Source organism: Microcaecilia unicolor, chromosome 5, assembly GCF_901765095.1.
Source record: "Microcaecilia unicolor chromosome 5, aMicUni1.1, whole genome shotgun sequence".
NCBI classification, from domain to species: domain Eukaryota; kingdom Metazoa; phylum Chordata; class Amphibia; order Gymnophiona; family Siphonopidae; genus Microcaecilia; species Microcaecilia unicolor.
The window spans coordinates 252,893,261-253,037,439 of record NC_044035.1 but is presented as its reverse complement, the minus strand read 5'-3'; the positions used below and the strand labels follow the sequence as shown (position 1 = coordinate 253,037,439).

The 144,179-nt window shown below is 44.1% G+C and overlaps 1 protein-coding gene across 1 annotated transcript; it reads right to left on the bottom strand.

Moving 5' to 3' along the window:
• Window positions 1–44,918: 44,918 nt before the first annotated feature.
• Window positions 44,919–123,625, bottom strand: GPR156 (G protein-coupled receptor 156). Its single transcript, XM_030205099.1, has 10 exons — window positions 123,292–123,625; window positions 120,620–120,744; window positions 110,362–110,497; window positions 108,200–108,310; window positions 103,658–103,783; window positions 90,793–90,888; window positions 87,321–87,557; window positions 70,562–70,723; window positions 55,379–56,790; window positions 44,919–45,323 (listed from the first exon to the last, which is right to left on the bottom strand). The coding sequence occupies exons 1-9, from the start codon at window positions 123,427–123,429 to the stop codon at window positions 55,393–55,395; spliced, it is 2,529 nt and encodes an 842-aa protein (XP_030060959.1). The 5' UTR covers window positions 123,430–123,625; the 3' UTR covers window positions 44,919–45,323; window positions 55,379–55,392.
• Window positions 123,626–144,179: the final 20,554 nt, after the last annotated feature.

The following is a 144,179-nucleotide window of genomic DNA, read 5'->3' as shown; positions in this document are numbered from 1 at the left end:
GATAGCTCCTGCTGGCCTTAATCTTGAGATTGATTGGAACTAATTAATTTGATTTACTGTTTTAATTTGGTTGAGCTTAAACACGTGATTTTGTTTGGCATCTGTTTTTGGCGGGCTGTATCTTGAACGAGCTATATTGGAAGAAGCCAGAGCATTTGTAAAAGTATGTAACCAAGTTTTTATTCAGGTTCTGTATAATTACTGCTTTATATATTCTTACTTTTATTTATATATTATAGTTTTGGAGGACCTTGCCCTGATACAGCGAATATGGTTATGAAACTGAGAATGGGTTTGGGAAATTCAACAGATTCCCTTATGTGGGTCCCAGCCAATATTCAGCCTGATCCACATAAGTGTTTTACAGTATATGGAAGTCAGTGGGTGCCATTTTGCCCCCCCCCCCCCCTCCCTACCCATCTTCAAATCATTGCTCAAAGCCCACCTCTTCAATGTCGCCTTCGGCACCTAATCACTTCATCTCTTCTCAGGAAATCTCATCTACCCCAACTTGACATTTCGTCTTTTAGATTGTAAGCTCTTCTGAGCAGGGACCGTCCTTATTCGTTAATTTGTACAGCACTGCGTAACCCTTGTAGCGCTCTAGAAATGTTAAGTAGTAGTAGTAGTAGAGTCAGATGGTGCGGGAACAGAAGAAGACTGCTCCTGCCCCCTCTGGCTACATCACCAGGGTATAGCTAAGCGACCAAAATTAGGACAGCCTTATGTGCAGTTCTATCTGGCTACCTAGCTATGCAAGCACTGGCACTGAATATGACTGTGCTTGCTTAAGTGCTGTTTCCTCTGTGGCTCTGTCTCTGGACTGCCCCTCCACTGCCCAGTTTTGTCATGGGTGGTTACATGTGATATCCAGTGCCCCTGAATATTGGCAGCTGGCCCACTCAGTGTGGTTTAATGGGTTAGGACAGTGGTTCCCAAAACTGATCCTGGAGGCACCCCAGCCAGTCAGGTTTTTGGGCTATCCACAATGAATATTCATGAGAGAAATGTGCATGCAGTGGAGGCAGTGCATGTGTAAGGGGTCCAATGTTTTTTTTTTGTTAGAAATTTAAAAGAGCCACTTACCAGGGGCTTTTGTAAAGTCCCGGGCTGAAAGGAGCCGGCATGGGGGGCGGAGTTGCGGGTACCCGCGAACCAGAAGTGCTCCTGTGCCAGTAAAGGGAGACACTCCGGACTTGCGGGACCCGGGCTCTGTCATTGGGAGACTCAGTCCTGGTGCCCAGAGGCAGGGAGAGCCTGGGGAAGAAGCTTGCAGTCCGGTGCTACGGCAGTCCTGGGTGCCGGGGCCAAGGGAGGCATGTTTTCAGTGCATGCGTGATTGGAGTGCATGCACGGAGAGGAGAGAGGTCCCCACGAGGGGAGGGGCTGAGGAGCAGCAGAATTAAGCACAAACACCCAGATGTTTGTGGCGCGAAAGTACTAGGTTAAAGAGTGCTCTGATTGGCTCAGTAACAAAGTCAGGGAAAGAGAAAGTCCCTGGATGTTAAGGGTGCGAAAAACACTCGGAGAAACAGCCCTGATTGGTGCAGAGGCACCCAGCAACAAGGTGGGGGGGGGGGGGGGGCTGGAGAGAGTGTCAGGAAATTGTTTGCATGGAGCCAGAACTCAGTAGCAGGGGAAAGGTTGATAAACACAGTCACATCAGGTGTGGCTGAATTTTTAAAGTCCTCAGAGGCTTTTTCAGGCTCAGGGGCAGTCAGGAGCAGTCTGTAGCAGTTTGTGATGCTGCAAGGCAGAGTGGCTGCTGTAATGAGAGGTGAGAAATGGCAGTGTTAATGTTAAGGACTGTCAGAAGATTTATCCAGCAGTGATCTGTGTGTGGGAACTGGTGTGCTGAATGGCTGAATGTGCTGGTGTGACTGAACTGGAGGAATATACAGGTTTAGCTGCTGGAAAGGTATTGTGTATAAGTATGGGTTTATTGTGTGCATGGATCAGAGATCTGAAGAATGGTTGTGGAATGAGAGATTGATGATTATTATTATTTTCTTGGTTTTAAAAAAAAGGACTAGAAGTCTGTGGCTTTTAAAAGAGAGAGAGTTTATTTTTTCAATGTTTGAAGAAGTGGCATGTGCAGGGCTTGGAACCTTCACGTGCATGAGCCTGGTAGAATGTGTGATGTCACCAGGAAAATCCAGTTGTAGGAGACAGTTGGAAAACCTGAAGAGAAACACAGGCAAGTGTGTCTGCAGTCTGAGTTTTAGGCAGAATTTAGGAATAAAAAAAGGTTACAGGTCTCTAGTTTCAGGATTTTTTGTAGTTTGGGTGACTAAAAGGGGCATAATTGAACGGGGCGCCCAAGTTTTCATGAGGGCGTCCTCGCAGGATGGCCCCCCTGTAAAGGGGCGGGGCAACCCATATTATCGAAACAAGATGGGCGTCCATCTTTCGTTTCGATAATATGGTAGAGGACACCGAAATCATGAAATTTAAGTCGGCCTTAGAGATGGTCGTCCTTAGGTCATTTGTGAGATGGTTGTTCCCGGTTTTCGGCGATAATGGAAACCGAGGACGCCCGTCTCAAAAACAACCAAATCCAAGCCATTTGGTCATGGGAGGAGCCAGCATTCATAGTGCACTGGTCCCCCTCACATGCCAGGACACCAACCGGGTACCCTAGGGGGCACTGCAGTGGACTTGAGAAAAAGGTCCCAGGTGCATAGCTCCCTTACCTTGGGTGCTGAGCCCCCCAAATCCCCCCAAAACCCACTCCCCCCACAACTGTACACCACTGCCATAGCTCACATTTACCAACACAAGTCTAAGGTAGGGGGGGTGGGCCTGGGTCCGCCTGCCTGAAGTACACAGCACCCACTACAACTGCTCCAGGTACCTGCATACTGCTGCGATGGACCTGAGTATGGCATTTGAGGCTGGCATAGAGGCTGACAAAAACGTATTTTTAAAGATTTTTTTTTAGGGTGGGAGGGGGGGTTAGTGACCACTGGGGGAGTAAGGGGAGGTGATCCCCGATTCCCTCCGGTGGTCATCTGGTCAGTTCGGACACCTTTTTGATGCTTGGTCGTGAAAAAAATGGACCAAGTAAAGTCGCCCAAGTGTTTGTCAGAGTGCCCTTCTTTTTTCCATTATCGGCCGAGGACACCCATCTCCTAAGCACGCCCCAGTCCCACCTTCGCTATACTGCCGACACGCCCTTGTGAACTTTGGTCATCCCCGCAACGGAAAGCAGTTGAGGGCACCCAAAATCGGCTTTCGATTATGCCGATTTGGCCAACCTTGCGAGAAGGAAGCCCATCTCCCGATTTGTGTCGGAAGATGGGCGCCCGTCTCTTTCAAAAATACACCTGTAAGGGTACTAATTTAGTGAGAAAGGAAAAAGAAAACTTCTTCTTACAGGAGATGAGAAAAACATTGGAAACTAGAAAATTATTTTAGTTGATGTCAGAGCTCTGAAAAGAGTTTGAAGAGCTGGGGATTTTAAAGAAACAATATTCTCTTTAAGGGATATGACAGGATTAAAAGAGAAAGTTATTAATTTCATGATTTCATTTTTAAAACAGAACTGTTGTTTTGAGAAACTGGTTTTAAGAAAAGAGAGCCTTTAAAAACCAGATTTAGGGAAAACTGTGTTTTTAAAAAAAGTGATTTCTGATAACTTTCCTGAGTTTCTTGGGAGAAAGGGAAAATCAAAGCTGAAAGTTTAGAATGCCCAGTGCTGCAGAGAAGCTGAAGTGACCTAAAGCTCGAGGCAGCTTTAGAATGTTGGGGTCTGCATAGGGAGCAGTGCTGGAAGCAGCATAGAATATTCCGTGCTGCATTGGAACTAAAGAGGCAGCTTGGAGACTGACAAAATCTGAGACATGCCATGTTGTAGAATCTATGATTTCTTAAGTGGAAAATGTTTGTGTGCTGCATCATTGTGTTGAGCATTGCTGAGAGTGAACTATTCAGGGTGCATTAAAAGACTTTATAGGATTTTGGGACATTAGCGCAGGGACAAATAATTATATTTTGTTTTTCTGAATTAGCTAGTATTCACGGCTTTACTGCCAGAGAAGATACTGATTCAGCTGCACACACAGGGAGTCAGGGTCTTCCTTCTTTAATTTCTTTGAGAAGGTTAGTAGGTCCTGAGGACACCCTAAAGAAGAAATTCAAGTGAAGGGATCCAGAGACTGATCCAGCTGCTGAGAACCTAAGGTACCCACTGCAAGAAAGTGCCAGAAGCAGGTGAAGTTGTTTTTTAATTTTTTTTTTTTTTTGGTGTGCACACTCAGTTTTCTTTTTAAATGCAAATGTCAGTTTTGGTGGCATTTGAAATGGACATCGGGCCAGGGCAGAGCAATACTCATGTGAAAAGCTGTAGTAGCATGTTCCTGCCAGAAACACAAAGGCTGTTTAAGATAAATTAATTTTGAAGACTTGTTGAAATAAAGCTGTTTAAGGGTCTGTAAAGAAAAAGAAGAGTTTTAGTAATACGTACATGCAAACCTAGAAAAAGATTAAAAGAATAATTTAAAAAGTACTTACCTGATGTTTTGATCAAATGATGTGCAAGAGAAAGAACAGTTGTTGACTAGAATAAACACTGCACTTTAGAAAACTCAGTTGACGTTTTAAATGTCTTTGAGTTTTAGGAATTTTAAAATGACCTTTAAAATGTAAAAATGCACTTTAGCTAATGGTATTAACTCACTATTTTAAAGCTGTTTAGGATATTTATTTATTTTATTAAATGTTTATGTGCAATAAAAACTTGAAATACCCTTAAAGTCTGTTGAAGCCTTTTATTGCCTGTTGCTTGTGTGAAGGTCTCACTCACTCTGACAAATCAACACTAGTTGATATTTTAGCGGCAGTAATGACAAGGGTGGAAGTGTGCTTTGTTTCAGGGGAAACATTTTACCCCCCCCCCCCCCCCCCCCCCCCGGTTGCTGTGACTAATAGCAATTTTTGTTATTGTTGTGAAACGAAGCAGCGCTGAAACCTAGGGTGTACTACACATGCAAATATCTCTCATGAATATTCATTGTGGATATCCCAAAAACCTGACTGGCTGGTGTGCCTTCAGGGCCGGGTTTGAGAACCACTGGGTTGGGAGTCTCTCCTGCCCAGTTAAACTCTTTTGAACATCAGGCCCTTAATTTTTATGCTGTGGCTTTATCCCTTTCCAAGTGCCTCTTTTACCTCTTGGTTATCTAGTGGTCTAATTGACTCCCTTTCAGGCATCTATGCTTTGAATATACTTTAAAAAATTTTCCTTAGCATCTCTCCGGACCGGACCAGACTATGACTGATAGGTTGTGCACACCTTCCAGCAGGTGGAGATTGAGAATTCTGATTGAACAGGTGAGCCAATAAGAGCCCTCAGTAGGACTAGAAAGATCCAGTAATCTCAGTCTCCAGCAGGTAGAAGATTATAAGCCATTCAGTCTTTCTGAATTTTCTTTTTCTTTCTTTGGTGAGTCCTTTATTTCTTCCTTCTTCACACCTGGGCTGTATAGAATAACCTGTTCTCTGGAAGCTGAGGTCCGTGGGGGCCTATTCCAGCCTCAGGGATGTTACAAAACCTGGGTGGCCGGGTCCCTGCCCCCCCAATCCTCCCTTTCACAGTCTTCAGTTCTGTGCTGGTTGAACCTTAGCCTCTAAATGAGAAGAATGTCTAGGCAGGGAGAGGCAGCCGTTTTCTCTTGGTTCACAAGAGAACTTAAGTGTCAGCAAAGTTTATTAAACAAAAAAAGAATAACTGTTCTGGCATTGTCCTTTAAGTATTCACAGGCATACCGGTTATCCTGGGCTTGTTTTTTGGTTGCTCTCTCCTCCTTCCCGCCGGAGTTGCTGGTTTAAAAAAAAGTGCTGCGGCTTCATTATAGTTGAGAAGCTCTGGTGCTGTTTATTTTGTCAGCGCCGCGGTTTGTGTTCTAGTGGCGCTTGTAAGTACTGCACTGCTGTCGCAGGAACCCCGGAGTCGGGTCCTTTGCAAGTGCTCTTGGCAACTGTCAATGAGATGGTGAAAGAAAAGTCGGAAGTCCCATTTTCGGCGGGAACCACCACCATTTGATGACTCCTGCCGGGCAGGCAGAACAGCCTGTTTCTGTGCAGGTTCTGGCTCCCCAAGTTATTTTGGAGAGTAATTCTCGCATTTTTGCGGGGTTAGAGGCTGGCTTTCACCCAGAATTTGTTCTGCAAATGTACAAAGCCTTTATGGTACAGCAGGCTTCCCCTTCTCCTGGGACTTCAGAAAAGATACCCTCAGAGAGTCAGTTGGTAGCCGCTAAATGGGCCAGAGGCACAGGGGCTCTGGAGGACGACCTAGGGTCTGCAAGCTTTAGAGGACCAGGATTTCTCTCAGGCAGACAATCTGGATGAGCATCCTGGTCCGGGGGATTCAGAATCCGATCCCTTTATTCCTGGCGAGGAGCCTTCTGTTTTTAGGGTCTTTCACAAAGAGGACTTTCAGGAGTTAATTTCTTTCATTTCCTCCACCGTGTGTTTTGATGAAGAAGACGCTCCTGCTTCAGAGCCACACAAGGTGGACCTATTAATCAAAGGAGTCCATAAGCCAGGCAGAACTTTTCCTATGCATCAGGACATCAGAGATGTCATTCAGTGTGATGTTCCTGACACGGCCTTTAGACTGGCTAAATCCATGGTACGTCTCTATCCGGTTCCCAAGCCGGACAAATCTCTTTTAAAACCGCCCGTAGTGGATGCAGTGGTGTCTGTGGTCACCAAGCAGAATACTGTGCCCGTTGATGGGGGCACGGCCCTTAAGGACGTTCAGGACTGCCATATGGAAACGTTGCTGAAGGGTAGCTTCAGTGTGTCGGCCTTAGCTGTACTGGCAGCCATCTGCTGTTCCCTAGTTGCCAGAGCCTGCTTTCGGTGGTCAGAAAGGATCCTTGATAGGTCCTCAGATGATTTATCAGCCATTGATGTTGAGGTAGCTAAACTCGAGATGGGCTCAGCTTTCCTAGCCGATGCTTTGTATGATCTCTTGAGGGCTTCAGCCAAGTCATAGGAGTAGCTGCGAGGAGGTCTTTTTTGCCTGCGAGGCTGGGCGGCAAATGCAGCCTCGAAGTCTAAGCTCAGTAAGTTTCCCTTTCAGGGCTCATTATTCGGGGAGGACCTCGATAAGTTGGTTCGTAGTTTGGGGGAAACTAAGGTTCCGAGACTTCCCGAAGATAGGCCTAAGCCCTCTGGGCGCAGCTTGTTGTCCGGTCGGAGTCATGATTTTCGTCATTTTCGGGCAAATAAACTTCGACTCGGAGGTCCCAGTCCTTTCAGGGAGCTCGTAGAGGGGGCAGATACTCGGAGAGTTCTTTCCAATCCCCTGCTCGTCCATCGCAATGAAGGTGTCCGGGCCCAGCCTCTAGTGCCTGTTGATCTCATCTCAAAGCAGGCATTGTCCGGGGAACTCTGGAAAGGCTTCTCAACCTCCAGGCTATTTGTCCAGTCTCCCCATCGGAACTCAGGCAGGAAAGTTATTCCATTTATTTCATCGTCCCCAAAACGGAAGGCTCTTTCAGACCCATTTTAGACCTCAAGATAGTGTTACGTCTGTGCTTTCCTCGCCCTCTGGTGGCCAGAACGGGTGGCTGCTATGGACCATCACCCGTTCTAGATTTTAGCTCAGTCCGGTCCAGTTCTTGCAGGCTGCCAGGTTTGCTTGTGTTGTTTGAGCCTGCACAGCACCCGTAGCTGCCTGGTGATTGCAGCAGCTGAGTCTCAACTGCTTCTGGGCTTATTAGCCATCTTGGAACATTTCTGCTTGCCTTTGCATCTTCTAAGGCCCTGGTATGTTGGGGTGCTGGTGCATAAGTACATAAGTAATGCCATACTGGGAAAAGACCAAGGGTCCATCGAGCCCAGCATCTTGTCCACGACAGCGGCCAATCCAGGCCAAGGGCACCTGGCAAGCTTCCCAAATGTACAAACATTCTATACATGTTATTCCTGGGATTTTGGATTTTTCCAAGTCTGTTTAGTAGCGGTTTATGGACTTGTCCTTTAGGAAACCGTCCAACCCCTTTTTAAACTCTGCTAAGCTAACCGCCTTTACCACATTTTCCGGCAATGAATTCCAGAGTTTAATTACACGTTGGGTGAAGAAACATTTTCTCCGATTTGTTTTAAATTTACTACACTGTAGTTTCATCGCATGCCCCCTAGTCCTAGTATTTTTGGAAAGCGTGAACAGACGCTTCACATCCACCTGTTCCACTCCACTCATTATTTTATATACCTCTATCATGTCTCCCCTCAGCCGTCTCTTCTCCAAGCTGAAAAGCCCTAGCCTCCTTAGTCTTTCTTCATAGGGAAGTCATCCCATCCCAGCTATCATTTTAGTCGCCCTTCGCTGCACCTTTTCCAATTCTACTATGTCTTTCTTGAGATGCGGCGACCAGAATTGAACACAATACTCAAGGTGCGGTCGCACCATGGAGCGATACAACGACATTATAACATCCTCACACCTGTTTTCCATACCTTTCCTAATAATACCCAACATTCTATTCGCTTTCCTAGCCGCAGCAGCACACTGAGCAGAAGGTTGCAGTGTGTTATCGACGACGACACCCAGATCCCTTTCTTGGTCCGTAATTCCTAACATGGAACCTTGCATGACGTAGCTATAATTCGGGTTCTTTTTTCCCACATGCATCACCTTGCACTTGCTCACATTAAACGTCATCTGCCATTTAGCCGCCCAGTCTCCCAGTCTCGTAAGGTCCTCTTGTAATTTTTCACAATCCTGTCGCGAGTTAACGACTTTGAATAACTTTGTGTCATCAGCAAATTTAATTACCTCGCTAGTTACTCCCATCTCTAAATCATTTATAAATATATTAAAAAGCAGCGGTCCTAGCACAGACCCCTGAGGAACCCCACTAACTACCCTTCTCCATTGTGAATACTGCCCATTTAACCCCACTCTCTGTCTCCTATCCTTCAACCAGTTTTTAATCCACAATAGGACATTTCCTCCTATCCCATGACCCTCCCATTTCCTCTGTAGCCTTTCATGAGGTACCTTGTCAAACGCCTTTTGAAAATCCAGATACACAATATCAACCGGCTCCCCTTTGTCCACATGTTTGTTTACTCCTTCAAAGAATTGAAGTAAATTGGTCAGGCAAGATTTCCCCACACAAAAGCCGTGCTGACTCGGTCTCAGTAATCCATGTCCTCGGATGTGCTCTGTAATTTTGTTTTTAATAATAGCCTCTACCATTTTCCCCGGCACAGACGTCAGACTCACCGGTCTATAATTTTCCGGATCTCCCCTGGAGCCTTTTTTAAAAATCGGCGTTACATTGGCCACCCTCCAATCTTCCGGTACCACGCTCGATTTTAAGGATAAGTTGCATATCACTAGCAGTAGCTCCGCAAGCTCATTTTTCAGTTCTATCAGTACTCTAGGATGAATACCATCCGGTCCAGGAGATTTGCTACTCTTCAGTTTGCCGAACTGCCCCATTACGTCCTCCAGGTTTACCGTGAAGTCAGTAAGTTTCTCTGACTCGTCCGCTTGAAATACCGTTTCCGAAACCGGTATCCCACCCAAATCTTCCTCGGTGAAGACCGAAGCAAAGAATTCATTCAGTCTCTCCGCTACGTCTTTGTCTTCCTTGATCGCACCTTTTACCCCTCGGTCATCCAGCGGCCCAACCGATTCTTTTGCCGGCTTCCTGCTTTTAATATACCGAAAAAAAAATTTTTACTATGTTTTTTTGCCTCTAATGCTATCTTTTTTTCGTAATCCCTCTTGGCCTTCTTTATCTGCGCCTTGCATTTGCTTTGACACTCCTTATGCTGCTTCTTGTTATTTTCAGACGGTTCCTTCCATTTTCTGAAGGTGTTTCTTTAGCCCTAATAGCTTCCTTCCCCTCACTTTTCAACCAGGCCGGCTGTCTTTTGGAGTTCCGTCTTTCTTTTCTAATTCGCGGAATATGTATGGCCTGGGCCTCCAGGATGGTATTTTTGAACAGCGTCCACGCCTGTTGTACAGTTTTTACTCTCTCAGTTGCCCCCCTAAGTTTTTTTTTTACCATTCTTCTCATTTTATCATAGTCTCCTTTTTTAAAGTTAAACGCTAACGTATTTGACTTTCTGTGTACAGTTACTTCAAGGTCGATATCAAAACTGATCATATTATGGTCACTGTTATCAAGCGGCCCCAGTACCATAACGTCCCTCACCAGATCATGCGCTCCACTAAGGACCAAGTCTAGAATTTTTCCTTCTCTCGTCGGCTCCTGCACCAGTTGCTCCATAAAGCTGTCCTTGATTTCATCAAGGAATTGTATCTCTGTAGCGTGTCCCGATGTTACATTTACCCAGTCTATATTTGGATAATTGAAGTCACCCATTATTATCACATTGCCCATTTTGTTCGCGTCTCTGATTTCTTTATCATTTCTGTGTCTACCTGCTCATCCTGGCGAGGCGGACGGTAGTACACTCCTATCACCGTTTTTTTCCCTTTTATACATGGAATTTCAACCCACAATGATTCAAAGATGTGATTTGTGTCCTGCTGAATTTGTAATCTATCTGAGTCAAGGCTCTCGTTAATATACAATGCTACCCCTCCACCAGCCAAGTCCACCCTATCACTACGATATACTTTGTACCCCGGTATGACAGTGTCCCACTGGTTATCCTCCTTCCACCAGGTCTCGGTAATGCCTATTATATCCAATTTTTCGTTTAGTGCAATATATTCCAACTCTCCCATCTTATTTCTTAGACTCCTAGCATTTGCATATAGACATTTCAGAGTATGTTTGTTGTTCTTATTTGCATGATGCTTAGTACCTGACACTATTGATTGGACATCTTTTGTCTGATCTTTAGTTGTATTTAAGGGCACCTGGTCTACCACGGTCTGTTGTGCAACCTCACTATCCAGAAACCCTATCTTCCCTGTTTGTGAGGTATCTTTGCAAGATACCTTTTCCCGAACCATGCACTTTTGAGCGACTGTCGGCCTTCCCCCCATTTCTAGTTTAAAAGCTGCTCTATCTCCTTTTTAAATGCCGATGCCAGCAGCCTGGTCCCACCCTGGTTAAGGTGGAGCCCATCCTTTCGGAATAGGCTCCCCCTTCCCCAGAATGTTGCCCAGTTCCTAACAAATATAAAACCCTCCTCCCTGCACCATCGTCTCATCCACGCATTGAGACTCTGGAGCTCTGCCTGTCTCTTGAGCCTGCATGTGGAACAGGTAGCATTTCAGAAAATGCTACCCTAGAGGATCTGGATTTGAGCTTTCTACTTAAGAGCCTAAATTTGGCTTCCAGAACCTCTCTCCCACATTTTCCAATGTCATTGGTACCCACATGTACCAAGACAGCGGACTCCTCCCCAGCACTATCTAAAATCCTATCTAGGTGACGCGTGAGGTCCGCCACCTTCGCACCAGGCAGGCAAGTCACCAGGCGATCCTCACGTCCACCAACCACCCAGCTATCTATATGCCTAATGATCGAATCACCAACTACAACAACCTTTCCCTCCTGGGCAGCACTTGGAGACATATCCTCGGTGCGAGAGGATAGTACATCCCCTGGTGGGCAGGTCCTGGCTACAGGTAGCACAAGGTACCTTGGTGGGCAGGTCCTCCAAGGTAGCACAAGGGCTACTAGACTGGAGGTGGGACTTCTCTACAACATCCCTGTAGGTCTCCTCTATGTACCTCTCTGTCTCCCTCAGCTCCACCAAGTCTGCTACTCTAGCCTCAAGAGAACGGACACGTTCTCTAAGAGCTAGGAGCTCTTTGCATCGGGCGCAAACATATGACATCTCACCAACTGGGAGATAATCATACATGTGACACTCAATGCAAAAGACTGGATAGCACCCCTCTCGCTGCTGGACTGCTGACTCCATCTTAGTGTTTTTGAGTTTTTCAATAATTTAAAACTTGCTACAGTATTAAGGATATCAGCCTAATATAAAAGTGTCTTTTACTTTATATAGTATATTGTATGATTTATTTAGTGTTTCCTTCTTAGATGGTGATGAAATTATTTAAAACTCTAAAAGAGCACTCCTTGCTTGTTACCCTAATTACAATAACTGACTATAAATGAGGAGTTGTCCTAGGGGTGGGTGGGTGTTGGGTAGGGTGGGGGGGAATACTAAATTAGATCCTACAGTGGCTGTTAGATTCTATCTGTTAATGCTGTAGTACAAAGCTTTTAAAACTAAGTGGAAAAGACTATGGAGATTAGCTGTTTTCTGTTAGCTGTTGAAATTTGCTTTTTAATTTTGCCTAACACTAACCTACAATTCCTCCTTTAAACCCCAATCTTTAAGTTCCCAAAGCACAAAGCAAAGTAGCGTTCACTTACCAAAGAAATGTCCTCTTCTCTCAGAACTTCTCAGAAAGAAGTGCACTTCTGCTGAGTCCAGTTCTAGTTTGGTTTCCTGCCTTGATTCTTGTCTGTTCTTGCTAGTCTGTGTGATAGTTAGATTAGATTGTTGTTTGTTTGTTTGTTTGCTTGTCTTGTCTCTGGGTTATAGTTTTGTGTGTAGTCCTTGTCTGTTTGTATCTTAGTGGCTGCTCTGCAGCTTTTAGTTTTGTGTCTTGTTAGTGTTTTGCTCCCTGTTTTAGTGGCTGTTTTCAGCTTTCAGTCTGTCCTTTATTTTACCCTTTCCTTGCCCTGCTGTCCCTGTATGTTCCTTTCCCCTCTGACCCTCAGTCCCTGTTCAGTCTAGTTGGGATCCTGTTCCTGCCCTGTCCTACAAATTCCTGCCGGCCACCTGAAGCCAAGGGCTCAACCCTTGTTGAAAAGTGGCCAGGTGCAGGTGAAGCCTAACTGTTCATTAAGCTCTGCCTTGTCTCCGGTGTGGGGGTGGTTTTGCCTGCCACTACCGCTCCTTGGCAGTGGCCCAAGGGCTCACAAACCAGTTTCCAGCTTTGAAGACGTGACAGATAGTCAATCGGGCACTCAAGTTCTCCTCCTTTCATATGGAAACTCTACGGTCGTCATAGTAGTGGTACAGTCCAGAGGGTTTTTGACGGCCTTAGATCTCACCGAAGCATATCTCCACATTCTGATCCGCCCTTTGCACCAGCTGTTCCTGCACTTTGCAATTCTTGGCCAGAATTTTAAGTTTTGGGCATTGCTCTTTGGTCTGGCGATAGCTCCACACACTTTCTCCAAAGTAATGGTAGTGGTTGCAGCAGCCCTCAGAAGAGACAGGATTCTTGTCCATCCATATCTGGATGATTGGCTGGTCAGAGCGAAGTCGCACAGAGACAGTCTTCAGGGCATGGAGAGCGTGGTCAATTTCCTCCAATCCCTTGGATTAGTAGTCAATGCGCAGAAGTCGCCTACAGCCATCTCAGTCCTTGGATTATCTGGAAGTGTGGTTCAACACTCAGAGAAGTCGAGTGTTTCTCTTTTTTTTTTTCTGATGTATAAATTTTTATTGAATAGCCAATATAACAACAGACTGAGTCTAAAGACTCAAACCTTTTTCCAATAATCAAACAATAACCACATTTTCTACCTCACACATTTTCACCCTTTTGTCGAGTGTTTCTCACCTAAGACAGGATTCTCAAGTTGCAGACGTTGATTTGTCGGTTTCTGCAGTCTGCACGGGATTATATGCAGGTTTTGGGCTCCATGGCAGTGACAGTAGAAGCTGTGCCGTGGGCCAGGGCGCATATGAGACCTCATCAACGGTCTCTTCTCTCCAGGTAGTCACCGCAGAGGGACTCCCTCCTGCGAAAGTTGTCACTACCAGCACAGGAGAGAGGCAGTGTTCGCTGGTGGCTCTGGACACCCAGTTTGTCCAGAGGGATGCCGCAATGGATTATGGTCACGACAGACGCCAGTCTTTTGGGCTGGAGAGCTCATTGTCAGGGACAGTATGCCAAGGGCCTATGGTTGTAGGAGGAGGCATCTTGCTTGATCAATCTCTTGGAGACCAGAGCAATACGTTTGGCCCTCCAAGATTTCTGTCCTCTACTGAAAGGTGCATCAGCCCGCATCACGTCAGACAATGCCACGGCTGTGGCCTGTGTCAATCGTCAAGGAGGGTACTTGAAGTCTGTGTCTAGGGGCGGAGTGGAATCTGGATGCCCTCTCGGTGGCTCATGTAGCGGGACTGGAGAGTGTTCAGGCGGACTTCCTCAGTTGCACTACTCTGGATCCTGGGGAGTGGACTGTCAGCGACAAGGCCTTTCGGATAATGGTGGATCGCTGGGGGTCTTCTGGTCTTGGATCTCTTCACCTTGGCGTCTAACGCAAAAGTCCCACAGTTCTTCAGCGCTGAAAAGACCCAAGGGCACAGGGAGTCGATGTGCTTCTACAACCATGGCCGTCGGATCTTCTGTATGCTTTTCCTCCGTGGCCTCTGATAGGTCGCCTGCTTCAACGGCTGGAGTTGCACCCGGGTCGCTTGATCCTGGTAGCGCCAGATTGGCCCCGCAGGCCCTGGTATGCCGATCTCCAGTGTCTGCTCATCGAGCCTCTTCTAAGGCTTCCCGGGATCCGACCTGTTGGTCCAGGTCTTGTGGTTCATCCAGACCCGGCTCGATTTTGTCTTATGGCTTGGCTGTTGAGCAGGCACGGCTAACTAAGAGAGGTTTTTCAGCGAGTGTCATCTCACTATGCTTTGCTCGAGACATCGGTCACTTAACTATATCAGGACATGGAGACTCTTTGAGGCGTGGTGTGCCGACTTGAAGGTCTCTCCCTTTTGGGCCTTAGTGGCTCAGATCCTAGAGTTTTTGCAGCGGGATTTGGAAATGGTTTAGCGCTCACTTCGCTTTAAGGTCCAGGTGGTATGCCTTATCCTGTTTCAGGGGCATGTTCAGGGTAAGTCCCTAGCATCTCATCCAGATGTTGTCTGTTTTTTAAGAGGGGCAGGTCTGGTTTGTCCGCCCTCAAGGCCGATTTTTCTTTTGTGGGATCTTAACCTGGTTCTCCTCAGCTCTGTCTCACACTTCTTTGAGCCTTTGACATCCTGTACCTTGAAGGATTTGGTGGTCATAGCCTCAGCCAGGAGGGTGTCGGAGTAACAGGCCCTTTATTGCCGCCCGCCATTTTTGGAGTTTGCTAAAGACCGAGTGATCTTATGGCCGGTCTTCTTCCGGCTCAGAGGAGCAGCGGCGTCTGAAGTGTCTGGATATCATGAGAGTTCTCAAGCATTACTTGAGATTATAGACAAGTTCTATCAGATGGATCGTCTGTTGGTATTGATTGGGGGAGCTTGCAGGAGGTTAGCAGTTTCTAAACCTATTCTCTAGGTGGCTTAAGGAGATGATTGCTTCCGCTTACCTCCTGGCGGGCAGGTCGATACCTGACGTGAAAGCTTACTGTACTAGAGGACAAGCAACTTCTTGGGCCAAACATTGTCTGGTTCCGCTATTAGAGATCTGCAGGGCGGCAACCTGGTCCTTGTTGCATTCCTTCTCTAAGCATTACCGGCTAGATGTCCAAAGTCATCATAATGCAGTTTTTGGAGTACAAGTTCTCACAGCAGGTTTGCTGGGGTCCCGCCGATGAATTCTTACTGTTTTGTTACTTCCCATCAGTCACAGTCTGGGCCGGTCTGGAGGGACACTAAGGAAGGAGAAATTAGGCCTTACCTTCTAATTCGCTTTCTTTTAGTCCTTCCGGACCGTCCCAGAACGCTCCCATTCCTGTTTGCTGTTGTTGATGTAGTTCAACAAGTTTTGGGCTATCTTGCTAAGAAGAGTCGTGTTGTCCGTCTCCTGTTCTTAGATATTATGAGCAAGTTCCTGCAGTGCTGTTAGTGCCTTTGTCGACGGGCACACTCAATATATGGCACAGGCTCGGTGGTTGTCTGGTGCTGGTGGCTGCTCAGATTCCCAGGTGCACAGAATGTGTCTCTGTTTTTCTCTTGCTTTGGTATGATATACTGAATCTTTCTAGTCCTACCGAGGGCTCTTATTGGCTCACTCTGTTCAATAAGAATTCTCAGATTCCACCTACTGGAAGGCATGCACAACCCATTAGTCACAGTGTAGGCCGGTCTGGAGGGAAAGCAAATTAGCAAGTTATGCCTAATTTCTCCTTTATTTTTAGTTTTTGCCTCTATTTTGAGCTCCTTTTCAAATTATCTTTTGACCTGCTTTATCAATGTAGTACATCTAATTTGCTAGGGGTTATAGTCTTTCCTATTTTCTTAATTTTGATTACTTTTTTGAAAGATGTTCTTTTGGCTTTAATAGCCTCTTACCTCTTCCATTTATTTATTTATTTTGTTAATGCATGCAATACATTTTGTCTGGGTTTCTAAGATGGTATTTTTAAACAGTGTCTAATTTTTAACCTTTTAATCCATCCTTTCGGTTTCTAATTTCCTCATTTTATTAGTTCACTTTTTTTTAAAGTTAAATGCAACTGCATTAGTTTTCCTTAATATCCTCCCTCTAGGAAGTATGCCAAATTTGATCACTGTTGTCAAGCAGCCCCATCATCATTACCTCTGACACCAGGTCCTATGTTGCAGTAAGGATTTAATTAACATAGGCAGGCAGCACACTCTCTCCACCAGTCTCCCATACATAGCAATATTAATGAAACAATTTACATGCAAGCTTAATAGATTACAACATGAGCCATTTCAAACTAAAGTATAAGAACAATAGGTCACAGCTTTATTAATTATTATTATTTATTTATTGCATTTGTATCCCACATTTTCCCACCCATTTGCAGGCTCAATGTGGCTTACAGTGTATCGTTATGGCATTCGCCTTAACAATTTAGATATCATATTGTGTTACAAGGAAAGCATGTCTGGCATGGTCAAGTTAAACATACAAATAGAAGCATGTCTGATAAAAGGCTCAATGTGGTTTACAGTGTATCGTTATGGCATTCGTCTTAACAGTTTAGATGTCAGATTGTGTTATAAAGAAAGCATGTCTGGCATGGTAGATTAAGCAAACAAGTAAAAGAGATCAGAGATAAGTAGGTCCGCGTATAGGTATGGTGGAGAAGTGTTACATTTACAATTCTTGATTATTGTGGTATGCCTTGTTAAAGAGGTAGGTCTTTAGAGATGTGCGAAAGTTGGTTAATTCATGAATTAACAATTCACAATAATATTTAGAAAGCAACTAAGCCATGAACTATTAATCTGTGCCTCCTTCCCTTGACACTAGCTAGGGAGCAAGGTCTTTTGAAGTCAAGCAGTGGCCTGCCGAGTCCATCTCTGAGCTAGGTCACATAATGTATCTGCTTTTCAAGCCACTTATCTTCCCAGCTCCATGCACACTGTCATGATCTCTGGCTTCTCTGACACTGGGATAAACATGAGCCGTTGGGCTACTGCTGTAAAGCGGCAGCAGCAGGCAAAACCCCCCAACCAGAACTGGATTACCAAACAAACAAAGACAGGAGCTGCAGATGCAGACAAACAAGGCAAGAACACAGAGGATAGAGATTGGAGTGGAACTAAGCTAGAGGCAAGCAAAGCTGGAAAGACAGGACTGGACCAACTGGACTTCACCTGCGGTGGCCGCCGTTCCCCAGAGGTTGAGCCCCTAGGTGCGGGCGGCCTGCAGGACTTCAGGATTCCACACAAGACACACGGTACAGGAACAAGCTAGACTGAAGCAGAGTTAGGGTTCAGAGGGGAAAGGAATAAACATGAGAGGCAAGGCAGAATACTAGGCTAGGACTCACAGACAAATAACACAACACTAGGCAGAAAACAGACAGACTAAGGAACAGGGACTGAAAGCTGTCAAGCAGCCACTAGGAGAGATACAATCAATATGCTAAAAGCTAAACTACACACAGACTGAACAGGAACCAGGCAAGGCAAACAGACAAGAAACAAGACTAGGAAGTAATAAAACTTAAGCTAACCAACACAGACTGAACAGAACCAGACAAGGAATTCAGACAAGAAGCTAAACTAGGCAGAAGTGCAACAGAGCACACCAACTCACCCAGAGACCTTAGGCAATGCAAAGGCAAAGTAGCAAAGCCCACAGGTGCTTAATAAAGACCATCACCTGCTGAGGGTCAGCTACAGGAATCCCAAGACAAGTACGGGTGCTGCTTATGGACAAACAAGGCATGCAATTCTGGCAGACAGGAAGATCCAGACCAGACCGGCCTCTGACACAGGCTTGGGAAACAGCAACAGCTAGTCTATAGCAGTCACTGGTACTGGCCACCAGAGGACGAGGGGAGCACAAACCAGGAAAACAGTCATAATCATGACACACACCATGGTCCAGCTAGGTGCTAAACACCAACCTACAGATCGATGTATGACGGATAAGGATCATTCCACCAGGGTCTCCTCAGTGGTGTATGAAACAAAGACTTGGACAATCAGCCAAGCATTGCTGTCTGGTTGCTATTTCTGGAATGGCTGTGGGACTGAGGTGTGCCAAGGGGTGGAGCCAATGAAGAAAGGGGTGGGGCTGGGGCATGTACTAAAAATCTCCCTCTCAAAAAGCTGCCACACAGGGGTGTGCTGGTAAATTTTTAACAACAGGCTCTTTCTCCGGACCTAGCCAGCTCTGCAGTTGGAAGGGCCAGGGGTGGCCGGGAGGAGGGGGTAGCAACACTTGTCTGTCTCTCTCTTCTCTCCCTTCCTGGAGGCACGCTAGGCATACCTTTGCTGGCAGCCAATAAATGGACTGCCACTACTCCCAATGTCTTCCTCTGAGCAGCATGCTGGAACTTCTCACACATGCTGGAGAAATCCCAGCCTGCTGCTCAGAGCTGGAAACAAGGAGCGGGGAGCAGCAGCAGTCTATTTACTTGGCTGGCAGGGCTCAGCAACCCCACCAGCAAAGTAAAAGAGAATTCAGCAGGGGGCCCAAGCCCACATTTTGGGAGCCAGTTGTTAAAGTAGCCATGGAGGGCCCTACTTTAACAACCGGCTCCAAAAATTCTTTAAAACTTAACAACCGGCTCTTGCGAGCCTGTGAGAGCCTGCTCCAGCACACCACTGCTGCCACAGATACCCTTCAAGGGACCCCTTGGCAGCTCTGCCTTGGCAGTCTTCAGATACCTCTCGCACAATCCCTGGAGGCATAGACTTGAGGCTTCTTACAACACAGGGTGCAAGCATCTGAGCTAGGGCCACTTCTGTCCCTGGAACTCCCCTCAGGTACTGCAGCCAAGCCAGAACACCCTGGGAGGATCCTTGCTTGGGGCCTCCCTGATCTGTTCTGCCAGAGGGCTTTTAACTCCCTGCTCTCTGCTTGAGCACCACTCTCCTGGCCAGACAGGTTAACTGAGCTGTTACCTGCCTTAAGGTAGCTTAGTTCCACCTTCAGTGAGAGTGTGTCTATAAGGAAACCCTTCTTTATACCATCCACTCCCTCAAAGTATCCTAAAAGAGTTTTGTTTAGTTGATCTCTGGAGGAGTAAGCATCAAAAAGATTTTTTTAAAAAAACCTTACTACATGCCCCTGCATAATAGTTTCTTCAGGAAAGATTTATTTTCTCAGGGGCAAATGGGTCCAAGCTGCCCACGAAGTTCATATAGATGTTCAAACATGATCCAATCATGCGCCAGTTGTGAATTCTGCATAGGAACCGAGGAAAAGAAGAAGGGGAATGATGTTTGAATTAAAGTTTGATGCAGGATGAGACAATTGCCCAAGAGATACGGGACAGCATTAAAACTTAACTGGAAATAAATGAGACAGGGAAAGCAGATAGAACAGTCTGGGAGGGTATTAAGACGGTTATAAGAGGGTTCTCAAGAAGAAACAAAGGGGTGAACATGAGAAAACCTTAGAGGGACAGATTCAGGAGACAGAGGCAGCATTTAAGAGGATGGGGTCCAAAGCACTCCAGCAGAAGTTGGATCAGTTAAGAACAGATTTAAAGTCTTTTATCCATCAATGTATCGATTGTAAAATAGAAATATTTTGAGTTTAGCTATAAGCCAGGGACTTTATTGGCCCAAAAGTTAAAATGGCAGCAAAGAAATATGGCTATTTTTAGGATCAAGGTATATATGGGTGAATTGCTGTATAAGGAATCAGATATTCAAAAACAGTTTGTTCAATTTTATCAAGCCCTATACAGGGTTGATACAGCTATCACCTCTGATTCTATACAAAACAAAGGGGGCAGTCTTACAATGGATCTCCCAGCAGGTTAGGGATTGTATGGAAGCAGATATTACACCCACAGAAGTGTTGAAGACAATTCAGAATATGCCTTCAGGCAAAGCCCCAGGATTAGATGGCTTCCGCACAAGTTTTTATAAAAAATATGCCACAGTTATTATTATTAGCATTTGTATAGCACTACCAGACGCACGCAGTGCTGAACACCTGATACAAAGAGACAGTCCCTGCTCAAAAGAGCTTACAATCTAAATAATACAGACAGACAAGACAGTTACGGGTGAGGGAAGTAATGGGTGAGAAGGAAGGAAGGGACAAGGGGAGGGCAATTGAGTAGTGGCTAGGAGCTAGAAAGCAGCAGTGAAAAGGTGGGTTTTCAGCATAGATTAGAAAATAGGTAGAGATGGAGCTAGACGTATAGGTCCAGGAAGTCTATTCCAGGCATAAGGTGCTGCGAGAGGAGCAAAGCCTGGAGTTAACAGTGGAGGAGAAGGGGGACAACAAGAGAGATTTGTCTAGTGAGCGGAGTTCACAGTTCATGCCCCTTTACTTGCTAGGGTTTTTAATAGTGTACAAGAGGGGAAATAGCCTGCCAGGGACAATGAAAATGGCAAGTGGAGGAGTGGCCTAGTGGTTAGAGAGGTGGACTTTGGTCCTGGGGAACTGGGTTCAATTCCATTGCAGGCACAAGCAGCTCCTTGTGACTCTGGGCAAGTCACTTAACCCTCCATTGCCCCAGGTACAAATAAGTACCTGTATATAATGTGAAAGCCGCATTGAGCCTGCTATGAGTGGGAAAGCGCAGGGTACAAATGTAATAAAAATAAAATAATAATAAAAAAAAAGTATAAACAATATTATGCAAACTTATGCTTCTTGCAGGTTCTATCACCCAATCTCATTATTAAATACAGATGTTAAGATTCTAGTGACGCTCTTAGCAGAGTGACTGGCCCCAGTGTTGCCTCTAGTAATTCACCCAGATCAAACAGGCTTTATTGCAGGGAACTGACAATGTAAAGGAGTCATCCACTCAATTTGGGCAGCTCAACAGGAGAAGATCAAGATGATGCTTTTAGGAGTAGATGCCTTGAAGGCCTTTAATCATGTTCATTGGGATTTCATGATTGCAATAATAGAGAAGTTAAATATACAACCTAAATCTATGCAATAGATTATCAGTTTATACATGAAGCCAAGGTCATCTATTCGGGTAAATGGGGCATATTCTGAGACTTTTATTGTAAGAGGGACTACTCAGGGATGTTCATTGTCTCCACTTTTATCGTTATTGTAAGAGAACCTTTGGCACAGTGGATAGGGGACAACACATATAAATCGGGGGATAGTTTCCTATCAAATTTCACTATTTGCTGATAATGTGTTGCTTTCTATTACTCAAGACACATGCATCTTTTCCAGTATTACTTCAAAAGCTGGATAAATATAGTAAAGTCTCTGGTTTTGAAATAAATATAGGTAAGACTGAAGCCCTTAATGTTAGCTGGGGAGAAAGTGAAAGCTAAATTTCCTGTTCAATAGGTTCACTCCTCTTTAAAATACGTATGAATACAAATTCCTATCAACCTGGGGACCCTCTTCAAAGCTAATTATGGCCCCCTCCTTGGTCGGCTTAAGGACGATTTTGGGAAATGGAATAAATGGAGCTATCATGGGTCAGGAGAAAGCTGCTGTTAAGATTAAATGGTTATCCCGTCTTTTGTATTTATTTCAATCCTTGAACATACTACTCCTAAAGCATACCTTAGAACGACTACAGAAGGACCTATATAAATTTGTCCAGAAGGGATGATCTCTCAGGCCATCATGAGGAAACACAGATGGGGTAGGATTATGAAGCTGCCAAAGTTCACCAGATTTGGAATTGGAAGGAAATGACACAATCTAAGAGATAGGTGCGAATAGAACATTAGGTTAATGTATATCTTTTTTGGTACTTAGTGTGAGCATAGAAAGGCTTGCATGCTGGGATTTAGATTTAATTACTTATAACCCGCCCTTATTCAGGGCAGGGAACAAAAGAACACACATAATAGTAAAAAATACATACATAATTATAGCATACTCAGACAGTAGTTCAGAGAGAAAACAAACTATACAATCACATCCTCAGGTTCCTTGCTCCTTAAAAAAGAGTGCATACATCCCAGAGCAGTAAATTATGTGTGTTTCAGGTAGAAGCAAATTAGGCCAAAAACAATGTGGGCTTTCAAATAACATTTAAATGTCAGTACATGAAACTCATTTTGAAAAAAACACAAGACAACGTGTTCCATTCAGTTGGTCCAGTAATCAAAAAGTTCCCTTTCTAGTCACATCCAAACGCAGTCGTTTCAGAGCAGGTACAAACAAATTACCAGCCACCATCAAGTGCAACTGTCGTGATGACACATACCTTGTTCCTGCATGCCTCAAACAGTTGGAAGAATTTTGATCCCAGTAGTAACTCTGGTGGAAGATACAGGAGAAAATGATGGGGAAAGGGAGCAGATCTTTCCTAACTCCCATACTGTTAGAAATGGGATCGAATAGCTTAGAAGAAGGTGGGTCTTGTCAGTGGGAAAAGTTTGTACTAGAAACTGTATGGCAAATGAGAGAACAGAGAAATCTTAAGCTCTTCTCTCAATTGCAAACTGAGTTTTAAGTTTCCTTGCACTGAATTTTATAACTATTTGAGGATAAGGTACTGTCTTCAATAAAAATGTGAGTTACTATGGCTCACCCAGGTAGAGGCTAGGGGCCTCTCAACTAAATTATATAATATGCTCCTCCAGAGTAGGTTTGCTAAACTGCGGGTAGATGAGAGCTTGGGTAAGTTGAACTAGGACAAGAGTTGGATGATTCTGACTGGGTTAGCATAAATTAAGGGTGGAAATAATTTATTGGTGTCGGCAATCTGAAGGTATTATTGAGATGGCAGTGATACCACCCAGTAGGAACAAATAAATTCTTCCTATATACTCTCCTAACCTGTTGGAGGGGGTGCGACGGAAACTGGACATATTCATATGCATGTGGGTATATTGTCTAGTTGTTCAGAACCTTGAAATTAAAATTAGAGACCCAAGATCGGCATGAATCCTGGGTACAAAAGATTTCAAATGGAACCTGATAGGAGGTTACTGTTCTGAACGGGAGAATCACAGTGATCAACCCTATTGATACACAAGTGTCAATAATTAGGCGCTGTTCATTAACACTGTAAATTGTTAACTTAGTCTAGGAATAATTTTAAACAGCGAGTTAAATGCATGTCACACTGGCTCTCTCCTACCACTGCCCCCTCCCCTTGGCTTCGGCAGCTTGTTCTCGTCCTACCCGCCACTGTACACCGGCAGCCTTTATATCTCCTCCACCCCGCTCTCTGGCATCCAATCCTACCCGTCCGCCCGCCACCCTCCAAACTTGCCTTGTACACACAGCGGCATTAATCACATACTGCTCTATTCCTCTCTGTAATCAGAAGCCCTCCCTCTCTGGTGTCCCACCTTCTCTAATTAAACTTCCTGTTTCCTGCTGCAGGAGTCGGATGCTAGAGAGGGAGGGCTCCAGTTACAGAGAGGAAGACGAGCAGCAGGTGGTTAAGTGGGGGGCCGCCATTTGTACAAGGGCAAGTTGGAGCCCATATCAGTGGGCTGGGGTGGATAAAGATTGCCAGAGAGCATGGCGGGCAGCCAGAGAAAAAGGCTGCCATGCAGGGAGGGAGGGTGGACAGCGATAGTAGAGATGAAAAATAGAGGCAGGAGGGAGGAAAAGTGAGAGAGTACAGGGGTGGTAGGAAAGAAAAGAAAAAGCTGGTCGGTGGGGGGTGGGTAGGAAGAAATGCAGGGCAGCTGAAGAGAAAAAGCTGAGGAGCTCCTGGGGGGGTGGGGGGAATGAGATTGTGCCAGAGGTGAGGAAGGGAAGGAATGAGATGAGATGCTGCCAATAAAGAGGAAGGGGAGAAAGGAGAAGAGAGATGGTGCCCATAGAGAGGAAGAGAAGAGATCTGGTTCCCATAGAGAGGAAATGAAGAGAAAAGAGATAGATGAGATGGTGCCCGTAGGGAGAAAGGGAAAGAGAGGAGATGGTGTCCATGTGGTGGGAGGAGAGACCGGAGGAGATGGTACCCATGGAGGGGAGGGGAGGAGAGACAGAAGGAGAGAGGAGATGGTGCTCATGGGTGAAGGGAAAGGGAAGGGATAGAAACAAGACAGATTTAAGGAGGAAGAAAAATGGAAGAAAGTTGAATGTGGAAGATGTTATAGGGGAAGAAGTGAAAAAGAGAGGAGGAGAGAAGAGAAATAGTGAGGAGAGGAGGCCCTGAAAATAGAGTTCAGAGCACAGACCGAGGAACAGAGACAAGGAATAAGATGATTATAAAAATAAAATCACCGGACAACAAAGGTAAAAGAAATGATTTTATTTTCAGTTTAGTAACTGAAGTACAATATGTCAGTTTTGAGAATTGACATCTGCAGTCAATATTTTGCACTATACAGGTGAAAAATGGCGAGGTGGGTGACACTTGTATGGCAATTAATTGTGCGATTAAAAAATGTGATCGCGATTAATCGTGTGGTTGGCCCTTTGCTCAGTGAACAGCCCCAGTCAATATTCTATATGGCAGCAAGGTGTGAAATTGCAGACAATTGGAAATCTAATCTCTCTTGAACTTTAGAGCGTTGGCAGGGGAGACTTAGATACTTACTGCTAATGGATTTTTTTGCATCAGTGAATCAAATGTAACCATCAGGAACAATGGGCTCAGCTATGTTCATATTTGGGGAATAAAGTAAGGAAAGGCAAGAGGGGATGGGAAGGTCCATGTACCAAGAAAAACCTGTCCTTTTCTGCCTGATGACACTTTAACACTTCAGATGAGTAGAACTAAGGAATTTGGCAAAGAATGTAAATCCAGCAATGCAGGAAGATAACAAACAGATCTGGTAATTAATCTGTTGTGTGCACGGATGATAAAGCCGGCCAGAAGATTGGGACAGGACCATGCCTCAACCCATGTCTTAGTAAGTATCTGCTGCTGATTTCAAGGCCCCTGAAATCAACAGACTGGTAGTGCTTCCCTCAAGACCCACTGCTCCTTGTTGGCGAGTGGCGCAAGGCTGGTGAAGAGGGGGAATTGGAGATGGGAAGGAGAGCATAAGCAATACTGTTGTCAACACCAGGCAATGCTTAGTATGAGCCATCAAATTCAGTTGTAGGCAATATAGGACAAAGGTACAGATATATAAGGTAGGCCCAGGGAGCCTACGAGGGTGGGGGTTGAGGGTGGGAAGGGTGGGGGCTTGGTTGTCAGGGGTAGGAGGGAGGGGGGATCTGGATCATGGGGAATCGGAAGTGGTGAGTGTTTCTGCATCCTTTATGCGCAACCTACCTGATATTCAGCTAGGGCTCATATAAAATGTCATACGTGGTCCCGACTGAATATCAGCTTTGGACCTAATAAGCTCTGGCAGTCAGCATATGTTGAATCTGACCTGGATATTCAATGTTGGTGCATTGACATTGCCTGACATTAGATATCTGTGGCTACTCTGCCTGTGCAGTCAGCACAAAAAACACATTGCCATTGCAGGCTGAATATTGACCAGGTAAAGGACTTTCTATTGATGGTGTTAGACTAGAGGGAGTAACATTTGAGCATTTGAACTCCACCTCATTTACAGGTTAAAACCCTGCTGTGTTAGAATCAGACTCAGAGCATTCAATTAAAGTAGCTTTTTGTGATGATAATCATCATCATCATTACCATATCATTTAATAATAATGAATAACCTGTCTAATATTCTTTGAAATCTTAGGTTACAGGGTAGTATGTATGATATCTTCACTATGAATCAACAGTATGTAAAGAGAGAAAAAATTCACTCAGTGCTTTACAGCTTTTTTTTTTTTTTCATAGGATGGCAGGAGCATAAAAGAAGCTTGGGAATACAGTCCAGTAGCCAAAATACAAAGGTTGTTTTGTTAGTGCTTCAAAATTATCTAATCTTGCACAACAATGTGTATTTCTTTCATTCTAACTATAAACTCAGGACTGCCATCTCCATGATGCATAACATTTGCCCTAATTGTAAGTTTAACAGTGAAGAATAAAGTTCATTTTTAACTATCCAGTTGGCTGAAAGCAGATTTTCTCTATTGTGCCAACAAGTATTATGTGTATGTGTTTGTTAATCAAGACTGTTATGGAGCTAAGTAACTCACATTGTAGCTCCTTCATACATTTCCCAGTATGAAATGTATCCCGCTCTGCCTGAAGGAATGAAGGAGAAGAGAATGAGCGGAGCTTCCTCCCTTCATAGTATACAGATTCTACAGCTTCTTAGCTCTGCAAAAATATAGGCTGACCCAGCGGACAGGGCAGATCTCAGGGAAAATATGCCAATAGCTTAATTTACTAGAAGGGACCCCTAACCTCAAAAGAAGAGAGCATGCCTCTGTACTGAGCTCTTCACCTCCATGAAACATGAATTATTAATTTAGGCAAAGTGCTTGTGATGGGGTTTATCATGCACAGTGCAATTCACCAGGGATTCTGCTGAGTCTATTTAGGTCATCATATAAGTAAAGACCTTATGCAAAACTTAGTCAAAAGTGTCAGGTGATAATTCACAAAATCGATCAGAGCACCCATCTCCTGGGAGACCAAGATGCAAAACCACAGGAACTTCCTCTCCTTTCAAACAAACAAACAAAAAAAGCTTTATTAAGCTGAAACCGATTTAACATAAGAAATACAAGAATTCCATATCATCATGCTGATCAATCCATAGACTGGTGGGTTGTGTCCATCTACCAGCAGGTGGAGATAGAGAGCAATCCTTTTGCCTCCCTATATGTGGTCATGTGCTGCCGGAAACTCCTCAGTATGTTCTCTATCTCAGCAGGTGGTGGTCACACACAGCAGCAGCTCTGGCTAGGTCTCCAAGCCTAATTTTTAGGTTTTGTTGAGTACCTGGGGTTGAGGGCTCTTCTTGAGCAAGTGCAAACCTGGTGGCGCCAGGTCCTTCTTTTTCTCCCCCCCCTCCCACTGGCTCCGTTAAAAAAAAAATTTTTGAACGTCCTTAAGGGCGTTTATTTCGACGTTTATTTAAACGTTTATTGCAGCTACTCACTGGGACACCAGGTCGTTACAGCTCGGAGCGAGAAGCAGGTAATTTTTACCTTTTTATAGCGGGCAGGGGGTTCCCTGATCGATCTCCACGTGGCCTATTGCGTCGGAGGAGCGAGGGTGCGAAGAATCGCTCCCGGACCGCGTGTGCGCTTCTAGCGGGGATGCGGGGGGTCTAAAGTCTGACTCGCCCTTGTTGGGTGTCAGTTCGGAGGCCGGTCAGTGTTCCGGGTCTTCCTCCGGTGCGGCGGTTTTTCCCGCCATAAACGCCCATCCCCCGCTGCTCGCCTCCGCCATCTTGGCCGGCCATGCTGCTCGGACGGCTTCTTCTTGGGCCGCCCTTGAGCTGGGAGACGTTAATGCCATGGCCGCCCTTGATTTGGGCGACGGCAAAAAAAGCGGCTAAAGTTAAGCGCCGTTCTTCCCGCGCGGCTCCTTCGCGGAGTGTCGCGCCGGACACCATCTTGGATGCGCAGCATGTTTCTCCCCCGCTCTTGCGAGCGCCGGTTGAGGGTGCGTCTAGGGCTGTGGCCCAGGCGGCTGAAGTGCACAGTCTGGGGGGTTTCTCCCCCGAGTTTATTTTGCTGCTGCATCAGGCCTTCCTTATGCAGAACGCTGCCCCTTCTCCCTTGTCCGATAAAGGGGTTGAGGCCCCCGGAAGTAAACGCCCTCGGGTGGATTCCCAGGCCTTAGAGGACTTTGTCTCCTCTGATGTAGATGAGAGCAGCGTATCTGAGTTCTCCCAACGGTCCTTTGCGGATTCCTTGGAGGAGACGGATTCCCGCTCGGATGGAGCGGATGACCCCTCTGCAGCGCGGATCTTTCGCTCAGAGGATTTGCCCAACCTGTTACTGCAGGCCATGAGCATTTTGAAGATTTCTTCTCCAGAGGACGTCTCTCCCTCAGCCCCTGTTGGCTCCGCCATTATGCTGGGGATGAAGCGCCCGCCTAGAACCTTCCACGTGCATGATGCCATGCACACCTTAATTTTGGCTCAATGGGATGTCCCGGAAGCGAGCCTCAAAGTGGCTAGGGCTATGTCCCGCCTCTATCCTTTGCCTGAAAGTGAATGGGAAGCCTTTCTTTGGCCTACCGTGGATTCTTTAATCACTGCGGTGACTAAGAAAACGGCGTTGCCGGTGGAAGGTGGCACGGCCCTAAAGGACGCCCAAGACAGAAGATTGGAGGCGGCCTTAAGGTCGTCCTTCGAGGCGGCTGCCTTAAGTTTGCAGGCCTCAGTTTGCGGCTCCTATGTGGCCAGGGCGTGCCTGACGATTGTGCAGCGGCTTTCCCCTCGGATCCTTCCTTGAGGGCTGATTGGCCGGCCCTGGACATCGGTTTGGCTTATTGGCAGACTTACTGTATGATGTCTGAGAGCCTCGGCTAAAGGTATGGCTCAGACAGTCTCTGTGCGCGGTGGCTTTGGCTGAAACATTGGTCTGCTGACCACGCCTCTAAGTCCCGCCTGGCTAAGTTGCCTTTTAAAGGCAAGCTGCTTTTTGGGGTCCGAGCTGGACAAATTGTGACCGATCTCGGCACGTCCTAGGGGCAAGAGGTTACCAGAGGTTCAGGCTCGGGCCAGTGCTCGCCCCGGTAACTCCAGAGGACGGTTTCAGGAAGCCCGTTGTACGGCCTCACAGCCGGGCAAGGTCGGGCTCCTCCTGGCCCCCTCTTCCTTCAAGAGGAACTTCTCCCCCCAAGCAGCATTCCTTTTCGCAGAGACCCGCCGTCCCGGAGGTGCGCCCTCCGGTCCTCCACCAGGGTTCCTCCGTACCCAATGACGTGTGTCCTAGTCCCATGGGCCCACGTTGCAGATTTGGAGTGACGATCCTTGTCCTTCGTTTGCGTTGTGGGCAAATGGATCCAAGGTAACTTCAGGAACGCTTGGGTGCTGGAAGTCCATCATAGAGCGGCTACAAGCTAGCAGTCTGCCGACCCTTAAGCAGACGGGTTGTTGTAACTTCTCTCCCATGCAAGTCTCCGGTCAAAGCTTTGGCAGTGCAGCAGACCTTGGACAAATCTCATCCACGCCTGGGTGTCTTGGACCGTCCGGTGCCAGAAAATCAGCTTGGCAAGGGACGTCCTCCATTTCTCTTTGTGGTACCAAAGAAAGGAGGTTCTGTAGCGGCCTATCCCTCGACCTCAAAGGGGTCAATTCGGGCCTTGACAATGTTCTGGCATCTTTCTCATGGAGACTCTCCGCTCTGTTATAGTGGCAGTGAAGGCAGGGGAAGTTCCTGGCATCCTTGGACAGCAGGAAGCGTACTTGCCATATTCCCATCTGGCCTCCTCATCAACGCTTTCTGCGTTTTGCAGTCCTGGGCCGACACTTCCGTTCAGAGCCCTCCCGTTCGGGTTGGCTATCTGCTTCCGCGGACCTTCTCCAAAGTAATGGTGGTCATCGCGGCCTTCCTGCGAAAGGAAGGAGTACAAGTCCATCCTTATCTGGACGACTGGTTGATCCGAGCCCCCTCTTCTGCAGAGTGCGGCAAAGCTGTGGACCGGGTGATTGCTCTTTTGAGCTCCCTGGGGGTGATCATCAACTGGGAGAAAAGCCAGCTGCGCCGACTCAGTCCCTGGAGTATCTGGAGTTCGATTCGACACCCAAGTGGGCAGAGTGTTCCTGCCGGACAATCGGATTGTCAAACTTCAGGCTCAGGTGGACCAGTTCCTAGTAGCCTCTCTGCTTCGGGCTTGGGACTATGTGCAGCTGTTGGGCTCTATGACGGCCACGATTGGAAGTAGTGCCCTGGGCCAGGGCTCATATGAGACCACTACAACACTCTCTGCTGCAGCGCTGGACTCCTGGTGCGGAGGATTATGCTGTGCGCCTTCCCTTGGACCCAGCAGTGCGCAAGACGCTGAGCTGGTGGCTGAAGACAGACAAGTTGTCTGCAGGGATGCCTCTTGTGACCCCGGAGTGGATTGTCGTCACGACGGACGCCTCTTTGACGGGCTGGGGAGCCCACTGCTTGGGAAGGACAGCACAGGGGCTCTGGTCTCCTGCAGAGGCAAAGTGGTCTATCAACCTCCTGTAACTCAGAGCCATTCGGTTGGCGCTTTTGGAGTTCCTCCCGGTACTGGCATTGAAGCCAGTACGGGTCCTGTCGGACAATGCCACGGCTGTGGCCTATGTCAACCGCCAGGGAGGTACCAAGAGCACCCCTCTAGCCAAGGAAGCCATGAATCTATGCCAGTGGGCGAAGCGAACCTGGAACAGCTGTCGGCGGCCCACATTGCTGGAGTCATGAATGTCAAGGCGGACTTTCTCAGTCGCCATACCTTGGATCCCGGAGAGTGGCAGTTATCGGCTCAGGCGTTCTTGCACATCACGAAGCGCTGGGGCCAGCCGAGCCTAGATCTGATGGTGTCATCGGCCAATTGCCAAGTGCCGCGCTTTTTCAGCAGAGGACGGGACCCTCGATCTCTGGCAGTAGATGCTCTTCTCCAACAGTGGCCGACACAGGAGCTTCTCTATGTGTTCCCGCCCTGGCCCATGTTGGGCAGGGTACTAGACCGGGTGGCAAAGCATCCGGGCCGGATAATCCTGGTGGGTCCGGACTGGCCCAGACGTCCCTGGTATGCGGACTTGATCAGGCTCTCAGTGGACGACCCTCTGCGGCTGCCAGTGGAGCAGGGCCTGTTGCATCAGGGTCCCGTGGTGATGGAGGATCCCTCCCCCTTTGGTCTTACGGCCTGGCTATTGAGCGGCAGCGTCTGAGGAAGAAGGGCTTCTCAGACAAGGTCATCGCCACTATGCTGAGAGCGAGGAAGCGCTCTACTTCTACTGCTTATGCCAGGGTTTGGCGTACCTTTGCAGCGTGGTGTGAAGCAGGCTCACTTTCTCCCTTCACTGCTCCAATTTCTTCAGTGCTGGCATTCCTGCAAGAAGGTCTGGAGAAAGGCCTGTCGCTCAGTTCCCTTAAAGTCCAGGTAGCGGCTCTAGCTTGCTTCAGGGGCCGCCTGAAGGGTGCTTCCCTGGCTTCGCAGCCAGATGTGGTACGCTTTCTCAAGGGAGTTAATCACCTGCGCCCTCCTCTGCACTCAGTGGTGCCTGCGTGGAATCTCAACCTGGTGCTCAGAGCCTTGCAGAAGCCGCCTTTTGAACCCTTGTCGAGGGCATCTCTGAAAGACCTGACGTTGAAAGCAGTCTTTTTGGTGGCTATCACTTCAGCCAGAAGAGTTTCCGAGCTCCAGGCACTCTCATGTTGAGAGCCTTTTCTGCAGTTCACTGAGGCAGGAGTGACTATTCGCACAGTGCCTTCCTTCCTGCCCAAGATTGTTTCTCGCTTCCATGTGAATCAGCAGCTCTGTCTCCCTTCCTTCGTAGGGAGGACTACCCAGAGGAATACTCTGCTCTCAAATTTCTGGATGTGAGACGAGTCATCATCAGATACTTGGAAGTGACCATGATTTCCGGAAATCGGATCATCTGTTTGTCCTGTTTGCAGGTCCTCGTAAGGGTCTGCAGGCTGCTAAGCCTACAGTGGCAAGATGGGTCAAGGAAGCCATTGCGGTGGCTTATGTGGCCGCGGGGAAGGTGCCGCCTATTCAGCTGAAGGCTCACTCCACTAGAGCTCAGGCGGCCTCAATGGCAGAGGCCGGGTCCGTCTCCTTGGAAGAGATATGCAAGGCGGCAACTTGGGCATCGGCCCATACCTTCTCCAGGCATTACCGCTTGACTGTGGCTGCTCGGGCGGAGGCCCGGTTTGGAGCTTCAGTGTTGCGGTCAGGGATTTCAATGTCCCGCCCTGGGTGAGTACTACTTCGGTACATCCCACCAGTCTATGGATTGATCAGCATGATGATATGGAAGGTAAAATTATGTATCATACCTGATAATTTTCTTTCTATTAATCATAGCTGATCAATCCATAGCCCCTCCCAGATATCTGTACTGTTTATATTCTGGTTGCATTTCAGGTTCAAGTTTAGTCTTCAGTTCCTGTTCAGGAGGACTTCATGTTCAAGTTTTTTCAATTGGATTCTTCAGGAGTTGAGACGAGTTTGTGTTACAGTGAGCTGCTGCATTCCTCTCCCCTCCGTTTTACGGGGCTGGATTGAGACATAAATTCTGCCGGCGCTCCCTCCCGCTTCGGCGGTGTTAGGGTCAGTCAGCTCCTCCCGCGGTTGCGGTTGCAGGATAAGCCAGAACCCCCCGCATCGGCGGGGTGGTGTCCCTCCCCCGCTCCGCGGGGATGAGCTGGACGGATTCCCCTCCCCCACTTGTGTGGGGATGAGCTGGGTTAATTCCCCTCCCCCGTTTCGGCGGTGGTGAGCTGGGGAGTGTCCCTTTGTGGGTGTAATTCTCTAAGTGCTGAGTCCTGCGGATGGAGCTTGGATATCGACATACTGAGGAGTTTCCGGCAGCACATGACCACATATAGGGAGGCAAAAGGATTGCTCTCTATCTCCACCTGCTGGTAGATGGACACAACCCACCAGTCTATGGATTGATCAGCTATGATTAATGGAAAGAAAATTATCAGGTATGATACATAATTTTACCTTTTGATACACATAAGTTATCAAGAAGGTAGCAAATTTGCTTTCAGATTAAATAGCTCTGATGTATTCTTTCTTGTTCTTAGCCTGTTCCCATTCAGAAACCAGATGAAATGGATTTACAATTGCAAAATCTTTATATATGTAGATTAATTAACTCTAGATGGGCTGATATGCAAAATGATTTAAGTGTGCAGGAAAGGCACCTGTCCATTTAAATTGCTCAGGACCGCCCATCTGCTGATATTCAGTGGCACTTACCAGGCAGTGCCACTGAATATCAGCTCTGACCGGCCCAAAATAAAAGTGGGCAGATGAGAGACAGTACAGGGGGCAGCACTGGGGAGGAGCTGGCAGTTATACAGGTGCTGGCAATATTGAGTGCCAGTACCCACATAGCTAAGCGGGCGAATTTTGGACAGCTCAAGAGCAGTCCTAAATTCTTCCCCTTTGCCCCAAATAATGCATTGCAGAACAGCCAGAAGGTGAGGACCATACCCTGATGCAGCCAGAGGCAAAACATAGCCCATGTTGGCAGTGGGTCCATCAGAAAATTAAGGGGACCTTTTACTAAGGTGCGCCGAAAAATGGGCTGCGCTAGTGTAGGCATGTGGTTTGGATGCTCGCAGATCCATTTTTCATTGCACCTGTAAAGGCTTTTTTTTTTTTGCCGAAAATGGGCATTTGGCACATCCATTTTTGGTGTGAGACCTTACCGCTAGCCATTGACTTATTGGTAAGATCTCATTCAGTAACCATGCAGTAATCATCTACGCATGTAGAATGATGATTACTGGCCGGTTTCTGCCATGCATCAGAAAATAAAAATTATTTTCCGGTGCGCATAGCGGACGCTCATCAAAAATGACTGCAAGGGCCGCACAGTAGCTGGGCAGTAACTCAAAATTGACACCACGCAGCTTAGTAAAAGGGCCCCTAAGATAATTGGCGTTCAGCTTATGTATAAAATTTAAGAGAAAGAGAAAATATATCTTTTTAAATGAGTTTTATATTACAATGAAGATGTTTTAAATGGTAATCAATAAACAGTGACCGATGAGGAAGCAGGCAAACTGCAGACTGAGCATTGTATGTGTGAAAAATGTTGCCACTGAGGTCTAGAAACTGTTATTTATTTACTGCCTTTTTGAAGGAATTCACTGAAGGCAGCATAAAGCAAGAATAAGTCAAACATAAGCAATAGACAGTTACAGCAGTAAAAATATTCAAGCAACAAAAAGTATGGCATAGTATGCTACATTACAATGTCAACACAATAGTTGTGACCAGTTAGTTCTGGGGCAGTCCATGGGCAGAATCAGAGTGGTGCCGAGACTTGGTTAATGTTGATATTCAGTCCACTAATCAGATATGTGCCAAATAAAAGCGCCCTTTTAGTAAAGGGCATTAATTCCCAACATAGCATATGGGAAAATGCTTACTGCAAAACAGTAATTTTGCCTTGTGCATGTTCATACATTGTTTTTTAATATTTATTGGAAGGGTGCATGCAATGTGCGGGGAATGGGTGTTTCTGTATGAACCAGCTAACATGTTCCAATTAGCCCATACTAACTGGTTAACGCATAGCCAACATGAGAGTGTTTTTTGCAGGTCTCATGAGCTAATGGAAAAATGAGTGCAGGACCTGCAGAAAGAAAAAAGCTCTGTTTTAGGACAGTGTTATATATTGGCTTAGCGTGCGGGAAAGTCCTGCATTAAAATGTGCTTATTTATCATGGTGGAATTCTGTGTGTATTTTAGCTAAATATGAATATGCTGCGGCTGAAAAACATAACTCACTTGTTAAGTACAACAAAATATGGTCTCCTTTACTAAACCCACTACGTAATAACCTTTGTCAGAATTGAAATTATGTATTACTCCTGTGACTTATGATTATGATCTGTTATTGAAATAATCCCTGACTTGCCCTAACTTGAACATGTATGCTGATGCTTGTTACTGTTAACTTGTTAAGCTGGCTAATTGCTTTATTTTAGCCATTTGTTATTTATAAAACACAATAAAAATATTGGAACTAAAAAAAATGTGCTAAACCCAATTTCTAATGTGTTAGTAAAAGGGCCTCAAAGTTTAAGCCAGGAAAAAGGCTGCCCTAATTTCAGCGGCGTACCAAGGGGGGGCGGTCCGCCCCGGGTGCATGCCACTGGAGGGGTGCCGCGCGCCTGTCGGCTCTTCGTTTTCATGCTCCCTCTGCCCCGGAACAGGGTACTTCCTGTTCCGGGGCAGAGGGAGCATGAAAATGAAGAGCCGGCAGGCGCGCGGCACCCCCCCCCCCCCCCCCCCAGTGGAGTGCACCCGGGGGGGGGGTTCTTTCACTGGGGGATCGGGGGTTCTTTCGCTGGGGGGGGCGTCACGCTGTTCCTGGGGGGGGGGGGTGCTGAACCCAGGGGGGGGCGGGGTGCATCGGCGATCCGCCCCAGCTGTCAGCCCCCCTAGGAATGCCACTGCCTAATTTTATCAGATCTACCCATAAACTTGACAGTTGGAACGGAAAAGGAACAAGCTCATAACAACCAACCTGGACCCAAACACTTAACACACTTTTCCAAAACTTACAACCTACTGTCCACTGAAGAACAACCCGGCCTGACCAGTGATTTAATCCTATTCGACTATGTTGTGATCCTATTTGACTCTCTTTGTAACTCTCTAACAGTGAATCATGTAAACCATATTGAATCTCCTAAGGACCTTACCTAACCCAATACTTCTGCGTGAGACCTCTACAGACTCTCGCTGTCTCTATCAAACTGTTAACCCCACTCCATACCCTGTAACCACCCCCATTGTTCCACGTAAACCACATTGAACCTTTGAATAGGTGGGAAAATGCGGGATACAAATGTAATAATTAAATAAATAAATAACCAGGCACTTACCCAGGTGCCAGGCTGAATATTGTCTCGTAGCCAGATACGCCCTTGGGGCCGGTCACACCTGGCTATTTAGTGCTGGAATCTAGGTAAGGTCTGGCACTGAATATCCAGGTATAAAAAGCCCATGGTGACTGTTGTTAAAAAAAAAAACGACCACTGTGGACTAAATATTGACATATTAGTATATGTATTCTGTTAACTTTGTCTTGAAATTCCATCTGGTTTCTTCTAGAATGGTTGCTGGTTCTGATACAATTGAGCTGGGATCTGGCCTTGATGCAGTAAGTGTTGCACTGGAACTTTGTGCTAAGCTTCAGTACACAGTGTTCTAACACATACACACTAAAAAAAACTTCTATTGCAGTAAACTAATGGCATGCAAACTACATCCGTGTTAAAATGTGTGCACAGTCAGAAAAACAGCACATGCTGCTGTGATAATGTGCACTAGTTTGCTCCATCAGGAGTAACATGTTTCTGTTCCTGTGAGTACATGAACAGAATTGGCTTGTGCACTAACAGAAAGGGTGACATTTAAAAAAAAAATGTACTGCCAGACTCCTCAATCCCTGCCTCCTAACCTAACTTCACCCCACCGCACAAAATGTTCCTGGTGGCCCAGTAGGCCTGGACACTCCGACCCTCCCCCAAACTTTTACCCGTTGGTCCAAGTAGACGCCTCCTGAGCATCCCAATTCTCCCTCACTCCCTCAAAATATTACTTGGTGGTCCAAGTAAACCCCCCAGTCCCTCTATCCACCCACCTCAACACACTGGAAGGCAGGAGTGATGGCCACTCTCTCCTCCCTCTGATGTCTTTAGCTTCTAAAATGGCAACGGATGATCCCTAGTAGTGCACTGGGCATTGTTTCTGTTTTCCATTATTCAGAGCTGGGTGGGGAGTTCCAGGAGAGGGGTTGAGAAACGGAGAAATACTGGATTGGGAGGGGGAGGGAGAAAGATGCCAGTTCATAGGTGGGCTGAGGATTGGAAGATGGAGATAAGCCGGGCTGCAGGCGGAGAGAACATTGAATGCCCATCTACTTTGGACTCAGGCCCACCCAAAGTCAGCACTCTGGTATTAAAACATGTGTGAACACTGATATAAATGAAATTTTGACCATACAATTGCATGCAATATGGCAGAAGCTTTTCATGGCTGCAGCATTTGGATCAAAAATCAGATCCAGTGGAAAAGCTTATTCTTTCACACCAATGGCAAATATAAAATAATCTGGGCTTTGATTTAGCCACCAATGGTAAGATCTGCTGTGGAGTCATGTTTGCTAGGAAAGCAATGAATTGCTTTGCCCTGCTGGATTACATAGTTCCTGTATCTGTTGCCGGAAGTTTGGGCAATGTTTTGGAGCACTTAATTTCATTTTAAAGAACTTCAAAGCATTATATAGACTCCAGACACACTAATGCAATCAGATGTTGCTTGCAGTTTCAGAATCTTTCCGCTTCTAGCTGGAATTGCATATTTGCCTTTTCTGCCAGAACCAAGCTCAAGTGCAGGGTCAGTCACAAGCTGTGTGCAGTGAGCTAAGCTTCATAAAACACTTGGCCTTTTCTTGCCAAAAAAAAAAAAAAGTGGGAGGAGAAAAGGCATCAAGAAAGAGAACAGAGAAAGACGATAAGGACAAAAAGGAGAGAAAGAATGGAGAAGGCAAGAGTTCCTCTCCCGCTTGTTTATTTTTTGGAGTTAACTTTATGCCTTTTCAGTAGTAGTTCAAGCAAGTTATTTTCAAGTACAGTAGCCATGTCCCTGTTCCTGGAGGGTTTACATTCTAAGTTTGTGCCCGAGGCAATACAGGATTATTGATTTGTCCAAGGTCACCAGGAGCTTCAGCAGGCTTTGAACACTGGCTTCCCTGCTTCACAAACCATTGCTTTAATTACTAGGCTAATCCTTCACTTTCCATTTTGCCTTTCTCTGTCTACCCCTTTGCTCCAAAATTGATATGGAGACTGGATGGAGTATGTGGACGTATGAGGTCTACTGCCTCCCCCCCGCCCCTTACCATCCCTCTCCTAGGATTCCAGTTTGTACTGCATAGTAGTAAAGTTATAAAAACTAGTGAGTAATTTTCTAAAAAATCATTTCAAAAGTACCTCCAGCAAATTCACCAAACAAATTCACTGGAGTGGCAGAACATTCCATGCATTTTTATTGTGTGTATAACGTAATCTGGTTCCTTAGTGCTAGAGGGGAGAGGTTTAGTTCCCTCCACAATATTTTACATTTAAAAATAAACTCAACACTTACAAAACATGAACAGATTTCACTTTTGTAATTAGTACAGTGTAACTGGCTTTACATTTGTGGAAGATCACTGCTTAATTCAGGAGAGCTGTGAAGTATGAAATAAAAAATATAGTCCAATGTTGTAAGAGACATTCCGGACAATATCTAGTTAGCAGCACCTGCTAACCGGAGCAGTACAGGTCATCAGACTGTTCAGCGACACCAGATAGTGCCAGTGTGATTGCCTCAGCACTATCTGGACCAGTGGTGTCTAACCTCAGTCCTCAAGGGCCGCAATCTAGTTGAGTTTTCTGGCTTTCCCCAATGAATATGCATGAGATCTATTTGAATGCATTGCATCCATTGTGTGCAAATTTATCTCATGCATGTTCAGAGTGGAAATCCTGAAAACCCAACTTGGCAAGGGTTGATTGTAAGCTCTTTTGAGCAGGGACTGTCTTTTCTTCATGTTCAATTGTGAAGCCCTGCGTACGACTGGTAGCGCTATAGAAATGATTTGTAATAGTAACAGTAGTAAGGGCTGAGGTTGGACACTCTTGCTCTGGACAGTGCTGGGGTGGAGTTTGGGCAGAATTAGAGATTATCTGGTTAGCAGTGATATTCAGACTGCTAACCAGATAAAGTTAGGACAGCCTTTTGCAATCCTAATCAGTGTAGCGGTCTGAATATCACTGTTAATCAGATAGCACTGTTGGTCAGTGCTGATTCCAAGATATTCAGTACTGGCCCTGTCCCATCACCATAAATGCTCTTTAGAGTGTGACCACTGGTTCCATTCTTGAAACAACATAGTAACTTCTTAAAATTGGACACTTTGAAGGCCAGTCTAATGGCTCAATTGCAGTACCATGCACTACTATACAAAAGGACCTGCTTTTAAATCCCAGATCAGATCTTACACTACCTGGACTTGTCAGGTCTGGGAATGCAGTGGAGGCACTATTTACAGCCCTTGGAAGTGGGAAGTAGGGGGTCATAGTCATTGTTCAATTATTATACCTAGATTTAGGGCGTACAAGTGAAGGAGTAGCCTACTGGTTAGTGCAGCGTGCTTTGATCCTGGTGAACTGGGTTCAATTCGCACTGTAGCTCCTTGTGACTGGGCAAGTCACTTAACCCTCCATTGCCCCAGGTACAAAATAAGTGCCTATATATAATATATATCCACTTTGAATGTAACCACAGAAAGGCAGTATATCAAGGCCCTTTCCCTATGACTGCAGGCTCTTGAAAGAACTATAGTGGATGGATCCCAGCTGAGGATCGCTGCTGTGATAACTGGGCTAAAGTAAATTGCAGGAAGGGGGATTCCCAAATAATTGCAAATGAAGACTTTGATCTGCTTAAGCTGGAAGGAACAGAAGGACAGAGTTCCCCTCCCCCTCAAAAAAAGAGAAAAATTTGAAGACGGATTGCCATGTTACGCTAAGATTTTAATGACTATCAATAAACAAAAAAATATGAGTTACCTGCAGGGAAAAGGCATCATTAAACTTAAATTATTTACAATGACAGTAACAGTTCATCCTGACCTCCAACAGCAATGTATAAATGTATGTATGCATAAATAATATATACATTTAGTGCTAGACTACATAATGCCTTAGTATTTGATTATCAAAAAAAGTTTCTCTTGCTCTCTGTCCCCTGTGTACATGCACCAAGCTGCAAACAACTTATAGGGGCTACCATAAGGTTCAATGGCAGGCTGTAAGACTGGGGTGAGGTTGTCAGCACTGCTCCCCAAAACGTTCTCAAGTTTTCTAATATATCTATCATCTCTCTATGTATAGATAGAGTGGAGTGGAGTGGCCTAGTGGTTAGGGTGGTGGACTTTGGTCCTGAGGAACTGAGTTCAATTCTCACTTCAGGCACAGGCAGCTCCTTGTGACTCTGGGCAAGTCACTTAACCCTCCATTGCCCCATGTAAGCCACATTGAGCCTTCCATGAGTGGGAAAGCACAGGGTACAAATGTAATAAAAATATAGAGATATATATATATAGAGAGAGAGAGATAGATATAATCTTTCTCTCTCTCTCTCTCTCTCTATATATATATATATACACTCTATATCTATTAATCTAGCCTTGCCCAGTCATGTCTAGACCTGTCCTGCCTTGCTCAGTCTAGCCCTATCTGATTTTTTACCTGGGATTCTTTTGCCTTCAGGGGACCTTTCTGCCGCAGTCAGTGTCTGGCAGTGGCCCAAGGGCTCACCATCCTGAATCCATGACATATAGTTTGTTACTGGTTGCTATGTGTACTGCCAATGGTAATACCTGTTATTGGAACAATGGCACCCTATGATTAAACTGTAAAATATATCCTTTGAAATCTGTTGATAGTGATTGCTAGTTGTTAGACATCTCATCACGTTTGTTTTCGTTTTATTATTGTTCTATGGAATGTTTAGGTACCTCTCCATTCTAACTGTCCCTCTCCTCCAGGAGACACACACACAGAGAACACAGATATCAACATGCACATGCACCTTGTAAAGAGTTCCATGAACCAAAATAAAACAAAGGAACATTTGGGAACTGCTGCATTCAAAGTGAAGCTTTCTTCTCCCCTCAGGTTAGAGACAAACACAGACACAACAGAGATTATAGATATATAAGTCTTCTATTCATAGGTTTTTATGAATTGTAAAATCCAGTTAATTAGGGGTCCTTCGAGGGTACAAGAAATTGGGGGTAGATATTCAGAAGGATTTAACCAGGTAGGAAGGATCCTACCCAATTAAATCCTGATGGCTGACTGCTACTGATATTCACTGACTTTTAACCAGTTAGTGTCACTGAAAATCAACACAGCCTGCTGGGGTAGTGCCAGGATAGTCTGGAGGCGGATCTATGACTTTCCCTGGTATCAACATTTAGTGCCCAGTTAAAGTTAGGGCAATAAAAAAGCTGTATTAACTTTATTTGGGCACTGGTCTGAATATTGACATCAACTGGATAATTTCCTGTAGTCACCTCTGACCTGGATATTCAAAGCCAGTGCTTGGATTAGGCCCAGCATTGAGTATCCAGGTCAGATGCAGCCAGTGGCTTTAAATTTGCTGACCGTAGTGGACTGAATATCAGAAGGTCATCGATTTTCAGTGTTCTCATGCCACACATACTATTGTTATGAACCTTTTCCAGTGGAATCAGATATAAAGTTAATATTGGTCCAATTGTAACAACTGTGAATAAATATTTTCTTAAGGAAATATTCCCCAAGATTCTAAAAAAAAAAAAAAAAAAAAAGGCTGCTATCAGACCATTGCTTAAAAAATGTTCTCCTGAAAATGTATCTTGAACAACTTCAAATTTCTTCATTACCATTTTTGTCAAAAATTGAGAGGCTTGTTTATGAACAGTTATAAGATTTCATTCATGAACATCTTAGATTATAACCAACTTGGTTTTCATGTTGATCTCAGTTTTAGATTGAATTAAAGCTGGTTTTGACAAAGGTTCTCATTATTTTCTAGTTAGTCTAGACATTTCAGCAGCCTTTGTTCTATGGAGCATGAGATCATGATTAAATGATTAGAATCTGTAGGGATTGGTGGTATAGTTTTGTAATGGTTCTCTTCGTTTTTGATCTCAATGAAGTTTTATGTAGTAAAGAGTCAACCGCACTCATCTTTTCTTGATGCACCATTTGAAGTTCCACAAGGGTCTGCTCTTTCTGCTATGTTGGCTTTTTATGACCTCTTTGGCATTGATTATTTAAGATAAATGTTTAAAATCTATAAGTTCATGAATGAAGGTGAACCATTTCAAAGTGAACATGGTGAAAATTCAGATTTTAGCCACATCAGGTTATGCTGTCTCAGATTTTCTTTGCACTTTGATATTGATGATGTTAGTATTCCAATTGTGCAATAAATTTGATATTTGGGTGTGCTACTTGATTCCGTGTTGACTATGAAATCTCAATACAGAAAATGATTCATGTGGCATTTCAGAAACTGAAGACAGTTTTTCAAAGATCATCTAAGTCCAACTAACTTTAGGGCAGTGGTTCAGACTTTAATTGTTCTATTTTGATGATTGCGATGGTTTGCTTTTTTGCCTAACAAATTTTGAGATCATTACAAGTGGCACAGAATACTATTGCTCTAATTTTTGAGGCACTTTTTATATCTGATCATATATCTTCTGTGCTAATTCAACTTCATTGGTTACTTACTCAATAAAGAATTTGATATAATATTGTTGATTTTGTGTTGAACAATGTGCCTGTAAATGCTGCAAGTTTACAAATCATCTACTGAGAGCATTACGATCTGCCACTAAAGACCTATTATATATTCCATCATTTCATACTATTAAACTGGAGGAATACAGGTCCCCTATCTTTTATATCATTGGCCCAAAATTATGGAATTCATTGCCATCTTCTCTTTCAGCAGGCTTTTGGTGTTAAATTAAATTGATTAAGAGGCCATGCTAGCTTAGGGCCTCTTTTACTAAATGGTGCGATTCCTGTGCAGCAAATGTGACGCAGCCCATTCAAAATGAATGGGCTGCAGTGCGTTTCCCACACCAAGAATCACTAGCATGGTTTAGTAAAAGAGGCCTTTAATGTTTTTGTGGAGATAACCACATATACTACATTACAAAGCCTAGACTAATAAGTCTGTTTTTATTTGTTTTATGCATTTTATTATGTCTGTGTATTTGTATACCTCGCCGAGACTGGTAGATTGGACGGGTTAAAGTTTCTAAATAAAATGCATGTTTATATACTTAGGAACCACCAGCACTGAAGAGGAGGGGTGAGAGAGTACTAGGGAAAGTAGCATTTTTAATGCTTATTTAGTAAACACTTTTAATGTCTATTTATTTAGTTTTGCATCATGGCAAAAACTGAAAAGCACTCCAAGTCTATGCATATGCTTAATATGTTCTCCCTTTTTTACTTGAGAATTCCAGTTTCACCCCAGTTCAAAAACTCTCTTGCACTTTTGTTGCTGTACTACCTTAGTGCTAACAATTAGAATGTCTGTTCATTGTAGGCAGATCTTGATGAACGCCCCCCCCCCCCCCCAAATCTGCAGACAGCAAGGCAATTAGAGGGACTAATTAGTCTATCATCCCCACTTGCCTTTATGCTGCACAGCTAGTTTGAACAATTACGTCCAAGAACATATATCGGCTCTATCGAGAAATACAACAACTACTCACCTGGAATTACTTGCCTTTTTCCCATTACTACTACTTATCATTTCTATAGCGCTACTAGACATATACAGCACTGTACATACTATATGCAGGTACTTTCTTTGTCCATAGTGGACTCACAATCTACAGTGTGGTTTTTTTTGTACCTGGGGCAATGGAGGATTAAGTGACTTGCCCATGGTCACAAGGAGGTGGATTGGGAATTGAACCCAGTTGCCCAGGATCTCAGCGCACTGCATTAACCGTTAGGCTACTCCTCCCTATTAGACGTTCCATTATTTTGTACTGTTAAATTGGAGGTCCTCTCTTTATTACATCACTGGCCATATCCAAGCTCAAGGTAAGTTACAAGTAGGTAGACAAGCTCTTTCCTTGTCCAAGTGGACTTACAGTCTGAATTGTACCTGATCACAATGGCAGGTGAATCGATGTGCCTAAAGTCATAAGGAGAATAGATAGGAGAAGTGGGATTTGAACCTTGGCTTCCTTGGTTCTAAGCTCGGTACTCCAACCATTAGGCTATTTTTCCTTCATTACCAACTACAAACTACTGTAAGGCCATTACATGGCATTGTGCTGTTTTTTGGAGGTCAAGTAAAGTTGGAGACATGTTTTCTCATATTCCCTATTTTCTGTATTGTGAGTGAGTTGCTTTCCATTCAGTTCCTGATCTTCGGATCTTTATTCCCCATCTTAAGCTGTAAAAAGCTGAAAACTCCCTATTTACTAAATAAAGTCTTTGTACAGATTCCTGCTTCATCCTGTTTTGAGTATGTCAGAACAAGCTCACTCTCACTCTTTTAACAAGATATGATGATACTGAAGTCAGTTTACTCAACTAATTGGATAAATGCCTATCATTTATTGTACCAGTTAGTAGTAGTGCTTTATATAGAAACATAAGATACTATCAGGGGCATTTTCGAAAGGGAAGGGCGCCCATCTTCCGACACAAATCGGGAGATAGGCGTCCTTCTCTCAGGGTCACCCAAATCGGCATAATCGAAAACTGATTTTGGGCGTCCTCAACTGCAGTCCATCGCACCAGTTTACAGAATATGCTTAGAAAGTTGCGCTCGTAAAATCTAATTTAGTGCCAGTAATTGCTTGTTTGTGCCAATTATCAGCACTGATTAGCTTGTTAAGCAATTAAGTTGATACTCACTCTCAAGGGTAAATCTAGAACCTTATATTGTCTTCATAGCTGTATTGGGTTAAGGTTGAACTGGCGAAGATTCAGATGTTAACCCTTGAAAAAGCAGAGACGAAACAGTAGCGCTCTGTCGGGCTGTCAGGATCAAACTCAAGGCAACTGCAACATATGCCAGATAGATTTCTTTCCAGTTGTTCAGATAAAGATTTTATGAAAAAATGATCAAGTTGTAAAAGCCACATTAAAGCTAGGTAAAGTAAAAACAATGGGGGGGGGGGGGGGGGGGGGGGGGGGGGGGGGTTGACCGAGATCTTTTCCTCCTAAAAATAATAAAATAATAATAAAAAAAAATAACAATATAAGGTTCTAGATTTACCTTTGAGAATGAGTGCAAACTAATCTATAGTTACAAGGGTTGGCTACTATTATTTTTATTTATTAGGATGTATTTACCGCCATTATGAAGGAATTCACTCAAGGTGGTATACAGTAAGAATAGATCAAACATGAGCAATAGGCAATTACAGCAGTAAAAATATTCAAAGAACAATACAAAGTATGGCATAGTATACTACTTACAATGTCAACACAATACATAATAGAACATTTTAATTGCAAAGGTAAAGTAAAGATGGAACATATACATAAATAAGAGAGTAAGAAGAGTTAGAAAGTAAGGTGACTAATTTAAAGAAAGTTGCACATGAGGTCAGAGAGATGGTCAACTTTAATCATCATTTACAGAATGTGGGGGCTAGTGCACATTCGTACGTAACAGCCAATTATTGGCACCTATAACCTATGTAACTGGTGCATACATCTAGGTGCCAATTGATAGAATGACCATCTTTATTTCCTTTTGCAATGCTAAAGACCATCATTTCTTTCTAGCTTTCCTATCACTTCTTCACAATTAAATATCTTCTCCACTTTTCCATGCTTTCTTGAATTCTGATACTGTTTTTGCCTCTATCACCTCTCTTGAAAGGCTGTGCTGTACATTTGACAGTCTTTCCATGCAGAATATTTTCTGATACCTCTTCTCCTTTCGAGCTTCAAATTTTGTTTGTAGAATTTCCAACCCACCACTAAGGCCCTGATGCACAAAAATAAAAAAAAACTTACTGAGGCAGCAACTTGCGATTTTGACCAGTTCTAGCCAGTTTAACGTGCACAGTAGTCAGCAAGTAATGCACAAAGGGGTTCTGCGAGCCCTTTTCCATTCGCAATAGCAACCAACATGAATTGTACGCTAAAATCTTACAATGAACTAAACAGTATGTAAATGTGTATTCTGATGGATGCACAGCTGTTTTCAAGCAATGCATAGAAAAGCTCACTCGCGTTTAAGGAGAGAAATTTTACGGGAGGTCTGCAGCTGCCGTAGGCTTGTCGGAGGAGCAGGCTGCAGTGTTTGCACCCAAGAGTTATGCGTGTGTCCCACCTGTAACTGCAAGTTTTGGAACAAAAAATAGGCTGCAGCATTTTGTGAAGCACATCCATGGTATCCATAGTTTTAAAAAAATGTGTAAGGTGGCCCCAGTGCAGTGGCGTTCCTGGGGGGGGGGGGGGAGGGGACAGTGGGTGCGGTCCGCCCCGGGTGCACGCCGCTGGGGAGGGGGGGGGTGCCGCGCGCGCGCCTGTTCTTCATTTGTTCCATGCTCCCTTGCCCCGGAACAGGTCCTGTTCCGGGGCAGAGGGAACATGGCACGAATGAAGGACAGGCGCGCGGCACCCCCCCCTCTCCCCCAGCGGCGTGCACCCAGGGGGGGGGGTTCTTTCACGGGGGGTGTCCTTTCGCCCGGGGGGGGGTTGCGCTGCACCCAGGGGGGGGGTGGGGCGCATCAGCGATCCGACCCAGGTGTCAGCCCCCCTAGGAATGCCACTGCCCCAGTGTAGCCATCAGATGACATGTTCAGCTCTCCTGCACCTCTCCTGCCTGCTGGTGAGTACAGTGGCACAAGATCTCTGGGACTCTCAGGAAAGGCTGGAGGTATTTCCCATAGTAAGACCAATGGTTGCAGTGAAGCTTGTGTTACACTGCCATTTCTAGAGTACTGACTTTTGCAAAAAAGCTACATGCTTAGATGCAGCAAACGCTGTTCTGAGCATACGCCAAGCAACCATGCTTAGAGACTGGCTATTCTGCGCATGGCTAGCTTAGGGGGTGGCTGCTGTACACACACACAGGCTAGTTCCCTACCACGCTGCTTGCTGTTTCTGCGAGCAGCTCATTTGCATGCGATTTCCTTTGGGAATCACTTACTATTTCCACCTCAATAACCTTTACCAAGGTAGAAATAGGAAGCAGTTCTCTCCGCAAACTTTTGTGCAGCGGCTTTATACCTTTGAGGTATTTGGATGTCAGTCAAAACCCTCCCTCCCCTCCATTTCTCTTTTCTCATTTAGTGGGACCGTTTCACTGTAGTCTGGTGGCCATGTTAAGGTACTATTTTGTTATTTATTTTACATATAGATACAATCAAAATATAAACACTACTGAAACTGGCACAGTAGTAGAGGATGTATAGGGTTTTAGCTATGAACATGGGCTACCATTAAAACATGTTATTTTACTGTTCATCCCTATTATTAGGAACAAGGTCTCATTGCATAAAATGGGACTTGTAGTATAACACCACCAATTAGTGGTAAAATAATGCATATTTAACCGTAGTATATATTAGTAACTTCACCCCGTAATCTGTTGACATGCATTTCTGAAACTACCTTTTATCTTATACCAATGGTCTTGTATTCCCAAAACCATGTTATATTTAGGTCTTCAAACAATTCTAGAGGAGAGAAGTGACAGGGGAGACATGATTCAGGCATTTAAGTGGTTGAAAAAGATTAATGAACAAATGAACCTTTTCCAGAAAAGGGGAAGCTGTAGAACTAGAGGACATGAAATGAAGCTGTAAGGAGATAAACTTAAAAACAACATTTGGAACTTTTTTTTTTCACAGAAAGGGCCACAGGTATCTGAAATACCCTCCCAGTAGAGGTAGTGGAGTACAAAATGTGATATAATTCAAAAAGATGTAGAATCCCTCAATAATATGAGAATGGAATCCAAATACCAAACATTTCCACTCAATGGAAAAGTTAAATTACTTTTGCACTTCAGAAAAAAAAACGCCAGTTACAACCCTAAACCAAGGCATGTGAGAGAGGAAGCACAGAACAACATTTATAACCCTGACCACTTTACTGGGCAGACTGAATGGGTCACCATCCTGGAGGTTCAGGACAAATATATTCCACGTATTAGAAAAAAGGGAAAAAAGACTAAACGTCAGCCGGCGTGGCTAAACAGTAAGATAAAGGAAATCATTAGAGCCAAAAAACAATCCTTCAGAAAGTGGAGAAGAGAACCAACTGAAAGTAACAGGATAGATCATAAGGAATGCCAAGCCAAATGCAAAGCGGAGATAAGGAGGGCAAAAAAGGACTTTGAGAAGAAATTAGCGTTGGAAGCAAAAATACATAGTAAAAATTTTTTTAGATACATTAAAAGCAGGAAACCGGCCAAAGAGTCGGTTGGGCCGCTGGACGAAAATGGTGTTAAAGGGGCGATCAAGGAGGACAAAGCCGTAGCGGAGAAATTAAATGAATTCTTTGCTTCGGTCTTCACCGAGGAGGATTTGGGGGGGACACCGGTGCCGGAAAGAATATTTGAAGCGGGGGAGTCGGAGAAACTAAACAAATTCTCTGTAACCTTGGAGGATGTAATGGGTCAGTTCAGCAAGCTGAAGAGTAGTAAATCACCGGGACCTGATGGTATTCATCCCAGAGTATTAATAGAACTAAAAAATGAACTTGCGGAGCTACTGTTAGAAATATGCAATCTGTCCCTAAAATCGAGTGTAGTACTGGAAGACTGGAGGGTAGCCAATGTTACTCCGATTTTTAAGAAGGGTTCCAGAGGAGATCCGGGAAATTATAGACCGGTGAGTCTGACGTCGGTGCCGGGCAAGATGGTGGAGGCTATTATTAAGAATAAAATTGCAGAGCATATACAAAAACATGGACTGATGAGACAAAGTCAGCACGGATTTAGTGAAGGGAAGTCGTGCCTCACCAATCTAATGCATTTTTTTGAGGGGGTAAGCAAACATGTGGACAATGGGGAGCCGGTTGATATTGTATATCTGGATTTTCAGAAGGCGTTTGACAAAGTGCCGCACGAAAGACTCCTGAAGAAATTGCAGAGTCATGGAATCGGAGGTAGGGTATTATTATGGATTAAGAACTGGTTGAAAGATAGGAAGCAGAGAGTAGGATTGCGTGGCCAGTATTCTCAGTGGAGGAGGGTAGTTAGTGGGGTCCCGCAGGGGTCTGTGCTGGGTCCGTTGCTTTTTAATGTATTTATAAATGACCTAGAGATGGGAATAACTAGTGAGGTAATTAAATTCGCCGATGACACAAAATTATTCAGGGTCGTCAAGTCGCAGGAGGAATGTGAACGATTACAGGAGGACCTTGCGAGACTGGGAGAATGGGCGTGCAAGTGGCAGATGAAGTTCAATGTTGACAAGTGCAAAGTGATGCATGTGGGTAAGAGGAACCCGAATTATAGCTACGTCTTGCAAGGTTCCGCGTTAGGAGTTACGGATCAAGAAAGGGATCTGGGTGTCGTCGTCGATGATACGCTGAAACCTTCTGCTCAGTGTGCTGCTGCGGCTAGGAAAGTGAATAGAATGTTGGGTGTTATTAGGAAGGGTATGGAGTCCAGGTGTGCGGATGTTATAATGCCGTTGTATCGCTCCATGGTGCGACCGCACCTGGAGTATTGTGTTCAGTACTGGTCTCCGTATCTCAAAAAAGATATAGTAGAATTGGAGAAGGTACAGCGAAGGGCGACGAAAATGATAGTGGGGATGGGACGACTTTCCTACGAAGAGAGGCTGAGAAGGCTAGGGCTTTTCAGCTTGGAGAAGAGACGGCTGAGGGGAGATATGATAGAAGTGTATAAAATAATGAGTGGAATGGATCGGGTGGATGTGAAGCGACTGTTCACGCTATCCAAAAATACTAGGACTAGAGGGCATGAGTTGAAGCTACAGTGTGGTAAATTTAAAACGAATCGGAGAAAATTTTTCTTCACCCAACGTGTAATTAGATTCTGGAATTCGTTGCCGGAGAACGTGGTACGGGCGGTTAGCTTGACGGAGTTTAAAAAGGGGTTAGATAGATTCCTAAAGGACAAGTCCATAGACCGCTATTAAATGGACTTGGAAAAATTCCGCATTTTTAGGTATAACTTGTCTGGAATGTTTTTACGTTTGGGGAGCGTGCCAGGTGCCCTTGACCTGGATTGGCCACTGTCGGTGACAGGATGCTGGGCTAGATGGACCTTTGGTCTTTCCCAGTATGGCACTACTTATGTACTTATGTACTTATGTCATGCTGTCATTTACTATGTTACCGCTGGATCAATTTTCAAAGTGAGTTATAGATGTCTTGGTAGCCAGCAAACATATAACGTTCCTATCAATAGATTCTGAAATATGGATAGTGCCTAGCTAAAAATATATCTAGTCATCCTAGCACTATCTAGATAGTGGAGGAGTGGAGCAAGGATGGCAACCAAATATTATCCATATAGTTGCAATATTCAGCTACTATACAGTTAGGGGGGCAATTATAGAAATGGGGTCAAAAGTTAAGTGCCACGATGCAGTTCACCAAGTGTGAATTCTATAATGGTATCTGGTTGTCCAAATTCCATTATAGAATCCTAGTATAACTTAGCATTAAGGCTCACCTGCTTGTACCATGTTAATAGCCAGCATAAATGCACACATTTCAATGCGGTACTTTAACATGTAACTTACAGTAGTTACATGCATAATTGCTGGACAGTCCCATGCCCCACCTACACGCCTTCCCCTGTGAAGCCCCTCTTACACTTATGCACTAAGAGGTCCTTTACAAAGGCACTCTAGTGTTTTTAGTGTGTGCTAAAACTAAGGGTGCAATACATGTCCTAATTCCTATGGGTGTCTCTAGCATTTACAAACTAACCAGAGAGGGTATACAGCATACATAGAAAGTATACAAACAAAAAAAGCAACACTGGGCCTTCAAGACTGAAACAACAGAAGTCTTTTATTGAGATACTAGTAAAAAAGGCCCGTTTCTGACACAAATGAAACGGGCGCTAGCAAGGTTTTCCTCGGAGTGTGTATGTTTGGGAGAGTGTATGTGAGAGTGACTGAGAGTCAGAGTGAAAGTGTGAGTGTGTGTGTGTGAGAGAGAGAGAGAGTGAGTCTGTGTGTGAGTGTGTTTGTGAGAATGAGAGTGTGTGCAAGTGTGTATGTGAGACACAGTGTGAGAGAGAGTGTGTGTGTGTGGGCGAGAGAGAGAGTGTGTGTGAGACACAGATTCTCTGTGAGAGTGAGTGTATGAGACCAAGCGAGTGTGTAAGTGACTGTGTGGCACATAGAGAGTGAATGGGATACAGTGTGAGACAGAGTGTGTGAGAGTGAGAGTCAGAAAGACATTGTATATGAGAGAGAGAGTGTGAGCCCTGCCCTCTCAATCCATGCGCATCTGTCCCCTGCCCCCTCCATTCATCCTTTTCCAGCAATTCCCCTCTCTCCCTGAGCCCTGTCCTCCCAATCCATGCCCATCCATGTTCCTCTGTCACCTGCCCCCTCCATTCATCCCTATCTAGCAATTCCCCTCTCTCCCTGAGCCCTGCCCTGCAATCCATATCCATCCATGCCCATCTGTCCCCTCCATTCATCCCTATCCAGCAATTCCCCTCTCTCCCTGAGCCCTGCCCTCCCAATCCATGCCCATCCATGCTCCTCTGTCCCCTGCCCCCTCCATTCATCCCTTTCCAGCAATTCCCCTCTCTCCCTGAGCCCTGCCCTCCCAATCCATGCCCATCCATGTTCCTCTGTCACCTGCCCCCTCCATTCATCCCTATCCAGCAATTCCCCTCTCTCCCTGAGCCCTGCCCTGCAATCCATATCCATCCATGCCCATCTGTTCCCTCCATTCATCCCTATCCAGCAATTCCCCTCTCTCCCTGAGCCCTGCCCTCCCAATCCATGCTCCTCTGTCCCCTGCCCCCTCCATTCACCCCTTTCCAGCAATTCCCCTCTCTCCCTGAGCCCTGCCCTTCCAATCCATGCCCATCCATGCTCCTCTGTCCCCTGCCGCCTCCATTCTTCCTTTTCCAGCAAGTCCCCTCTCTCCCTTCCATGACCCCCCTCGCATCCATGCTCCTCTCTCTCCCATGTCCCAGCCTGTCCCGCCCTCTTCTCCCCCTCCCTTTGCATCCATGGCCCCCCTTTCGCATCCATGCTGTCGTTTCTCCCCTGGCCTCCCGCTCCCATTGTTCTTCTTTACTGGCCACTCTTCTCTCCCCCCAACCTTCCTTTTTTTTTTCTTCTTCTTTTTAAATTTACCTCCGTGGCGGTTCCGGCAGGGAAGCGTCAGGGAAGGAGGCGGCGCTCCCGACGTCTAGCCTTCCCTTCGCTGTGTTCCGCCTTCTTCTGATGTCATCCTTGACGTCAGAAGAAGGCGGAACACAGCGAAGGGAAGGCTAGAGACGTCGGGAGCGCCGCCTCCTTCCCTGACGCTGCGCTGCCGGAATTGTTTTTTTTTTCCGCCCTCGACGTCATGACGTTTGACACGAGGGCGGGGCAGAGACGACTGGCTGGCTTGAAGGCTTCACACCACGAATCCACGAACCCTTCAGCCTGGGAGTGACGTCAGATGGCTTCAGAACGTTGTCCTCAGAACGTTGAGGGTGCGTTTTATTATATTAGATGACCCGACATGGGCCATGTTTCGGCATTCAACAACGCCTGCCTCGGGTCAGGATTTGATTATAAAATGGGCAAGATATATAGGTCCAATGCCTCAATATGTCACTAAAATCTTCAAAACCGAGCGATGTTGTCTAAACAGACAGTCGCAGTGATAAAATAAGCTTCTGAAATAACGTTGTCCTTAGTAAAAACAATCTTGCCCATTTTATAATCAAATCTTGACCCCTGAGGCAGGTGTTGTTGAATGCCGAAACACGGCCCATGTCAGGTCATATCTCAATAAAAGACTCCTGTTGTCTCAGTCTTGAAGGCCCAGTGTTGTTTTTTTCGTCTCTAGCATTTAGCATGCGCTGAAAACACGAGTACGCCTTTGTAAAAGACCCCTTAATGGCTAAATTCAGTAAATGGTGCCCAAATTTGGATGAATGAAAAAAAAGGGGGAAGAGAAACACAAGTACAAGTGGCAATGCAAAAAAAAAATTTTGTAACTACCAAATATCCTACAAAAAAGGACACCGAAAGACAGGGAGGCATCAAATGAACATGTAATGGGCTATCGGACCTCTTATAGCCCCAGCTATTTGAGATCCTAATTCCTCTCAGGTGCATCAATCACTTGCCTCAAAGTCTTCAGCACCTGTCTTATTTTATATTTATTTAATTCAAAATAGATTATAGTGTGATATAAAAGCACCAAACAGGATCAAAATATAATAAAGTGATAGCAGCTACTTATCTCAAACTGCAGAACGCGGTGACAATGCTGTAGAAATCTCAAAAAGCTCCCAAATTTGGAAATTGGGCACAAATCTGACATATTCTATAGTACTGCATGCTAATTGTAGGAATGCCCCTGACCCACCCATGCTTCTTCCATGGCCATACTCCTTTTTCAGATCCAATAGAATACCGACTATGAAGATGCACGCATAAATGCTGTCGCCAATTAACGCCAATTGTTAGTGGCCAATTATTGGCACTAATTGGCTCATTCATCAATTAAATTGCATGTGCAATGTTGAGCACCATTTATAGAATTTGGAGTGAGTGAGTTGTGTGCTAAAGTTATAAAATACCGGGTTGCGCCCAACTAGCACACATGTAACTATAACCATCATGTGCGTAAGTGCTAGTATTTTACAAGTAGTGCACAAATTGGCACCTAACTTTAGGGGACTTGTTGCAGAATGAGGAGAATAATGTTTATATTTAGTGTAGGCCTGCTTAACTTCAGCCAGTGGCTTAGGCAAAAAATTTTTAACAGGGGATGCGACCCCATGCTCACCCCCACCCCCAGCAGGGCCGTGCCTAGGGTCTTTGGCGCCCCCCTGCAGACTATCAGTTGGTGCCCCCCCCCCCCTGTGAAAATGATCGCTCACCAATTGCCACACTGAAAGGAATTGTCAGCAATATTCTTAGAAACAAATTGCTATACATTGCAAAATAAGATAGCAGATGTAAATTCTCAAAGTGGGCATATTCCAAACGCTAAAATGAAAATAAAATGATTTTTTTTCTACCTTTGTTGTCTGGTGACTTTCTTTTTCCGATCATGCTGGCCCAGTATCTGAGTCTGCTGCTATCTGTCCTCTTAACTCCATTTCCAGGGCTTCCTTTACTTTCCTCCTTCTTCATTTCTTGCTCTATATCCATTTCCAGCAATTTCTTCTCTCTCCCTGGGTCCTGTCCTCCCATCCATGTCCCTCTCTGCCCTTCCCTCCTCCATCCATAGCCAGCAATCCTCCTCTCTCCCCCCCCTCCATTTCCAGCAATTTTGTCCTCTCCCTGGGCCCTCATGTCCATCCTTGTCCCTCTCTGCCCTTCCCTCCTCCATCCATAGCCAGCAATCCTCCTCTCTCCCCTCCCCTCCATTTCCAGCAATTTGTCCTCTCCCTGGGCCCCCATGTCCATCCTTGTCCCTCTCTGCCCTTCCCTCCTCCATCCATAGCCAGCAATCCTCCTCTCTCCCCTCCCCTCCATTTCCAGCAAATTGTCCTCTCCCTGGGCCGCCATGTCCATCCTTGTCCCTCTCTGCCCTTCCCTCCTCCATCCATAGCCAGCAATCCTCCTCTCTCCCCTCCCCTTCCAGCAATTTGTCCACTCCCTGGGCCCTGCCCTCCCATCCATGCCTCTCTCTCTGCCCTCCCATCCGCGCCTTGGGGCCTTTAAATCTTTTACTTCCGTGCCCCAGGCTGACTCCCCCCCCCCCAGCTTTCTCTCTGCTTAGGCTGAATGCCTTTCCCCTAAAAGTCTTACTCTCAAATTAGCTTGAACCCACTTCTTACAGTTGCTTCCTCCTGACCTGTGGTGAGTTCATTTCCCAGCTGTTCCTTCCTGCAGCTTTCCTCTCGCCACACAGCTCTCAGGCACCCAGATCTCTCTTCTTGCAGCCCCTTCTGCCCACGTGGCACACAGCCAACCAGGTCTCTCCCCTGCAGCATCTCCATGCAGGCCCACCTCTCCGCAGCAGCGTCAGTGAAAGCGGAGCGCTGCCGACGTCTTCCTTCCCTTCGCGCTCTTGGTTCCCTCAGTGTCCGCCTTCTTCTGACGTCAGAAGAAGGCGGGACACTGAGGGAACCAACGAGTGCAAGGGAAGGGAGACGTCGGCAGCGCTTTCACTGACGCTGCTGCGACCGAGGTAAAAGATTTAAAGGCCTCTGCGGTGCGGGGTGAGGGTAAGCACCATGGCGGTGCCCTCCAGAGGTGGGCGCCCCCCTGTGGTGCTTACCCCGCTTACCGCATCGGCACGGTCCTGACCCCCAGTACCTTAAAATCACCTCACTCTGCTCCAGTCTTCGCCAAGGCAGCAGCAGCAGTGGTACTCACAGGCTGCCTGTGACCTGCACCAGAGCTTTCTTTGTGAACCATTCTGCCCTTCTCAAAACAGGAAGTTCTATCAGAAGGGGCAGGAAGGTTCACAGAGAAAGTCCCAGTGCAGACAGCCTATGAGTGCCACTGTTGCTGCTCGGGTAAAGACTGGAGGGAGATGATTTTAAGACACAGGTGGGGGGGTGGGGGGAGTGGTCTGACAGGGGGGTGAATACACAATGCCTGGAATAAATATGCCATTGCTAAACATATAGCAGCAGTGTTGATCACCATTTATCACAAATATATACAGTGATCCTGAATCTATGTATTAATTTAAACACCAACTGCTGCCACTGAATATTACCCCATGTTGCTATATTATGGTTTCACTCTATTCATTCGTGCCCCGTACTATTGATGAGGCATTGCTGTAGTACTTAAACACTCCTAGGTCCCAGGAAATAGGACTGGGCAAATGGGCACATACTTTTTTATCCCCTTGGTAAAGTGCAGTGTGTCTTGAAAAGCCTCTGTTTTAAGGTCAGTTTACCTGCAGTGCTACATTCAAACAAATGTTGGTGTCAAGTCTTCTTTGAAATTAACGATAGGTGAAGAGCTAGCATAAAACTCTGTCCAGTGGACAGAGGGTCCACAGGTCTCAGGTTCTGTTTCTGTTTCAGAAGTGCAGCTATCACTAGAATCATAACCATTTTGGAAACATATTTCACAGTAGGGTCTGTGGCAACAACATATTGTCTCTTCTGAGCTGCTAGAGTCCGAGTCCATGCAACTAGTTGGGATAGGTCTCTTGAGCCCTTCCAGGCTTTCGCTAGAGTTTATCTTATATTTTGCACGAGTCTCATGATTAACATATTGTGGCTCAGCAGTGATGTTCAGTGACTGGGCAGTACAATATTTTGTTGAAGCTCTTTCCATTCCTACGTCTCCTGGATCTTCGGGTGACTTTTTCTTATCCATCTGCAAACTGACATCTTTAATGAAGACTGGAGATGGTGATTGGTAATGGAAATTGATATCACTGGCTTTCATACAAGGTGTTTGAATTCGTTTCTCATGAGTTCGGGTCTTTAGTTCATTATATGTCCTGTTGGCTGTCTTGTTCATGAGGCACAAAATGTGATACGGCAGAGTCCCGGGAAAGTGAGAGGAAGGAGAAATGGCTCTAGAGGAATATGTGAGTCCACTTGTCCTAATTAAACAAGGGGAAAGGTTAACATGGGTAGTTTTGAAATCCTCTGGAGACCTCAACTTGTTTTCAGACTGGACACTGTGGCTAACTTTTCTTGGCTTCCCTGGTGATCTGCAGCTTGAAGCAACAGTGGTGTCTATGCTAAGTTCTTGCAAAATTTCTTGCAGTTTTTCACTGCTTACATAATTCAGCTTTGCTGATGGATACCTTTCTCCTTCTGAGCTTTTGAGTAGGCTAGGCTCCACAGAAGAATTAGCCACACCACTTGCTAAAGTTTGAATTTCAGTTTTAGGTATATTGTCCAAATGCTCAACATAGAGGTTGCTTGTTGAAATCCACTGGTCCTCACCATCTTTAAGTGCTGAGCTTCCAATTAAGTCTAGAGGATTACAGAGCTGTATTTTATCACTTGAACTACCTGCAGGAATGTTCTGGTTGTTTATATGTTCTTTTACAGCGATATTTTGCCTAATCCCCCTGTCTATATTAGATTGTACATTCTGATTGCTAGGACTTTGCGTTTGGTTCTCCTCCAGATCTACAAAGGATGGCCCTGTCCATAAACCTTCAGTTGAGATGACCTTGTCCATAGCATTGGGAGAGCTGTTGCTGCTGTAAGTCACTATTGAGCTAGTCTTGGAAATGGGAATAAGGCCATTAGGATCATAGTTGCATTCAGTGGACATCAGTCTGATTAGTTTATCCTTAGCATTGTTCACCTGCTCCTGTAGACTTTCTATCACAGCATCTTTCTGTAAAAAATAAAAACAACAATAAAAGTTGTCTTCCAACTACTTGAAACAATATATTAGATCAGGGACTCTCAACCCAGTCTTCAGGACACACCCATCCAGTCAAGTTTTCAGGATACCCACAATGAATATGCATGAGTTAGATTTGAATAGAACAGAACTGGTGCATGCAAACATATTTCATGCATATTCATTTGGATAGCCTGAAAATTTGATTGACTAGATATGTCCTGAGGACAGGGTTGAGAACTGATAGAGGGGAACTGGAAAGATTAGGGAATTTACATTAGATAATAGACCAGTTTAACTTTAGTTCATTATTTTATTTATTTAGATTTAGCTTACATCTTGTCAGTTGTAGCTCAAGAAGAGTTACATCAAGATCTTTCCTATCCCAATAGATTTACAAATTAAGTCTATAGCTGAGGAAATGGAGAATAAAGAGACTTGGCCAATGTCACAAGGAGTGTCAGAGGGATTTGAATCCTGGCACAAGCTGTTATTACCGAATGGCCATCCTGTCACCTGTGTGAGATGAGTTGATGACAGTAGTCCAGTTCTCACTAAGCAAATATTCACATCACAAAATCCAATATGAGCAATGTCTACAAAATCGTCAAGTACTGCCACGCGCATGACCTGGATCTGATGTTTGGACTGGGCTTCTGTTTTTTGAATGGACTGAGACCAAAGATAATGCATAGACAGTGTTCACAGGTCCAGGGGAGAAAGAGTTTGTCATCACTTAACAGCAACCCCTTAATGGCCAGACATGGAGTCTGTGTAAGCCAGAGTATGGAGAGAACTGTGTTTTGTGACTCCTTGCTGAGGGTTGTCATAATACATAAATTAAACAATTAAACTTTATCTAAGATACAAAGGGGTACAGAGATTTTCATCCTCTTCCTTCTCAATGCTTTTCTTAATCTCTGCCCTTTCTACTACTAATCATTTCTATAGTGCTACTAGATATATGCAGTGCTGTACACATTATATGCAGGTACTTTTTCTGTCCCTAGAGGGATCACAATCTAAGTTTATCTACCTGGGGTAATGTAGAGTTAAGTGACTTGCACAAGGTCACAAGAAGCTGCAGTGGGAATTGAACCCAGGTTGCCAGAATCAAAGCCCGCTGCACTAAGCATTAGGCTACTCCTCCATTCTCTCCTAGTGCTTTTATATTGCTTGCCTTTAACTAGTGCATTTCTCTATTTTCTATCTCCAACTGGTGCTTTTATATTTCTCTTCTCCTCCAAATACAGCTTTTCTATTCATGGGCTGCAGGAAAGCAGCCAGCACTTTTTCTCTACTGCTCCCTCCTAGCTGATGTCTGAATGTGCTGCTGTTATGCCTCTAGCTGGTGGGATGAAGGATGGGAAGGGAAAGATTGCACTGTGGCAGTAGTGGGGGGTGGGGTGAGGGGAGGGCAGGGTATGCTGCTGCTGGAGGTAGGGCTACATCAGGGCCCAGAGCATTAATACCAATTTGGCCCCCCTCTACTTCCCTCAAAATTTTAATAAGAACATAAGCACTGCCATACTGGGAAAAGCCCAGCATCCTGTCTCCGACAGTGGCCAATCCAGGCTTCAAGAACCCGGCAACCCCCCTCCCCCCCCCAAAAAAAAAAAAAATTAATAATGTTCAATGGAATTTTCCCTCGGGAATCTGTCCAAACCCCCTTTAAAATCTGTAAGGCCAGCTGCTGTCACTACATTCTCCGGCAACGAGTTCCAGAGTCCAACTACACGCTGAGTAAAGAAAAACTCTCTCCTGTTTGTTTTAAATCTATCATATTCTAGCTTCATCTTGTGTCCCCTGGTTCTATTGTTGTTTGAAAGTGTAAACAAACGCTTCACATCTGTCCGCTCATTATCTTGTAGACTTTATTTTATTTTTTATTTTATTTGTAGCATTTGTATCCCACATTTTCCCACCTATTTGCAGGCTCAATGTGGCTTACATTATGCCGTGATGGCCTTTTCTCCAAGCTGAAGAGCCCTAACCTTCTTAGCCTTTCCTCATAGGGAAGTCGTTCCATCCCTTTTATCATTTTCATCGCCCTTCTCTGCACCTTCTCCAATTCCTTTATATCTTTTTTGAGATGCAGCAACCAGAATTGGGCACAATATTCGAGGTGTGGTTGCACCATATAACGACATTATAACATCGTTGTGTTTGTTTTCCATCCCTTTCCTAATAATACCCAACATTCTGTGCGCTTTCTTAGCCGCCGCAGCACACTGAGCAGAAGTTTTTAACGTCTTATCCACGATGACTCCCAGATCCCTTTCTAGGTCTGTGACTCCTAATGCGGAACCTTGCATGACATAGCTGTAATTCGGGTTCCACTTACCCACATGCATCACTTTGCACTTGTCAACACTGAACTTCATCTGCCACTTGGACACCCAATCCCGCGAGGTCCCCCTGTAATCTTTCACTCTCCTCCTGCGACTTGACGACCCTGAATAATTTTGTGTCATCTGCGAATTTAATTACCTCACTAGTTACTCCCATCTCTAGGTCATTTATAAATATGTTAAAAAGCAGTGGTCCCTGCACAGACCCCTGCGGGACCCCACTAACTACCCTTCTCCATTGAGAATACTGACCATTCAATCCTAAAATGAGTTGGAAGAGGATATATAAATTACGGGGGGGGGGGGGGGGGGGGGGGGAGCCAGAGTAGGCCCTAATGAAGGCTCATGGCACTATAGCTCTGTGGATGCCTGTTCTGATCAATCTGGAAGCCTAAAAGGAGCAGGAAGAAATTGTTAGGCCAAAAAGAAGAGAGAGGTTAAAGATTACCTGGCAGTGAAAACTGACTTCCACTCTTTGTTCCCAAATTATCTGAAGCAGAATATTCTCAAGAACACATCCTAATGTTGCACATCAGAGCTTATTCTATAAGGGCACGTGAGCACTCAGATTCCATTATAGAATACTAGCCTAACCCAGTATCAGTGTGTCTTACATTTAGGTGCTCACTATTATACCAATCATAGACCTGGTGGATCTGAGGGCACCCAAATATGACAAGGGTGCATAATTTACTGTATTCATAAGTTGCACGTGTAAATGGCAGCCTTACCCATGCTCCGCCCAGGGGCAGACTGACCATACGCGCAACCGGGCAATGCCCGTGGGCTCAGAGGCTCTCCCCCTGTAAACAACTCCACTCTTTCCAGCCCAGTGCCCCCACATTTTCAAAATGGCTACCAAGACTGCCGAGACCTGCGAGACTATCACAGAAAGTCTCGGCAGCCATTTTGAAAACATGGTGATACCAGGCAGAAGAGTAGGGTTCTTTCCTGCCCCTGAAGAGGCCACCAGACCACCAGGGCCCTTCAAGGTAGGATTGGGGAGGATGTTTTACTGTGTGGGGAAGGAGCGAGTCGGTGGTGTGCGGATGGGGGGGGGTGTGTGGGCAGGGCCCGGGAGGATCCAATGACCTTTACTGTCCGGGAGCCCAGAACACCCAGTCTGCCCATGTGACCCCCCCCCCCCAAACACACATGTATGTGCTATGCCACTTATGCGTGCCCTTACAGAATAACATTTAGGTGTTTTGCTGCTACTTACACATGTAAATGAACACTTACCTGCAAAAGTGACAGTATTCTGTACACTTACATGCAGGTGCCCTGCTAAAGAATTGCCTTTCACATGACTAGAGAGCTTTGCTCTGCTCAGCTCAGCCTATCAGTGTTTCCCAAGTCCAGTCCTGGAGTAGCCCATGCCAGTCAAGTTTTCAAGATATCCACAATTAATATGCATGAAAGAGATTTGCATAGAATAGAGGCAGTGTATGCAAATCAAGTTCATGCATATTCATTGTGGATATCCTGGAAAACTAACTGGCAAGGGGTACTCCAGGACTGGACTTGGGAAACACTGACTTATGAGACCAAATAAAATTATCTGAAGTGTCTTCTATTAGTGGGTGGCATTGGCCTAAGGTTGATCTGGCCACCTTCATTGAGGCAGCAAAGTTGCAATAGTACATGTATCAAAACATTCCATTTTAATACATTTTGACAAATTTAAACTCTTGTAGTGGTGAAATGCTATCTTGGCAACACGGTCATAACTAAGGGTGGGTGAGAATGGCTGCTGCCCAGGGTTCAGAGTTTCTTGAGGGCAAAAAAAAAAAAAAAAAGCAAGCTTGAGCCATCAACAGATGAAAAGCCAGGAAGCTTGCAGCTCCTCCTCTTACCATCAAGGTTGAGAGGAGGGGAAATGATTAGGTTTGGAGGGGTAAAAAGAGAGAAAGCAAAAAAAGAACTGGGGATCAGAGTGTAGAGGGTGGAAAGAAAGGGAGAGAGAGATAGGAATTAGGGTAGGGAAGTACAGGTTGGCTGGCTTGCAGGGGATCTGGGGTGTTGGCCAGCAGAGATAAAGGCTGGCTTGCTGGCTGCTGGAGATAGGCTGACTGGTAGGAAGGGAATGGCTACTTGAGAAGCGGCTGGCTGTATATTTGAGAGAAAGGTTATGTGAGAGTAGGGATTGCAACCCTCGTTTAAATCGAGTTTGAATACTTTTTTTTTTTTAGGTTTTGATTCTTAGGCAGTCATTTCTGATTTTCTGCTACAGTGGTGGAAATAAGTATTTGATCCCTTGCTGATTTTGTAAGTTTGCCCACTGACAAAGACATGAGCAGCCCATAATTGAAGGGTAGGTTATTGGTAACAGTGAGAGATAGCACATCACAAATTAAATCCGGAAAATCACATTGTGGAAAGTATATGAATTTATTTGCATTCTGCAGAGGGAAATAAGTATTTAATCCCTCTGGCAAACAAGACCTAATACTTGGTGGCAAAACCCTTGTTGGCAAGCACAGCGGTCAGACGTCTTCTGTAGTTGATGATGAGGTTTGCACACATGTCAGGAGGAATTTTGGTCCACTCCTCTTTGCAGATCATCTCTAAATCATTAAGAGTTCTGGGCTGTCGCTTGGCAACTCGCAGCTTCAGCTCCCTCCATAAGTTTTCAATGGGATTAAGGTCTGGTGACTGGCTAGGCCACTCCATGACCCTAATGTGCTTCTTCCTGAGCCACTCCTTTGTTGCCTTGGCTGTATGTTTTGGGTCATTGTCGTGCTGGAAGACCCAGCCACGACCCATTTTTAAGGCCCTGGCGGAGGAAAGGAGGTTGTCACTCAGAATTGTACGGTACATGGCCCCATCCATTCTCCCATTGATGCGGTGAAGTAGTCCTGTGCCCTTAGCAGAGAAACACCCCCAAAACATAACATTTCCACCTCCATGCTTGACAGTGGGGACGGTGTTCTTTGGGTCATAGGCAGCATTTCTCTTCCTCCAAACACGGCGAGTTGAGTTCATGCCAAAGAGCTCAATTTTTGTCTCATCTGACCACAGCACCTTCTCCCAATCACTCTCGGCATCATCCAGGTGTTCACTGGCAAACTTCAGACGGGCCGTCACATGTGCCTTCCGGAGCAGGGGGACCTTGCGGGCACTGCAGGATTGCAATCCGTTATGTCGTAATGTGTTACCAATGGTTTTCGTGGTGACAGTGGTCCCAGCTGCCTTGAGATCATTGACAAGTTCCCCCCTTGTAGTTGTAGGCTGATTTCTAACCTTCCTCATGATCAAGGATACCCCACGAGGTGAGATTTTGCGTGGAGCCCCAGATCTTTGTCGATTGACAGTCATTTTGTACTTCTTCCATTTTCTTACTATGGCACCAACAGTTGTCTTCTTCTCGCCCAGCGTCTTACTGATGGTTTTGTAGCCCATTCCAGCCTTGTGCAGGTGTATGATCTTGTCCCTGACATCCTTAGACAGCTCCTTGCTCTTGGCCATTTTGTAGAGGTTAGAGTCTGACTGATTCACTGAGTCTGTGGACAGGTGTCTTTCATACAGGTGACCATTGCCGACAGCTGTCTGTCATGCAGGTAACGAGTTGATTTGGAGCATCTACCTGGTCTGTAGGGGCCAGATCTCTTACTGGTTGGTGGGGGATCAAATACTTATTTCCCTCTGCAGAATGCAAATAAATTCATATACTTTCCACAATGTGATTTTCCGGATTTAATTTGTGATGTGCTATCTCTCACTGTTACCAATAACCTACCCTTCAATTATGGGCTGCTCATGTCTTTGTCAGTGGGCAAACTTACAAAATCAGCAAGGGATCAAATACTTATTTCCACCACTGTACCTGATTATTGTAGCTGTTTTCACTTCTTGCCTATTTTATAACTTTTTGATTTTATGTAAACTGCTTGGATAGTTTTACTGATTGGCATTATTTCAAATAAATGTGAAGCCTGAATGCGAGAAAGAGGCTAGAGAGGAGATGGAGATATGAGAGGAAGTAGGATTAGAGTAGGCATAGAATATTTCTCTCCCTGCAATCTGGATTAATCCTTGATTCTGAACTCTGTTCCCCAAATCTTGAAACCTATTCACCTTCCTCCATCTTCCTCTTTCCATCCCAAATCCTCACACCCTCTCTTGATCCTGTTCTACCACCATCCCTGATCCTCTGATCTTCTCGTCCCCCGATCCTCATCCCCAGTCCTCTGTCTCCCTGCTTCATCCCTAGACATCTAGTGAGGGCAGGAGGAGAGAAAGAGAGAGAAAGTGGAAGGGTTCAGATTTTTAAGCTTAGAGAAGAGATGGCTGAAGGGAGATATGATGGAGGTCTATAAAATCATGACTGGAATGGAATAGATAAGCACAAATCAGTTGTTTACCCTTTCAAAATGTATAGTTTAGTTTAATTTAATCTTGATATACCATCCTTCTTAAAATCAGAGTGGTTCACAATTACAAAGACATGGGGACATGCTACGAAGTTACTAAGTATTACATTTAACATAAGATAGTTTAACTGTGTTTAGGTTTGGACAAGTTGCTGGAGGAAGAGTCCAAAAACTTGGGGAAACTTATTGCTTATCTACTTTTTGGAATTCTGCCAGGCACTTGTGACCTGGATTGGCCATTGTTGGTAAGAGGTTACTGGGCAGCTCTTATGTTCTTAGAGAGAAAACAAAGTAGTCTGCAGGGTGGGGTGTGTTACATTTGGACCACTGAACCTCTATCATTGGTTTTTGTATTTTCCCAGTACAGTATGTATCGGTGTTTTACAGCCCATTGCAATATTTGCAGTGTTGCTCTTTCATAAGGCAGCATTGTTGCTGTTGAAGTCTAAGAGTTACTGCTGTTATGGTATGGCAAAATTGCTGTATACGTATAGTGTTTATTTTATTCATCTTTGTTTTTTGGCTTTTAGTTCACAATCCAGCTTATTTTCGAAAGAGATGGACACAAATCGGGAGATGGCCGGCCATCTCCTGAACCTAGCCAAATCGGTATAATCGAAAGCCGATTTTGGCCGGCGCCAACTGCGTTACATCGCGGAGCCTGCCAAACCTCAAGGAGGCGTTTCGGCAGGGTAGCGAAGACGGGACAGGGCATAGTTACGAGATGGCCGGCTTCGCCCGATAATGGAAAAAAGATGGCCGGCTCTGACGAGCATTTTTCTGGCTTCACTTGGTCCATTTATTTTTAGGACCAAGTGTCAAAAAAGTGCCCCAACTGACCAGATGACCACCGGAGATAATTGGGGATCACCTCCCCTTACTCCCCCAATGGTCACCAACCCACTCCCACCCAAAAAAATAAAACTTTTTTTGCCAGCCTCTATGCCAGCCTCAAATGTCATACCCAGCTCCCTGACAGCAGTATGCAGGTCCCTGGAGCAGTATTTAGTGGGTGCAATGCACTTCAGGCAGGTGGACCCAGGTAGGGGGACACAGGCCCATCCCCCCACCTGTTACACTTGTGGTGGTAAATGTAGAGCCCTCCACAACCTCCCAAACCCACTGTACCCACATGTAGGTGCCCCCCTTCACCCCTTAGGGCTATGGTAGTGGTGTAGAGTTGTGGGGAGTGGGTTTTGAGGGCTGATTTGGGGGGCTCAGCACCCAAGGTAAGGGAGCTATGCACCTGGGAGTAATTTTTGAAGTCCACTGCAGTGCCCCCTAGGGTGCCCAGGCATGTCAGGGGGGCCAGTGCATTACAAATGCTGGCTCCTCCCACGACCAAAAGGCTTGCATTTCGCCGGGTTTGAGATGGCCGGGCCCGGTTTCCATTATGGCCGAAAGCCGAAGCCGGCCATCTCTAAATCCGGCGATCCCTAATCCCGGCGATCTCAACATTTGACCTAAATGTTGAGATTTGGCCGGCGCCAACCATATTATCGAAAGAAAAGATGGCGGCCATCTTTTTCGATAATACGGTTGGCACCGACCATCTATTTGGCTGGCGCCGTTCAATTATGCCCCTCAATAGTAAAGAGGTGAGTGACATTCAAGTACACTAGATTTTTCCCTCTCAGAGGGCTTACTAATTTTTTTTAACCTTGCCCAAGATTATAAGGAGCTGCATAAAATTTGAACCAGGATTCTCTGGTTGTCAGCCTAGTGCTCTAACCACTAAGCTACTCCTTCTCTTGTGTTATTTTACAATGTTCCTGGTAGTAGAGGGCATTTGTGTTGCTGTCACTGAGAGGACAAACCAAAAAGAAGACAGCCAACCCTATGCCCTGTGGACATCTTTGTCTTCTATATACATCCTGTGGTGTTCTCTTACAACTGGAAGCAGGTTAGTTTATACTTTTTAAAAAAAATGATGTTAAAGTATTAGATAGGGAGAGAGAGATTGTTTACATCTTATAGTTATTTTATTTGTACTGCTGGTAGTTTGCCCTTCTATTTATAGAATTTGTCTATTTTTAAAATGATTGGATTTTCATGTATTAGCCTGTCTTTAGATGCTCATTGTAATTTAACTACTTATGCTTGTGTTTGTATGTAGGAAAAGGGAATGAGACTTGATTTACTGCCTTTCTGGGGTTTTTGCAACTACATTCAAAGTGGTATACAGAGTACTTATTTGTAGCTGGGGCAATGGAGGGTTAAGTGACTTGCCCAGAGTCACAAGGAGCTGCAGTGGGAATTGAACCCAGTTCCCCAGGATCAAACTCCGCTGCACTAACCACTAGGCTTCTCCTCCACTCACGTGATCCTGAAACAAGCACCCCATGCTGAAACATGGATCCATGTTAAAGTTCTTGACTGAATTGGTTTAATAAAGACAACCCTCAGTGGATTCCTTTTTCTGTGGGTTTTTTTTGTGTGTATTTATTTGGAAGGCCTATTCTTCATAGGCAGGATAATGCAGGCACACATGGTAACCTTCTCTGCGGGTGGCCTGCCTGGATGCGCTCTTCCTAGCTTGATTAAAACAGCATCCACAGCCAATCAGGGTCGGAGTCCTGCTTCCCGCTCAGAGAACATCACCAGTCTCCTCAGTTCTTTCTTTTTTGATTTCCACGATGGACATTGCTATCTTGTTGAGAAAGAAAGGGCTGAACCGCATATTTCAAAAGATCGAACAGAGTGGCGCCGACCCAAAACGCCAAAATTTGTTACTGGCAGGTTCATTAGCAGGAAGCACTTCCTCTGCTGTGCATACCATGGGCTCCCTAGGAGTACTGAATGCATCTGGCACCACTGAGCCTGCCCCTCAGGGGACTCTTTTACATACTCTGGCTCACAGTGCTAATATCTCTAAACCGCAAAAGGGAAAATCCCTGAAAGCTGCGCGCCTTAAACACACTAAACAGCTGCTCCTAAATTTGACACCACCTGCAAAGACATTGCAGCTACAAGCACTAGCAAAGAAATCTTCCTCTGTTTCTGTTCGTTGAAAAGGTCCTGGAGTCTCTACATCCTCATCAGGCCCGGTTACCAGTGAATCTCAGCCACCAACTAAAAAGATCACAAAAGTGAGTAAATCGAAACACCTCTTGGAGGAACTGCAGCCTCTCTCTCAAGAACCGTCAATTCCACCTCCAGTTTCCTTGAGTATGGCTCTACAAGCTACTCAGATGACGTCTCTTTATTGCTGCAGCTTTCTCAAAAGTATTGCAACAGCCATCTCCAACTCAATTTCCTCTTCAACCACACTGTCATTCTGCACCTCTACCAGCACCTCACGCTCCATCACTGGTACCTTGCCTTCGTTGAAGCCTAGGAGCCCTTCCCTGCCACCCCACCAATGGAAATATTCTTCCCGGGGTCCTATAGAAGTCTTTTCTTCAGAAGAAGAACCTTTAGTCCAGCCAGACGCTGAACAACCTTCCACATCTTCCATCAACCAACAGCAGTCAGAACCTGCAAAACCTGACACTCCTGAGGATATTAGCTATGCTAAATTTATCCAAAAATTGCTTAGGGATCTAGCATCAGGAGCAGAAACAAAACCGCCTTGAATTAATCCACACCATATATTTGTTCAGACTGGAATCGGCTAACGCAAAAAGGTGGGAAAATGTGGGATACAAATGTAACAAATAAATAAAACGTCTTCTATGAACAAAGAAGACTTTCCAAAGCATTCTTAAGGCTGTGGATTCACCCTCTGGTCCTGTTGTAGTTACTATTCACAATTTGGCAAAATCCATATGCTCAGCACCTATTTCCAAAAGACTGGATGAAAATATAAAGTCCAATCTGTTCCAGGACATGAAAAGGCTCAACTCCCTCATCATTCGATGTTTTTTGAGATGGTAATAAATAAATCATATATATTTAAGATCTCATCCTCTTTACCTTCCAGAGAAAGAGCCAAAAACTCTTGATGCAGTAGGAAGGAAAGTTTTCTTAGCTGTAGTGCTAGCTTCCAGGATTGCAGCTCACCAACTACAAATTTTGCATTACCAGCATTCTAAACTATATGCCACATTGGAGACAGTTAACACTCCTCTACCTGAACCATTCACTAGCTTCTGATCTACAATGGATCACATTTCAACTCATCACAAACAATTTATTTATTTGTTGCATTTGTAACCCACATTTTCCCACCTATTTGCAGACTCTAAAGGAGGATTGTGCTTGGGTATGAGCTATATTTGCCAAGTTTGATATGCAGGTCCACAAAAAGTCACTTTCATATTCACAAGAAAGAAGCTGACAAATACGGATGTCTGTTATAACTTAAGGTTTTTCAGTTACTCTGCCTAACATACACAGTGTGATTTCTGTAGTGTAATACTTTTGCATGTAGCATTTGTGTTAAATTATACGCTAAAGAATATATGCAAAAAAGAATGACATGAAGGGGGTCTTTTATTAAGGTACCTTAGCGTTTTTAGCTCACACTAAAAATCATCTGCAGCTAAATGCTGAGACGCCCATAGGACTATAACGGGCGTCTTAGTGTTTAGCACCAGCTAAAAACACTAGTGCACCTTAGTAAAAGGTCCCCTAAATGAGAATGTAAAGTAAGAAATCAGCAGTAGGAGTTGGGGGGGGGGGGGGGGTTGTGGAAAGGCTGTGAAAATCGTGTCTATGTACATGTCAAGCGAGTGTCTTGGCTTTGTGCTTAGAAAATCTGCAGCTTTTTAGGGATGTGTGTCCATTTGAAATGACATTTCTTGTATTGTTTTTCACCGAAAATGACAGGGAAAATGGACATTTATTTTCTGTGTCATCAATAGCATAGACTATTCTATAACAGGGTGCACTACTGATAATATTTATATCCCTCCTTTACCCAAAGCAGGTATTGCGCCCCCCCCCCCCCCCCAAAAAAAAAAAAAAAAGAAAATGGAAACAAACCTGAATGAAGCAAAAAGTCCTGTACCACAGGAAACTAAACAGTTTTGGGCCTACATACCTCTAAAGATTATTTATATTTAGTTAATAAAGATTTCTTTACATTTTGTTCCTATGTAGACAGCTTCTACTGAGCCTCAACCAACTTTCCAATTGCATGAAGTAAACAAGAAACATTGGGCTCCTTTTACAAAGCGGTGCTGATTAGCGAGCACTGAATGCGAAGAAGCCCATGGGAACTGAATAGGCTTCTTCGCATTCAGTGCACCGCTAAGCAGTAGCAGTGCTTTGTAAAAGGTGCCCATTGTAAGCTGGTTTAAAAACATATCCAGTGATGTCTTCTGAAAGAATTCTCCAGACAATTAAGTATACATTCAGTATGTCAGCCTAGCTAAAAGGTAATGCTTAAAAATAGTATCAGTTTTGAATGCCACTATCTTTTTAATTATTCAGGAGTATCCTAGTAACTGATATGTGGTGGCATTTGCTTTAAAATCATCTTTCTGTCTCCGTTATCATTTTATCATCTCAGACTACTTGATCAGCAATTTCTGACATCTGGTATATCATAAACTGAGCTCTAAATACAACAGAAAACAGGTTTTCTATATAGGTGTGGAATGCATTTGCTTTTTGCAGGGTTTGTTTACTGGAGCTATGAAGGGGTTCCCCCTCCCCCTGGGTCACCATACTTTGGGAGAGAGTTTTATAGGGGGCCCTATTCAATCCTAGCTATGCCACTATTGGTGAATATGGACCCTCTGGGGCCAGCTTCCCTTGTCCCATCTGTTCTAGTCAATGTCAGCCCACCCTCCCTCCACTCAACAGCTTGGCTTTTTTTTTTTTTTTTTTAATTATGACAACCTCAGAGGAATAACAGCCAAAGAAGCCTCTTCTTATGGTGCTTTGGGGTTTTCACAGCAATGACAATAGCCTAGGGGGGAGGGGTTTTGGTTAACTCAGAGCAGAGAATAACATGGGGGCTAGTAGCAGTGCCTCTTCAAAGACAAGGGTGTGTTAGGGCCTGTCTTCATCCCAGCCGTGGTCCTTGGAGCTTTGGTATGTCCCACTTTGGTATGTACTGTTCTAGCAGGATGAAAAAGATGAAATTCTTACCTGTTAATTTCCTTTCTTTCAGTCATTCCAGACCAGTCCAGGACCCTCTCCAAACGGATCTCAAGGTGTTTCCTACTGGTGGCTCCTGAGATTGTCTCCTAGGTCTGATAAGACTGGGAGCCTGATCACTGCTGCTTATAATGCCAATGCTATGCATTAAGACTGGGCTGTAAGGCTGCATTGTAGGGCTGCATGGTCAGGCCATGCTGCTGGCAGCACTGTAAGGCTTAAGTGTAAGGCAACACATTAAGGCTGCACTATAAAATGACATGCTAAAGCTGTGGTGTAAAGATGGTGCTATAAGTTTGTACTTAAAGGTGGCACTGTATTGTACCAATGTAATATTGCTCTATATTCCTTGTTCATTACACTGTAACTTAGGGCCCTGTTTACTAAGGTGCACTCGCGTTTTTAGTATGTGCTAAAAATTAGCATGCGCTAACGCTAGTGACACTATTGGAATATATGGGCATCTTTAGCATTTAGCGCATGCTAAAAACGCTAGTGCACTTTAGTAAACAGGGCCCTTAGTCTTGTTCTATAAAATTAAATTATAATGCTTTCAAGTGTTGCAGATATGTTTTGTCAATACTATACTGGCAAATTCCAAGACAGTACTGCACTTTGTATCACTGATGACATCACTCAATTGTCAGTGTTCTCTGCCTCCAGCTATTGGTAGGAGAATAACCTCACATCTGGACTGGTCTAGTAGGGATCAAAGAAAAAAAATTAGCAGGCAAGAAAAAAAATGTCACCTTTGGATCAATTCTCACCAGCAGATTCATTATAGTGATTTCTTTCTTCCCCCTAGAGCCAATTCCATCCAAGCATGGATTTTAATCCACGAATCCTTGTAAAAGATGGCAGAAATAGAGAATGGAAGGGTACAAATGGATTCTAACTTACGATACCCACATAGTTGTATAGATGAGGTTAACACAGGATGATACCCATAGATACGTAACTAGATAAACTGTTCACTGTGCGGGAGATTACCTCAGTCAGGAGTCGTTTCATGGAGTTATTCTCCCCCAGCAGATGGTAGATTTGCTCATCACTGTACATGGAGCGGAAGCTCTTGCTGGGGCTATTGAAATATTTGGACATCTGATTCATGCTATGGTTTTGGTCCTCCTTAAACTGCTTCCATTGTATCAGCTGTGGAGGATAAGATCTGGTTTTAGTCTCCTGTTGTATATGTTCTTCCAATGAAATAATTACTAAAGGCCAAAACCTATTAGAGGTGGGCTTCCCAAACACTACCCTCTGCCACTGCCCTTTTTCCTGTGGGGAGAAATACATGTAGTGTTGACCATATGTGTACTTTCCTCCACAGAAAGGGTGAAAGAGGAAGAAGCAGAAGCACTGTTGCAAGTAAAACTTACATTTATATACAGAAAACCTTCTGAAAATTACCTCCTAAAGGTTTTACTGGTGTGAGGCTGATTGTTCATGGAAGACCAGTAAGTTGTTACACTTGTTAACATGAATTATATCATTATTAGTAAATTGTCCATAATATAATGGAATTGGTGCAAAAATAGTGCACATGTAAACCGCATTAATGTCGGCTGTGGGTTACCATAAATCACCCTCTAAGGTTCGATTCCCACAGCAGCTCCTTGTGACAGGGGCGTAGTCAGACCTCGACGGGAGGTGGGGGTGGGAGCACATTTTGGCCCACCTCACCGCCGCCGTCCTCCCGCCACCAGTTCCGCCCGCCCCCGTGGCCGCTACTGCCTTCCCGCCGCCGCCCCCTCACCGCCACTGTGAAAGTACCTTGGCTGACGGGGGTCCCAACCCCCGCCAGTTAAAACATTTGTCCTTTGCTGGTCTCACATTGCCTGGTGCCCTATCCTGTTTTCAGTCACTGTGCATGTTGGTTTTAATGAAACTGAGCGTGTACAGTTACTGAAAATAGGACAGGGCGTCAGTCAATGTGAGACCAGCGTGGGACAAACGCTTTCGCTAGTGGGGGTTGTGGACCCTCGCCAGCCAAACCGGGGGGCCAAGGGCCCCATGACCCCCCCATAGCTACGTCACTGCCTTGTGACTCTGGACAAGTCACTTAACCCTCCATTGCCCCAGGTACAAATAAGTACCTGTATATACTATGTAAACCATTTTGAATATAGTTGCAAAAACCACAGAAAGGTGGTATATCAAGTCCCATTCCCTTTTGGGTGAAGATATAAAGAGCAATCAAACGGTTTTAAAATGCAAGAACCACAGAATAGTATTTCCCCAAAAACCTGCATGCTGATTAGAACACTAGGGGCCAATGTTCAGTCCAACGCTATCCGACTAAAGATAACCAGATAAGTTATCTTTAACCAAATATTTTAAAAGATATCCAAATAAGTCAGTGCATCTGATCATAGCTGGTTGAAGATATCCAAGTGTCTTAGGCTTGCTGTATCTGTGGCCAACTTATCAAGATAACTTTAACTGGATAGTTAGTGGCTGAATAGAGCTACTAGCTGGCTAAGCTTGAAACCTGCCCTTGCCACATTTCCAACTCCTAATTTTAAACAGATAACTTTTGTTAGGACATCTCAAGTTCCATCCTAAAGTAATTTGTTCAGGAGCAGGACAATTTAAAAATAAACATTTATCAGATCAACTCCTGACATTAGCGGAATGCATGTTTTTGACTATCTAGCCCCATGTTTTTTAATCGACTTTTTACCACAGTAGGAGTGGGGAGAAGCGGCAGCAGCTGAAAGGTGACCATTAGGAAGTTTCAGCTAGCGAGAAAGTCACTGCTGGAGTGATTGAGGGCACTTCATGCCAATCCAAAAATTCTGCTGCCTGAAGTGACCGCCTCACTTCGCCTAATGATAGGGCCACCCCTGAAAGCATTCATACTGAGGACTTTACTATTTTACCCATGATTTTGATTTAGGATCAAAACCTCATGCATTAAATAATAGCCCAGTATATTCAACGATCATAATAGGTTACAAAAAAACCCCAAAACACACACAACACAATATCACAAACTACACAAAGCAAACAATTATTACAATATTATCATAAAGTGTCAGTGTATCATCTACCTGATTACATAACATATGTACCTTGCTCTAAGAGTTGGAGTAAGCAAGTGAAAACAGAAAAGTCTTAAGCCTCTTCCTAAATTCTACTGTGTTGGTAATTAATTGCAGATTCAAAGGTAATGCATTCCAGAGTACTGGACCCATAATGGAAAAATATGTTCAGAAGTCTCAGACCTGTTTCTAACATGGTACATCCAACAGGCATTGATTTATTGACCTCAAAGCTCGAGATGATTTATATATTCTTAATGATGGTGCTATAACATCAGGGACTTCATTATTGAGTGCTCTGTGTACCAGAAATAAGATCTTAAATCTTATCTGATTCACAATAGGAGCTAATTCAATGCTTGCAGCAACGGTGAAAGATTAACATAGCACAAGTTGTGGTGGTATTTGCCAAAAAGATTTCTACAGTCATCATGGTTGAGACAGTACAGATAGGTTGTAGCATTCACTGACAGGTACCTGTCTACAGCAAGGGAGCCATCTTGTGTTGTACAAGACTGATTTGCTTTTACTGATCTATCATACTATTATGCAGTGCTTTTTTTGTGCCGGTACAGCGTACCGGCACCTTTTTTCCCCAGGGCTGGCTCACCTGCCCACCCTCAGCTTCCCGATAGCTCTCCTTTCCGTTTCTGCTGCCACCCTGCGTTTAAATCTTTTATTTTACATCAAGTTGCAGTGGCAGCAGTGAAAGCAGCAGGCTCGCCTCCAGCCTTCCCTTCCCTCTCAGTGCCCCGCCTTCTTCTGATGTATTTCCTGTTTCCACGAGGGCGGGACACTGAGAGGGAAGGGAAGGCTGGATGAGAGCTTGCTGTTTTCACTGCCGCTGCAACTTAAGGTAAAATAGATTTAAATGCAGGGCGGTGGCAGGAACAGAAGGGAGGGCTATCGGGAAGCTGAGGGCGGCAGGTGGGGCTGGGGTTGGAACTGGAACTTGGGGGCTGAAAAGGGGGGCAGGTGGAGGCTGGGGTGAGTCACTGGACATGGATGAGAGGGAAGGATAGGGGGCAAAGGAGAATCGCTGGACATGGAAGGGAGGGCAGGAGAAATGCTGGACATGAATGGAAGAGAGGGAAGACAGAGAAAGTAGAAATGCTGGACATGAATGGAGGGGAGGGAAGACGGAGGAAGTAGAAATGCTGGACATGAATGGAGGAGAGGGAAAACAGAGGAGGAGATGCACATGGATTTAGGAGAGGAGAAATTCTGGACACAGATGAAGGGGAGGGAAGACAGAGGAAGGATATGCACATGGATTGAGGAAAGGGGAGAGACTTGAAATGCTGGACATGGATGGAGGGGAGGGAAGATAGAGGAAGTGAGATGAACATGGATGGAGGGGAGGGGAGGGGAGAGGAGAAATGCTGAACATGGATGGAAGGGAGGGAAGACAGAGGAGGAGATGCACATGGATTTAGGGGAGGAGAAATTCTGGACATGGATGGAGGGGAAGGGAGAGTTGAAATTAGAGAGCTGCACAGGAATGGGGTTCATGGGAATCCCGAGGGATTCTCACAGGGACGGAAGCAGTTCTGCGGGGTTCCCACGGGGACGGAAGCAGTTCTGCGGGGTTCCCGTGGAAGTGTAAGCTGCACCTGCACCAGCCTCTCATCTACCGAGTACCACGTTCTTTGAGTGCTGTCTCCTCCTCCTCCTCCTCTTCTTCCTTGATTTAACAGCACAAATGTGGAAAGTCTTCCATTAAGGAGGTGGTAGAGACACAAATGATGACGGAATTCAAGGCATGGGATGAACACAGAGGATCTCTAATTAGAAAATGGAAGTTATAAAAAACCTAACCTTAAATGGTTGAATGTGTGTGGATGTGTCAAGTGACGTTTAGATGACGACTCTGGCTGTGATGAACTAGGGCTGATACTGGGCAGACTTGTATGGTCTGTGTCTCATATATGGAAATCTGGTTTAGGATGGATTGGAAAGGGCTTAGACAGCAACTTCAGTAGCTGGAACATAAGGACAGTGCTGGACAGATTTTTACGGTCTGTGTCCCACAAATGAGAAGACAAATAGACTGGAGTGGGCTTCAACAGCAACTCCAGCATTTGGAACATAAGGATAGGGCCAGATAGACTTCTATGCTCTATGATCCAGAAACACGAAAGAAAGACCGTAATCAAGTATATAATATTACACTCATTGATTTAATCATGAATTGATAATGAGTGTGACTATTGGGCAGACTGGATAGACCGTTCAGGTCTTTATTTGCTGTCACTTACTATGTTACAATTAATCCTCTTTGCTCCCGGGCTGATGCGCAGACCTCAGCTCTGTCACAGGCATGAGCATCGGATGTCACCTGACCTACTGGCACATGCATGTGGTGACCTCTCAACACACAGTGCCAGTAAATCAGAGACAAATCTTACATGTGAACACCAGAGTGTTCCACGTTTCAACTTCTATTCCTTCCTTGCCTACAGTGCTGTGGCTCAAATCCAGAGAGAGACTGAGGGAGGTGACTGGAATTTTCTTTTATGTACCATTAAATTCTTACGGGGATGGGTTAAATTTTTGCGGGGATGGGTAAGATTTCTGTCCCCGTGCAACTTTCTAGTTGAAATGCTGAATATGGATGGAGGGGAGGGAAGAGGGGATGTGAGATGGACATGAATGCAGGGGAGGGAAGAAAAAAGTTGGGCATGGATGGATGAGAGGGAAGAGAGAGGAAGGAGATGCATACTGATGGAGATGAGGGAAAGGGGAAAGAGGAGAAAAACTGCACAGGGATGGAGAAAATAGGCAAAAGCTGGATCCACTCTATACCTCCTCCAGTCAAGTCCGCAGAGGACCCAGCTTTTACCTATGGATGTAGGGCAAGAAATGAAGAAGAAAGGAGGAAAGTAAAGAAATAAATGGAAAGGAAGCCCTGGAAACAGAGTTAAGATAACAGACAGAGAGCAGCAGAAATCAGAGACTGGGACCAACATGATCAGAAAAACAAAGTCGCCAGACAAAAAAGATAGAAAAAAATCATTTTATTTTCATTTTAGTGTTTGGAATATGTCCAATTTGAGAATTTACATCTGCTGTCTTATTTTGCACTGCGTATACTGGCGCTGTAACAGCTTATAGAAATTATTTATAATGAAAAAACAGAAAAGCACAAGTTATTTTTTTCTCCTATACTGGTATAATGTTTTCAATGATACCTGTTTATATGTGCCATGGCTGGTATAAGGGGTGTGGCTACCATGGAGTGGAGCCATAGATGTGACCCCACCCATAATGAGTACTGGTACTTTTCCCTGTAAAAAAAGCACTGCTGTTACACACTTGCTGGCAGTAGTATAGCCATTGGGAGGCCTTGGGGGCCCCAAATTTGGGTTTGGACCCCCAAGGTCTGCTGGTATGGCTGGCAGGGGTCCACAAGCCCTGCCAGCAAAAGCTTTCCTGCAGCGATATTCATCGGTGCATTGTCTACCCTGCTTTCCCCTCCCTGTGCATGTGCTGTTTTTTTAATGAACTTGAGCATGCGTGAGCTTCGTGTATGCTCAATTTCACTAAAACCCAGCATGCACACCAGAGCACAAAATCAGGGCATGCAGCATGGCACGGAGTATCATCAAGTTTTAAAATTCTTATTTGGCATAATTCTTTCTTTTTTTAAGGCAATATTAATCAGGTTCTGAAACTCTTTAAGCCAAGTGAAAAGGTTTAATCTATTGATAATGAACAGGCAGTGAAGAAAAAAGGGGTCTAATAAGAGCAGAGCTGCCAAATGATCCAACCCAGTTCTACAGCGGAGACTTACTTTTTGACTAGTCCTGCTTTTGAACTTACATCTCAAAGCAGTGTGAGATTTATAGCCCTTGATTCTACCCACTGCAAATCCCATAATGCATCAACTTAGGGTTACCAAAAACACAGGATTGCCTTAAAATCTCCCTTATGTTTTATTAAAACTTGCTATACCACTCTAGCTGCCGTGGAAGAGCACAGCAGGTGTACAATCTAAAAACAATTAGAAAAAGAAAAGGAACTCCTTTAATGATAGGAAAGATATGAATTCAAAACTGGAGAAAGCGAGAGAGTAAAAAAAACAAACAAGAGAAGGTTTCAGAGGTCCTTACTGTATCACACTGGGCTTTCTGACGAAGTTTGGTCTCCAAAGACTTGTTTATAGAGCCAGGTCTTCAAATTAGTCTTGAAAACTTAAGTGAAATGTCACTGCAAAGAGGAAGGGGTATTCCAAATGTGGGGAGATAGGAAGAAAAAGGCACAGTGTCTAGTAGTTTCTAATTGGCAAATTTTGGGCTAGGGAGCACTAGGCAATGATCATTTATAGAACAAAGAACTCTAGAAGGAGAATAGGGTATGGTAACATGGGAAAGGTAATCGGGAGAACCAATCCTAAAAGCCTTAAAAGTTAAGAGAGCTATTTTGTAAGTAATCCAGTATTCAACAGGAAGCCAGTGTAGGCATTTGAGCAAAGGAGTGATGTGGTCTGATCGATGGGCTCGGTAAAGGAGTCTGATGGCAAAGATTTTCAGTGGCTGTAGTTTTTTTTTTTAAGAGTGGAGTGTGGTAGACCATTATAAATGATGTTACAGTAATCTAAACATGCAGTAATTAAAGAGAAGATGAGGGTATGAAAATTGTTATGATCAAAGAAGCAGCAAACTGCCTGCAACTGATGAAAGGGAAGAGTCCAGAATTAATCCTCCTGGGGAGGTGAGCTCAGAGGAGACTAGTTAGTTGCGGAGGAATTTCAACCACCCAGGCACAGATGAGTCTCCAAAAAAAAGGAGTAGGGGACGGCGGCTCTTCTCAAACAATGGAGACGTGTGGATGGATTGAAAGCTTTATTGCAAAAACATCAAATTCGACTCGACACAGCAGCTGTGTTTCGGCGCCTGAGTGCCTGCTTCAGGAGTCTTATGATGCTAATTATAATGTCAATGTAGATGGAAAATATAGATAAGAAATTTCGTTATCAAATATGTACACAAACGGGGTATCAAACATAACCTGAATGAGAAAAACAAACAAAAATCTTCATGAGCTGCAAATAGCGGTCTCTGAAGTAGCACGTTTAAGAGGTGATAAAATCGTACTCCTCGGAATATGTACATGCATATACATACTAAGTGGTGGTGATACCCTAATCAGTATCTAAAATATCATCTACATACAGTGGTGATAATCAAGTATCATAACACGTGATATAGAAAAAAAACATCGGTCTAATTTGAAATACATATGGTATACATAATGTTAGCGTGAAGAAAACTGGATCCTGTGCAGACTATGTTGTGAAGGAAAAGGGGGAAGCAGAAATCCACCTGTCTTACCCAAAATCACAATACTGTTAAAAGCACAGAAAAAAAGAACACTGTAAAAACAAAGTTCCTTACAGTGGTAATGTCTCCTACCAAAAAAAGGAAACAAAAAAATCAAAAAAGACATCTGTTCATTTGGTATGGAAAAAGAGCAAATTCGTAGGCATAAAATGAAGAGTCATTATATCAACAGGGGAAGAAATATATAGAGATGAAACAAAAGCACATTCAGTAATAAACATAAACTGAAGAGGCATTAGTAAAATAAACAAGAAAAAAAGGGGGTATCTATGCTCTACTGCAATGTTGGAGTCAAAATGAAACCATAATATGAAATAATAGGGGTGAGTCAGAGCAAACCTCCGTGATATAACATCTCATTAGTAAAAAAAAACTTTTAAAAATATATCTATGATCTACTACTACGTTGATTACAGTTATGAGAGTGAGTAAAAATGTCTCGACAATGCCTCTAATTTACTAGAGCATAACAATAAAAGCATCTTTAAAAATAGCAGATGGTTTACCTAAAGAAAAGCAAACGCTTATGCTCACATTTCCGTGCTAAATGCTGTCGGTTAGAAAAGCTGCCAAATGAAAGTGTGCATGTGCAATTGATTGCCTTTTTACCCATGCTATAATGTCATAGTAAGCAAGTGATATAATAACCTGACGTGTGCTCAAAACCATAGTAAAAAGGGGGACTAATAGAATATAAAAAAGTACTGCGTGATATAGCGTCTGGCAGGAGTTATGCAGGTGGATTCATTGTGATAGCACCATATGAAAGAGAGAGAGAGCAATAAAAAATATATACAATTGTGTGAATCAAAAGTGCCATGATGCACTGTATCTCAAGCAAACCAAACAGCAATAAATATACATTAAAATTATAAATAAGAAAAACAGGCTGGGATAAAATTGCATACACAAAGCGCATAAGATGTAATGTAATACATTATAATTCTATAAATAACCACATTTGAGTGTCTTAATGGTAAGATGCCCTCTATTAGGCATATACATCTTTCAATAAATATTACTTTCATAAACAAGGTTCTTATGAAAACATACGGTCTGATGAGATAGGGTCTTGTATGTGTCAAAATCTATAAGGAAATACTGGGAAAAGTAACCAAAGTATTCACAAGCGATAGGTTAATGTCTAATAATCTTATAAATACTGATAGATCCAGTTTAGCATTTAGACCTGTGGAACAGTGCTCAATTCGAAAATAAACCTTTGTTCCTGCTGTAGTAAAATATTATCAATGTCTCCTCTCCACCATGGTGCTTTCACTAGTTTGAATATAAGAAAACTGAGATCTGCAAAGATGTGGGAGAAGTCATAACAATGTGGAGTGGCCTAGTGGTTAGAGCACTGGTCTTGCAATCCAGAGGTGGCTGGCTCAAATCCCACTGCTGCTCCTTGTGATCTTGGGCAAGTCACTTAACCCTCCATTGCCTCAGGTACAAACTTAGATTGTGAGCCCTCCAGGGACAGGGAAATGCCCAGTGTACCTGAATGTAATTCACCTTGAGCTACTACTGGAAAAGGTGAGCAAAAATCTAAATTTAAAAAAAAAAAGTTTTACTAGGGGTGCCATCGTGTTGCCTCTCCTGATGTTGCTTCTGTGTTCAATCATCCTTGTTTTGATCTTCCTGATAGTTTTATCCACATAGATAAGCTTACAAGGGCATAGGATGAGATATATTACACCTTCTCTATTACAATCAATCAGAGTTATGTCTCAAGGGATAAGCCTTCTTTCTACATGGATGAATAAACACAGTAATTGACACAGATGATGAGCATACTGAACAAGATCGGCAGAAATGTCCTGAAGTGGGTGGTACTGCGGGCAGTACAGGAGGAAGAGCAGAGGGGGCCATGATCTCTTTGATGTTTTTACTACAAGTATGGGCTACAGTCAGCCATTTATCTTGAAAGCAGCGATGCTTCTTCAATATGTGCCATTGTTTTCATATTATTTGTTACATTTGTATCCCACATTTTCCCACCTATTTGTAGGCTCAATGTGGCTTACATAGTAAGCCAGACACCCAATTTTGGGTGGGCCTGGGCCAAAGATGGGTGGGCAGAAGAACTCCGCCCTGACCCACAAGTGATTTGGTGCCACTCTCTCTCGCCTGCATGCCATATGGTCTCTCAAACATCCTCCCTCCCCTGCATACCTTTTAAATAGCAGATTTTCACCGGCAGCAAGCAGCAATTAATACACACTGCTCATGCTGGCCCCACAACCTTCCCTCTGAGGCAACATCCTGTTTCCGCATAATTGGTAATACATCAGAGGGATGGCTGTAGGGCCGGTGCAAACAACATGTATCAGGTATGCAGGAGGGACAGTTGTTGGGAGTTTTCGGCTGGTGGGGCTTGGGGATCCCTGCCAGCCACATCATAGGTGTGCTGCTACTGGGTGGGCATGAGACCAAAGTGGGTGGGCCTGGGCCCACCCAGGCCCACCCTTGGCTACGCCACTGCCGGAGAGGTGTTTGCAGACTCCGGTGAGAACAAATACAAACTGATGTTGTGGTAAGATGAAGTTCATGTGGCATAGCCACATTAGGGAAACGTACATCAGAAGAGTTGCGTTTTGTCCATTACGTACTTTAGTTTTGTTGTGTTGCAGGGATCAGGCATTTAAGTTGGATCGGTGGGGTATGCCTTTTTGAACAGGTTAGTCAACCAGGCCTTTAATGGAACAAGTAACTAACGGGCTGCACATACTGCAGCAGGACATGTTTAGCCACTCCTACCCTAGTTAACATTTAATCATCTCTCTGACCTCATGTGCAACTTTCTTTAAATTAGTCTCCTTATTTTCTAAATCCTCTTACTCTTTTACCTATCTGTATCTTCCATCTTTGATTATACCCTACGCTGTCTATTTTAAATGTTCTATTAAGTATTGTGTTGGCATTGTAAGTAGTATACTATGTTGTACCTTTTTTTTGTTATTTGAATATTTTTACTGCTGTAAACAGGTTAGGGCTCTTAAGCTTGAGGAAAGACAACTGAGAGAGGATATAATTGAAGTTTATAAAATCATGAGTGGGGTGGAACGGTTAAATACAAGAGAACACCCCATGAAACTAATAACCAGCAGACTGAAAACAAATCATTGAAAAAGTTCTTATTTTTTTTAAGCAGCATATAGTTAAGTTGTGAAATATATTGCCAGAGGATGGTGTCAAGGCAACCAACATAGCAGCATTCAAAAGAGGATTGGATATGTTCCTGGAGGAAAAGTCCCCCCCCCCCCAAAAAAAAAAATTATTAGCCAGATAAACTTAGGAAAGCCATTATTCATCCCTAAAAATGAATTATGGGAAATAAACCTAGTTTTTCAGACCTGCTGGGTACTTGTGGTCTATCTGGTTTATGTTAGAGCAGCATACTGGGTTCGATGGACCTTGGTCTGACATCATGGCTTATCTTATGTTCCCTCTGAAACTTGATATAGGTTCTTGCAGACTTGTGTACCTAATTTTTATGCAGCTAGCATACATAGACTTGACAATGCAAACTACATTCTATTTTCCAGTCACTCCTTATCAAGTTCTTTAGCTAGTCTGGTAATCAGGCGTAGGCAGTGGTGTGCTGGAGCCGGCTCGCACCAGCTTGCAAGAGCCGGTTGTTAACTTTGCTCGGCTCTTGCGAGCCGGTTGTTGAAACGCGCGAGCCAGCTCTCCTCCCTCCCTCCCTCCGGATCCGGTCCCGGTCCCTCACGTCAGCGACCTCACGAATTCTTCAGGGCAGGCAGTTTAGCCTGCCCGCTGCAAGCGCTGACTCTCCCCCGCTGGTGCTGCAGGTTTGCGCTTTAAAAATGGCCGCTGAGACTTCCAGAGGTGGCCTCGCGAGACTTCTGCTGAAGTCTTGGAGGCCGCCCTTGTAAGTCTCGGCGGCCATTTTGAAGCGCGAACCTGCAGCGCCAGCGGGGGAGAGTCAGCGCTTGCAGCGGGCAGGCGAGATTCCCTGCCCTGAAGAATTCATCAGGTCACTGACATGAGGGACCGGGACCGGATCTGGAGGGAGGGAGGGAGGAGGGAGGGAAGAGAATTCGCCAAACAACTCGGGAGGTGGTGGCAGGGGAGAGAAGGGAGTCGCTGGGCATCGCTGGGCATAGGTGCATGCAGGGCAGGGCAGGGGACAGGAGGGTCACTGGACATGGGTGGATGGAGGGCAGGGGAGAGGAGGGTCACTGCTGGACATGGGTGAATGGAGGGCAGGGGAGAGGAGGGTCACTGCTGGACATGGGTGGATGGAGGGCAGGGGAGAGGAGGGTCGCTGGGTATAGGTGCATGCAGGGCAGGGCATGGGCATGGAGGGCAGGGGACAGGAGGGTCACTGCTGGATATGGGGGCATGCAGGGCAGGGGAGAGGAGGGTCACTGGACATGGGTGGATGGAAGGCAGGGGAGAGGAGGGGAGAGAAAAGAAATGCTGGACATGGATGGAGGGGAGAGAAGAGTGAGGAAGGAGATGAGATGAGGGAAAAGGAAGAGAAAAACTGCACATAGATGAAGAAAATAGGCAGAAGCTGAGGACCAGAAATGAAGAAGAAAGGAGGAAAGGAAAGAAATAAATGGAAAGGAAGCCCTGGAAACGGAGTTAAGAGGACAGATAGCAGCAGAATCGGATACTGGGCCAGCATGATCAGAAAAACAGTCACCAGACAACAAAGGTAGAAAAAAATCATTTTATTTTCATTAAAGTGTTTGGAATATGTTCACTTTGAGAATCAGGTGCTCAACATTAAAAGTTTATATTTATTTACTTATTTATGGCATTTTATTGCACATTAAACATGAATTAGATTGGAACCTGGGATCATTTATTTTTTTTTCCTGGAGTAATGCATTGCCACCCCCACCCCCAGGCTCTCTCCCCGGCTATAGCCAGCTCTGCAATTTGGGGGGGCGCAGAGGGGGACTGGGGGGCGCAGAGGGGGACCGTGGAGAGAGCCTGTTAAACATTTACCAGCACACCACTGGGCGTAGGAACTGGATTGTTGCAGGGACAGAAGGTCTAGGAAGCCAGTTCTGACACTGTAGCTAGTACTGGAACCAAAATTTGAAGCTGAAGGTGGAACCAGAAGTACTAGAGCTTCTTGACAATATGAGACCATTCACTCCCCTGGAGAGCTTGTACAGCCTTTTAGAACCCCTTTTTCCTGACTGTAGCTAAATCCTGTTCATCGAGGGAATGGCCACTATGACCCTTAATTTCTTGGCCATTGCCAGTTCAAACCCCACTGGTACCTTTCCTTAACATGCCCAAAGTACAGACCATGACAGCAGATATATCATACAAACCTCTATTGAGAGGTTTGAAAATCTCAGGCTGCAGATATCAGGCTTCCTTCGCTCTTCATGCTTTGCAAGTAGCTCATCCCTATCAGCAGCTTTAGCCTTATCTATACCCCTGGTGATACAATTCATAGAGTAACCTCTATCTTGGAATCTCATGACCATAGGCAATACCTGTTGTTCGAATTCAGGATGTGCATACTTCCCCTATGAGAACTGTTATGAAGTCTACCTTTGCACCTGTATGTGAAGATCTGAACAGAACCCTATATGGGCTTTGTTAGAGAGCTCAGTAGGTAAAGGTGCACCAACTCTATGACAACACATACCCCACATCAGCAGCCATATCCATTATTTCTTTCCTAATACACACAGACACATCACCAACCATATCCCATTGTTTCTTCTTCAGGGCAGTCTTAACCACTAGACCAATGAGCACTGGCTCAGGGTGGCAACGATAAATGGCACCAGAATCCCCAGCCTCTGATATCACTACCAGCATCTCACCTGGTCCAGTTGTTAAGCCTTCTCTTCCCTGTCCCCTTTTCCCGTGGTCTAGCATCTCTCCCTCCCTCCCTCCTTCAGTTCAATATTTCTCCCCCCCTCTCTGCAGGTCTGGCATTGCACCCCTCTCCCACAGTATCTTTATGTAAGTTGCCAGCCCCCAGGTCTTCTCTCTGCCAAGTGCCACCCACAGGAAATAGCATCAGAGGAGTTAGGACATGGCAGAGGAAAGACTCAGGAGCTAGCCAAAGGCAACCTGTCTTTACAATGGTTGCTGGCAGCTCTCCCCATCTCACACATATGCCATCCAACTGTACTACACACACACACACACACACACACACACACACACACACACACACACACACACACACACACACCTTATCTGCTCCTCCCCAAGGCATACATTCACACACCACACAAGCCACAATCTATTCAGTCCTCCCTATAACACAAAGACACAGCCCCAATTATATCCATCCTCCCCTCTGTATAACACACACTCAACCACCCTCTGCCTATTTACCACAGCAACAGTCATACCCATCAGTTTCTCCATCATACAGACACCTCCCCATCACACCAGCAATATCTCATCAACTGCCTCCCATCACCCCCATACACTACCAGCTATATCCCCAAAAAGACACATATCCTTCCTGTGAGTATTCATTTAACAATCAATAGCTCTAATCTCAAGCACTTGAGATTCACTCCTTTTTTATGGTTATACTTCAAAAGGATGCTATAACATTTGAAGGTGTGTAATAATTACATCCAAGCATAAATCTCCATGGGACAGAAATAACTTTTTTTTCCACATAAGAAAAAATGTCACAGGACACATCTCCAAATTTGGCCATTAGCTGGAATTAGGAAATTTGCACAACTGAGGGCAAAATGCTTGCAACCTGATGGACAGATGATCAAAAGCCCCACGCTGTTTCAAACAGCGTTCTAAATAGCACTGGAACAGTGCAGGGCTTTATTGCACCTATGATCAGAGATAATTGCATGCAAATTTAAGCATGCAATTCTCTCTGATCATGGGGTAGAAGTGCGGGAGGATTGTGCCTCAGCATGTGCTCAGGCACAATCCTCCTGCACTTGTTTGACAGGTCTGGGCTGTCAAAAGCCCAGACCTGTCAAACACAGGGGCTGGAGGTCCATGGGACCACCAGACCCCAACTACCCCTGCCCCGAGCAAGGCAAAACGGGAGCTGGAGGCTGGGGATACGGTGGGTCTCCAGCCCCCCTAGCCCCCCCACCCCCAGCATTGGTAAAAGATCCCTGGTGGCCCAGTGGGTGACCGACAACCCCCCCCCCCCCCCCAGAGACAGGGGGCCGGAGGTCCGGCAAACCTTTGGTCCCCCCATACCCGTCCCTGACACAGGTTCGGGGGCGGGGGCTGGAGATACGGTTGGTAAGAGGTCCCTGGTGGCCCAGTGGGCAATGGTCAATCCCCCCACCCCCCCTACCTTGGGTGGAGGAGGGAAGTGGCCTCTCTCCTCTTCCTTTTGCCACCGCCTGCAAAATAGCAACACCCAGCCCAAGCCCCGCCCATCCCGATACACTGGGCAGGGCTGGGCGCCACCATTTTGCATGCAGCACCGATGGAAGAGAAGGGAAGCCACCTCCCTCCTCCAACCCAAGGTAAGGGGGTGGGGGGATTGACTGCGGCCCACTGGGCCACCAGGGACCTCTTACCTATGCTGGGGGGGGTTAGGGGGCTGGAGACCCACCAGATCTCCAGCAACCCCTGCAGCTGTGTCAGGGAGGAGGTCGGGGGACCTCCAGCCCCCTATTGCTGGGGGGAGGGGGGTCAGTTCTTGCTAGCATGCAAATGCATGCTGTACAGGGCTCACCATTCCTCCCCAATGGTCTGCAAACCCTAATGCCAGCTCCGAGCTGGCGTATGGTTTGCTGCGGCCAGTGTGCCAATCTTTGGCGCGCTGGTCGCTGTTCATTGGGGATGAATAGGTTTAGCATGCATTTGCATGCTACTTGCGCTGAGCCCTGTTTTGTATGCATCTGCATGCTAGTTGCGTTCAGAGCCCGCATGCGCATTGTTTCACATGCTTGGAGGCTCTGATCATGGGGCGGTAGCAAATGCAGGTGCTAGTAAGGCGCTAACAGTCTCTAGCGCCTGCGTTTGCTTCTGATCATCGGCCCATAAGTTTCAACATGGGGGCTGTTACGCGACTTGCTGAGCATCTCATACTGAGCGGTGGATGGGGAATCTAACAGATACAGGTGTGCTGGACTTAGGATCTGCAAAAGGCTGAAGTAGTCAAGAACTATATCTTGGTGCATATAAAGGTATGACTCTTTGTATAGTAAGTCTAATTGTGCACAAACCCCCAGAGTCTACACATGATGCTCAAAAGTGTGTGTCTATCTTACCTGAGCATCGAGCTGTTTAACTATTAATAACTGGGCTCTAACAACTAATTATTGCAGTTAATTGGCTACAATTAGGATTTGTGCGCTAATCTTGCTAAGTGCTATTCTATTAAGATCTGCATGCAAATTTTTTAGTGTGCAACTGAAAAGGGGGCGTGGCCATGGAAGGGGCATGGGCGGGTCAGAGGCGTTCACTAACGATATGTGCAGTATTATAGAAGTCAGAGGATCTGTGCCCAACTTGCACACCAGGAATTTCACCAGATTTCAGTTGGTGTAAATTCGCACGCCCAGAGTTGGGCACCGATTCTGACGCTAAGTACTATTCTATAAACGGCGTGCAACTCAAAGAGCGCTGTTTATAGAATCACGCCCAAATTTGTGTGCCATTTACTGAATCTAGTCCAAAATGGCAATGGTAAAACATATCAGTAAAATTCTAGAAAACTGGCAGTAGAAAAATATATTCACCTGTTGGTAACCCTGAGGAAATATCTAAAGGCTCTTAGGATTGTGTTATTATCTTTCCAGGACACTGGCAGCCAGTTACACTCATCCACTGAGAGCAATACAATTGGGATTCTGCACCACTGAAACCCCAAAGAGAAACACGACTTCTGAAAACCGAGTGTATCCGGATAACTTGTAACAGTCCTACATACTGCTGAGCTAAAAAAGCATGTAAAACGTACTTTCATTTCAATTTGTCTTCAATAGAAGATGCAATGATGGGGGAAGGGGATTCCCTACCCCATAGTTTACAATAACACTTTGTAGAGTTAATTTGAATATTTTCTACTGAAATATCACATGAAACAGATGCAAAGTCTAAGCTGAGCAGTTAATGTGAATAGAAGCATAGGAAATGACGACAGATAAAGACCATACAGTCCATCAAGTCTGCCCATCCATACTATCTACTACTCCTTCCTCTCCCTTAGAGATCCTATGTGTTTGTCCCCTCTTTCTTGAATTCAGATATAGTCTGTTTCCACCACCTCCACTGGGAGGCTGTTCCACACATCTACCACCCTTTCCATAAAGAATTATTTCTATGAATTACCCGAGTCTATCCCCTTTCACCTTCATACTATGTGTTCTGTCATATCTCTGTACTCACCATACATACTATTATTTTTACCTGTGGAATAAAGACGAAACAGTTGATGGTGGCAGTACAGATAAAGATGCCTCCTGAAGTAAGACCATAGACCACACTGGGCCAGGTGTGGAAGAATCGGGTCACCAAAAGGATACCACCAGCGGAAAGTACAACCAAGTTAACTCCAACCATGATAGTCGAAGACTGGTTCACAGGTGGGGAGCTCATATTGTCAGTCAGCCCTGCCAGGTACGTGCCATAGATCAACAAGATACCCTGCAAAGAGCAGGCATGGTTCAGATCAATAAAGAACTTGACAAGATTTACACAAGTTAGACTATTTCTGTCTACAGTCTTTTCCCTATACACTGGGAAAATAATATTCAATCCAGAGGAGCCCTCAAAGTCAGAGGTGGAGGGGAGACAAAGTGCATACCATATAGTTACATCTAGAGGAACCTTCATGATGGATATGGGCAGGGCAGCAGGGCAGCCAAGAAGATGATACATGCCATGAGGTGAAACCAGTACCGTCTAAGTCTTTCTCTTCTGAACAAGGGTCATCTGGAAACCCTTGCTCCATTTATACATTAATTTCAAGTCTTAAGGTAAATTAGTTATTTGAACATATAACATTTCTGGAAGTCATTTCTCTGAGTAAGAGGCTTTTTGAAAATTATCAGCCATGCATGAAGGACATGTATGATGGAATGACACACACACACCTTTTATCCACATTGTACAAAGGTGTTCCAGGGCTTGGTGTTTGGTGGGGGAGGCAACAATGCATGTAGTTCTGAATTTTCAAAGCTTTGCAAAATTATGTAATATAGAAAAGATAATGTGTAGAGAAATGGTGGAATTCCCTCCCAAAATTCATCAGATGGGAACCTAATTATTTGATGTTCAATTCAATTCTTTACACCGCTAATATCCCCTTTCCAGGGTTCAGTGCGGTTTACATTCTAGGTGAGACAAAAACAGATTGTGTTAGTGTGAGGTATAAGAAACACAGGAGACCATTGGTGCAATGCATGAGACTAAGAACATTAAAGGAAAGGATAATGGATAATACTAGGATGTAGAAGTTAATGATGGATTATTATGAAGCAGTCTTTGGGAAGAGAAAGGTTTTTAGCCTCTTCCTGAAGTTGAGGTAGCTGTTTTCCACAAATACCTAAAAGCCTCTCTGTTTAAGCAATTTGTCACGAATTATTATAACTCCAAATTGTACAATTATTCAATTTCTCAGTTCTGTTCTAATTGTTATTATACATGGATGACTATAGATTGTTACCATTTTGTGTCTAGCATTCGTTTCCATATTTATTATAATAATCAATCCTCATTTACTTTGTTATTACTACTTAATGTGTACTATCCCACATCACTTTCAGGCTTATTTTCGAAAGAGGACGCCCATCTTTTGACACAAATCGGAAGACGGGCGTCCTGCTCCCAAGGTCGCCCAAATCGGCATAATCAAAAGCCGATTTTGGGCATCCCCAACTGCTTTCCATTGCGGGGACGATCAAAGTTCCTGGGGGCATGTCAGAAGCGTAGTGAAGGTGGGACTGGGGTGTGCTTAACACATGGGCGTCCCTGACGAACACTTGGCTGACTTTACTTGGTCCATTTTTTCTTGTGACCAAGCCACAAAAAGGTGCCCGAACTGACCAGATGACCACTGGAGTGAATCGGGGATCACCTCCCCTTACTCCCCCAGTGGTCACTAAGCCCCTCCCACCCTAAAAAAAAAAAAAAAAAAAAATTAAAAAATATTTTTTGCCAGCCTCTATGCCAGCTTCAAATGTCATACCCAGCTCCCTGACAGCAGTTTTAGTGGGTGCAGTGCACTTCAGGCAGGCGGACCAAAGCCCATCTCCCCCTACCTGTTACACTTGTGGTGGTAAATGTGAGCCCTTCAAAGCCCAACAGAAACCCACTGTACCCACATGTAGGTGGCCCCCCTTCACCCCTTAGGGCTATGGTAGTGTTGTACAGTTGTGGGGAGTGGGTTTTGGAGGGGTTTTGGGGGGGCTCAACCCAGTTGGTGTCCTGGCATGTGAGAGGGACCAGTGCACTACGAATGCTGGCTCCTCCCATGACCAAATGGCTTGGATTTGGTCGTTTCTGAGATGGGTGTCCTCGGTTTCCATTATCGCCGAAAACCGGGGATGACCATCTCTAAGGTCGACCTAAATGTTGAGATTTGGGCATCCCCGACCATATTATCAAAACGAAAGATGGATGCCCATATTGTTTTGATAATACAGGTTTCCCCACCCCTTCGCGGGTACATCCTGCGAGGACGCCCTCAGGAAAACTTGGGCGCCCTGTTCGATTATGCCCCTCCACGTGTACTGTTAATTACAATAAGTTGTTAGCCACATTGAACCTGATCTATTGGGATAATGTGGGATATAAATTAAATAAAATAAAAGTAGGTGCAAAGGTCTGGGATTACTTTGTCCCAGGACAGTTTTGAAAAGTATAGATTTTAGATTACTCGACTTTTCCAAACCTGAGCCCCAGGTGAGTTACAAACAAGTACAGCAATTATTTCCCTGTCAAAATGGGTTTAGAATCTAAGTTGTACCTGAGGCCATGAAGGGTGAAGTGACTTACTGAAGCTCACAAAAAAAAAAAAGTCAGTGGAAGAAGCAGAATTTGAATCCTGGCTTCTCCAGTTTGCAACCCAGTTCTCAAACCACTGAACTGCTCCCTCTTTTATGTTGTTATTTTCTCTTTGCAAACTGATGCAAACCTAAGGGCTTTGTGCCAAAATGTGCAATTTTGAAAATTGCCCCAATGGTGAACACACAATTTAAGACACTAATTGCCCTGTTTATTAAGGTGTGCTAGTGTTTTTAGTGCTCGCTATAAATTAGCGCGTGCTAACGCTAGAGGCACCCATATATTCCTGTGGGTGTCTCTAGTGTTAGACCGTGCTAAAAAACGATAGCGCACCTATAGCGTGGCTTAGTAAACAGGACCCTAAGGCTGAATTGCTGCAGTAGTTTACTGTTATTACTTTTTAAAGTCCTACTTTGGAGTTTACTTATCTTATGCTAAACATCAACCTGGGGCTTAAAAATTACATATTAACATAGCAAGGGTCAGCAGATAAAGCCCTGTTCAACAAGGTAGCCAGAGTAGAATCTGGCACTCTGCACAGGACTGCAAAAGGTGGTCTTGAGCAATATGGAGCTTTGAGGTCACCCTGAATTCCCAAATCCCTTTCCAACGCACACAAGGCAGTTACATGGCATCCAATCTTTGAGGAGCCACTGTTCAAATCACCACTAACTCTCATTACTCCTCCTTCTGACCTCACTTCACCCACACTTCTAACGGCCACCAGCAATTCCATGTCATAAGGGGCAGGCTCATTTAATCTTGCTTTTACTTTACTTCAAATCTATTGCATCTCTCTCTCTTTCTCTCTGTCTGTGTCTCCCTGACTGAAAAGTATTTGAGAGATACACAGGAAAAACAAATGGTTTTCTACCTTAAACCCAAAGAGAAGAACAATCCACAGGTCTGAGTAAAGAGAAGCACAAAAATGGGTCCAGGTTATTGAGCAGGACAACTCCTTCTCCGAAGCCTAGAAAAGAAATGGAAATCAGGAGTGGTTCTCTACGTATCATCAATGGAATAATAAATTGTACCAACTAAGACGTTAACAAGCCCACTACATGCAGGACATGGAGGGGGGATTTGGCCCGTTTTACTAAGCTGCGTAAGCGTCTACGTGTACCGAACACATGCCAAAATGGAGTTACTGCTCAACTACCGTGTGGCTCTTGCGGTAATTTCATTTTTGGCGCACGTCCAATACGTGTGTCTAAAAAATATTTTTTATTTTCAGGTGTAACGGATGCGTGCCAAGTGGCATTTCGCACGCGTAGGTCATTACTGCTCGGTTACCGCACGAGTCTTTATTGCTAGGTCAATGGCTGGCGGTAAGGTCTCAGACCCAAAATGGACGCGCAGCAATTTTCATTTTGCTGCACGTCCATTTTTGGCAAAAATGTAAAAAAGGCATTTTTTTTACAGCGCACTGAAAATGGATCGTCACATGCTCAAAACCTGCACCTACACTACCGCAAGCCATTTTTCAGCGCGCCTTTGTAAAAGGACCCCCCAGGTTGGTATGTTCATAATGCCTCCTATATTTTACAAACAGCTCAGCCAAATGTGTAGCCTTTCATAAAATATGTAGAAGGGCACCATCAAATACACTGGCATTTGCTGGCACAGCCAAGGTAGCAAATTTAAAATTTAACCCCGTTCCCCCCTCCCAAAAAAAAGAGATTGTATATAGCTCTACACGTTCCTGCTGCAGGAATGAGATAGCAGGGCCCCAAGATGTTGTCAAAGGGGCCAGTGGGAAGCATCAAGTTACCCTGACCTCGTGGACCTCCATGAAATTGCATGTATTTCCTCATCCACACCCAGCATCCTTACATTACACCTCCTGACAACACAGACCTCCCCTCTCCCGTTGCCAGAATATAGCACCCCAGCCTTGCAGCCTCCCCTGGCTCTTTGTTTGACACTGTAAAATATGTTGCATGCATAAATGCTGAAAATCCACCTAAGCATTATTCTGTAGATACACACATATCCTACATAGTGTGTATCTGATGGGTAGCTGTACACATACAGGGCAGAGCCTGGGTGGGACTCACACTTATGCATACAACTTAAAGAATACTATAAATTATGTGCATATCTCCAACATTCAGACATGAGCATTTAGACAACTCATCGTAGTATACTGTAAAGGAAATCATTGTAGTATACTGTAAAGGAAAATAGATTCCTACTTTCCTTTAAAGAATACACACCACACAGCTACCTAAATATAATCACTTTTGCTTTCCAGGTTGGATGTTCTACAGCAAGGGTTAGAACATTGTTTTATTAGATATTTTATTTTTGCGTTTGACACTATCAGTCATCAAATTTAAATTTAAAACGTTTGCAGACCTATGGTACCAGCAACATGTTTTTACAATGGTTTTCTTATTTGAGCAGCCACATACAGTAAATATGATTGGGAAAATCTTGCTCGACAGTCAGACCATTGAAGGCTGGAGTTCCTCAAGGCTACTACTACTACTTCATTTCTATAGCGCTACTAGATGTACGCAGCGCTGTACACTTGAACGAATAGACAGTCACTGCTCGACAGAGCTTACAATCTAATTAGGACAAATAGGACAAATAAGAGATAAGGGAATTACTAAGGTGGGGGATGAAAAATAAGGGTACTAAACAAGTGAGTAAGGGTTAGGAATTAAAAGAAGCATCAAAAAGGTGGCCTTTTAGCTTAGATTTGAAGACGGCCAGAGATGGAGCTTGACGTACCAGCACAGGAAGTCTATTCCAGGCATATGGTGCAGCAAGATAAAAGGAACGGAGTCTGGAATTAGCAGTGGAGGAGAAGGGTGCAGATAAGAGAGATTTACCCAATGAACAGAGTTCCTGGGGAGAAGTGTAGGGAGAGATGAGAGTGGAGAGGTACTGAGGAGCTGCAGAGCAAATGCACTTGTACGTCAATAAGAGAAGTTTGAACTGTATGTGGAAACGGAAAGGGAGCCAGTGAAGTGACTTGAGGAGAGAGTTAATATGAGCATAGCAACAAGGCTCAGTCTTGTCAACATTCTTATTTAAGTCTCTACTTTGTTCCCATCTGCCAGAACATTTCAGCAACTGGTGAAGTGGTATGGGTTTTTAATCATCTGATTTTAATGTTTTTTGTTTAGTCTTGATGTTTTAATTTTTACTGTACTATAATGTGATTTTAAACTATGTATATTGAATTGTAAAGATAGTATGGAATAGACATCTTGAAAATAAACAAATTCAATTTTTTTTGTGTTTGATTGTTCTGTGTCAGAAGAGATCAACTTCAGTTTTGTCTGCTACTACTGCCTCCTGGATGGCATCCAATCAACTTGCATTTGAACATCAAAAAGAAGATAATGGTTCTCAGCTGTTCTTTTTCTTCTGGCATTCCTTTGAGCTTTTCTTTTCATGTCCAGATTGCTCTCTTTCTTCACAGGTCTGTAGCCTGGAGATTATCGTGGACTCTATGCTTTCCATGAAGCTTCACATTAATGATGTAATTCATTCTGGCTTTTTTAGGGTTTGTCTTTTAAGAAGTCTAAACCCAAGCTGCCTTGTGCTACAAAGTTTAATTTTGATTAAATTGAATTACTGTAATTTTTTCTATTTGGGTCTTTCACAATCTTCTATTAAGGCATTACAGTACTGTGTGTATTGTACTGTTATTTATCATATTTCTGTTACACGATTGTTCTGCAGTGCTATTAAATATGTATATTTCTGATACTGTCTCATGTTAGTCCTATTACTAGGTTTCAGTTCGCTGTTTCCAAATTGACCTCATTGGATTGTATTTATGCTGTTAACAAAATTGTAAGTTTTATATTAATTGTACTTGCTGTACAGCGCCTTGGGGTGAATTTCTTTATAAAGGCAGTTAATAAATCCCCAAAAAAATCTGACCTCTGTTTGTATATCTGAATGAACTTAATGTAAGCCACACAGAACTGAGTCCCCGACTTGGACGTGTGTGGGGTATAAATCCAATAAATTGAAGTACTCACTGAGATATTATTACGCCTCATCTTTTCAGCTGCATTGGTTATTAATATTGAGAGTTAAATTAAAGATTTTACTACCAATACATAAAAGGGGCTCATTTTCGAAACAGAAAAATGTCCAAAAAATGATTATCAGGCAGATATATGTTTTTCTCACAGAAAAACGTCCAAAGGAATGTTGCTACTTTCTATTCTATTTTTGTGTAAAGTACATTTTGTTGAAACAAAGGTCTTAATTTTCTATCGCAGGTCCGATTGAGTGGGTGGAATATGGTTTATTTATAATTTGCTATACTGCCATGACTAATTGGCGGCGCTTGGCGGTTTACAGTAACTTAAAAACATTATAAAGAAAAGGAACTACAAAAATTGATAAGAAAGAAGGGGAGAGCATGCACTCAGTGGGACAAGATAAAAAAATATATAAGAGGAGAGGGGAAACTAATGTCCGGAGAGGGAGGTTTTTTTTTTGGGGGGGGGGGGGAGATACAGTTTAAATGAAAGGTGTGGGGGGGAGGGGAAAGATAGCAGCAAATTGATTTCTTTAGCTCAGATTGAGGTATAAGCCTTTGCAAAAAGTCATGTCTTTAACTTGGACTTCTCATTGAGTTCAGGTTGATGATAGATACAGCCAAAACAGCTAAAAACATCTATTCAGGCTTTCAGCAATTTATAGTTTGCTATAGTAGAATCGGTCATTTTTTCCTGTTCTAGTAGTTTGTAGGTCTGTATTAAAGTTAAAAATCCCTGTGGTTCACTTGTAAACTACTGTATTGTAGCAGGGTTATTTTATGTATTCTCTCAGGTATGCCAGACTTCTTTTATGTAATCCATATAGAGCTACAAGGCCATCTGCGGACTATAAGAACTGTATTAGATTAGATTTACTTAGAATAATGAGGATTTTTGTAAAGGTGCGATTGATGAGGCTTGACCACTGAGATGGTCTTCCAGAGGTCCCCAGAAGTGTAACAATATACTACTACTACTTATTTCTAAAGCGCTACTAGATGTACGCAGCGCTGTACACTTGAACATGAAGAGACAGTCCCTGCTCGACAGAGCTTACAATCTAATTAGGACAGACAAACAGGACAAACAAGAAATAAGGGAATATTAAAGTGAGGATGATAAAATAAGGGTTCTGAGCAAGTGAATAAGGGTTAGGAGTTAAAAGCAGCATCAAAAAGGTGGGCTTTTAGCTTAGATTTGAAGATGGCCAGAGATGGAGCTTGACGTACCGGCTCAGGAAGTCTATTCCAGGCATATGGTGCAGCAAGATAAAAGGAACGGAGTCTGGAGTTAGCGGTGGAGCAGAAGGGTGCAGATAAGAGAGATTTACCCAGTGAATGGAGTTCCTGGGGAGGAATGTAGGGAGAGATAAGAGTGGAGAGGCACTGAGGAGCTGCAGAGTGAATGCACTTATTATAGATCAATAAGAGGAGTTTGAACTGTATGCAGAAATGGATAGGAAGCCAGTGAAGTGACTTGAGGAAAGGGCTAATATGAGCATAACAACACTGGCGGAATATTAGACATTCAGCAGAATTTTGAACAGATTGAAGAGGAGAGAGATGGCTAAGTGGGAGACCTGTGAGAAGCAAGTTGCGATAGTCTAAGCGAGAGGTGATAAGAGTGTGGATAAGGGTTCTGGAAGTGTGCTCAGAAAGGAAAGGGCAAATTTTGTTGTTATTATAGAGAAAGAAACAACAGGTTTTAGCAGTCTGATGAATATGTGCAGAGAAGGAGAGGAAGGACTCGAAGATGACCCCAAGGTTACGAGTTGATGAGACAGGAAGGATGAGAGTGTTATCCACAGAAATAGAGAATGGGGGAGGAGGAGAGGTTGGTTTAGGGGGAAAGATAAGAAGCTCAGTCTTGGTCATGTTTAGTTTCTGATGGCGCTGAGACATCCAGGCAGCAATGCAGACAGGCAGGCTGATTCTTTGGCCTGGATTTCAGCTGAGATTTCTGGTGTGGAGAGGTAGATCTGGGAGTCATCAGCGTACTGAAAACCATGGGATGAGATCAGAGTACCAAGGGAAGAAGTATAGACGGAGGGAAGAAGTATAGGTGGAGAAAAGACGAGGTCCCAGGACAGATCCCTGAGGTACACCAACTGACAGTGGGACAGAAGTAGAAGAGGATCCACTAGAGTATACACTAAAGGTACGCTGGGAGAGAAGAAGAAAACCAGGAAAGAACAGAGCCCTGCCTGCAACCTGCTCTGGAGCTTTCACTCTGACCTGTCCCCTCTGATGCAACTTCCTGTTTCAGCATGGGTGGGATTGGTGGAGGACCAGTTTAAGGTACATGGGGGAGAAGATAATAAGAGATGTTGGACCATGCATGGGAGGGAAGGGGAGGGATTATATGCTATCTATCTTTTATTGCACTTTTTCTTTTGCTTAAAACTAAAAAGGAGTCATAGCAAAAGTTCAAAAGATGGGCCTATAGTTCTTATCTGATTTCATTTGGGTTTTTGTTTTTAATTTCTTATGGCCATATCTTCTGCTATATTTATAGTTTTGAATATATCAGAGTGGGCTGAGGTAGATTTATGGGAATGATTACTGTTGCATTACTTTGATTTTATGACTTTAATGTAATAATTTATATTCCACCTTTCCAGTAAGAGCTGCACTAAGCTGGTAACAACATGAAAACTCATTATAAAAAGTCTTATCATATAACAAGTTTAGTTCCTTTAAATTTCAAGATTAATCGTGAATAAAATTTTTAATGAATTAATCATGCTTAAACATTTTAATCAAAATGCAGCTATATTGTTAAAATGGTACATACTTAACCTTTCCCCTAACCCCAGTTAAAGACCAAGGTTTAAAATGCATTCTGTTTCCATTACAGTAATCTTTGCTTTTCAGTGGCTATCCCTTTTCATTACAATAGTGATTCTGCACTACTTGAACACTAAAGAGGAATGCCACATCTTTGGATCCCCGTGCAGTTTATCAAGTTTCGGGAATGAATAAATGAATAAAGTGTAGAAATATTGAGAACCTCATTGTAAAAACCAGTCCTGAAAAGCATGTGGAAAGCATTTTCATTGAAGTTTGTTTTTAACAAAGGGTGAGATGACAGGACGACAGGAATTTTCCGCCCCATAATCTTAAACACTTTGTAGGGTTAATTTGAATTGTGATTAGAGGTTTATTATATTTGATTTACTGCCTTTCATACAATAGATAGCAAAATTGTTTATAAATTTAGCCAATCAAGTTATATGTACCCAACGTCAAGGGAGGACATCTCAAAGCAACCAAAGAGTCACAACAGGAGCTAAAACGTGTACTTCCTAAACAGCTCATACCTAACCCTGCCCCCATCTCCCCCCTCTCCCCCTGCCAACACAGATGGAACGATAAAAAGAAACCCATAGTAAAAGATCATCCTCTGCCAATCAGCTCATCAGAGACTTGGCCTGTTGGCCTTGGACTGGGCAAACTTAGAATCTGTGGTAATCAGTGGTAATTCTCTAAGCTTACCGTGCTTGTAACATTTAATCTAGAGTGGCTGTAGCCAGTCTTACACACACCTTACACAACGTCTAATGCACAGAGGGGTTTTGTGTCACTTTCACTGTTCACAGTGGCAGCTATCGATAATCCTATGCAAATGTATTACAACCAGGGCTAGCCCAGTAGGTCACCTGAGGCAGAGGCCTTAGGCAGCACTCTTCCTGAGCGGCATCTCCCCCTTACTTCCTCCACCCTATTTCCCAAGTTTTTCTTCTTCATGGTCCAAAAGCCATCGGCGGCAGGCACGATTCCCATACACTGCCCTGCCGCCAGCACCCACCTCTTCTCTTTACTGCAGCCACCTCTCTTATGTGACTTCCTGTTTCCTCAGAGGCAGCCGCAGTAGAGAAGAGGCTGATGCCAGCTGCAGGGCGGTATATGGGAATCATGTCTGCCACCGCCGGCTTTTGGAACATGAAGAAAGAACATAAACTCGGGGAATAAGGTGGAGGAAGAAAAGGGCAGATGGCAGAATTTGGCCCGGTGGGGGGGGGGGGGGGGGGGAGTAGGCAGCCTCTCAGCCCTGCCTCATGCGGCATCTTGCCTTGGGCCACCCCCCCCGATTACAACTAGCTCATTAGTATTAATATGAGCATTCCATGCAATGCACAGAAAGGAGCACCTACCTTTAATGTTCAAAATGTTCCGGCAGGTATGGAGCTCTTGTTGCATGAGAGCAACTTCTCGGTGGAGCAGTCTGCTTGTACTTTTTAAAGTAGTATCTGCACGTGTGTGTGAAATGTGCCATGTGCGTGTATCATATGCGTGTGTGTGTGTGTGTGTGTCCTGCACGTAACAGCACTGTTAAAAAAGTCACGTAACCAATGTGATGTCACGTCAGTGGATACACGCCTATAACATCGACGCTTACCACGAGACTGTACTACACATGTGCTAGGCACTTTACCTACCGAGCCACCTGCAGAATTTCCACACATCTCATTTGCATGAGATTTCCTTTGAGCTTCGATCGCTGTTTCATAATTGGTAAGTTCAACTGCTAATATAGATGTACACAGTATTTAATGGTGACTTTTGAGCATCTGGCCCTAAGGGGGCAATTCCATAAGCGGGTGTCTTTTAGATGCACTGGGTGCCATGCCATGACAGCTTATTCTGTAACAGGAACTGGGCACCCAGATTCCATTAGAAAATACTATTGTAACCTGCCATTGGCAAGCCTACATATATACAACTGTAGCTACACCAGCCATAGACCTGGTGTGCTATGGTCACTTAAATGCGACCTATGTGACAACCCTGCTCATGCCCCTCCAATGCTCCACTCATATGCGCAATGCAACTTACACACATGCTTCCAGAATACCGCTTACTAGCTCTGCCCACCACTAGTGTACATAACTATACACTTATCTATGAAAGTGCTGGTATTCTGTACATTTACTGGGAAATACAAGTCTCAGTTATAGAATTGCGCTTTAAATGCATGAGAGAAAAGGTGGGTTTTTAGTTCTTATAGTGCTGATCATTACTCTTACTTCTGATATCTGGGTGGAGTCTATTCCATAACAAGAGGGCTATTCAAGAATGGACTAAACACAAGAAACTTTGCCTGAACTCAAGTAAAACTGAGCTTCTCTGGTTCCCTAACACAAATGAATACATACCTGACATCAAAATTCCCCTCAAATCACAAGCCAGGAATCTTGGAATACAGTTAGATTCAACACTTACTTCGATTCCCCAAATCCAAGCAACCTTCAAGAGCTGCTTCTACTATTTGCGACAGCTAAGCTGCCTCTCTCCTTACATCGAGAAGGTAAATCTTATCCCAGTTGTGCATGCCATGATAACATCAAGACTGGATTACTTCAATGCACTATACAATGGTCTGACTACAACAGGCCTGCACCAGCTCCAGTTGATTCAGAATGCAGCAGCAAGACTCAGAGAAGGTTGCACGCGACGTGACCACATCACACCATTTTTGCAAAAACTTTATTTATACCAGTACAATACAAGGCTAAATTCAAAACTATGTCTGATCTTCAAGGTCCGCAAAGGAAATGGCCCAGCGTACCTGAAGAATAAGACAATCCTGTACACACCGCCAAAGACACTAAGGTCCTCTGAAGGACTATGACTAACCACACCCTCTCCAAAAGACATTACACAATGTGATACCCGCAAGCAAGCCTTCTCCGGAGTAGCCCCCACACTCTGGAATGCACTGCCTGAAAGGCTCCGCTTAACACAAGACTATCTCTACTTCAGTAAGCAGGTGAAAGCTTGGCTCTTCAACCAGGCCTTTAATGGAAGAAGTAACTAACTTGTTAGTCTCACTCACACAAGGAGTGACTCGGGTTGCACATACTGCAGCAGGACATGTTTATCCACTCCTACCCTAGATGAGATAATATTTAACCATCTCTCTGACCTCATGTACAACTTTCTTTAAAACAGTCACCTTACTTTCTAACTCTTCTTACTCTCTTACATATCTATATGTTCCATCTTTGCTTTACCCTTCACTATCAATTAAAATGTTCTATTACGTATTGTGTTGGCATTGTAAGTAGTATACTATCAGCCTTATTTTCGAAAGTGATGGGTGCCCATATTTCAACCCAAATCGGGAGATGGGAGCCTTTCTCCGGTGGGCACCCAAATCGGTATAATTGAAAGCAGATTTTGGGCGCCTCCAACTGCAATCTGTCGTGGGAACGAACAAAGTTGACGGGGCGTGTCAGAGGCGTGGTGAAGGCGGGACTGGGGCGTGTTTATCGGCCGAGCAGAGATGGGCACCCTCGGCCGATAATGGAAAAAAGAAAAGCGTTTTTAGCGAGAAGTTGGGTCACTTTTTCTGGACCCCTTTTTGCCCCAACTGCCCAGAAGACCACTGGAGGGAATCGGGGATGACCTCCCCTTACTCCCCCAGTGGTCACTAACCCCCTCCCACCATAAAAAAACACTAGCAACTTTTTTTTGCCAGCCTGTATGCCAGCCTCAAATGTCATACCCAGCTCCATCACAGCAGTATGCAGGTCCATGGAGCAGTTGTTAGTGGGTGCAGTGGACTTCACCCAGGTGGACCCAGGCCCACCCCCCCTAACTGTTACACTTGTGGTGGTAAAATGGGAGCCCTCCAAACCGCCCCCAAAACCCACTGTACCCACATCTAGGTGCCCACTTTCAGCCATAAGGGCTATGGTAATGGTGTAGATTTGTGGGCAGTGGGTTTGGGGGGGGATTTGAGGGGCTCAGCACCCAAAGGAAGGGAGCTAAGGACTTGGGAGGTATTTTACTTTTTTTTTTAATTGCTACAAGTGCCCCCTAGGGTGCCTGGTTGGTGTCCTGGCATGTGAGGGGGACCAGTGCACTACGAATCCTGGCCCCTCCCATGACCCAATGCCTTGGAGTTGTTCGTTTTTGAGCTGGGTGCCTTCAGTTTCCATTGTCGCAGAAAAACGAAACCGCCCAGCTCAAATCCGCACACATCCGATGCATTTGCCCAGCACAAACCGTATTATCGAAAAAAAGATGGGCGCCCATTTTTTTTACAAAATACGGTCTGTCCCGCCCCTTCACGTACCCATTCTCGGACATAGACGCCCATGGAGATGGGCGTTCGATTATGCCCCTCCACGCCATACTTTGTGTTGTTATTTGAATATTTTTACTCCTGCAATTGTCTATTGCTCATGTTTGATCTATTTTTACTGTACACCACCTTGAATGAATTCCTTCAAAAAGGTGGTAAATAAATCTTTTTTTTATTTTTATTTTATTTATTTATTCATATTATTAAATATATTACAAGCAAAATTCTTGTTCAGGATAGTATCCATTTAACAATAACATGCTCAATCATTATAATAAAGGAAAAGGTGAATTCCTCACGTTTTCAAAAGAAAACAATACTCAAGTCCATAAATTCAGATCCAAGATTTCGGAAAACAAAAGGAGAAAAAACATTACAAGGAAAATAGATATCGGAAGACATACTAATTCAACTAGGCAGAGTTATTTTATATATTTAGCGCTTTTCCACTTTTACTGAGGCTATAAGTGCCGACACATGAGCAGGTTCTGTAAATACATATTTTTTTTCTCTAACCCTTATTATGCACTTGCAGGGGTATCTTAAAAAAAAGGTACCCCCCAAGTGCAGAATCTCCGGCTTAAGGAGCAAGAATTGTTTCCTCCGTCTTCTTGTCTCCTTAGAGACATCCGGAAATAATAATATTTTAAAACCTAAAAAAGGTTTATCTTGTTACGAAAAAATAGACGAAAAATCCAACTCTTGTCTGGTAACAATGCGACTGTTGCCACTAATGTGGCTGCAGTCGCTAGATCAATATCCGAAGTCTCTAACAAAAGTGAGACATCTAATGGAGCTTCGGGTTGATTTAGGTCTTTCCCAGGGATATAATAAGCCATAGTCATTGGTGGTAAATTTTGTTCAGGAATTAATAGTATTTCGCGCATATAGCGCTTCAACATTTCCATAGGAGCAACATTCTGAAGTTTAGGAAAATTGACGAATCTGAGGTTACAATTTTTAGTATAATTGTCAAAGATTTCCATTTTAACCCTTAGGCTCGTCAAGTCTTTAATCATAGTAGATTGTACTGTTTCAAATTTCATAATCCTTTGATCCATTTTAACAACTTTATCATTCAAGTCTTTTATCTGCTCTTCTTTCTTTTGTAGATCTTTTTCCAAGGTTTTTAATTTAGGTAATACCTCATTAGACTGTTTTAGGAATAACTGCCCTAGGTTAGAAACCAAATCCCACAAAGCTTCTAATGTAACCTCCTGGGGTTTGACCAGGAGTTCTAAAGGAATTTCAAATCTTACAGTTTGCTCAGATGTGGCACTCCGTTCCTCAGAGTTTCTCTCCTCAATCCGCGGCGTTTCCATGGGCATACTGCCCTCCAGTCCAGCTCCAGATGTAAAAACAGCTTCCATTCGGCGTTCTTCTGGGCCCCTGCCCTCTTCCGGGGTGGACCCTGTCGAATCCTCAAGGAATGAACTGGCGCCAAGCGGTTGTGGAGGAGGGGTGCGCTCGGCGGGGCTCAGAGTGACTTCAAGGCCAGGGAGCGCCGAAATCTCCAATTCGCCGGCGTTTCCGACTGGCAGCGTTCCGCCATCATGAGTAACTCCCTGGGGTCTCAAGTAACGATCCAAAGGACCAGGTAAGGAGGGAGTTAGCGGGGAAGCTCTAACCGCTAATCTCCCTCTCCGTTTAGGCATTTTTTTTGTATAGAGAGATCGAGACCCGCTAGTGCTTAGTAAGTCGCGGCCATCTTGGATCGGTAAATAAATCTTAATAAATAAATATGTAAGTGGAGGAGGATTTACAGGCCTTATTGAAAACTACCAAAAGGTATGGCAAGCATAATGAGTCTGCTAGTATTGATCCAAATGGTCGTTTAGACATATGAGGAGACAATAGCGATGCCGGGTACTGCAGCTGCCCATTATGACATGCATGATGAATTAGTAGAAGAAATTTGCAATGTATTTGAAACAATCACCAACCAATGTTGGTTGTTTAGTAAAAATGTACTGCGATTGAACTTGCTGACCCCATCTAAGAACCTAACTACTGCATTTTGGATAGTCTGAATCCTTCTTAGAAGTATTCCCTCTGAACCCCCAAACTGTGAAGAGTTTCAATAGACAACCTGATCGAGATTGAGGGCATAGATACGACATTAGAAATATTTCTGGGCTAAAAGAAAGCTTTTACTCTAGCCCATCTCTTAACTATATATATATATACTGTCAGAGTTTTGTTTGATGTATAATTTTCTTATTATTGTTGTTTATTTGAACTTATGTTTTTAAATATTTATTGTTTTTAGACTCCTGAGGCAGGCCTTTTGGCCGAAACACAGTTTTCTGTGTCGAGTCATTGAATAAAGTGGTTCTTTGAAATCTCATCTCCCGTTCTCCTGGAGTCATTGGTCCATTTCCCACTCTCTTTCTGTGCTGTTATTTTTACGTGGGAGTTAGTGTTCATCCACTTAGGTGGATTATTCTCTCCTAAAAGAAAGCTAACAGTCCTAACGTTCCAAAAGGAAAAAGGATAGTCCCACTAGGGAAGAAATTTGCTATTCAAAATAAAGAAATGAAATTTTAAAAAGACTCTTAAACACCTTTACATGGTTTAAGCTGAACTGAATCTATGGAAAGACCAGGGTACAAACATTTTATATGGCTGTTACCTTACCCGGATGGATGAGTTCAGAGACCTGATGCACTGAACCGGATCAGAAAAAACCCAGATCATGAGGAGAAGAGCATCAGCAAGGACCAGCAGGGCCACCAGTCCCAGTAGCTGGAGGTCTTTGATAATCTGTAACATAGAATAATCGTAAAAATATTGCAAAGCTTTGGATAATCTACAAGCAGAGGCAGTGAAAATCAGGGCCTAACAGAATTTGGATATAATTGGGACAGACATGGAGGACAGTGTTAAGGGCCCAGTTGACGGGTCTGGTGAATAAAGATAAAAGGAGCAGCTGCTGCTAGTTTATCATATAGTTATCTTCTCATAGTGGTAGAGAACCAGTCTTTGACTATGTTAGTGTTGTCATTGCCTTCACTATCCTCTTGTACAAGGTTTCATTGTCTAAAAGCACCACAGTGCCATCATTTTAGCCTATGGACTTCTTATAAGCAAAAGGCAGATGCACTGGCTGGACAAATTGTTCCCTTACTGATAAAAAATAATTCTAGTGGCTCATTGTGTAGCAGTTTCTATATAAGCACAACTACACTTGAAGACATTAATGCTTATGGGTGACCTAGAAATTTAGTGAGCCTAAGGCTCAAATTTTGAGTGGCATGGCCATCTGAAAAAAAAAAAAAACCACTCACTAAAATGAAAAGGGAACCTCAGGCTTATAAGTTAATAAAACTCGTGCATGGTAAGGTGAAAGTCTACCACTAGCTGAGTGATTAGATTCAGACCCCAGTGAATCAAGAGCAAGTAAATCTTTACGAGAGCTCATCTAGTAACATCCAGTGGAGCAGACAGTGAGGTCACAAAACTCTCTATTACCCACAAAGAGGAAGACCATCAAACATCATTGTTCTACTGCTGCTAGCAGTGAAATGGATGCCCCCAGAAGCAGAAGAACGTATCTTTCAAAGTGACCTAGCTTACAATCCTCGTCAGTCTAAAACATGTCCATCCTGAAGAAACTTTCACCCTGCTGGACAATAAGAAGTCGCCCCTTTTAGGCACACCAATGCTGCATGCTGATATCCTATCCTATAATGGCATCTGGATGCCTGGACTCCATTATGGCATACCATTATAACTCAGCATCGGTGCATCTCCATGTAGGCGACTGTAGTTACACCAACCATAGATCTAGTGAAACTATAGTCATGTTCATGTGGTAAGGGCATGCGTAGACAGGACTATCGCCCTTTGTCCTGTATTTCCCTCCCTCTCCTCAGACCCTGGATTCAGCTGTGACCTGGCAGCTTCTCCTGTCTACCTCGGCATCTTTACCAGTGCAGCAGCACTGCACCTTCACAGCCTGCACCAACCTTGCACGCTTTCCTTTGCTGCATCCAGGAAACAGGATGTGACATCAGCGAGGGCAGGATGTGGCAGAAGGAAGCTTGCAAGGCCGATGTTGGCAGCAGAGGTGCGTCGCTGCTGTGCCAGTGAAGATGACGAGGTAGATTGGAGAAGGGGAGAGCTGCCAGGCCACAGGAGGGGAGGTAGCTGCCACTGAACTTTTTTGGTGGGCCATTCAGGATGGGCCTGAGCTATGAATGGGTGGGTCTGTGCCCACCCAAGCCCACCTGTAGCTACACCACTGCTGTAAGTTGTATGTGTAGGTGGCAGCTCCACTCATGCTCATCCCATGTGAACACCCCCTTGCATTTGCATGTTATGCAACTTATGTGTGCCCTTCCAGAATAGCATGTAGCTGTTTTGCCGTTGCTTCGGCACATAAGTGCACTTGTGAAGGTGACAGTATTCTACAGTTGAATGCTTAAGTGGTGTCCTGTTATGGAACTGCCCTTTAAGTGATCTTGAATATTAAGACTGTTGTTCCAGTTTAAACGATTAAATAGTGAGCTTGTTTCAACATGTTCATGAATAAGATGCAGAAGGAATCTGCTTTAGTATATAGGACTTTTCATCTTCTTACAGTTTGATACAGGGAATGAGTAGCATGTCCTCAGTAAGAACAGCAACTAAACAGAATTTAAAAATACAAAAAAAAAAAAAAAACAACAACAACCCAAACAAAACAAATTCAACCCCAAACAGCCATCTGGTGGTCTTACTATAGATTGCATCTTTAATATAGTAGGCTTTTAAATGCAGGGGTTCTCAACCTAGTCTATGGAACAAACCCAGCCAGTCAAATCCTCAGGCTATCCCCAATCAATATACTTGACATAGATTTACAGGCATTGCCTTTATTGTGTGCAAATCTATTTCATACATATTCATTGTGAATAGCCTGAAAACTTGACTGACTGGCTGGGTGCATCTCAGACTGGGTTGAGAACCCTGCTCTAAAAGAATGGCTATTGTATATCTCAGCAAAATGCACTTAAAAGTGACTCTAAGCCACTGTGAGTGAATGAGACCCAATCCGCATTGCATATGTATAAACTGTTTAGAATTAACTTCTGCTCAGTTTACTGGTTATACTCCTGGAGGCTGACCAAAACCGGTGGTTATGTTTCTGGCCGAAACTGAAACCACAGCTGAAATTCACTGCTCAGTTTTGGTCGAACTGAGGCTAAAACTGAAACCATGGCCTCGCCCCTCCCACAACAAGTCCATCCCCCTGAGCCAGCCTTTCTCCCCCTCCCAACAGAAAACTTGTCCCCATCTCCTGGGCTATCCAACACCCCCTCCCACTCATAGGCCCTCCCCAGGCCTACGTTCTAAAAACACTGGTGGTGTAGTAGCCTCTTTGGGGCAGGAGAATCCCGAGTTGTTCCTGCCCCAGTTGGCTGCATTGCAAAAATGGCAGGCGAGACTGCTATGGGAGGTGGTACCCACCATTTTGGGACTATAATAGTCATGGGCAGGAGCCATGTCCAATCTCAAAATGGCAGCTGTGACCTCCTGTGCCAGTTTCTTGAGGCTGCTGTAGGATGCTGCAGATGCCATTTTCACAACGCAATCAGCAGGGGAAGGAGCAACTTGGGATACTCCCGCTCCAAAGAGGCCACTAGACCACCAGGGCTTTTAGAAGGTAGGCCCGGGGTAGTGGCCAAGGAGGGGGACAAGTTCCCAGTCGGAGGGAATGGACTTGCGGAGGCAGGGACCACGGTTTTGGTTTCTGCTGAAAATTTGGGGTCAGTTCCGATATCAAATTCAAAACCGAAATTCAGTCAGCCTCTATATACTCCACGGTTCCAAGGTATTCTGGTGATTATGGGTGCTTTGTGCATCCAATTCATTAACGTCTCCATTTTGGCTTGATAGTGCACATAATAAATTACTACAGCCAGTTAGAAGTATAGTCTGTTTTCTGTGAGGTCTTTCTGTAGATGAGTTTCTGAGACACAGACTTACACCATTAACTTTCTTTCACTATTTTATTAATGAGGCTCAGTACATGCCTGCTTGTGACCCGCCACCCTGACTGCAGCAGGTGTTCAGATCTGTGAGATTAGTGCTGCAGATTCAAAGATGACAAGTTTGACAAATGTGTCAGCAATTTTTCAGTCCTGTGTATGGGGCCCTCTGTCTAAGCACCATTTGCTGTTACTTCTACTTTGTAATGCTTTGAGCTAATACAAGTTTTTTTAGCATTGCTAACCCAGTTAATTGTGCTATGGTAGCTTTGTTTCTAATATTCTCCCAAACAAAGCCCCCATAGCTCAGAGGACTGGAGATACTGTGAAGGTGGTGAGCATAGTCACCTCTTGTGGCTGGAATTAGGGCCTATTATTATCAGGTTGTAAAAGGAGCCATGGTACATGGAATCAGGCCAAGAATTGTTGCTACAATGACTGAGGGATGAACAATAGAGGAAAAACAATTCCCTGGGGAGTTGTGAATGAAGGTTTATGAACAGTCTTCCCAGTCCTGGTTTTAACTGAGCAGGAAGCTGAACAAAGCAGGTGGTAATCACTGGGTTAAAAAAAAAAATCACACACACACAAACTAATGAAACAAACAACCAACAACAAAAGTTACAGTCTTGTAGACATCACACTGCAATAGAAGCAGTTATCAAACCAGGCATGATTTAATAGTCTCAGAGGTCGATATTCAGACTGCGGAAGGCAGCCTGGCTATCTCCTGCGGTCAGTGGTGAACCCAAATATTCAATACCTGGCTGTTTCCGGTGATTGGCATTGAATATGTGTGTGTGTGTGTGTGGGGGGGGTTATTGGCCAGTTTAAAACTTAACCAGTCAAGTCAATATTCATCTCTGGCTGGTTAACGTTATAGCGGCCAAAGATAGGTCTGCTATTGGGGCGGCCCAATTTGGCCACCAAACCTAGCCAGCGAAGCACTGAATATTCGCAGCTAGCCGGTTATTATCACACTATAAAGACAGTTAGCCACTATGTGCCGATTGCAAATATTCAGCGGGAAATAGCCGGCTATCCCCCACTGAATATTCGTGGATAGCTGGTTAAGTGCTAATTAACTGGCTAGTAGCTGTTCCTGGTCGGTTAAACAGCATTGGGTGGCCAGTGCTTACTGAGTGTAGACTCAGCTTTGCACGTATCACAGATAGCTTTGACAAGCACTTTGGTGAGGATCACTCACCACTCGTTTGTCAGGTACTCGCTGGGTGAAAACTTTATAGAGTCTCCAGCTCTTGCCCAGAATGGGTCCAAACACCAAGGTGGTTCCAATATACAGCAGCCCAAATCTCACCTACAGACAAAAAAACAGCCTAAATGAGAGAAATCAGTGGTCCTTGGCATCTACCAAACTTCTATTTTCATCCCATTGAGTGAAATGCAACCTGTAATAGCTTTCCAGATTCTACAGCAGGGTTTTGCAAAGCTGTTCTGGTGACCCCACAGTGGGGCTGGATTTTCAGAATACCCACAATAAATATGCATGAGATATATTTACACACACCGGATCTCCAACATATGCAAATGTATTTTTGTGCATAATCATTGTGGTTTATTCTGAAAACCCAACTGGCTAAAAGGTTATTAGGAAGGTGTGGGAAGCCCTGCTATAGAAGGCATCTGAATGGGTATCATACCTGAACAGTATATGCCACTTGTCACCAAGAACAGACACATTGAAATGAAGCCCTATGGCTGTGTGGTGCTAAACATAGCATGAAATATCCTTTGAAGGAGACATAACTTTAAAGAACCATTGTTTATTGTATGGTTCAGGTGTGAAATAGGTTTACTGGGAAGGGGTGGGTATGGTGTGCCTTTCCTTATAAGCACGCTATTCTCCTTTTTGGCTAGTCAAAGAAACCAAGCTAAGCAGATCTCTAACAGGGCCACAACAATGGAATAAGTGCAAGGGGGGTTAGAGGCTAAGGTAATGGAAACTGCCAAAAGCCTCAAACATAGAAGTAGGTAATTCGCTTTTTTAAAAATGTTCAGGAACTTTGAACAGGGGGGTGCATATCATGCTCCCACTCCCCCATACCTCCAGTCTTTGACCATGCAGCACCAGCGGCACTCATAGGCTGTGACTGGGCTCTCTCTCTGAACAGTCCTACCCTTCAGAAAACAGGAAGTTGTGTCAGAAGGGGCGGGGCGGTTCACAGAGAAATCCCCGGTATAGGCTGCAGGCAGTTTATGAGTTCTGCTGCCATCGATGCTACCCGGGCGAAGACTGGAGGTGATTTTAAGGGGGGGGGGGGGGGGGGGAGGAGGGAGGGAATTGCAAGACCTTTGCTGGGCCAGGAAGGAATGGGAGAGATGCAGTGGGAGGGAGAAGGGAGGGACTGACAGGGGGTGCATACGCAACACACGCACCTTGAACGGATACGCCCCTGTTTGCCTCCTCAATGACTGTATAGCTCTATAATAGTATTATATAGCAGCTGGATTGTATTTACTATTGGTAGACTTTTGGTTATTCAAGCTAAACATGTACATGGTGGGGGAGTTCATATTAAGCCTAGTTTATATGGCAAGGAAGCTTTATAAAATAAGCATCCAGAATCAGGCTCAACAGTGTGCAAATGCTTATGCACAAATTTACACGTGTTATGATGAAGGTGTAAACGGGTGTGAATACTCTGTGTACCTATGGATTTTTAAAAATACATGTGAACATTGCAGCTCTGCCCCATCCAAATTATGTACCCAGGACACCCACATGCAGATCGCATAAAAATAGGTGCATATTTCCAATGTATTCAGAGTAGTACTAACTCACTTTTTACTGCTCTGGTGGAAGGTGAGTGCTCCAATCTTTTGGGAAGAATGGGGAGAGAAGGACAGAATTGTTGAGGCTGAAGGGAAAGTAAAAGCTAAACAAAGGGATAGATGAGATGAGAAGAGAAAACAAGAAGGAGAAAAGAAGATCAGGAAACAAAGACTAAAGAAATTAGAGGTGGAAAAAAGCAAATTGTTTTGCCCACATTTATTTTATCTTGACTCTTAAAACATTTTCTATGCTTCATTCTTTTTTTTTTTTTGGGGGGGGGGTGTAGGGGAGAGGAAAGGAAAAGGAGTATATGATGCAGCCATATTAATTTCAGAAATATACATGTCTATGTTAAAAGCAACTATTACAATGTTGCATTATTATAGAAATGTTTCCACACAATTAGACATGCCAGGTAACCGGTGAAGTATTTACCTGCTTATCATCTGCTCACACAGGTATATTACACAACACCGGGATGCCCTGAGTTAAGAACTTCTTGCACAACTACCATTTCCTGTAACAAACGTTCAAGACTACACAGAGAAATTAGAGCTTCAGATAGCGACACAAACCTGTATAAGTGTCTCTAGAGAGGTCAAATGCACCGATGCACACTCCTGAATTCCAAAGAGATAGCCGCTGGTGTATGCCAAACTGCTCCCCAGAAGTGTCACCAGGTTCAAGTTGGGACTGGACATTTTCACAATCCTCCAGGGTAGAAAGAGATGCAGAGATGAAATTTCCTTTAATGTAAAGATGTCTTCTGCTATCTAGTACAAAGCATTGGGAACCGTACTGGTTCTGGGAAAAAATGAATTTCTGACAGATCGTGATATCTTTTATTGAGCCAACAGAAAATTTATCTTGAAGTGATGGTGGGAATGTATGCACCATAAAAATGTTTTATAGAAAGAAGAAAATGACTTTGTAGTACACAGCAACATTTTCATATATTCATATCAGTTATACTAGATAAGGATACATAGACACACATGGGATCCTACCTAAAATATGAGAGAGAGAGAGAGAGAGAGAGAGAGAGAGACTGCAAATCTATCCCCATAAAATAGGCTATTTTTACAATGGGATTTTCCAAATACAGGACCAGCCGCTCTCATTATAAATGCAATTAATCATGAGATGTCCATAGCATTCATTTTTGCTAGTGCTATTCTAACAAACACAAACCACATTGGAGAAATCCAGAAGAATATCTGTACCCCCTAGTAAGATCAGCTTAATTTCTAAAGGGATGTTTTTTTACTCACATTTTATAGTTCTGTCTAGTACTCCATGCCACAAACAATTTAACAAAGGACAACTGTACTGCCTGACCAAACTCAGGATGTTCAGTTTATGCTGAAATCGAATCTGCAACCGAAACTGGTCACTCGGTTTCAGCAGAACCCAAAACTGTAAAAACTCCATCCCACCACATCCAACCAAAAATGTCCCCCTCCCGAGCCAAAACCCCCTGGTGGCAGCACCCCTCTCTCTCCACCCCCCATGATCACTACCCCCCCCCATCCCATCCATAGGCCCTCTCCAGGCCTATCTTAGGAAGGCCTGGTAGTCTAGTGGTGTCTTTGAAGGCGGGAACAATCCCCACCTCATTCCTGCCCCTTGCTGCTGCTCCATCATAATGTCTGCCCGTGCTGGTTCCAATCATAAAATGGCTGCTGGGGCCTTCTGCTGCAGTTTCTTGAGGCTGCCATGGGAAGTCTTGGCAGCCATTGTACTGGAGCAGCGGCAATGGGCAGGAATGAGTGAGGTTGATTATTGTCCCCAAAGACACCACTAGGCCTTTCTAAGGTAGGGGCATAGCCAGACCTCGAGGTGGGAGGGAGCCAGAGCCCAAAGTAGGGCGGCACATTTTGGTCCGCCTCTCCACCGCTGCACATACCTTGGCTGACGGGGGTCCCCAACCCCTGCCAGCTGAAACATTTGTCCAGCGCTGGTCTCCAGCGCTGCCACATTACCTGCCCTGCTCTCTCTTCCCCTCATTTCCGGCATACTCGTTTTAATGAAATTGAGCATGCTCGCTGGACAAACGCTTCAGCCAAACCAGGGGCACAGAACCAATTTGGGAAGGCCCAGGCCCCCGTGGCCCCCTGTAGCTACACCACTGTTCTAAGGTAGGCCTGAGAGACGGCCTATGGGTGGGATGGGGGTGTGTGTTTTGGGTTTCAGCCAAATAAGTAAACATCAAGAGGTATAGAAAAAAAAACCAACTTAATTTTGACAGCAAGAAATGTATACATTTCTGCAGCCAAGCCTCTTTTTTTTTTTCCCCCAACTGCAGTCAAGTACTATAACGAATCACCAACCAGACCAACATGGTAATCTGATATAAGAGCAGCTTACTCATTAATTCCAAGAATAACTTATGGGCATAAACACTGGGTTCATAAATTATGTATAATACACATTTTTAAAAATTTACCACAGAACATATAACAGTAATAAAACAACCATTGGAATCTACTATTGCTGTTCTACAACTAGGGTACATTTATGGTGTTAAAATTGCCACCTCTCTCTGGCATCTGGAATAAGATGAAACAAAGGCAAAGTGATCCACCCACTCTCTAACTTTGAATGTTGTCTTTTTCCAAATACGTTTCCTTTAGGAGCACAATATAAGTAGATAAGTACATAAGTACTGCCATACTGGGACAGACCAAAGGTCCATCAAGCCCAGCATTCTGTTTCCAACAGTGGCCAATCCAGGTCACAAATACCTGGCAAGATCCCCAAAAAGTATAAAACCTTTTCTACTGCTTATCCCAGAAATAGTGGATTTTCCCCAAGTCCAATTTTTACTAACGGTCTATGGACTTTTGCTTTAGGAAGCCGTCCAAACCTTTTTAAAACTTTGCTAAGCTAACCGCCTTTACCACATTCTCTGGCAACGAATTCCAGAGTTTAATTACATGTTGAGTGAAGAAAAAGTTTCTCCAATTCGTTTTAAATTTACTACTTTGTAGCTTCATCGCATGCCCCCTAGTCCTAGTATTTTTGGAAAGCGTACACAGACACTTCATGTCTACCCATTCCACTCCACTCATTATTTTATAGACCTCTATCATATCTCCCCTCAGCCACCTTTTCTCCAAGCTGAAGAGCTCTAGCCGCTTTAGCCTTTCCTCATAGGGAAGTTGTCCCATCCCCTTTATCATTTTCGTTGCCCTTCTCTGCACCTTTTCTAATTCCACTATATCTTTTATGAGATGTGGCGACCAGAATTGAGCACAATATTTGAGGTGCGGTTGCACCATGGAGCGATACAAAGGCACTATAAAGTCCTCATTTTTGTTTTCCATTCCTTTCCTAATACCTAACATTCTATTTTACTTTCTTAGCCGCAGCAGCACACTGAGCAGAAGGTTTCAACGTATCATCAACGACGACACCTAGATCCCTTTCTTGGTCGGTGACTCCTAATGTGGGACCTTGCATGACGTAGCTATAATTCGGGTTCCTCTTTCCCACATGAATCACTTTGCACTTGCTCACATTAAATGTCATCTGCCATTTAGACACCCAGTCTCCCAGTCTTGTAAGGTCCTCTTGTAATTTTTCACAATCCTCCCGTGATCTAACGACTTTGAATAACTCTGTGTCATCAGCAAATTTAATTACCTCACTAGTTACTCCCATCTCTAGGTCATTTACAAATATGTTAAAAAGCAGCGGTTCCAGCACAGACCCCTGGGGAACCCCACTAACTACCCTTCTCCATTGAGAATACTGACCATTTAACCCTACTCTCGGTTTTCTATATTTTAACCAGTTTTTAATCCACAATAGGACACTACCTCCTATCCCATGACTCTCCAATTTCCTCTGGAATCTTTCATGAGGTACTTTGTCAAACACCTTTTGAAAATCCAGATACACAATATCAACCGGCTCACCTTTATTCACATGGTTGTTCACCCTTTCAAAGAAATGTAATAGATTGGCGAGGCAAGATTTCTCCTGCACTGAATCCATGTTGGCTTTGTCTCATTAATCCATGCTTTTGAATATGCTCTGTAATTTTGTTCTTTATAATAGTCTCTACCATTTTGCCTGGCATTTAGCTTCTTAAATAATTTTAATGTGTCCTTTTAACTGAGCAGGTAGATTCCAGAAACATTGAGGTTGAACGATTTGATTCAGACATTACACAAAACAGACACCATATCAAAGATATCAGAAAAGTAATAAAATTTGGCAGACCTCCCTGGTGCTCCCAAAAATGATCTAGTGGAAGGTGCGATATAAAATATTTGATTTTTTTTTCAATTTCAACTTACAAATATCCAAGCATAACACTTGATAGGTAATATTACTGTAATACACTGGGGAAATACTGCCAAGGAAATACAAGCATGAAACAAACAGCAGCAGCACTAAATTTAAAGTTCACAATTAAAGGGCGGTGTGTGTGTAAGCACTAAATTGGATGTTAACTGGAAAAGGAAAAAAAATCTGGAAAGTAAAGCAGAACTATAAGAAAATATAAATTAGCTAAGCCGGCCATTTAGCTCCAAGTTTAATTATCAGCAGAATCCTGAAGAGCCCTTTCACTAAGCAGTGGTAGGGCTAATGAATGGGTAGCACGCGTGCCAAAATCGACACTACTGCTGGAGTACCACATGTGCCCTGCGGTAATTTCGAAGCTGGCGTGTGATATTTCCCACAGTAGAAAATATTTTTTAAATTTTCTACCACAGGGTGCATTCCTGGTGGTAACCGGCAGTGCAGCCACATTGGCGTGCACTGCATGATTACCGTGCGAGTAGCACGTGAACCCTTACTACTAGGTCAATGGGTGGTATTAAGGGCTTAGGCAGTAAATAGCCATGCAGTACTTTTAATTTTACTGCATGGCCACTTACTGCCTCCATTTTAAAAAGCCTTTTTTTCCCCAGCCATGGTAAAAAAAACGACCCAGCATATGTCAAATTCACGCATCCAAACTACCGCAGGTCACTTTTTCCCGCTGCTTAGTAAAAGGGCCCTTTAATCATCTGGGGGGATCGAACTTCTGAAGAAAAATCTTCAGACACATTGAGAGTAAAGTTTGTCTCTCATAAAAGCGATCAATTGAGAACTCTCAAAAAAATACATATACTTAATATTATTATACCAGATGTATTTACAGGGAAATTTCAAAAGAAAAATTGGGCCCCTAATTGTTGGTCTCTCTAGGTCTAAGTAATAAAAACTCCTTCTCCTCTGTGTGGTCCTGGCTACATCTGAAAATGCCCATATCCGAGGACCCATAAAAATGTTGTTTCCTGTATTTATAAAACATTTTTTAAACATTCTGTATCCATTTCCAAAATAACTGTAGCAATCAAAGTAGCCAGTATATAAGTAGCTCCAGATAAATTCCTAATAAAATATCCAACTGCACAAAAAAGATGTTGGATTTTGTACCTTGTGATTTATATTATTTTATACATTGTTTATCATGTACATTGTTTGTTATCATAATTACGTGCGCATTTTTGTAACCCATTCTAGGCGTAATCATGTGGGCTAAATACATGTATGTATAAATAAATAAATAAACAAACACAATGTCAACTTATCTGTCTTTTTGTAAAGGTTGAAAACCTATCTTTTTCAGAAGTCATATTTAATTAGTGCATTTTTTGTTGTTGTTGCTTGTAACCACCTTTGAACCAGTTTACTTGGAGTTGGCAGTCTGTAAGTACCACATCATATCATATCATTTATTTGGATTTGTGGGGGGAGCCAGCATTTGTAGTGCACTGGTCCCCCTCACATGCCAGGACACCAACCGGGCACCCTAGGGGGCACTTCTAAAAATTAAAAAAAAAATGTAAAATAGCTCCCAGGTGCATAGCTCCCTTACCTTGGATGCTGAGTCCCCCAAATCCCCCCCAAACCCACTTCCCACAACTCTACACCATTACCATAGCCCTTATGGGTGAAGGGGGCACCTAGATGTGGGTACAGTGGGTTTTTGTTTTGGGGGGGGGGGTTGAAGGGCTCCCATCTACCACCACAAGTGTAACAGGTGGGGGGGATGGGCCTGGGTCCACCTGCCTGAAGTGCACTGCACCCACTAAAAACTGCTCCAGGGACTTGCATACTGTTGTCATGGAGCTGGGTATGATATTTCAGGCTGGCATAGAGGCTGGCAAAAAAGTTTTTTTTTGGGGTGGGGGGGGGGGTGACCACTGGGGGAGCAAGGGGAGGTGATCCCTGATTCCCTCCAGAGGTCATCTGGTCAATTGGGGCACTTTTTTGAGACTTGGTCCTTAACCCTCCATTGCCCGCCGCATTGAGCCTGCCATGAGTGGGAAAGCGTGGGGTACAAATGTAACAAAAATAAAATAAAATAAAATAAATGGACTAAGTGAAGCCGGCGAAATGCTTGTCAGAGCCAGCCATCTTTTTTCCATTATCAGGCAAAGCCGGCCATCTCGAAATCACGCCCTGTCCCACCTTTGCTACCCTGCCGAAACGCCTCCTTGAAGTTTGGCCAGCTCTGCGACGGAATGCAGTTGGCGCCGGCCAAAATCGGCTTTCGATTATACCGATTTGGCTGGGTTCAGGAGATGGCCGGCCATCTCCTGATTTGTGTCGGAAGGTGGCCGACAATCTCTTTTAAAAATAAGCTGCATAGTAACATAGTAGATGACGACAGAGAAAGACCTGTATGATCCATCTAGTCTGCTCAACAAGATAAACTCATATGCGCTACTTTATGTGTATACCTGACTTTGATTTGTATCTGCCATTTTCAGGGCACAGACTGTAGAAGTCTGCCCAGCACTAACCCCGCCTCCCCCCACGGCTCTGCCACCCAATCTCTGCTAAGCTTCTGAGGATCCATGGTGTCCAGACGTTCCAGGATTGGTGCCCTTTATAGAATAGTGAGTCGTACCGGGATCCAAGCTCAACTTTGGGCGCAAGGAGTTACATCCAACTACACCCAGGTGTAAATCCCGGCACACAAGTTGGGTGCAAATCTGCGTTATTTGAACACACTGTGCCCCTCCCATGGCCACACCCCCTTAGCAGATCCACACAGAAATGCTTAGGTGCTATTCTATAATTGGGCACGTAAGCATCTTGTTGCTCGGATCTGCCATTTCTGCCCCGTTCTGGCACCTGGCATCCGTTAGAAGACTTTCTGCATCTAAAATTCAGGGGCCCTTTTACTAAGCAGTGTTAAGCCCACTGCAGGCTTACCACACACCAAACAAACTACCATCGGGCTACCGCAAGAACCCGGCCGTAGCTCTCACCCCCCAGCACACGGCATTTCTGGTGCCACAAAAATATTTTGTATCTTTGTAGTGCCGGTGCTTCCCTGTGGTAATTGGGCTGTGCCACGCAAGAGCCCTTACCATCACCTCAATGGATGGCGGTAAGTGCTCTCCCCTGAAATTGCCGCATGGTAAGTGGTTCACTTACTGCACAGCCATATCTTTTTAAGAAAAAAAAAAAAAAAGACAGCCTTTACCCGCTGCAGTAAAAGGGGGCCTCAGTGCACATCAAAAAACACGTGCCGACGCTAACGCAGGCCCCCTTTTACCACAGCTTAGTAAGAGGGCCCCTTTGTGTTGAATTAACACCTAAGCGCCATATATAGAATTCCTCTGTCAGCGATTTCAGCACATATATTATAGAATAGCACCGACACGTGAAATGACCAATTAGTGGCGAATTCATGAGCGTAAATGCTATTATTCTATGACTTCAGGCGTCAATTTGTAGACTTGCTTTTCAAATGCAAAGATAAATAATACAAGTAACAACATGACATGTATCAATCAAGGTAATCTCTGGCTGTGAATTCAGCACATGTCTAAGCGCGAGGATTTACAGTTATTAGCATCTATTTACCATCTTTCTAAAGAAATTCACCCAAGGCGGTGTACACTAAGAATACGCCACACATAGGCAATAATAGGGCATATTTAAAAAGTACAAAGACCAGGGGACAAAATGAAATTACAAGCAAATACTTTTAAAACAAATAGGAGGAAATATTTTTTCCACTCAGATAGTTAAGCTCTGGAATTTGCTGCCAGAGGATGTGGTAACAGTGGTTAGTGTATCTGGGTATAAAAGAGGTTTGGAAGTTCCTGGAGAAAAAGTCAATAGTCTGCTATTGAGACAGACATGGGGAAACCGCTGCTTGCCCTGGGATTGGTAGCACGGAAATGTTGTTACTATTTGGATTTCTGCCAGGTACTTGAAATCTGGATTGGCCAGTGTTGGAAGCAGGATACTGGGCTAGATGGACCACTGGTCTGAGCTAGTATGGTTATTCTTATGTTCTTATGTAATATATAGGATAGGGTGTATGTGCAGGTGGGACATACAGACAGATGAGATAGACAAGAGTGGCTGACTTAAGGAAAAATTGCATGTGTAGTAAGAAAAAGTGTATGCAACTGATCTTAGCCAGAGTACATGCCATAAGCAAGTGCTGCTGCCACTGGTATCCTTGTATATCTAGCTAGCTGCCTTCTCCATTAAAAACTTGGGAGAAAAGCCAAGCTTTCGCCTGCTTCCTGAAGTAGAAATAGTCTTGTGTTTCTGGGAGTGTGTTCCAGAGTGTGGGGGCTGCTTCTGGGAAGGCTCACTGGCAGGTGTCACAGTACGTGATTTATTTTGGAGAGGGTGTGGTTTAGGATGCTTCTTTGAAGGACCTAGTAGAGACTTGTAGACTGATGCCATTTAGCCACAACCAATTCAATTGAAAAAGAGTAAAAAGTTAAATATAATGTCCCAAGAAAGCAGATAACATACCATATAAAGAACACAGAGCATGGATATGATTGGGTTAAGCCATTAACAAAAACAACAATATTGACCTTTGAGATGAAGATGTTGTACCCTGGTGCTGGATTTTAAGTTTAGCTGGGTACAACAACTGAAGCCAGGGCCAGCTCAAGGGATAGTGGTGTCCTAAGCCAACTTGCATTGCATTGCTTCTAGTGCCCCCTCCCTCTTCCTCTGTCCCCTCATGGGTCCAGCATCTCTCCCTCCCTTGGCTGGCATCTTTCCCCCTCGGTCCAGTCTCTCGTTCTCCCTCCTCTGTCCCCATCCCCGTGGGTCTGGCTCTGCTCTCTAATTTCCCTAACAGTCCTGTAAAGTTTACATCAGTTGCCAGTGGCATCAGGAACAGCATGACAGGCTGTCTTCGGCTAGTCCTTGGGTTTCCCTCTGCCACGTTCTGCCCACAGGAAATTGCATCAGAGGAGGCAGGATGCAGCAGAGGGAAGACCCAGGGGTTGGCTGAAGGCAGCCTTGGTTTGCTGCTGTATCACCAACTCAGGGGCAGAAATCTTAGTTACGATCTTGGACTGCTCTTGCATAATCTATCAGCTTAATAGACATCTATGGGGAGCCTCACACAAGGCTGTCCATAAAGAGATGCAGGAAGATTTCAAATCCTTGAAGATTTTAGAGATGCACGGAACCGGTATGGGTTTGTCTGTGGAGTCACCATGGGACATCGGCTCACATGCTGATATCATGTGACCCTCACATAATCATTTTAAATAATAATAAAACAAAATCTCCAGATCCTTCCTACTCCTTTCACATTAAACTTGCAATTGCTTTACCCTTTAAAGCGATTACTGGAAATTATTTGTCTTGTCTGTGGGTCTCAATTAGGTTGTAAACTCTATGGAGCAGAAATTGTCCGAATTTTGTGTCTGTACAGTGCTGCATTTATCTAGAAATGTTTAATAACAGTAATTAAAGTACAAGGTGCACAATAATATCTTTAGATAATTCTTCTGTTGCTCCCATACAATGTAACACAACCTAGAACCAATCAACTGTATTGTTACTGCTCTCCAGTCACACAGATCCACAGACCCATAGAAATGCAATGAGATCTACAATTTTAAAAACAGGTGAAAGGCAATTCTAAATTTGGGTACACAGAACAATGAAGGAGGAAAGATCTTCACACAGAACTGACGAAGATGTAGTGCAAAACAAAAAATGGCAAAGAACCGTATGTCTTTGAAAAGTTTTATTGTTACCAACAACAAAGATGGGAACTTTTAACTCCACTACAAACGTTCATGACATGGGACAGTAAAAAGGACCCGACACGGCTGTGTTTCAGCAATAATGCCTGCATCAGGAGTCACTCAGTCCAAAGTTACTGTCACATCCTTATATTGTAGCAGTCTCTACTTGTTGTTAAAACTGCTACACAAAGACTTTATTCCCAGTCCATTCTTTGGACCCCTGGATAACCAACGAGCCATTGCACCCCCTTCACACAGCAACATCGTCCAGTGCATGCACAACAGTTGAGTTTGTGAAACTGGACATATGGTTCTTTGCCATTTTTGCCTAACTTTGGATGCCAAAATGCTAGGTGCATTTCTATAAATAGTGCACCTAAAAATCGAGTAGCGTGCAACTGTTAGGAGGGCGTACACATGGTGGAGCATGGACTTATTATGGGCATGTCGCCTAGCGATGTGCACAACTTACAGAATACTATCAGTTGTGTGCATTGCATGGCGCACCGAGGCACATCCACTTAATGCCAGCCATTGACCTGTCATAAGTAGACCCGCCAATGTAGTTTTGTGCTAATATTCTATAAACTGCTTTGGCAAGCCCTTAAGCTCTTATAGAATTGGTGCTAAGTGCGTCCCTTTGTGGCACTTAAAAGGAAGCACCAATCTATAGAATTGCCGCCTAAAGACTCACAACACACAGATACCTAAATACAAAGAAACAAAGAGGGATAGCGATATGGAAAAAGCCTCAGGGGATATTCTTCTCAAAAGAAGGCCGAAGTCTCAATAAATTGCTTACCTGTTCTTCCTAAAACGGACAGTGAAGATGAAGAAGAAGAGCACTTGAAGAAGGCCCAGAGTAAGGAAGAGACAGAGGACCCCAAAGAGAGCTGCAGAGATCTCAGTGCTTTCAGAGGCTGTGTGCTGGAGAAAGGAATGGGAGTTAAGTGAAAGATGCAGGATCACACATCTATTTTCTTCAGACCCACAGAGTTCAGTGCTCTCCCTGCCACAAGCTCTCCAATGCCCTGTTTTCATATCCCCTATAAGCAGGGGAAGATAAACCCTTTTCTGGGTCCTGGGCAAACAAGCACATTGAATCTCCGCCCCCCCTCCAATGTAATAAAGCCCAATTTTAAAGCATCAAAGATGCCCTTCTCCCACCATGGATCTAACTGGAGGGGCAAACAGATGAGGAAACAGCAGGGGATAGGGATAATAGAGACATCTCAGTGGAGGGATAATAGAGACACCTCAGCGGGAAGCAATGGTTCCGATTCCCATCCTCCTCTCTGTGCAGCAGCAGGCATCCTAGGGCAAGAGCTACCTTAAGAGCCATTGAGTTCGTACATCTGATAGGACCACTTCTAAATATTTGGGTCCTTGGCATTTACCTAGTTTGCCTATGCCTTACTCCTGCCCTACACATCTTTCCCAATCTAATACTCTCGTAATTCCTTCTTTTCAACATGCTATGATTTCATCAGAACACGACTTTCAGTGTAGTGGACCCTTCCTTTGGAAGCTCCTCCCTCTTTTCAGTAATGCTTTTCATAACTAGTTCTTCCCCCTCCCTTTTTTTTTTCCTAACTGCCCTGAGTAGGGCTACCATACATCCAGTTTTACCCGGACATGTCCTCTTTTTGAGGACATGGCCGTGCATCCAGGTGGGTTTTGCCAGCCTGCCCATTTGTCCGGATTTGCAGACGAAAGGCCAGGCTGGCGGGCAGACGGGCGTCCTATCCTTCCCTCCCTCCTTTACCTTAGTGTGGTGCCTGGTGGTCTAGTGACCTCTTTGGGGCAGGAAAGAGTTCCCTCTTTGCTGCCCACCGCGTCTGCAGACTATCTTGCTCCCTGCACAACTTCAAAATGGCTGCCGAGAGGTCAAGCGGTGGCCTTGCAAGACTTCCACAGAAGTCTTGTAAGGTCACCGGCTTGACCTCTCGGCAGCCATTTTGCACTGGGAGCAAGAGAGGTCTACAGCTGTGCTGGGCAGGAAAGAGGGGGCTCTTTCCTACCCCGAAGAGGCCACTAGACCACCAGGGCACTACAATAAGGTACAGGAGGGGAGGCGTAGTGAATGGAGTCATGTGGGTGGAGGGAGGCTGAAAAATTGGGGAGGGGGATATACATGGGGGAAGAGAGAGGAAATCTGGCTTTGGGGGGGTCACAGGGGGTGGGGTGCGACAGGTGGCAGGCGGAGGTGCTACAGGGGGCGGGGAATGTGTTCTCCTTTTCCTTAGGGAAAATATGGTAACCCTAGCCCTGAGGGATCTACCTGGGGCTGCAGAGACTGACCTATGACACAATATCCCGTCAATCCTACTGAATGGTGCAGTTTCATTCACCTTTCTTATTTTTCCTATTTTCTTTTTTATTTTGTTAATATTGTCAATTATAAACTGCTTTGAAAGGTTCCTCAAGACAAGTGCTTGGGACTTCCTGTCTGACCTGAAAGCAAGCAGCACTGTAAGAAGAGCAAGAGAAGAGGCCACCATGGAGGCAGTGACCACATGTGCACTCATGCTGTACATTGACTCTTTGGCATTGTTTCCTTGGAAGGAGGCCAAACAGCTTGGAAGTCTCCCAGATCTGAGAGTTTGAGCTGTCTGAAATCAGTAGTGTCTATATTTTTATTATTGTGACTTATTAACTGGCTTAAGTACATCTCCTGTAGAACTCTGTCTGCCGTGTGCTAATAGAAAGAACACTTTGTGCAGACTGCAAACTAAGACCTGAGTGGGCTTCTCTTTCATTGAGAACACCACAGTACACCAGACAAAGTTCATTTTCTGCATTTCCTCCAGTTTTTTCAATACTAACAAAAACAACCCAAGACGAAATAAGTAAGACCCTTTCAACCTCATTATTGCCTCCTTCACTGATTTTTGTGTTCCTAATTAAGCCTGTTTTTTTCTCTTTTGCATTGTTTTTTTTTTTTGGGAGGGTGAGGGGGACTTTGCAATAGGTGATTTCAGGAGAAGAGGCAACTCTCTATCATATTTTGCTAAATATTTCTAAATTCTGGAGTTATTAATTAATTTGTTTTTGCAGAAATATTCACATGGAAGTGAACCTGCCACTCTAGTCCAGCAGAGCGACCCCTGCACCTTGCTCTAACTGGCAGCAGCAGCCTGGCTAGCTGGGAAGTTGGCCAGGCTGAAATTTAACCCTCAGGCAAACTGCACTAGAATATACTAGAAGGCTCACATTCCTTGTATAATGGATTAAAGGTAAAACCCTGCTGATTAACCCCCAAATAGGAGGTCTGTAACTTATAGAGCAGACTTTCTACAATCACCCCCCCCCCTACTGTCACCACAGCAGATGTCTGCATTTGAAAAATAGGGAACCAGATACAGATGTTCCAGTTTCCTAGTCCTTCTCTCTCACTCACTTCAATAAGCAAAACCTTTAATTAGAGACTATAAATTTCCGCTCCCCCCCCCCCTCCTGAGTAATGGGACTTACAGTCATTATTCTGCACAGTTCCTGCTGCACTCTTTGGCCCTCCTGCAGGTTAATTCCAGCATCCATATGGCAGTCACACAGGTTGCTGCAGTTAAATGTGGTCTCCATTTCCTTCGGCCCTTCCTCTTTCAGTTGCATCCTATGGAGGACAGTTGCCAACCTCCCTGCATGAAGCCAGTGGGGCAGCTCAGGTTTCCTGGTTAAGGAGCCATGGATGCTTGCACCTTGTGTAACCTCATCTCTCACATATCAAACAGAATTGTTCTCCAGGCTAAAGGCATACAGGTTGGATTGTTCTATTTAACGCCTAACCCATTCCTGGGCTCTGTCCCGGTTAAGTGTTTGATCTGATGCAAGGGTCACACCAGCACCATCCTCGCTTAATTTACTGTTCTTCAGGCCATCATGGACCTCTGTGGCAAGGTCATGTCACCTTGTAGCCACCAGGTGGCAGGTTGCACTGTTAGATGAAGTTCTTGCAGCAAATCCTCAGGAACCGTGTTCTAGAATGTTGCATGTAACACCTTCAGCCATAACAAAGGAAAGCCACCCCTGTAGTTTAAAAAAAAAAAAAAAAGGTAGACAAAAGAAAAAGTGAAGCACAGACAATGCACATTTTTATCTAACTTATACAATTCATTAGAGCTATTGAGAGCTTAGAATAGATGGGATTTTTTTCTAGGAATTTACCTGTGTTGCCGCTGTCTGAAGGATCAAGCAAACACACCACTAGGTATGAAAAAATGTCACATGCAAGGGTGAATGCTATTCTGAGCTCCAAATACTTACATAACAAAACATATGAATGTGATCACATTGTCTATTTTAAGCCTGATTTATGAACTTTTTCTCTCATTCTGTGGCAATTCTAGAAAAGGTTGATAAAATCAGGCCCTGGTATATTTAATAAGCTAAGCTTACAGTGGAAAGGCAGAAATATGTTTTTGGCCCAGTATTAGTAGCTTGATTTCTTCCGAACATGCTGGCGGGCACTTCAGAAGTCCTGGTCACAGCTCCTCCTCTGGACAGAGAATTCCCAGTCATCACCCAACAGTGTTACCATTGGTGGAATGCAAGGTGCACATATATTGAGTTCCAATGGGAGCTGTAGACTCTGCACCCTACACAGATCTGACCCCAAGAAGGTTGATCATAGACCAGGGGTGGGAACCTCGGTCCTCAACCCAGTCAGGTTTTCCCCAATGAATATGCATACAATGGAGGCAGTGCATGCAAACAGATCTCATGCATATTCATTAAGAACAGGATGGCTCAGCACCTTAGCAACATTAGGTTAGCCAAGCAGGATACACCATTAGTTGCCCATTGGGGGAGGGCTGGCCACACTGTGGAGGATCTTCAGTTTGTGGTATTGTTTAAAGTACAAGGAAACTGCAGAGGAGGCAACATTACACAGCAGTTGTTACGATGTGAGCAAAGAACCATTTTTAGGTGGAATACGGTAGAGCCAGGGGGTTTGAATAAAGAAGTTGAGTGGCTACAGGTTTGAGTAGGTGGGGCTGGATGGTATGGTGTTTGATTAGGTTTTAAGCCAGCTTTCACAGCGCATGGGCCAGCGTTTGGTAGGCAGATGTGAGGTGGAAGTAGAATCCCCACCGTCTTGCAGCCATAAGGGATTTACAAGTTTACACAGTGAGTAAAATGTTAAAGTATTAGTATAAGTTATTGAGAGGGGTTTAGGATAGATTTGTGAGCACTTTTGCATATGTTTGTTTGTGTAGGACCCGACTCCTGATGACGCGGATGTAGCGAAACACAGGCTGTGTAGAGTCTGGGGTATATCGGATGACTGTAAGAGTTTCAAGCACATCGCATGAGTGGAAGTGGATTGACCACAGGAGTGGAGAACTCTAAGCGAATGTTCGCATTTTCGTTTGGAATTCCTGGGACCCAGCACACATGAAAAGGATTGGATTTTGTGTAGTGCTGTGACTATGATGGGAGTTTAAAGCAACAAGCACACCCTAGGGGGTAGTGCAGCACTAGCATCAGAGGAACTTTTTGAACAAATATTCTGCTGAGGTTACTGGGCATTTTGAACAGTTAGGATATAACATGTATTAGTGGGTTTGCTCCATTAAGGTTTTATTGTGAAATGTGTATGAGAGTACATTTGTAAGTGAGTGTGCATGAGTGTGTATGAAGGAATGATATGTTAAGGTATTAGGTTTTGTAAGCAAATAAATAATAAAGGTATTTTCTAAAAATGAATTAACTGGCAGAGAGATTTATACTGTTAGTATTGTTGGTTCAGTTAGCAAGTAGGGTATAGCCCAGTATTATAAGGTTGTTAATGCATATTCATTGGGGAAATCCTGAAAACCTGAATGGGTTGATGCCCTCGAGAACTGAGGTTGCCCACCCCTGTTATAGAGGGAGGCTCCATGTGACCTTGGATAAGTCACTGAACCCTCCATTGTCTCAGGTAAAAACAGAATGTGAGCCCACTAGGAACAGGGAAATACCTACTCGACCTGAATGTAACTCACCTTGGAAAAAGGTGCAAGTTAAATGCTTAAAAAAAATTAACATATGGAAGCAATCTCCTCCCCCCCCCCCCCCCCCACTTTGCTGTGAATAAATGCTGATGGTGGAATAAATCTACTTGAGGGTTAGGCTCCCACAGGTGAGTATTGGACATGCAGGAGCTCAGGGAAGAAATTTGGAAGAGTATTCCTACTCCACCACCAGACTATATCTCCTTCAGCTTCAGGAAGGTTATGGACCTCCTATAACATGAGAGTTCAGAGTAATTGCCCAAGTTGTCCCCTTCCCCTAACACCAGACCTGAGTTCCTAGTTCCATGGAAACCATAAAGAAGCTGGCAGTGAAAAGGCTAGTATTGTTGTCAGGAGGTATTGAAGATGGCAATGACCTTCTGATCATGTGCTAAAGTTGAAGGTTTGGTGCTGATAGAGATTATTGGTGTAGGGGCACCAGGCAGATAGATACCCTACCCAACATCTCTCATAACAAACAGCTATACTCCTTATAAATCTCCTTCATTGCAAACATTGTACTCAGATGATGGGAAATCTGGAACAGGGCTAGGCAGCCCAATGGACAGCTTTAGACTGAACCACAGGAGTACAGCTAGATGCCTCCACAATCCAATAGCCATCCATTCATTTTCAAATGCCACTAAAGCATTCTGTATTTCCATTCTACTGCTTCATCAGCTTAGCCACAGCCCGTTCCCTAACCACATGCAAAACCTCAGTATCACCATAGTAAATTGGCTCTCTAGAAATCAAATTGTTCTCAGTTCCTGAATGCTCTCCAGTCTCAGCTGCTCCTTTCCCCCTTTATGTGTACCTAGTCACTGTACTAATCCCATTGCACTAGACTGTTAGGCTACAGACCCAGTGGGAGTATTGGGTATCTGTGAGTGCACACTGACACACAGCATCCTGTACTAACCAGTAGCGCAGCCATGGGTGGGCCTGGGTGGCTCTGTTCCCACCCAAAATTGGGACACCCCGCCAGCTGAAGAGGACTCCGTCAGCAGCCGGAACGCTTCCATACTCTCTGTGGCTGGAGGCATTTTGTATGGGCTGCTGCTACACCCACCTCCTGTATGAATGCTCAAAAACGTGTGTGTGTGTGTGTGTGGGTGGGGGGGGGGGGGGGGGGGGGAGGGGGCAGCGGCCCACAGAAAGCGCTACCGACTACAGATAGTACAGGAGTGTTCTGGCCACCGGAGGAGGCCCTCTTCAGCTAGCAGGGCTTGGGGATCTCTTCCAGATCAGGTATTTATTCAGTGGGTGGTGGAGGTGAGGGACAGAGGAGAGAGCAGGGATGGGGAAAAATTGAGTGCCCAACCAAAATGACTCATCTGGCTATTCCACTGCTGCCACCACTGCAACTGCTGCTCTCTTTATGCTTGGATAACTGGGGAAAGGAGAAAGTGAACGAGGGAGCAGAGGTCTGCCATTTTGTTTCATCATCAAGGGATCAGGTGAATTTTTAAGTGTTAAAACAGAGTCATCTTAGATAAAAGCTTGAAAAGCACTGTCCTATGCAAAGCTCACAAATGCTGAGGATGGAGAGAAAGGCGTGAAAGGGGCCGTCCTTCTCCTGCAAAATCAAATTAGTGCACCTGCAGGAAGGGTCCTTATCAATAAACTGTAATCTGCACATCTTTGCTTTCCATGGGGAGCTTTTTGAGTAACAACGCATTATGTTGCCTCATCACAAAGATACTTTTATGCTGTTATGCAAATAACACCAGCATCATTTTACATAAAAGCTGGCCACAGAAGGCAATTTGCCTTCATTAATACACAATTAATTGCTAATCTGAGGTAGCTGTGAGGCAAGGCTGGAATCTTCAATATGTCTGTGCAGCTGATCAGACACAGCATAATAGATGAATGCTCAGTAATGCAATGATCAGACAATAAGCAATGATAAAAGCACAGCAGGCGAAGAGGGAGGGAGCCTCATTGTAACAGACACTGGGCAATTGACTGTGTGCCAGCTCTGAGATATTAGTCAGTGTCTCAGTGGTGATGGAGTGTTTTTTTACACAGTCCCTCTAGTGAGAGGTGTTACTTTAAATGATTTCCTTTCATGGTTGTTTCTGATTCGCCTCTCTACCTTGCCATCACCTCTAACTTATCTAGACTAGCAGCTATCATCACAAAAGGCAATTCTATATGCCCAATTTATAGAACAGCAGCACCTGTGTGTGACTGGCAGTTACATGCAAAAGTGTTAGTCACTATTCTATAGACAGTCCCTCTGATATTCAAAACCACTCCTGGCCAGTTAAATAGCATTTTAGTGCCTAACTGCGGATATTTGATGGGAGCAATCTCCCGCTAAATATCCTGGCTAGTGATATAGCCAGTTAGGCAGAGATATTCAGCACATTGAGTGATCAAAACAGGCTGCTTAAATAGCAGGCCTAGCCCTTTGACTACTAAAAAGTTAACCAGTTAGCGCTGAATACCGACATAGCCGATTAACTTTTTAGTGGGCAAAATAAAACCAAATATTCAATACATTGAATATCCAGGTTTAATGGTGGTGGCAGCGGCAGTAGACAGCAAACACACTACTCGCCACCAACTGAATATTGGGCCCAGTGTGCCTAAATTTCTTAGCATACAACTGTCAGGGGAGCACGCATGAGGGTGGAGCATGGGTATGTCACCAAGTGACAGGCACAACTTATACAATACAATGAGTTGCTTGCATTGCATAGCACACTTTAGGCTCACCCACTTATGCCAGCCATTGACTCATCGTAAGTGGGCACACCTACCTTTTTGGCACACTGATGTGGCTTTGCGCTAGTGCTCCAACGGCTTGGGAATGACCATAAGCCATTATAGAATTGGTGCCACTGTGTGCCCCTTTGCAACATATAAAATGAGGCATCAATTTATAGACTTGCTGCCCTTCTGTCTTACCTGGTGTTTCTCGGTCCCAACAGCCAGAAACAGAAGAAATACCTTACGTAGACGAAGATCCAAAGTGTGCGTGAGCTCAATACTGTATGACATATGGAGGAATTCATTTATAGACAACTTTGAAAGTCAACAGATGTTCTGAATTTGTCTGTATAAGCCTCCCTGTCATTGGTGTGACCCCTGACGCAGGTGCGGTAGCACCGAAACACGGCCCGTGTCGGGTCTCCCTTCAATCACATTTGATCATTAAAACGATTTCAATATAAGTATTGTATCTCTTTTGTTTTTAAAGGCCCTTTGTGCTATTTTTTTTTGTTTTTCTTCTTAAACTTGCTGACATGACAAAGGAATGTGGGCAACTGTGACAAGAATCTTGGTCAAATTGACCACAGACTGACCGACACCTAAAAATCCTCCAGAATACTACTACTACTACTTATCATTTCTATAGCGCTACTAGACGTACGCAGTGCTGTACACTTGAACATGAAGAGACAGTCCCTGCTCGACAGAGCTTACAATCTAATTAGGACAAACAGGACAAACAAGAGATAAGGGAATATTAAAGTGAGGATGATAAAATAAGGGTTCTGAACAAGTGAACAAGGATTAGGAGTTAAAAGCAGCATCAAAAAGGTGGGCTTTTAGCTTAGATTTGAAGACGGTCAGAGATGGAGCTTCACGTACCGGCTCAGGAAATCTATTCCAGGCATATGGTGCAGCAAGATAAAAGGAACGGAGTCTGGAGTTAGCAGTGGAGGAGAAAGGTGCAGATAAGAGAGATTTACCCAGTGAATGGAGTTCCCGGGGAGGAATGTAGGGAGAGATGAGAGTGGAGAGGTACTGAGGAGCTGCAGAGTGAATGCACTTATAGGTCAATAAGAGGAGTTTGAACTGTATGCGGGAAACGGATAGGAAGCCAGTGAAGTGACTTGAGGAGAGGGCTAATATGAGCATAACGACCATGGCGGAACATTAGTCGTGCAGCAGAATTTTGAACAGATTGAAGAGGAGAGAGATGGCTAAGTGGAAGACCTGTGAGAAGCAAGTTGCAATAGTCTAAGTGAGAAGTGATAAGAGCGTGGATGAGGGTTCTGGTAGTGTGCTCAGAAAGGAAAGGGCGAATTTTGCTGATATTATAGAGAAAGAAACGACAGGTTTTAGCAATCTGTTGAATATGTGCAGAGAAGGAGAGGGAGGAGTCGAAGATGACCCCAAGGTTACGAGCTGATGAGACAGGAAGGATGAGAGTGTTATCCACAGAAATAGAGAATGGGGGAGGAGGAGAGGTTGGTTTAGGGGGAATAAATGTCATAAGATATTCCTGTGGTCTCCTTGGTTACAACAAAGGACACCAACCAATCACCTGTCACGATGTTATCAAACCATCCAGACATTGCCGATATCAAAAAGACATCTGCTGTGGCAAGAGGGGATTGACCAGAGACTCAGACTCATTGGATATCCACTCTACACTCTTCATCTTATCAACTAATTGGCATTGGAACAAGCACTGCCCATGGCAACATCTGCAGGTCATAAACCAAGCTCTGTAATCATCTTCGGGGTAACAGGTGGCACTTACCTTGTATCTCAGGGAAGTGTGTGTTCATTCCAATATCAGATTAGTGCTCATTCTAACATTTAAATAACTGACATTCTACTTTTATTCTGTTACACTTCTGAACATTTATATGTCACTTTTATATTTTCTCTGTTTTTGTTTGCTATTCTTATTGTAAATAAATTCTTGTTATTACTATTAGTTGGATATTTGTAGTTTCTTAGTATAAAGAAATCTTAGAAGTTTGAACTCAGAACAGCTAATTGAGAAATGTGATTTTGAAAATAACATCCAGAGTACATAACATAATTTTAGTATTTGCACATCTCTACCTACACTGACCAGTAGGGATTAGTATGATTACAGTTTACTCCTACAGAAACAATCCAATTCTGCTTTCTTTTGTTATTCGTGTTCAGTTGGGCATAAAAAGCTAGTAATCATGATTTTTTTTTCACACATTCTCAGAAAGTTACTTTCTCAGAAGATATCTAACTACATCTGCACTGACTTGAGAACTTGTGCCAGACTTGTTGGGCGAGCCATTTTAACAAGCACTTTCCAGTTGTCAGTCTGTGCTTGCAGTTCCCAAGACTGGAGGGTAATCTTCTGTGGACTTAGCAGAGGACTGTAGGCTGCAAGCTGTGACAAGCCCCAGCAGGCTTCAGTAGTTTTTGGTTTCGGCCAACACCAGGCAATGAGTTTCAGCCGCAGTTTCAGTCAAAAGCATTTCGACCGTTTTGGTGGCAGTTTTAGTTTTTGGCTAAAGCTGAAAAAAGCAGTCAACCCCTGTCAACCAAGACAGACAAGTTTGCCTCAACAGTTGAATCAACCCTTCAACCCCAGTCAGCCTCTGTCAGCTGAGCCAACCCAGTCAATTCTAATCATGACTCAACCCCAGCCAACCCAGCCAAGTCAACCATTTTCCTAATCAACCCAGCCAGCCCATCTACTCAACCAAGTCAACCCAGCCAAGTCAGCCATTTTCCTAATCAACCCAGTCAGCCCATCCACTCAACTAAGTCTACCCAGCCAAGTCAGCCATTTTCCTAATCAACCCCGTCAGCAAAGTCAGACAGGTCAATTTAGTCAGCTAAGTCAACCCAGTCAGCCCATCTACTCAACCACGTCAACTCAGCCAAGTCAGCTGTTTTCTTAATCAACCCAGTCGGCCAAATCAGCCAAATCAATTCAGTCAGCTAAGTCAACCCAGTAAACCCATTCAGCCGAGTGAATCCAGTCAGCCCAGTCAGAGCCACCCAAATCAACGCAGCCAGCCAAGCCAATGATCTCCATCATATAGATTTTTTAGATATATTATAAATGTTTTTCAGCATCTGTTTTGAGTGACTGGAATCAAACTTCTTCAGAATTTATGAAACATTCTCTCTGAGGCAGATCATTTTGAGTGAAATATGGCTCATGTTGGAATTTTCTGTATTTTGAAGAAGTTTCTGTATGTGAAAACAGGTGTGTGTTATTCTATTTGATTTAAATATAAAGATAAACACCGATTGAAACCTTTCAGTTTTTTAGAAATATTTTATGTTAATTTAATGGGATTTTTTTTCCATGTTGCTATGACTAAATTGGGCTAGTCGTGGTGCTATTATAAGGCACTCGGCTGATGCCCATCTAAGCACATGGTTTTTTCCCCCATATTAAATACAGAACTTATTGATTTGATCAAGAACATTGCAACTACCATAGTGTTTGTATATTTTGTTTAAGGTACAATGTTTTGCCTCAATATAGGTGCACGCCTAAGCCTTTATAGAATTACAGTGTAAAGCCACATGCTTGCACCATGAGTTGGTGAAAAAGGCTGTGCCTACAGTTAGGTGCAATTCCCAGGCGTAAACGCTCTATAAACAATGCCTAACTTTAAGCGCAGCTTATAGAATAGCATTTTTTCAACACCATACAAAAAGAATCTAGTGCAGCCCTGCAAATGCTACATCTAGTCTGTCCAGTAGAGATTGCCTAAAATGGATGAAACATTTATCGAATTTGGGCAAGATGTTCAAAATCACTTGATTTGTTTTATTCAAGAGTGGTGGTATGGCAGGTTCCTACATAAAACATTGACAAACATCAATGCTCTCAGTCTTTTAGCTGTCCTCGCAACCTTTTCCCCACTACTGTCCTCCACATCACCCAAAGTTTTAGCTTTCCAATCTTTACTAGTAAATCATTTCAGGCCCTGCTATCTTCAACTTTACTTCCCACAAAACCAATACCCAACTCAACGCCTGAGCCCCCATTACATTACTAAGGTTTTTTCAATAACTCCCAGAGCCAGCAAAGTTAGTGATGCTGTGGAAAAAAATAATCCAGCCTCCCCAAGTTCGCTGAAGATTGGTTTCAACCATGACTCCATATAGGTCACTCTAGTCTTTTCACATTGAAACTTAATTGCAAAACACATCTTTCTAAGATCACTCTGCTTTGTCCCAGGGGTGTCCATTCTGTTGTGGGAGGAAAACTTTTAAATAAAATGGAAATAGAAATGCATTTCCTATTACACTGTGCAAAAAACAAAGACAGAGAACAAGATTTCCCAAAACTAACAGAGAAAAGCAGACTTCCAACAAAAGAACAAGCAGGAAAAACTCTATAATCCTGGGGGGAAAGAGAAGAAACAATAGCTACAGCAGCAAACTTTGTTGAATTTTGTGACCAGGCACAGAATGTGATCTGGACAGAGAAAATGCAGAACAGAACCAGAACCTGGGAACTGTTCTCATTATTAACCTCCGCACATTGTAATTTTATAGTTATTATACCTTCTTTTTAAACTTAACCCATAAATGTATTACTTTGGCAACACATGTAAAATTGTCATGCCAATAAAGTTATCTGAATCAGAATACTACACTGTACCTTTTGCTTTTGGTCACTAAAGTTCAATACAGCACATCAGAAATTTCTCCATGGAAAATGGACTAAAGATAGAAAAAACAAAGTCATACTATGATTAAAAAAAACCAATCATTATTTGGGTTAGCAGAACACAATACAGTATTCATTTGCAAGGCCACCATCTACAATTGCAATAATCACCACCTGGGAAGATTAGGAACTCTACAAAGTGCACAAAACTAATCCATTTGGAGACACTGCTTCTTGAGTATGCCAGGATAATTTGGGACTTGCCCAGACATGGACAGCCTCAAAGGATGGGAGATATGGGTTCAGCCTGGAGGCTGGCAAAACTGTTATTCTTTCTAGGAGGCAATACCTTGTACTGGCCAAATAAAGAGAGTCTGAAAGAGGGTCATGTATGGTGTTATATAGTAACATAGTAAGTGACGGCAGATAAAGACCTGAATAGTCCATTCAGTCTGCCCAACAAGATAAACTCATTTAACATAGTATGTGATACTTTATATGTATACCAGAGTTTGATTTGTCCCTGCCTTTCTCAGGCCATACCATAAAAGTCTGCCCAGCACTGTTCCTGTACTAAAAGTTCTGAAACTAATGTCGAAGCCCCTTAAAATTTACACTCTAGTCCATCCATATCTATTCAGCCACGATCAGGGCGCAGACTGTAGAAGTCCGCCCAGCACTTTTACTCTCCAATTACCGGCGTCACCACCCAGCCTCCGCTAAGATTCCGTAGATCCATTCCTTCTAAGCAGGAATCCTTCATGTTTATCCCACGCATGTTTGAATTCCATTAGGTATTAAGAGCTCTTGTGCTCCAACATCTCTGGAAAATCTTGAATTTAGAATTCCTTGCCTTTTCCAAACCTCAGTTTATGGCAAATTACAAATCAAGTACCCGAGTTGTTTCTCCTGTCCAAGTGGGCTTATAATCTAAATTGTACATGAGGCAATCAAGGGTGGAGTGACGTGCCGAAGATCATAGAGCATCAGTGGGAGAAGCTGGGTTTGAACTCTGGCTTCCCTGGTTCTCAGGCTGCTGCTCTAATCCAACGGGCTACTCCTCAGAGCCCAGAGTAACTGAACTGAAAGTGTGCATAGGAAAGCTGTGAATGGTGCAACTGCACAGGATGTAAATATGAAGGGGCACAAAAATTGCTCTCAGCCCACCGTCTCCTCCAATTGGCAGTGGTGAAACAAGCAGGCCACCAGTGGGAGAGTTGCAAAGGTTGTAGCTATAGCTCCTTCCACTCTTCAGGAAAGAAAATTGTAGCCTAGGGTGGTGTGGCGACTCAGTCACTGCCATGTAGAGGAATCTGGCTTCGATTCTCCATTCAGATCTTTTGCTCTTCAGGTCAGCTGGGGATGAAGTTGCCAAAGAGCTTTAACTTCTCTGCCATAGCGTCGTTCGCTCCGCACCCCTGTGAAGTTTTCTCTTTTTTTTTTTTTTATAAAACAGGAGCCGAGAAACGAGAGCAACTGAAGCAGGCTCACAAATCAGTGCAGTACTACCGAGCTGCTTGCTCATTTGTGACTGGGGGAGAGGAAAGGTAACAAATGGTGCTTTTTTTTCCCCAATCAAAAGTGAAAGTGGCTGCCTCTCCCAAAGGCTAAACACCTTTCCTCTGAAAGAGTTAGCCCTTCCCTGCACCAAAGGGAGATGGGGAGGAAGTGGGGGAAGGACCCGGGACCCCTAGTTTAGCACCCCTGAGGCTGGAGATGAAAAAACTGCTCTCTTCCTAGCCTCTACACTGGATTCCCCAGGCACAGAAGGGTTTAAGTAGAGAAAGAGACTAATGTGCTCACCTTCTACCGCCTGCTGGAGACTGAGAAAATACTGAGGCTAGGGCCACATGGCCAGGGCTCTTATTGGCTCTCTAGAGTCAGAAGTTTCTCAGTCTCCACCTGCTGGAAGGCGTGTACAGCCCATCAGTCCAACCCTGGGCCAGTCCGGAGGGATGTTAAGGAAGTGTCCAGGGAGGGGTTATTTCCATTGGGCTTAGCACTCCCAAAATCATCAGTAACCCTACAAACAACAGGACAGCTATCCGTTATTGAAGTATACACAAATCTTGACCAGATGGGCCGGGGGGGGGGGGGGGGGGAAGGGTTGAAACACACACAACTTCAGCCATCTTACAATTTACCTGCATCTATACACTCACACATTATAAACTCAGATCTGCTATTTTTTGCAGCAAAGATTCCTTCTGCTTGGCTAAAATATCTCAGTTTTAAAAAAGGAACCCAAGTTCTTTCTGCTAACAGGATAACTGAATGCATAAGGAGCATATTCAGTTTTAAGACTGAGAAGGGAGGAGGAGGGGAGAACTCACAAAATTCAGTTTTTAACTGATGGCAAAGCACATTCTGCTGTGTTCAAACGTACTAAAGGTTAGTTAAGGCGCAGTCCTAAGAAATTCTAGAAGAAAATGTGTTGGTACATTATACAAAACAGGTATTGTTAAATTATTCTAGTTAACCATAGTTCCAATGCATTTTACCTTCTAAAGATTTGTCCAACAGTTCAGTGGAAAACTTAAAAGTTCCTCCCAGCTCTTTGCAATCAAACCGGGGGGGGAAAAAAGCCCTTACAGCTCCCCCCCTACCTCCTGGATCTGTCTAAAGCCCAAGAATCCTAAAACAGCGCCAGCAAGATCCGTGACCGTGGGCGACTGGGACAGAGGGCAGCTCTGGTGTCAGGGCTTGGCTGCTATATTCCCCGGCTGGAAGCCACAGGCACAGCTTGGCACAAAGCCTGCAAAACCTTCATTCATTATACATTGTGTTCTCCATCCCATCTCCCTCTTCAGTCATACCTTGTAGCAGCTGAGTGTGGACACAGTGCACACATTTCTGCCTCTTTGCAATGGACTGTGCTCAGAGGAGCCAACTTTTTCAAAATTATTGGGGGTGCTAAACCCAATGGAAATTGCCTCCCCCTGGACACAGTCAAGGAGTTTAGTCAATATTGGGGGTCCTCAAGCACCCACAGAGCTGGCTCCTATGATTGTGCTTATGGGTTTTGCAAAACCAAGTAGCTGGTGAGTGAAGATGAGCCCAGAGACATACCTGCCTTGGTTTCTATGGCAGCTGCTGCCTTATTGCACTACAATGCCACACAGCAGGTGTCTGTAGCAGAATGCCTGGAAGGTAGAGTGCCTTGAAAACTATCCCCTTGCAAGAAAAATTGGGCAAGGAAACAATTGCTGGTTAGAAAACTTGCCGAGATAATAAGGGGCACATTCCAACTTTGATTTCATTGTTTGTAGAAACTTGGCAATTAGGAATTCATTTCAGCCCTTATACATAGTAGATGACGGCAGAAAAAGACCCGCATGGTCCATCCAGTCTGCCCAACAAGACAACTCATGTGTGCTACTTTTGGTGTATACCCTACTTTGATTTGTATCTATGCTCTTCAGGGCACAGACCGTATAAGTCTGCCCAGCACTATCCCCGCCTCCCAACCACCGGCTCTGGCACAGACCGTATAAGTCTGCCCAGCACTATCCCCGCCTCTCACCACCGGCTCTGGCACAGACCGTATAAGTCTGCCCAGCACTATCCCTGTCTCCCACCACCGGCTCTGGCACAGACCGTATAAGTCTGCCCAGCACTATCCCCGCCTCCCACCACCGGCTCTGGCACATAATGGTCAAGTATTAATTTATGGAGCAGAAGAGTAACCTAATGGTTAGTGCAGTGGACTTTGATCCTGGGGAACTGGGTTCAATTCCCACTGCAGCTCCTTGTGACTCTGGGCAACTTTGAAAGAAACTTCAAACTTTACAAAATATGGCCACTTTGATCATATTACTCTTTATTTGAAAATCATCACTGGTTGCCTGTAGAACAGGGAATCTTTTACAAAGGTACTGATCCTCATCTTTAAAAGGTGTTCAGAACAGCTTTACCGGCTTATTTAACATCACTTACAATTCCCTACTCATCTAGTCAGGTCTTGCGTTCTTCAAATGACCAGCGCTTGGTACTCCCAGGACCTAAGGTCGCACAATTTGAAATAACTAGACGCAGCACTTTTTACTTTTATCTCCCTTTAATTGGAATAAACCCCCATTGTTTATCCGTGCTGAGCTTTCCTTTTAAATCTGCAATTAAGACTCAGCTGTTCCATCAAACATATAACAATAGTTAGGACCAGGATCCCCCTCTACGGCCCCCATCCTCTACTTCTTTTTTTTCTTTAATTATACTCCTTTTAATTTATCTTTTTGAGTATATATGGTTTTCTGTCCTATTTTATAATACGAAGTTCCTTTCAATGCTTTTATTAGAATGTATACAACTCGGTTCTGCGAGTCAGTATGAGCAATTTAGTACATTTTATTATTTATTAGGATTTATTTACCACCTTTTTGAAGGAATTCACTCAAGGCGGTGTACAGTAAGAATAGATCAAACAAGAGCAATAGGCAATTACAGCAGTAAAAATATTCAACAATACAAAGTATGGCGTGGTATACTACTTACAATGTCAACACAATACGTAATAGAACATTATAATTGATAGTGAAGGGTAAGGCAAAGTTGTAACATATAGATGGGCAAGAAACTAGGAGGAAGAGTTAGAAAGTAAGGTGACTGTTTTAAAGAAAGTTGTACATGAGGTCAGAGAGATGGTTAAATATTATCTCATCTAGGGTAGGAGTGGATAAACATGTCCTGCTGCAGTATGTGCAGCCCGAGTCACTCCTTGTGTGTGTGAGACTAACAAGTTAGTTACTTCTTTTATTAAAGGCCTGGTTGAAGAGCCAAGCTTTCACCTGCTTTCTGAAGTAGAGATAGTCTTGTGTTAAGCGGAGCCTTTCAGACAGTGCATTTCAGAGTGTGGGGGCTACTCCAGAGAACGCTCGCTATTTTTTAATATCAGGTGCTGCATCTATTATGATGTTTAGTTTTAAACATCACAGGATAAAATCTGCACCATCTATTTTGGGTATTCGCATCACAGACTCTTTTATTTATTTATTTTTATCATATTTATATCCTTTCTGAGCACAGAATAACGGAGGTCCTGTGTGTTCACTAAATTATGCATTAATTTTTATAAATTAGTGTTTTTCAACATTTGTGCCATATTATATAAAAAAATTTTCTTGAGACTTTTTTGAAATATTGGTGTATTTGTGGATAGGATGTGTGCAGGTATTGTTTGATACTAAACTTTATACATTGATTTTCTGATACATGCATATACACCCTTTTTATACATATATATTCAAAACATATTCTTTAAGCCTGCCATGTTGCCATAAATAACTGAGCGTTTTCTGCTTTATCTATAGGATTACAATTGTAGCAGAAGCCTTGCTTTCATTCTCTTTGAGCTTAATATTCATATACAGTGGGGGAAATAAGTATTTGATCCCTTGCTGATTTTGTAAGTTTGCCCACTGACAAAGACATGAGCAGCCCATAATTGAAGGGTAGGTTATTGGTAACAGTGAGAGATAGCACATCACAAATTAAATCCGGAAAATCACATTGTGGAAAGTATATGAATTTATTTGCATTCTGCAGAGGGAAATAAGTATTTGATCCCCCACCAACCAGTAAGAGATCTGGCCCCTACAGACCAGGTAGATGCTCCAAATCAACTCGTTACCTGCATGACAGACAGCTGTCGGCAATGGTCACCTGTATGAAAGACACCTGTCCACAGACTCAGTGAATCAGTCAGACTCTAACCTCTACAAAATGGCCAAGAGCAAGGAGCTGTCTAAGGATGTCAGGGACAAGATCATACACCTGCACAAGGCTGGAATGGGCTACAAAACCATCAGTAAGACGCTGGGCGAGAAGGAGACAACTGTTGGTGCCATAGTAAGAAAATGGAAGAAGTACAAAATGACTGTCAATCGACAAAGATCTGGGGCTCCACGCAAAATCTCACCTCGTGGGGTATCCTTGATCATGAGGAAGGTTAGAAATCAGCCTACAACTACAAGGGGGGAACTTGTCAATGATCTCAAGGCAGCTGGGACCACTGTCACCACGAAAACCATTGGTAACACATTACGACATAACGGATTGCAATCCTGCAGTGCCCGCAAGGTCCCCCTGCTCCGGAAGGCACATGTGACGGCCCGTCTGAAGTTTGCCAGTGAACACCTGGATGATGCCGAGAGTGATTGGGAGAAGGTGCTGTGGTCAGATGAGACAAAAATTGAGCTCTTTGGCATGAACTCAACTCGCCGTGTTTGGAGGAAGAGAAATGCTGCCTATGACCCAAAGAACACGTCCCCACTGTCAAGCATGGAGGTGGAAATGTTATGTTTTGGGGGTGTTTCTCTGCTAAGGGCACAGGACTACTTCACCGCATCAATGGGAGAATGGATGGGGCCATGTACCGTACAATTCTGAGTGACAACCTCCTTCCCTCCGCCAGGGCCTTAAAAATGGGTCGTGGCTGGGTCTTCCAGCACGACAATGACCCAAAACATACAGCCAAGGCAACAAAGGAGTGGCTCAGGAAGAAGCACATTAGGGTCATGGAGTGGCCTAGCCAGTCACCAGACCTTAATCCCATTGAAAACTTATGGAGGGAGCTGAAGCTGCGAGTTGCCAAGCGACAGCCCAGAACTCTTAATGATTTAGAGATGATCTGCAAAGAGGAGTGGACCAAAATTCCTCCTGACATGTGTGCAAACCTCATCATCAACTACAGAAGACGTCTGACCGCTGTGCTTGCCAACAAGGGTTTTGCCACCAAGTATTAGGTCTTGTTTGCCAGAGGGATTAAATACTTATTTCCCTCTGCAGAATGCAAATAAATTCATATACTTTCCACAATGTGATTTTCCGGATTTAATTTGTGATGTGCTATCTCTCACTGTTACCAATAACCTACCCTTCAATTATGGGCTGCTCATGTCTTTGTCAGTGGGCAAACTTACAAAATCAGCAAGGGATCAAATACTTATTTTCCCCACTGTATTTATATATCACAAGGTCAGTTTATCTATGATACTTAACTTATATGGTTACATCATATATTATTTACTAATTGGTTGTAAGTGTGTTTTATTTATTTATTTCACTGTATTTTGAGTTTTTTCGTTATACTTCATTTTGATGTTTTTTCTGCTAATTTTTAGATGTCATCCTTCTTTGATTGGTAATATACAACACCTTTATCGTATGTTATATATAATCTAATATTTTTAATAATTTAATAATTTAAGTATTTATTATATATTTGAAAACTATATATGCATGTATGTTTGAGTATATGTATTTTTACATGTATGGATTTTATATGTATGTGTATGTATATGTATGTATATGTATGTATGTATATATATATATATATATATGTATATGTGTATATATATTATAGCATTTCTGCAATACTAATAATAAAATTTTTTTACAAAAATGTTTTTTATAAAAAATGTTTTTATTAATTTTTTAATTCTACATGGAATTTATGTTTATCACACATTTAACGTTCTACATTTATTTTACTTTTGTTCTGCATGTTTGTTATATTACCATTGTTTGGTTTTATTTCATAGACTCCTGAAGAAGGCGTCTGTAGCGCCGAAACACGGCTGTGTTGAGTCGAGTGTATAATTTAATAAAGAGATTGTTCCTATCTACGTCGCCTACTGGTGTTGTTCAAGAGCCTACTCCTCCTACTCCCCCTTTCCTCTGCTTCGCTTGCGGGTATCACATCGTGTAATGTCTTTTGGAGAGGGTGTGGTTAGTGAAAGAAAAAAGGGGTCCAGAAAAAGTGACCCAACTTCTCGCTAAAAACGCTTTTCTTTTTTCCATTATCGGCCGAGGGCGCCCATCTCTGCTCGGCCGATAAACACGCCCCAGTCCCGCCTTCACCACACCTCTGACACGCCCCGGTCAACTTTGTTCGTTCCCGTGACAGATTGCTGTTGGAGGCGCCCAAAATCTGCTTTCAATTATACCGATTTGGGCGCCCACCGGAGAAAGGCGCCCATCTCCCGATTTGGGTTGAAATATGGGCACCCATCACTTTCGAAAATAAGGCTGATAGTATACTACTTACAATGCCAACACAATACGTAATAGAACATTTTAATTGATAGTGAAGGGTAAAGCAAAGATGGAACATATAGATAAGTAAGAGAGTAAGAAGAGTTAGAAAGTAAGGTGACTGTTTTAAAGAAAGTTGTACATGAGGTCAGAGAGATGGTTAAATATTATCTCATCTAGGGTAGGAGTGGATAAACATGTCCTGCTGCAGTATGTGCAGCCCGAGTCACTCCTTGTATGTGTGAGACTAACAAGTTAGTTACTTCTTTTATTAAAGGCCTGGTTGAAGAGCCAAGCTTTCACCTGCTTTCTGAAGTAGAGATAGTCTTGTGTTAAGCGGAGCCTTTCAGACAGTGCATTTCAGAGTGTGGGGGCTACTCCAGAGAAGGCTCGCTTGCGGGTATCACATCGTGTAATGTCTTTTGGAGAGGGTGTGGTTAGTGAAAGTCCTGATCCAGGGAACACTTCAAAAATATTTACATACCTGGACTTTGTCGGTTCCGAGATGTTCTCTATTTTTTTTTTAAACTAAACTGAGTTTTTTCCACTCTAGTGCCATGTGTATATAGAAAAGGGCTGGGCAAAAGGGGCTCGAGATGCGATTTGATATGGTGTGCAATGCTAGCATGTTTCAACCCCCCCCCCCCCCCCAACTTCCTTCGCGCTTCATGAGACAGCTCGGAAGGTGATCACCAGTGCTATAAATCTTTAAACAGCATCAGACTCTCCTCCAGTTTCCCTCTCTGTTCTGGTTATAAATATTTGAGTCCCTCAGCTATGCAACCAGTGAGCTTTTCACTTATCAGAGAAGGACAATATTTGTGGTGCCTGGCCGCAGTCCAGCATTCACTGCTTGTCAGATGAGAGATGATGGCAGGAACGGAGGACACTATCTGCGATTGGTACTGTTACCTGGAATGCAGGGACGGCCTTATGGCTAGGAAAACTAGGCAATCACCTAGGGTGCCAGAATTGGGGGGAGCGGCAAAAGAGCGGCAAAAGAGCTAGTAGAGTCAGTTGGGTGGAGCACATCCTGGCAGCCAAACAGGATGTTGGCAGGGCAGCAGAAGCCTCTGTTGTGGCTCTCCACCACTACATCATTCTTCCTTCTCCTTTGTAATCTGGCACCTAAGTATGTTCAAAACAGCTGGTCACAGGACCAATACTTTCCTGATGCTGATGTTCTGCATTGCAAGATCAGCTTCACAAAGTGCTGGACCTCCAACCCTACATTTTAAAAGCACTTGTGGTGCCAGACTAAAAGAGGAAAGGAGGTGGGGAAATGCATGTAAATCGGAGGGCACAATGCTGACTTGCCTAGGACGCCAAGTCCCCTTTGTGGCATCATAGTTGTAAGTATAATATTCTGGTGACATAACAGTTTCTATGTGCTCCCCAATAGAAGAATCTCTAATAAGGAAGTTCTTCAGAAACAGACCACCACCACCTTGCATATCTACAGAATTTCTTTTACAATCTGCCTATCAAGCACCTCTAATTTGGAAGCATTACCTCAAGCTATAAGATTGATTAGTGACTATATGACATTTAGAAAAGCTCTGAAGACTTATCTATTTAAAAAATTTGTGTTACAAGTTTATTAAAATCCGATATGCCGCTCAATTAAAATTACACCATTATAAAAACGAAAGAAAAAAAAAAGGTGTACAAAACAAAGCACTGCTAACATATATATATATATATATATATATATATATATATATGTGTGTTAGCAGTGTTTTGTTTTGTAAGAGGTTTTTGGAAGATATGTTTTTTTTTTTATTTGGACCTGTATGAAGGAAGAGGTTAAGAAATTTTGGGGATTGGATAAATTCTTTGGATGAGAATTTAAATTTCATAGCATCTTATCAGAGATACATTAATTTTTGGGATATTCATATTGTTATAAATAGCATATAATGTGAAAAGTAGAATGGGAAGATGGACCACAATAGCTATTTATATTTTCATAGTTTTCAGCCTTACAGGCTTCATTGCAGCCTGCCAATTATTTAATTTTTGAGGCTGCGTCAGCTATGTTCTACAGAGCTGGAATTTAAATAAGCAGAGATGCTAATAGATTTTTGGAATGTGGGTATCCATTTAATGTGGAGTGGAAGACATACCTCACAGCACGCTTTGCTAATCATGAACTTTTGCTGCAGTATAAGGAATCTACTCTGACTGCTTTCTCTGATTAACATGTGATCTCCAGCAGCCAGAGTCCAAATTAGCTGAAAATAATGAAATTAAGGTACAGCTGGATAAAATATTTTGGACAAATTATATAACAGTTTGTAAAAAAATTTTTACTTATTTATTTTTTAGGATTCCACTGCTCCTTCTGAATGAATTTCTTCAGAGAAAGATACGTTAAAAACTGCAAAGAATTCTTAAGAAGAGCGAAGTTGAAAGTTCATAATATAAACTGCAATTCATATGAAAATTTGTTAAATGAAGTTAGGGTGTAGGCTGGAATCCATTTTTGGCGAGGCCAGGGGTGGACTGGGGGGCAAAGGTGTTCAATCCTATCTTTGTTGGTGGGGATGCCCAAGCTCTGTCAGCTGAAGTAGTCCACTGCCTGAGCTCCACCTGTGCTCCCTGCTGAACCGAGCATGTGCGGGAGTGCTGGTGTCAGTGGTGAAGCGTGCTGCTGGCTTTGCTGCTCAGGCAGCATGGAAACCTTGCACAGCAGACTGCTTCGGCTGGCAGGGCTTGGGCATCACTGCCAGCCATTCCACAGGTCCCATGATTTTGGAGGGGGCCTGAGCACAAAGTGCAAAGGTCTAGACCCCTGAGGCTACGCCACTGATAAGAAGAGAGTTATTTATGTAAAAAATATGGATCGATGACTGTTTATAAGAATGCCCTAAGGTCCTGAATATGCCAAAGGGTTGATCTTCTTTATATTTCTGAAAGATCTGTCAACAAAACTGAGGGTTTTTGTTGAGGGGGTATTTGAT

Bases quoted from the DNA above. Each gene is read 5' to 3' on its own strand.
- GPR156 (XM_030205099.1), bottom strand. From the start codon at position 123,429: ATGCAACTGAAAGAGGAAGGGCCGAAGGAAATGGAGACCACATTTAAC. The intron at 90,889-103,657 runs GTAAGGTAACAG...TTTCTTTTCTAG, and splicing joins CTCTGAACTCATCCATCCGG to GCTTCGGAGAAGGAGTTGTC. The intron at 87,558-90,792 runs GTAGAAAACCAT...TGCTCTTTGCAG, and splicing joins TTCTTCTCTTTGGGTTTAAG to GGTATCTTGTTGATCTATGG.